Here is a 144,179-nt window from a genome sequence, read left to right on the forward strand (position 1 = left end):
TAAAATTTCATAAGATTGCTAGATTTTACCAGACGATGGCTTTCACTTTAATTTTCAACGTGTCCACAACTAGTATCCAGTTCAGAATCGGGGAAGATTCGTCTTCTGATCAAGTATTGGTCACGTCTCAGAACAACTTAAAAACATCTTAATTTACTTTTTGACCGAACTTGATCTCTACGAGAACAGAACTTTCAACCTGTCGTACTGTGCCCAACTCACCTTAACAGTTGGCGGAACATTATTTAGTTTCGATAGGGAACAACGATCTCTATCGATTCAAAATAGGGACTGTTCAGTTATTTCAATTTTGGAAGTTGCCGAAATTAAGGAGGCCATAGAGCTCATTATTTCAGGTGAAGCTACCATCAGGTGTGTTGAATTCCGGAAGCAATTTCAACATTTGTGCTAATGTAAGTATTACAAGTTAGCATATTTCTTGATATAATCTGTTAACTATAAAACTCGAAGTTTTCAACCATCAAAGAACTTGTCATTTTCAATTCTGTGCACAATTGACATTAACTATCTGTGGAACCCTTTTCATTTGCGATAGACAGTTGAAAACTCTATCAATACAGAATAGGAACTGTGGGCAAATTAAAGAATCCATTTTGTTTATCTGGTTGATTTAAAAACATCATTAGCCATGCGATCTTGGTGTTGACATATGAGCGTACACATCCTCGATATTATGTGAAAATCCGCAATACTCGTTGATATGAGAATGTAAAATTTCACAAAAAAATAGACATCAAATAATTCTTATTAAGTTCCTATTGTGCTGTTCTGTTTACATACACAAAATAAGGGCGATGATATGTCACTTATTGCTGTCAGATCTCTTCACATCGACTCAGGATGTCATTAAGCCAGCAGTCAAAATAATGTATGGCATTGTTCTCTTGGGGAAATGCGTATGTGAGCAGAATAGTTCCTCCCATAAATATCGATAAGTTAAACACAAGATGTAAGCATTCATGATTGTTTAAGCGCTCTTCTCTGGGATTCATACAACCCATATCAAAAGTTATGATTTAAACATATTTTATTCAGTAAATATTTAGTTAAGTCTCAAGTCTGACAGTCTGATCTTAACTGATTTCTTGACCGCTCAGTTAAATTAAACTGTCAACAACTCGATTGCCTAGCAATATATTTACTTATCAAACGTAGTCATACACGAAAATGCTCTCAATTAATCTCCAATAATTATCAAATTGACTTCCAAGTTATCAGGCAACGACCATTCCGTTAGCTAGCTATCGCGGTATTATAATATGTATCTAGCAAACAATGGTTCAGTTTGAAGTTAAAACTATCATGAAATATTACACAATGATTTTGCAAATTCATACTTTGCAGAGGTAAAGGATATGGTTGTAAATTTCACACATGCGAATTGGTGTTTTTTCATATAATTAGTATTGTTCTTTTACAAAATTAGATTCTGATATTCTTAGTATTCATCATGCCTTTATTGAATAGCATATGATAAAATTACACTAGTTTCTTATAAGTGAAAAATCTAAGAATGAACACACCCTACGTAGCGTGTTTAGTTTAGAACCGTATGACTAGACAAATTATTCGTTTAAAATATTTGCGTTATTCAATGTCAGTCAGACAGTTGGGTGTTGGCATCTAACAGTGTCGGGACAGCAGCTTGGGTTTTCATTGACAAAAAACGGGAGGGGTGTTTCAATTGTATTGGAATTACCGACCATTATTTCTTGAATAAAATTCAATAAGCGGTACGTGAATTTTGTCTCTCCATTCACGTGTATCACATGGCATGGGTATAGTACCTCATACCATATGTGAACTTTCTACAACGGAGTGGAGCTGTGGTTAACCAACCCCCTCCATTCATAAGCAGGCTCACGATAAATGGCATGTGGTGACCTCAATTTGAGGAGGCTCTCTAGACGTCAGTATTTCACAAAACAGCGACACTGACAAAACAAGGTGTTATGTGTATAACATATACCAACTCATTCGGAGTGTTGTAAAATAAACCTCACTTGTTACCATATAAGCAATATGATCTACTGTTAGATGCGTCGACAACTGTGTACATAGTATACTAACTAAATATGGAAATATTACTATGCTCATTGAGCGTTGTAAAGAAGGTGATCACGTGACTCCCCAGCGAATATGTACTTGGTGAAGCTTGCATTGAATTGATCATCGGGTTATCTTCCTGACCACTGACAGAGGACACAATACACCAAACGATTAATCTTAAGGTTTTAAAAGCTAATCATGCTAAATTCAGAATATTCTAACTTTATTTCGAGTAATAGAAATTTATCATGACAAGGGTTAACTAACACTATGCTAAGATCACCTTTTTAAAACCTTAAGATTAATCGTAACTGTTTTGTAAAAAGAGATAAAAAAAGACAATATAAGAATACATTGATCGATGTCTGACTTTATTAAGCAGCACATAGGTAAAGGTAACTACATCACTGTCTCTTCATTACGATGGTTCTTCAATGAGACGCCATTTGTGGTGCACACATCCTGGAACAAAGGGAACATTGAATTTGCACATGTACTTTTTTTCCTAAATGAGAATTCGTTGGACTCATGATAAGATAATAAACTCAATCAAGGTTGTTTTTTTCCATACAAATGCATAAATCATGCAGAAACAGACTATAACATCTATAGCCAGGAATCGCAATGCTATAGGATGTACCCAAAAGTTGTGCGCCGCTCGCAAAGCAAAGTATAGTCTGTATCAGAAATCACTTTGTTACATTTCATAAAAAGTAAATTTTCATGAAATCACTCTGAGTATTCTATTTCTTGCTTTGTAAAATGTTTAACGAGTGATGTTTTATCAACAACAACAACAAAAAAGAAGAAGGATTATATTTGATTTCTGTTGGGTATTAAACTCTACAAATGGATTAGTAAAATAAGAATATGTTTTAAGTTTAACTGTTAAATAATATGAATTATTTAGTCAAAAGCATGGTGAACAAATGCATATATAGCATTACAAAAATGCTTTACACAAATATGCATTAGAGGTAGACAGATGAGAAAGAAAGAAAAAAAAATTCAATGTAACTAATTACATATCAGTAAATAATTTGTAAACATATTTAGATTAAAATTATTACTCACCTAAGACTGACTCTGACACAGCAGCACGTCACCTCCATTCTCCTCATTCATTCCGTCTTCAGTACACATGAAGAATTTTATTCGGTTGAACATACTGAAGGCGATGTATGCCGCCTCTAGTAGGTGAGGTGAAATGGGATTTAACGTCGCGTCCAAAATTATTGCACTTATATAACGACGTGCATGTACGTGTGTGTGTTTGTGTGGCTCCTTGTACTAGTCCGGGCTGATGCCGATTTATAGTGCTAGCTCACTGAGATACCATGCCGCAGTTTAACAGGAATATCCCACTCAGACACAGTATACTGACTCCGAGCCGACCAGTCCTTGTTTTAGCCCCTTAATGCCGAGCGCCAGACAGGGTAACAACAAGTACCATCTTTTGGTATGACGCGGCCGGGGATCGAACCCCGGACCTTCCGCTCTCCGTGCGGACGCTCTACCACTAGACCACGCAGGCGGTCCCGCCTCTAGTAATATATTAACGACCCAAATGGGAAATATGATATAAAATTTGGGCATTAAGAAAACTGACTCTATGAAAAAAACAATATCTAGGAACCTCAATCTTTAATTCCCTCAGGGTTTGCAACAACAAAATGGACATGAATGATATCCGGAAAGAAAATTATGTTGTGAAAATACACCCCCACCCCCTCCCCCCATGATATATGGTCGACCCCCTATATGTATATACCGTGTTTGCTAATGCTAACTGATTGTGAGTTGACATATTTAAGTAATGGACCCCGGGCGTGTATCAGCCAGCCACCATCTAAGCCAGAGATTTATCCAGAACAACAAACGCATTTCCGAGGGATATCTATAACTACAGGAAAAAAAGGGTGCTGTGATGACATAAAGAGACTGTCCGCAATGAGGTTTATGTCCGCGTAAGTTGGCAAAATTTACGCTATAATAGGTAACTATGCACCTGTCAAATGTAACAGCCACGCTTGGTTGACGCAGCCATAAGAAATTACGTAAAAGTAAGATTTCATAAGGTACAAGGGGTGCGCAAGCACAACAAATCCCCCTAACCAATTCAATTCCCCATTATCAAAACCACCACACACACGTTAAAAATTAGAAGTATCGTTAAAGTGAAAAACACTACAAAATCAACATTATTATTATGCAGCGTATGTGTTTCAAAACATGTGCTGTCATGTTCGACTTAACATATTGACGCACATACAAGAACACATACACATTATAGTGATTCATTGTTCAATTCATTGAGGTACAGTCGTCCTTTTTTCCGCGAGACATGTGCGTATTTCCTTTTCTTATATTGCATGGAATCTATATTCCTTCTGAACATCTGTAGAAGAATCAAATTGAGGGCTGATTTGTCATACCGGTGACATTTCCCATACTTCCTGATACTGAACTTACACGAAAACAAATCTGTTGCACCTGGTTGACACATACAGTTTGGGTCCACTGCGCAGGACACCCACGGGTCCATTATAAGAATGGCTGGTTGTGTAGCATTATCACATTGGCTTCAGATTCGTGGTAAACTGAAGCTGCAACATATTTGAAATAACAAATTGATAGACATATTTATATCACAGAAGCCGTGGTAGCTACTTATCTCTTTATATATAGCTGCTTTAAGTAAACAGCGAATAGCCTGAATTATTGTAATTCCCACTCTTATTCCTTTTTCTACTACCACTCCCACCACTACTACCCTATCACCACTACCACTACTACTACTATTACAACAACTACTACTGCTAAATCAACTACTACTACTGCTACAACAGCTACTACTACCACTGATGTTCCCTATTACTACGTCTACTTCTCCTACCTCATACTACTAATGATATTACTACTGATGAAATTAGCTGCTACTTCGTATATTTCTGTCATTGATTCTCAAATAAAGTCATAGCTTACCAGTTTGACCTGACTTCTGTTCAGCCCCATGTCGTAATAATAGAAGGAGTAGGTCCTTAAATGAGGGAAAATGTATTTGTCCAGAGTCATGATCATCTCCTGGGATTCATCAAAGTGATCCGCTGACGCTGCCGTGACAAAAGCATATTTCCTCCTCTCCTGTATGTTGAAAACATCCTTTATCCTTCCCAGTGCCCCCTCTTGTAGTTTGGTTACAGGTGTAAGAATATTGCGGATGTTTTCTTGGCTGTCAGCCGCAGGAAGTGGGTGTTTACAGGCAGCTGTGTCATTGCACATGCCCACTGAAACGTTCATAAATATCCACATAGTGCTGCAGCGTCAGAGGGGGAGAAGTTAGGCACCCGCAGGTTACGTCATTCGTGCCATGGCTTCTTAGTCTAGTGATCAGTTTGTTTGTTTGTTTGTTTTCCGCCACGGCGGCCTATAAAAGATGTATCGGGGCGCCAGACAAACCAGTTGTTAATATTATGAGCAACGCGTGAACCAATTCTGACCACCCGTTATAATTTAGTCGTCATAAATAGACAGCTGGGGACAACACCAACTCTGGTACCCTTGACAGCAAACATGTAATGTCCCGTTAGGGTTATCATTTCTATAACAGACTTCTCAGAACTAAAACACATTAATAGCAGGTGAGGTGAAATGGGGTTTACTTACTTACTTTGGAGATTTAGCGCACGTTAAATCTCCAAAGTAAGTAAGTAAGTAAGTAATGGGGTTTAATGTCACGTTCAAGACTATTCCACTTATACAGCTGTCTCAATGCACGTGTGTGTGTGTGGCTGATTGTGATAGTCTATTGCCGATTGTATGGTGTAAGTCCTTGTTTTATCCCGGTTATCCCAGCGCCAGGCATGGTATCGGGGAGCTCCAACCTTCCGTTCCACCCACTACACCACAGATGTGGATGTTATTTACATGAAATGGACAAAGACTTTCAATAACAGCATGGACTGATCAAGACTTTTGTAGTTGCATTTGATGCCGGTAATGCTAGATTCATGACAATCTTAAACTTACACGCTTTCTTTTCCTTGCCTGTGCACCGTGGAAAGGGAGGCAACTCTGACCAAATCTTATTCTGCTTAAGCGCTGAAATGGTATCAATAGTGAATCTGCCTGTTACATTTATCGAATTAAACTTTTGTTGAACATTTATTGAACAGTTATTGTATTGTAGCTTCATGGCATTCTCGTTATTATGTTGGTTTACTAAATCTGACATGTGGACAATTGTAAGACTGCGTTAACGTGATGTCCAAGTAAGTAGTGAGTGAGTGAGTGAGTGAGTTGGTTTAACGCCGCTTTTAACAGTACTCCAGTTATATCGCGGCGTGTCAGCTTAATATGGGAGGAAAGCCCGAAGTGATGCAGGTCTCAGACGTTTACCACTACGGTGAAACCCACGAGCACGGGTATGGTGCTGACAAACCTAGAAACATAATTGGGGCGAACCGGGATTCGAACCTACAATCATAGGTTTCTGGCGTGCCCAAGGGACGCAACTCTGCACAGCGAATCGCGGCGCCTTAGACGACTGGGCCACCCGGGCCACTTTTCCAATGATGTAGTTACAAATTATCAGCATCTTTAAAGGCGCCGCAATTCGTACTTAGCCAGGATCCGCTCCTCGCTCTGACTGTTGGCTTTCGTGGCTTTCAGCATAGTGTTGGTTTGCGTCACATGTGCCGTATACTCCTACTCACCCTCTGATTTGGGATAATAAACGTCAATTTCGACATTCGTGTAGTTATGAACCTATACTAGAGATAAAAGAGACCACTGTCGCCTGTTTCATTTTTAGATCTATGCATGAAGATTTAAAGTGAGTAAAAATTTCCAAGAGACTGCATGACGAGAGTGATGACTTCAACTTTCCAGTAGTTTACTTTTCCTCAATTTTGAGCAATATTCCAGCAGCTCCAGCCTTTGGCGTTAATATGATCAGTGTTACAACATTCAAGCCCTTAGAAAGCTATGGTAAAACTTTCAAGAAGGTTTTCGGCAGACATACCGAGATGAATTCCAAGCTTGACGCATTTGTTACCAAAATTGTGTCCGATCTAATTCCCTAGCTTTCCTGTCATATCGTCGATGAATGGACTGTGCTTTTGGTAAATATTTCTAAGGATTATAGAAATGATATTTGGCACTTTTTACTTGAAGTCTTTGGACACTTTTGTTTACAAATTTGTTAGTAGAAGTAAATTTACTGATGGCTCCATTATTATTACAGTGAATGAATGCATATGAATACAGCGGCAAAACCCTTTCCATATCCAAAAGGAATCTCTGCATAAAGCAGAGTCGATTGTACGATTCCGACTGTATCATGAGCATGTGTTTATGAATCACTATCAACTAGTAATGATACCAGGTGTCCGCGAAAAGGTGGATGTAGGCCTTGAATGTTGTAACCTTGATCAAACAACTTCTGAGCAAGAGTCGTATGACGCTCTTTGAAATCTTGGAAAGAAGAGCATGCTCGATTGTATCTCAGAAGTTGTGAAATGTAAACACCAAAGGCTGGAGCTGCTGGAATATTCATCGATATCTTAACAGTGTTTTGTTACTATGAATCGTTATGCATATATCTAAATATGAAACAGACTGGGCTCCTTTATTTCTAGTTAAGGTGGAAAATCAGAGGAACTGAATCAGATATCACATCAGTTTTGACTTTGTCAGTCCGAACAGAAAGTCTTATTTATGTGCATAACGAAACAGATCCGCAAAAAGGGGAGCACAGCTGGTGCCCGTGGGGATGCGCACTTCTTTCCTACATGTCTTACCCCTACATGTCTTACCCCTACATGTCTTACCCCTACATGTCGTCTTACCCCTACATGTCTTACCCCTACATGTCTTACCCCTACATGTCTTACCCTACATGTCTTACCCCTACATGTCTTACCCCTACATGTCTTACCCCTACATGTCGTTTTACCCCTACATGTCTTACCCTACATGTCTTACCCCTACATGTCGTCTTACCCCTACATGTCTTACCCCTACATGTCTTACCCCTACATGTCGTTTTACCCCTACATGTCTTACCCCTACATGTCTTACCCCTACATGTCGTCTTACCCCTACATGTCTTACCCCTACATGTCTTACCCCTACATGTCGTCTTACCCCTACATGTCTTACCCCTACATGTCTTACCCCTACATGTCGTCTTACCCCTACATGTCTTACCCCTACATGTTACGTAGATGTTATCAATGAGGAAGTCCAGCATTTCACATATTGTTTACTCAGTAAACTTCAGATGGCATTTGCTTTCATTTAAAATGTCCCTAATTGTCCTGAATATTGATACGCAACTGTGTCTTTGTTCACCATGTTTTGTTACAAAAGCCCCATGGATCAAGGAATGACGTTTTTCCTGACGTGTGTCATGTGGGATAATGGTGTACAAAGTTGAAAAAATCAAACGGAACTTGGTTCTTTTCTAAGATTGCAAAATGTCAAGTCAAGTCAAAAAGTCAAGTTTTTGAGAATCCACATGGTGTTACTTCCAATTGTCTCAAATACTTTCTGTGAATATAAAGAAAGTCCTTCCTTGGTTTTATTAAAGATTACGGTTAGTCTTTGAGGCAGGGATTTGGTGGAACATTTGCTGGACCAAGAATCTTCCTTTCCTCCTTTTCCCGAAAGAAGTCAAGTGACTGCTTGACCCTGTTCTCAATATTGATATCCGACACAAGCTGCTTGTCTGAAATCGTATGTAAATATTTAAACGTCAGTGGCAGAGAATAATCAGTGCCGACACAGATTCCACTGGGCATAAAAATGAAAAAAGTGATGAAAACAAAGAAATCGCTCGCATTTCATGAACACACATATTCTGTTTGAGGATTAATGTCGATCGGTCCTAATAATCGAGGGGAAGGGGGTGTCTCCTGGATTTTTGCTAGAAACAGATTTGGGTCACTGCTTCAAGATGTACACTTTTATTCAAATGCATTTTCAGGTCATCCAGGGAACATTTGCTAGGTAAAACCTATCATAAATAAAAACGTCAGTATTTTCTGAAACAAATATATTTTCAGCCGTGAGGATTACGCGTAGGAATATAGTTTCCCAGAAGGCTATGCTGGTCGTGAAAGGCGACTGACCTGATCCGGTGGTAAGGCTCGATGATGACTGCTAGTCATCGTGGATCGACGTTCATGATGTCAGTCACCGGATCGTCTGGTCCAGGTTTGATTATTTACAGGCCATCGTCATATCGTCAAAAAAACATTCACAAACATAAATAACTATGGAAGGCCACCGCCACGAATATTAATCTTGTTCGGGTCTCAAGGGGGTCACACGGATTACACACACACACACACACGCACGCACGCACGCACGCACGCACGCACACACACACACACACACACACACTCACTCACTCACTCATTTCAACAGAAATAATTAATTGTTTGATCAACCTTTTGTAAACAAACTAAAAAAATTCCCGAATTATTTCTCTTCATTTATATATTTCAAGAGGACCTTCACTTTTTCAAACAGCTGTGCACCCGTGTACACTTCTGGACCATTAAAAGGTCGAGTGTATTTGAGTATCCCCACAAAAGACAGAAATAATAATTGAAGGCCGACCTACGCTATTGTATTAATCTTTATATAACCGTAGTTAAATCCCATACCGTTGAAACAGCGGACGGACCAATAGATAGGACAATATTCCTTTATATCAGGACGTGTCAGTTTACCACTTTAGTAACACTCACGAGACAGAGTGCTGACAAACCAAGGACCATAATCAAAGCGAATCTGGGATTTGAATACATGAGCATAGGATTCTGACACGCATAAGGAACGCAACTCTGCACAGCGAATTGCGGCGCCTTTGGCAAAACGGGGCACCTGTATACCCAGTATATATTCAACTGGTAATGACTGTAAAGTAAATACGTATGTATAATTACCATCTAGCTTCTCCATGTCATACCTGCAGGTTTCCCCAGGCTCCTGGCGACACGTGAGTTCTAAACATACAACACCATATATGGCGAGACTTTATGACAAATTCTTGGTGCATTCCGCCGATGAGCCTAACATGTGTGAAATAATGAAAAGTTGGAAATAAATAAAACTGAAATGTCCCACTGATGTAGACTTACTTGCGATATCAAAGCTGTATGTATTTATTTAATTACAGTACAACGCATATGTAATGTACCCAAGAATGCATTAACTAAACGGTTCATTCGTATATGTGCCAAGGGAAACCAGAATACAATTCAGATTGAAAAGGCTTCTCTTACCAACTAAAATTACTGTAAAGGTTAAATAAAGGGATTAGACCAATTCTGAACGCTTGGGTTAGTGAGTGACTATGGTTTTATGCCTCATTTAACAATATTTCAGCAATATCATAGCGCGGGACAACATCAGAATTAGGGTTCACCAACTTTGCCCATTTTGGGAATCGAACTAGGGCCATCTACGTGTCGAGCTAACACTGCAACCTCTCGTCTACCCCACCGCCCCTGTTCATCAAGCAAGTCGTCATATAGGAGGTCGTTCCTCTCGAAACAGGAGGTAATTTACTTTTGAGGTGAAGTGTATTTTGTACGTGAACTCGTCGAAACTGAAAGCTGAAAGCCCTCTGGTTTTGTACACGATGCAACTCGAACTGTTGAGAGTACTAACATGTAAGTCAAAATATCTCCGATGTGAAGGTGAGTCGGAGAAACATAGACTAAAAGTAAAATCTCCAAAGATACGGCGCAATTGGTTTACAACATCTATGAAAGTGTCGCAACGTTCTGTAAACTATGACGTCATTATATTGTAACAGCACTGTCTGACGTCATGAATGAAATGTCGCTGCACATTAGAAATTGAGTCAAACACATAAATAAACATGATTTTACCGATATGTGAAAAATGAGCCCCGTTTTTAAAGATAAACGTTTCATCCATATCTGGTTGACATATTTAAAGAACGTTAATATGTAGTATTAATCATACGTTTGTGCCAGACTGAACTGTGTGCCTACACCTATATCTGGCGCGGTTGTTATCTCGTGCACCCCGCATAATACAATGCAAACCCAGCCTCTCTGCTTTCATTTGCAAAGTTTTATGAAATAAAGATTATAGAGATATACATCTTCGAAGAAAATAAGTATTCATCATACGTTCTTCATACATTTTACTAATTCTACCTACTCAGCTTGTTAACGTCTCTACTTGTCGTCCCTGTTGTGATCGCGATGAAGTGTAAAAATAGCACACGCGAAACCAAGTAGCGCTACTGAAAATGGTATTTAATATACTGGCCAAAAAAAGAAACACATAGCTGAAATCTGTTTTTCAAACTTGACTGTTATTAAAGATGAAGGCTTGAACTCAATATAAATGTCATTGCTAACTGTGGATATTGACCTTTCACTAATTTATTGCACCCGAACACAACATTTGGTGACTTTTCGCCAAAATACAGCATCTTGAAACCAAACTTGGGGAAATTGCAAGGAGTAAGCTGTAAGTATGCTGCACGTGCAAATACGGCTTAACCTTTATAACGATGGGTGTAAAAATTTGGCAGTCCTGCTGCGAATCACTCTCCGATGTTCTGTTTACGTGACTACCATGATGCTAAGACTGAATGAAGACTGTAGAAACAGAGCCATTGGACGTCTGGAAGATGGAGAAAGTCAGACATCAGAAGCCAGGCACTTTGACGTGAGGCAGAGTACCATTTCTCGTCTGTGGCAGCGCTACAGACTCCACAACTCTCAAAGAGATCGACCGAGAAGTGGAAGACCCAGGGTCACAACTGCGGCGCAGGACCGCTTCATCCGGGTGTTGCATCTTTGAAACCGGACAATCAGTGCAGCATACACAGCTAACAATGTTTCTGGTCTTCGTAGAGTCTCGGCGCAAACCATCAGAAATCGTCTAAGACAGCATGGGATACGTCCAATGAGACAATATATAGTGCCCATTCTGCCGCAACATCATCGTCGTGCACGTCTACAATGGAGCAGAAATGTTCGACCATGGACCCTAGTGCACTGGAGAAGGATATGGTTCAGTGATGAATCGCTGTTCATGCTGTATCGCCATGATGGTAGGATGCGTGTCTACAGACGGAGAAATGAACGCTACACTCGACACTGTATTCATGAAGTCGACCGATACGGCGGTGGAAGTGTCATGATGTGGGCAGGCATATCCGTGAATGGTAGAACAGATCTGGTGCACGTGCAGGGAAATTTAACTGCTGTACGCTACCGTGATGAAATCCTTCAACGTCACCTTATTCCCGCCATTGACGTCAGAAGAGAGTTTTCCAGCAAGACAACGCAAGGCCGCTTACTGCACGTGTTACCATGGATTATCTTGCCCACAACAATGTTACTGTGCTGCCATGGCCCTCCAAATCGCCTGATCGGTTGGTCAGTCTCGCCGACTCGGATCCTAGTTGCACAGATCGCTGCTCATGCTGTTGATCACTGGATTGTCTGGTCCAAGCTCGTTTATTGACAGACCACCGTTCTAGAGCTGGAATAATGCCGAATGTGGCGTAAAACTAAATTCACTCCCTCACTGATACCAATACATCTAAAAAGTAATGTCATCATTTAAATTGTGAATTTAAACGCGTATTTTAACCTTACAAGGACGAGTGCATTCCACACACCCTTCCTGTTATCAATGTGTCACTGTTTACAGTTCGGGCGAACATAACCCTATAGACATGTGTGCGGGCGAGTTCATTCATCAGAAGTCTGTCATTTACGATGTGTTTATGAATATGAACTGCTAACCACGCTCATAGTCATGTTGCGTGTCGTGGTTAGAACTGTAATTGATCTATTGAAAGGTGTCATACATTCGTGTTCGGATATAGGTACAACATCTACACGCACATACTTTCCTACATCATTCAAATGTATTAAATACAGGATACCTTTAATAGACACGAACGAAAGAAAGGTTTAATGAGGGGAATACCCATATATATCCTCTCTGAAATAACTCCCTTTTAGAATAACAAATGTACAACACATCTTCCCTAACATATCATAAATACGGGACACTGGTCACAAAATTTATGAATGGGAAGCTTCAGGCGAGGCTGGTATGTTGACATTAATTGTAAGGCCGGGGTATGTTGACATTGTTATGGGCGGTCGGTCGCTTAGTCACTCTGCTATACATTAGCTATGAATTAACCTGCTTCGACATATATATTTCCAATAAAACATTTTCCTCGTCAAACAATTTTCCATGATAAACTCTGTTCTCTCTTCGAATTAAGGGTGAGTATTGTAAACATGAAAATGTCCTATAGATTGTTTCCATCACTTTCCCAACAAACCTAGCTTCGTGCCGTCACACTGGTACATGTACTTATCAGTTTTCTATCTATTTTTAAAATAGCACGTTCTGAAGTAAAACTGTGCACATCATGTTACACGGTTAAAACTCAAACCGTAGGGCTTATTTGTCATCGCGTTTAATGGAAAAGCTAGCATTGAAACATAAACTATGCAAGTCGGAACAGTGCTGAATAATTCTTTACAAATGGTTCACAATAGTACGCAGCGCGAGTGATTCGAAATCCGGCTGCCTTCAGCGTTATAGTCAATGCAGGGTGACATGACTACCTCGTTCTTGCGCGCTAAATGTAATTAAACGACACTGCTAGCTTGCTGATTGTGTAGTCTTATATATTTTGCCTATATATTTTTCTATATAGGTTGTCTAACGTTCATGGTGTACAACGTGTAGATCGTACTAGATGAATTTGATCCAGCTAGACGTACATTTATTATTCCTACATTACCCGGCGTATATCGTAGTGACACAACCCGTCTCTATTGTGGTATGATGTACTTTCAACACACACCCTGTATTCATCAAACCAGGTCGCACGCTCTAGCGAGCGCGGGTTATTTAAAACGACTACGTGAGTTGTACACTATTTGTAATTGCTACTAACGCCTGAAATAAACGAAACTATTATTACCAATAAACAATTTGAAACGATGAGGTCACGTGAGATGTCAAGCGCGCCCGGCATACCGTGTTCAATGGAGTTATCGCCCAGGCGCATTTTTGTTGTTGACGTGCGATGATCAAAATACCTTTTCCATTTTAGACTTTCGAGACTTAAGCTTCAGTTGAACATGGTTATAACCAACACGGATATAAAGTACCGACGGTTATAACGAATTGTTTCAAAAGACCCTGAATGTAAAATCGAGGTGAGTAACGAATTTCACGAATGAATTAAGATCTTTTGCGAAATGCTTTTTCACCATAAATAAATTTCTTTTCTTACGTGAATTGTGAACTTGTAAACTCAATCGGATTTAATGAAAAGGATTTATTTACGATAGGAATCATAACGTTTTTGGCGGATATAATATATCTACGTATTATCATGATCAAGGCACTTGGGACGGTATTTAAATAAATATTCGTGGTTACAAGCCCATTCAGCTCGTAAAACCCCGTACACCCTGATAGCATTACATGGACGTTATAAGACATGAAATACGGTACTTCCGCCTGAGTTGTTAAGATGCATTAAGCAGATACGCAGTGAGTCTAGAATCACAGGACGAATTCAATGCAATGGGTAAACTCAAAGCTCATGATGTAGTCGGAATCGTACAATCGACTTTTCTTTATTCAGATATTTCTATTGGATAGGGAAAGGGTTTGGTCGTTATATTTTTTGTTTTTAAATAAGAGTGTCAATCTTAGACAAACATACATGTACATTTTCATATTAAGGTATGTATGACTGCTGCATGCGTATAACATGTTTCGGGGAGATGTAACACCCCCGCCTCAACATCTAGGTCATATTTAGTCAAGGTAACAATCAACATGAAGTGTTTGAAGAGACACACGTGCCCCCTGCGCATGAAATACATATTTTATTTCATCAACCTTGTTGAGAAATAATGCTATCTCTTATTTGTTCATCAACATCACGGCTCAACGTGCATGGATTACTCAGATAATTGCTGATGTTACAGCGCTTAACTGCAATATTCCCATACGCCGTGCTATTCTTCTATTCACATTCACATGCTGCACACCTATTAGACGTGGAACATTTTTCAGTTAATTTTGGCTAAAACTGCTAATTATCGCCCGCGACTGTAGGGACGGTGTAAATCCTGCTGGGGCACCATACCCATGCTTGTGGGTTTAAACCCAATGGAAAATCTCCAAGACCGGCATCACTTTTGGATTGCCTCCAACATCAAGCTTACACGCCGTGATATAACTGAAATATTGTTCAAAGCAGCGTTAAACTCAACTAACACACTCTCACATCAAGCTGACACACCGATAAAGAACTGAAATGTGGTTCAAACGTAAAACTCAACTAACTCACTCACTAACTCAAAACAAACAATAGAGCCTACAGTAAAATTTAACATATTTAGGACAATAAGGCCCCACGTCCAAAGGGGCCGAACATTTGATATTCGACAGGGGTGGGGTGGGGGTATATTATTTTCCACACACCCCACCACCTCCCCCACAAAACAAAACAAAGCAGCAACCAATTGAACCCGATAATTCTTGAAAAAAATAACAATGCTTCATATTATTGGACAAAAAGAATTTATCTGCCACAAACATTGTATTATTGCAATGTGTTTTTTAGGAATAAAACAACATTTGGCTCATGGTTTTTTATTGAAAGAATTGAGCTGGTTTTGCATCTGTAACTGAAAAAATATCTGGTCTTAACACAAAATCCAAGCCCACTGACGTCCCTAAGGATCGGACCTAGGAAGCTTCACTGCAGAGCAACTTATATCTTGTTGACAAGTTTAAATATTTAAGAATTCTTGTCACTTCATTGGAAACAGACCGCCTCCGTGGTCTAGTGGTAGAGCGTCCGCCCGGAGAGCGGAAGGTCCAGGGTTCGATCCCCAGCCGCGTCATACCAAAAGACGTTTTAAGATTGTACTTGTTGTTACCCTGTCTGGCGCTCGGCATTAAGGGGCTAAAACAAGGACTGGTCGGCTCGGAGTCAGTATACTGTGTCTGAGTGGGGTATTCATGTTAAACTGCCGCATGGTATCTCAGTGAGCTAGCACTATAAATCGGCATCAGTCCGGACTAGTACAAGCAGCCACACACACACACACACGTACATGAAGTCGCTATATAAGTGCAATAATCTTGGACGCGACGTTAAACCCAATTTCACCTCACCTCATTGGAAACATATTTTTGATGTACCGTTGTAGTTTAATAAACTGCAGGCACATCTTGATAAATAAGATGCATGGTGTATCGCGCCGTATATAAATCTCCAGTAAACATGATTCGCCAGACGAGTGGCATGTTTACGTAGTTGTTTGATTGGTACCCATACTGTACGAGATGTATCGGCCAATATACCTACAGGAGTGGCGGGGGGTATTTTGCTGGGTAGAGCGTTCGCCTGCCACACCAAAGGCCCGGTGTCGTCTCCAAGGATTCCCATACTGTTTACTTGCCGATACGGCCCGTGAAGATCTGGGGTAGAATAGGTCTTCAGCAACCCATGCTTGCCGTAAAAAGGCGACCATGCTTGCCGTAAGAGGTGACCAACGAGATCGGGTGGTCAGGCTCGCTGACTTGGTCGATGCATGTCATCGTGTCCCGATTTCGTGGTCATGATGTCAATCACTGGATTGTCTGGTCCAGACTCGATTATATACAGACCGCCGTCATATAGCTGGAATGTTGCTGAGTGCAGCGTTAAACAACAAACAAAACAACAATACAATAACAACGTCCGTCAATCATTCAGAGTGTGGTGACCTTAGATAGGTAGCTACTTCCCTTTGTGATAGGTTCAAGACCATTTGTCACAAATAAAAGCAAATATCAAGTTTACTGAGAAAACAATATGTGAAATTCTCGATTTCTTTATTGATAACATCTACATCAATGATGGTCACATAGTGAATTCCGTTCCAATAATTTAACCAACTGAGCTAGAAATTAAAGACACCAGTGAAACCGAGGTGCAAACTGTATCATATATGCGAAAATGTACCCGCACAGCCATTTGAAAATTAAGGTATTTTATTATACAAAAATGCCATGTGCATTAAACGTCTTAAATATGATAAATACTATTAATAAACTACATGTATATGGTTTGGTGTTACCATAAACTAATGTGAACTCCAGAACGTATTTCCCAGCGTAGTACGTAGTTATGTGTTATGGTAGAAAGTTGAGTGACCAGCAGGTATATGTCGTAAGAGTCCACCGTTGAAACTGTGGAACCCACGATCATGTTAGCGAAACACACGAATGGTTGAACCACAAGCAACAAAACCAAAAAGGTGAAATATTTAAGGTGTCCAAAGGTACATGGGGGTGCGCCACCACAGAAAAACACCTTTCCCTCCCCTCTGCAACCATACCTCCATCCTCACCACCACCACCACCACCACCACCACCACACACCACACACCACACACCACACGCTGTTTCATCCCATCCGCCTTGATTGGCTTCATGCCCTATTGGCTTTCACCTATGTGTTCTCTGTCCATCGTGTGACAGTATTATTCTTCTGTTGTCATTTCTTACTCGTGTTATTCCACTCAAGTATGCTATTGTTGTTACTGTTAAATTCTCTACTGTGAATCCTCCACCTACTATATATATTCTGTACTAAGGCCCTCATTCTTTATCCCTTAAACTCCCAGAAATAAGCTTAAACTCACCCAGCTCAAAATCAGAAATCAAAAGTGTCACTAAACAAAAAATCAACAAAAAATTGCAAAATATATACCAAAACTCAAATAGCCAAATCAGGAAAGTACTCAAAAAAACCTAAATAAACCAAAAATACTACACCCATCCAAAAAAATCGACAGAATAATTACCAAACTACAAACAGGCCATACCAAACTAAATAATCACCGTAAAATAGCTAATCTACACACAACAGGAAACTGCCCACATTGCAAACAACAAGAAACACCAGAAGACGTACTCATTCACTGCACACACTACCTAACACACGGAACAACACTACAGACCACCCTAAATCTTAAAACCGGACTTACACTAGAAACAATCCTAAATCCACAAAATAAATTAGAAAAATTCAAAGCCTTAGGCATATACCTAATAAAAACAGGACTAATTAGCCGCATTTAAACCCCAAATAAAATATTAAAACCAAAACTACCTTATTTGATAACCACCCAACACACACAGCTCCCTTAGTTCGTCCCCAACCCACTCTTCGCATTCTTTCCAAATCTCAAAATTTCAAAATTACTATATAAGCAACCCCTAAGGCCCCACTCCTGGGTTGCACAAACTCACTTTTCCCCTTTTTGGAAACACATTAAATGGCCGGGCCGGGCCCGTGTGCGACATACGCTTGCAGTCGGAAAGCACACGTTAAATCTCCAATATAAGTAAGTAACCCTCATTCAGTCTTGCTTGACAACAGTATAAGGATCTATACCGAAACGTCGCTTTTTACAGTATTAAAGAAGTTGCTATCCATAAAATTGGGTCTACCTTGTCATCCTTCAACAATTCAACTGTGAATCACTTCAAGCAATATATTCTCACGCGTTTGATCTTTGGTCCGAGATAGAGCCTTATGCATGTACTGGCACATCATACTCTTTCCTTGAACATTTCATTGAGGTACAATTGTCCTATTTTTCGGGAGACATGTGCGTATTTCTTTTTCTTATATTGTATGGAATCTATATTCCTTCTAAACAGCTGTAGAAGAACCAAATTGAGGGCTGATTGGTCATACCGGTGACATTTCCCATACTTCCTGGTGCCGAATGAACAAAAGTACAATTTGGTTGCGCCTGGATGACACAAACAGTTTGGGTCCACTGCGCATGACACCCACGGGTCCATTATAAGACGTCTTGTGAATGGCTGATTGTGTAGCATTATCACATTGGCTTCAGATTCGTGATAAACTGAAAAGTGGCATGGTTCAGTGTTGAAGTAGGAAAACATGTGCTTTGAACAATGTTGTGCAAAAGGATATTTTGGCCATGGCGACAAAAGCACACCTGTTTCTTTCAGCAAGTCGAACATTTCACGCAGATTGCCTTGGTCGAACCGTCCAGAGGCGTCCAACCAAAATGTGTACTCAGCATTGTCAAAATGAGCCTGAAAATAACATTACGTGACAACTATTAGTGAATGTATATGAAAATACGATACACCGATAAGTGATGGAAAGGAGATAGTGTTGTTTGTAAGTGTTTGTGGGTGTTTATTTGTTTTTCAAAGTCGAAAAGCAATATTCCAGCTTCTTTTGGCGGTATGTAAATATCAAGTTAGGACCAGGCAATTCATTGATTGACATCGTGAGCATCGCTCTACGCATATAGGATACGATGATTTACAAGGATCCACGTCACCGTGCCTGACCACCCGATCCACTAAACCAACACTTACAAACAGCATAGGTTGCTGGGAATCAGTTTCAAACCAGAGTCCCTATAGGTCCCATGGAAATGTTTGATAACTTGTTTTGGGAATGGTTCTATTGGATAGGATAGGTAAGTTTCGTGTTTCTCGCACAAAACTTGCCGCTTGTTCAAGCAATTAAAAAACAGTTATTTGTGGTAGGTTCAGTGCATGAATTATAGTTCGACATGTGGAGGCATTTGTGCGTGTGCGTGTGCGTTACAGATATCTCTGCGCGCATGTGCGTGTGCGTGTGCTGTACAGATATATATGTGCAGATATCTAGGTGCGCCTAATACCTGTATCACGACGGGCTTCCACGTGTAACACTTCAAGTAGGAAAACCGATCAGGCAGCAAATCAAACGGGTACCGTTTTATCTCGGCTCTGCCATATTGCTGTAGCTGCAACACATTCGGAATCAATATCTATATATATTATATCAATATATATCAATATACCTACCTTTATCTTTAATCTTTTACAGCTGTATTATCTGTTTATCCCATTACCACAATGAAATTATTAGATGATATATTTTAATTCAAACGCCGTAACGTTTGTTTTTTTATCGATGAAGGATATGTCGCTTCGGTACATGTTTTCCTCAATTCCATCCTTCACTAAAAGTAACGATAGACGTTATTCTCGTTACGTATACATTGCAAGAGCATTTATGAAAATGATAAGATAATATTTTAACCATCTGTCGTAACGTTTTTCTATTGTAAATACATTTCGTGTCCGCCATGTTTGTTCGTCTAGTGGACGCCGCCATTGTGCAGCCATTGCCTGGGTCAGCGCAGCATACCCAGGGAACCAGGCTGGCTTTGAAAATATTTACACGTGTTTAAATAATGATGACTCCCTGACTCCCATTCGATCTCAGCAATGTTGGACAGGTCAGGGGAGCGGACTTGGTAATTTTCATTGATATTTTCACAATTGTCAAAGGGATTATCAGTACCTTTTTTCGAATACTGATTGTCAAATCTCACCCACTTTTGAATGCGATCGTCCGGCCATTGCGTTTATTTCTTAAACAAAGTCATAACTTACCAGTTTGACCTGACTTCTGTTCAGCCCCATGTCGTAATAATAGAAGGAGTAGTTGCTCAAATGAGGGAAAATGTATTTGTCCAGAGTCATGATCATCTCCTGGGATTCATCAAAGTGATCCGCTGACGCTGCCGTGACAAAAGCATATTTCCTCCTCTCCTGTATGTTGAAAACATCCTTTATCCTTCCTAGTGCCCCCTCTTTGAGTTTGGTTACAGGTGTAAGAATATTGCGGATGTTTTCTTGGCTGTCAGTCGCCGGAAGTGGGTGTTTGCAGGCAGCTGTGTCATTGCACATGTCCACTGACAAGAAAAGTACGTATTATCGCATTTTAATAATAGAAAGGGAGAACGTGTGTGTGTGTGTGTTTATCATTACAGTAAACTACGTTTATAACGAAAACACTTATAACGAACTTACTGATACAGCGAACTTATTTTTAGTCCCGTGATTTGTTGCATGTATGCAGAATATATGCTTATAACGAACTACGGATATAACTAACTTAAATGAATGGTCCCTTTGAGTTCGTTATAACCGTACTTTACTGTACTTTATATATGTGTAGGTCAGACAGAGGGACAGACAGACGGACGGACGGACAGACGGACAGACAGACAGACAGACAGACGGACAGACAGACAGACGGACGGACATACACACAGCTAGAGCTGAGCAGTGACTTAAACTTGAACACAATTAAAAGATTTAGGACGTTCATATCTTGAAAAGTGTACAGACAATCGTAATTCTTTGCATTTGGCAGGAGGAAGTATTAGAGCACAACACGTGTTATTCTTACGTGCTTTTTTCTCTTTGCCTGTGCATCGTGGAAAGGGGCGTAACTCGGACCAAATATGTTTCTTCTTCAGGGCTGACTCACAAAGAGAAAACATTATAACAAAGAAAATATGACCAACAGGCATGCAACTAAACGAAACAGTGTTTAGAAAGCAACCATTGAATTACACTTCAAAGCTTACAACTGTTCTGGTGAATTTACACATGATTGAGATGTTTCTTAACACGACTATGAACAGTATTCCAGTTATATCATGGCATGTCAGCTTGATGGGTGAGGAAAGCCCAAGGTGATGCAGGTATTAGACGTTTACCACTTTATTTTAACACGACAACGGGAACTGTGCTGTAAACCTAATGATCATGATCAGGGCGAATTAGATATTCAAACCCAAGACAGTGGGGTCATGGCACGCCCAAGGGATGCAACTCTGTACTTTGAACTTATGGTATCAATCATAAGTTCTGAAATCTTTACTAGTAACGTTTTGGGAAAAGATTGATTTCTTTTGTTTTGACTTATCTATTTATGGGAATTAATCAAATCATTGTCTATTTATTTCTTAGTTATGAAATTATGGAATCTTACTTGCTACTTTCTCCCGAAAAATGTCAACTAACTGGTTGACCTCGGTTTCGTAGTTGGTACTCGACACAAGCTGCTTGTCTGGAATCGTATTAAAAAACACTATTAAAGCATTTTATGAATATACACTACATTGCAAAAGTTCAGCTGCAAAATTGAAATAATAAACGAAGAAGTTGCGTACACTCCGCGGGAAAATACCCCGCGGATATCTATGGATTTTTGCGAAAGCTAATATATTGTGTCATGGCCCTAATAAAGAGTTTTATGGTACTATCACCTCGTTAACGTGTGACCATGGCAGTACTTTCTAAGTAAATACAAAACACCAACACCAGAGAATAACCAGTCTCGATTATCTGCCGAAATAGAAACCTATGACATAACAAGCAAACTGCTGGTGAAAATTGTGTTTAAATAGATCACTGAAATTCAGTGCTGGCACCGTCACATCGCAAGCATAGTAAGCATGTCCTGCTCTATCAGTAAACACGATACGTCACCGCCAGAGAACAATTAGTCCCAACCATGGGCAGAAACAGATTCCAATGGACCCAAAAGGCAAACATTATATCAGTGAAGACACCAGGTGTTCGCGAATAGGGTAAACATGTCATATAATGTGCATCAAAAAGTAAGATTCTGTCTCGACGACGCACAGCAGCATTCCTGTCATACGACGGTGGCCTGCTAACAATAGATTCTCGATCAATGTGAGTGAGAGAGTTAACATTTTACATTTCATCGGCTGTATTGCAGCAATATCGCGATGAGGACAAGTTAATTAATAATTATGATTAAATACCTATCGACAAGTAAGTATCACAGGTAAAGTATACAACTACCCAGATCAAAATTTAAACATATTTTTTCAATAAATTATTTAATATTAATTACAACCATGCTATAGACCACTAGCAACGTTTCTCGCGTACTGTACAGGGTATTACAGTCAAGTATTAGAATAAGACAGACGGACAATAAGAAAGCTAAAACGGTGTCCACGTCAGTGCCGGCAATTGGTTTATGTCTTGGAAATGTTGATGAACTAAAATTGATCTTAATTTCTTTTTAAAAGATTATATGAAAAGGTGAGGTGAGGTGAGGTGAAATGGTGTTTAACGTCTCGTCCAAGATTATTGCACTTATATAGCGACTTCATGTACGTGTATGTGTGTGTGGCTGCTTGTACTAGTCCGGACTGATGCCGATTTATAGTGCTAGCTCACTGAGATACCATGCCGCAATTTAACATGAATACCCCTCTCAGACACAGTATACTGACTCCGAGCCGACCAGTCCTTGTTTTAGCCCCTTAATGCCGAGCGCCAGACAGGGTAATAACAAGTACCATCTTTTAACGTCTTTTGGTATGACGCGGCTAGGGATCGAAACCTGGACCTTCCGGGGACATTTTGTACTGTTTGATTAGACATGTTATATATTGACATAGTAGATGGCATTCGGCAAGACCTTAGTCACGAGTAACAAAACTTTTAAGAAAACTTTTACCATTTAGTTTCCTTCTTTGCATCACTGCTGTATGTTCAGTGTCCCTGTGCTCACATTCTGAAAAACAAAAACAGAAGACAATTTTAGTTCACTTATTCATATTTGAGAGATCACTCATACATTCCCATTGTAAAATGACAGCCAAAGACATAAGGTTTCGAAAGCAAAATCTAACGCCCCAAACACTAAAAACATTGCACATTGCACTCCGGGGCATGCTTTATTGAGAGGTAGTTAATACGTTCAATATGTCTCAGCGTGTGATTTGAAGAACAAGTTCCCACAGAGATAAAATGATCGGCCCCGCACAGGGGCCCTAGGTCAACCAGGATTGGTTAATCAGAAACCAGACTTTACCAAATTAAGCCCAAACAGCCAATCAAAGCGCCGTTCACTGGCCGCAGGTGGCCGGATTTCAAGTTCCTGCCAAGACGATTAGAAATCTTTACAAGCAGCTGATCTGCATCTACCAAGGTTTGTACCAGATCGACACACTCTAGCCAGACATAATAAGTTTTTAGAGCGTAAAAATGAGAAATCGAAGATACTATTTACTCTTGTCTTTCTGAATAGGCGTGGTCGTGTCTGGAGGCGTCCTTACGAACGTCATGCGAGCATCAATCTAAGGCAAATGTCTGTAATGATATAGGGATGGAAAGGGTCCACTTGACTGTACTACCAAGACATCATACTGGCCCCAATAGTTGTGTCCTGTGCGCGCCATCTTGGTCTTTCGAGACGATAATGCCCGTGCCAACAGTGCACGTGTCGCAACTGATTACTTCCAGCAGAAAAAAAACATGACAAGAATGCAATGGCCAGCCATGAGTTCTGACCTTTTCCCCATACAGCATGTCTGCGGCATGATTGGGAGATGTGTACGCCGACGTCAATGGCCGCCCTTAGCCTCTTGTTAACCGAACTGGGTCAGGCGCTTCATGAGGAGTGGACGGGAACCCCAAACATTGTCACTGGGATTGATTCGGACCATGCCACGCCGTAACAACGAATGTTTGACGAATCATAGGGGCACTGTTCATGACTGATCAAGTCATATCAAACGTTCATTGTTATAAACAAACCCCTGTCGTCTTTCTTGGTTGTCTGCACCATTACCATACAATACCAACATGTTCTGTCGATTGTCATTTATCACTTACCCTGCACATTCGTGTTTCTTCGTAAAAGCTCCAAATAGCAGACAACATACACCAGACCAAGTAGTGCCCCGGGAACTGAAGCACAACAAAGTCAAGTGTTCACCTCAACAAACATATGCAATGACAAGTCAAGTGTTCACCTCAACAAACACATTCAATGACAAGTCATGTGTTCACCTGAACAAACACATGCAATGACAAGTCATGTGTTCACCTGAACAAACACATGCAATGGCAAGTCAAGTGTTCACCTGAAAAAACACATGCAATGACAAGTCAAGTGTTCACCTGAACAAATACATGCTATGACAAGTCAAGTATTCACCTGAACAAACACATGCAATGGCAAGTCATATGTTCACCTGAACCAACACGGAACCATATGGTCCTCCACGTTTGGAAAACATTATATTTACTACAATCTTAAATGTTGTTACCTTGATCAAACATCGTTTGGGCAAGAGCCGTATAACACTCCCTGAAATCTACGTAGAAACAGTTTGTACCTCATGATTCTAAGTTGTGAAATGCAGACACCATTGCAGTCGTTGCAATATTACTCGATATAAAGGGAAATATGACAACAGGAAAGTTGTTATCCCTCTTGTCATACATACTTGTCGATGGTATATTGTCTCTCTCATTCTTTATGCAGAGATCTAAATTTTGAGAATGCTTAGAATTTGTTTTCTTTTTTGTTTGTTTCTTATTTCAAGCCGGATCTTCATGACAAGCATGAAGCAGATCAGGCGATTTCACTGTCACTCGTGTTCACCGTCACAATATGGTGTCTAGTGCTTTTTTTCTAGTATTTTTACATACCAATTACAATCCTATGAAGCTTCATCCGGAGTTTCCTATTTTATCAGATGAGTCTGAAAAACGCATTTTGATCGTAAACATGAAACAGGAAACAATTCTTTAAAGACATTCAAGAAAACTTCATACTTATTTTTTTTTTCATACTGGTCTTTCAACTTCAAAGTGTGGATTTACATTATATTTTTATGTATGCTTCGTGTCATTACGATCACCATAAATATATATTATGGCATTCATCCTCGATTCTCCAACCATGTACCACAGTACATCATGTTGGCATGTGTTTATGTTTTTGTTTAATGGCACACTCAGAAATGTTCCAGCCATATGAAGACGGCCTTTAAACAATTGAGACAATCCAGTGGTCGATACTGTGAGCATGATACCATGACAGGCTATTTCACTGACCACCCTATCCATTTGGTCGCCGCGTACGACCAGCATAGGCTCTTAGGGACGTTGTCTAACCCGGAATCCATTTACGATTCTGATTCTGCAGTGATAAACTGTAAACTGTGCTGTAATACTTCCTCCTGCCACATGTAAAGAATTACCATGGCCTGTACAATTTTCAAGACATGAATGTCCTAAATCATTTAATTTTGTTCATGTTTTGTCACCTCTCCCCACGCCCCTCTCTCTCTCCCTCACTCTGTTCCTCTCTCTTACTTACTTTCCCCCCCTCTCTATGACCTACTCTCTCTCACTCTCTCTCTCTCTAACCTACTCTCTCACTCTCTCTCTCTCTCTCTCTCTCTCTCTCTCTCTCTCTCTCTCTGACCTACGCATACACAAACCAATGATACATTTCCGTGATATGTCTCGTTTTATGTAGCGTTATCGTAGCCACGAGCGTCTCTCCAGTTCAGTAGCTTCTTTGTGTGCGTGGCTGACAAGCCCCTGCAGTTAAGCAGTTAAGCTTGGCAAGACAGACCTGGATAATTTGTTGACGATTTCATGGATACTGGGATCAACAAAGTATGTAAACCTCCTTGATAAATGTTTTAGAGAAACGTTTCATAGAACGTCTGTGTTCAATGACTCCACGCCCCGTGCAGATCCGGGTAAGCATACATCTTTAGCAACCCATGCTCGTCGTAAGGCGACTAAGGGAATTGGGTGTCTGGGTCGCTGACTAAGTTGAGGCATGTCATTGTATCCCAATTGCATAGATCGACCATGTTTATCACTGGACCAGATTCGATTACTACCGTCATATAGCTGGAATATTACCGAGAGCGACGTTAAACAACAATCAAATCAAAATGTAATATGTATCAACACTCACCTGTCTGAAAAAACTCAGCAACTATGCAGTCTGGACTTGTTGAGTGGAGGGGAGAGTTACTGTGTGTGAACGTATGAAGATAACCGACTACCGTCCCAGCAGGGAGTCTGTATGGACTGCGGAGTAGCACAAATGGATTGGGTAGTCAACCGTTATGTATGTAATGTATGTATAACGTGTGTAAATCGTGTAACCTTGGTAATTGGTATGTCTATTGTACCATGGGACCCTGGCCTTCAAGTACCGAAATATAGTTGCATGTCCCATGTCTCGGGTCTCATATAGCTGGGATGTGCTGTCTGGTTAGGTGGTTTATCCTACACCATGTCTCATGTCTCATATAGCTGGGATGTGCTGTCTGGTTAGGTGGTTTATCCTACACCATGTCTCATGTCTCATATAGCTGGGATGTGCTGTCTGGTGAGGTGGTTTATCCTACACCATGTCTTATGTCTCATAGAGCTGGGATGTGCTGCCTGGTTAGGTGGTTTATCCTACACCATGTCTCATGTCTCATATAGCTGGGATGTGCTGCCTGGTTAGGTGGTTTACCCTACAACTGTGAACAGCTGGCTGCGTGAATTGTGACTCACACCAATCCAATAGGTCATGTCGACCATTATGTTTCCCTAGTTCACGTGCCTTTAACAGGAGTAGGCGTTGCCTAATAGCCGGTTATGGATCGGTGCACCACCCAGGTATATGGATATGTAACAATTTATTTTGTATGAGTTTTTTCTGAATGTTTTTTTTTCTGTTACTGTGGCTCTTGTCAGAGTTGTCTTTATCGAAGTTGTATGTGTCCTTGGGTCTGACATCATCCTGACAAGAGATCTTTCAAAAAATGTTAGCATTCATTAAATTAATCGTTTTTAAGGACACTGAATTGATTGCTACGTTTAGATTGAAATATTTTGTATATAAATACCAGTAAATGAAAATTGGTAAAATGCATGTGTAACTGATAATGTTCGTGGCTGTTACTGTGAAGGGGGTTGAGGCAGTGTAACGCAATTGTCCTCCTGAGACCTGGGTAGAATCCGTCAAATAAAACTCAATGTCTTCTTCTATTTTTGGGTTGGTTGACTAGGGTGGTAGTAATGTAATGTGTGATCGTTATTAAACTTACTGCTGTAGGTCGAGGTCGACCACGAACCGCAAAAGGGCAACTGAATGGATCGGGTGGTCAGGCTAGATCGCAGTCGGCTGCCTGGAAGGAATATTTCTGAATGTGGCGTTGCACAATATCAAAAACAATAAAAAGAGATCCACATCTTTTGAGAACATTTCAATTTCTAGAATCAGCAATCACTCCACATATTAAAGAAGTATTTATACACTGTTCTTTCCCAATGTAAAGGGAGAGCTTTGTCGTCCAGTATATTGTAGTAAGTGAGTATAGTTTTACGCCGCTTTTAGCAATACTCCACCAATATCCCAGCAAGGAACACCAGAAATGGGCTTCACACATTGTACCCATGTGGGGAATCAAACCCGGGTCTTCGGCGTGACGAGCGAACGCTTTAACCACTAGGTTACTCCGCCGCTTCTTCCAGTATATTGTAGTGCTAGAAGTGCTTGTTCTGTCTCCAATGAGCATTTGACCTTTTCCTAATTTACAATGTCTAACTGCAGCTTTGAAGCCGTGTGGTACTTTTGTGTTGACGGTTTACTTGTTACTGGGCGTGGTCCTGTGGAGGTCTTTAAGGTACAAGAGTCCTTTCTTCCTAGACACATGTGCATATTTCTTTTTCGGGATTTGCACAGAATCTATATTCCTTCTGAACATCTGTAGAAGAATCAAATTTATGGCTGACTGATCATATCGGTGACATTTCCCATACTTCCTGGTGCGAAATGAACACCAATATAATTGTTTTGCCCCTGGATGACACATACAGTTTGGGTCCACGGCGCACGCCACCCATGGGTCCATTATCAGACGTTTTGTAAATGGCTGGTTGTGTAACATTATAAAACCGCTTTCAGATTCGTGGTAAACTGAAAAGTGGCATGGTTCAGTGTTGAAGTAAGAAAACATGTGCTTTGAACAATGTTGTGCAAATGGGTATGGCCATGGTGACATAAGCACACCTGTTTCTTTCAGCAAGTTGAACATTTCTCGGGGATTTCCTTTGTCGAATCGTGAAGAGGCGTCCAGCCAAACTGTGTACTCAGCATTGTCAAAATGAGCCTGAAAATATAATTACATAAAACTTACTTATCTACTGATATGATTATATAACGCAGAGATTTAATATTTCTTAATAAATGTACCCTCGACAACTACGCCACAGGGTAACAAGTCCCCAGCTCAGTATGCTTGTAGTAAGAGCGCTGGTCAGGCTTTTCTATTGTTGTCACTGGCTTGTAGTAATAATAAATGGTCCCAGTAAATGCTTGCAAAGTATAATATAAGTTGTAACAGGATCACGACGGGTACATAGGGTCCTATAGTTCCCGCGTTAGGGTTTGGATAACCCCGTGTACCCCGAGTTATCCCGCTGCAACGAATTTATCTTACCGACATGTTTTACAATGACGCTTCAAAAGAATTAAAACACAATTAATATCGACAGAAAACAGCTGTTCTGTTGAGCTTAGGTTAACTTGTGCCATGCCACATGTCTTTCAATTACTCAGAAGGCGTTCGCCTTTTTGTTTCGAAGCAGGGTATCAAACACCAGAGTAAGGAATCAGATGTCATTGCCAGAGAAGAATCACTCTCGAATAGCTAACGAAACAGATTCCAATGGGAGTGAAAGGCAAAATAGTCAAAATTGATGTTGGCAAAACAGGGTAGGCATGACCTACTCTACTTGCAGCACCCGCCATTACCACAATCTTCATTAAAATATAAGATATTCATTTCTAGGATAATGTAGGTGTTGACACATGTTTCATTACAGTTTGTTAAATTCCTGGTAAGAAGCTCTGATTTCATTGGTTAATCTTTATCACGTGATTAAACAATGAACTAAACACTGAGGAAGCAACAGAAAACTGGCACGAAAAGGTTTGTTCAAACAACGTGACTTAACACTGAACTCGAAAACTCAGTGGACACATGATCACTAATGACCTGTCAGGTAGTCAATATTTGACTTCGTCTGTCAGAAAACAACACGACGTCTGCGAGTGGCAATGTACTGCAATGTTATTGTAGAAGATCGAAACTGAATTGTAATTCTTATAAAATAACGTAAATAATAGGTGAAATTAAGAACTTTTAAATTTAATTTCGGTATAACAAAACACTGATTACCCGTGGCGGGGTCATTATGCAAAAACAAGGATCCTAAGACCTGAACCCCTTGTCTTTGCACAATGAACTCTCCAAAAGTAGTCATTTGTATGGTAAAGTTCCTTCAATTTGCAAACACAATAATGTCACCACTGGCGCAACATATGGATAAGTGTAACGGCAGGTAAAGAAGCCATTTGAACATGCTTCCTCAATAACATGAAACTCTGCAGAGGTTCCAAAGAAGCCAAAATGCATCCACATTCTTGGACATGGTATTGTTGTCCTTAAATAACTAAACCATGGTCGGTTAATACCATACGCCTAAATGTGTCCTCAGTTTAGTACCGGAACATTTTTGTTTACTGTTCCCGCGGTTTGAGTGTTTCCCAAAATTCAAATATCGACCAATCAAAGAGCTGATCACACCTCGATTCTGTGCGGGTCTGATGTAGGCCAGTTGTGCCCAGTTGGCTTCAAGGTGGCAAGTCAACAGCTTTCGGTTGATATCATTCCATAGCAATAAAGAATTGGGAGGTATCATGTATCATGAATGGAATGGATAGAATACTCACCCTATACAAGGCAGATATGAAGTGTTTATGCATGATTTGCTATTTTACTTTAGGAACAGCGACACAAGGCGAGCGGTGCTGTACGGTGTGTCTGGCCTTGTGTAAAGGTATAATAGGAACGTGCATCTCTGACACTCGTGATATTAATTGATGTAGACATATTTAAGCAACGACACAAGGGCCTGAGAGTCACCCCTAATGTCACAGTGAGTGAGTGAATACAGTTTAATTCCGCAGTGACCCATCTCTGTCACGGCGGAAGGCCCCAACAACAGACTTGTCACATTTACATGTTATCATATAGAAAATGGAACCCGGGTCTTAGCTGCCACGACTTTAATAAAGTATATTTAAAACGTCAATGCAAGAGAATGGGTAATCGTGATTATCCGATGGTACAAATTCAATTTGGCATAAAAAGCAAAATAGCTAGGACAATTATATGAACGGTCCACTGAAAATCAGTAATGACACCCATTGTTCGCGAAAAGGGTCGAAATCTCCGCGAAATCTTGGAAAGTACTCCACCTATTATCAAAGCTTGTCTGTGAGTGTAAATACCAATACTAACAGAGGAATAACCCAGTGTGTGCCTGGGAGACATGTATGTCTATGACTTTACCTGCATAACCATTGGCTTCCACGTGTAACACTTCAAGTAGGAAAACCGATCAGGCAGCAAATCAAACGGGTAGCGTTTTATTACAGCCCTTCCATATTTCTCCAGCTGAAAATATTTCATATAAAAATGAACATCAATTTGCTTGAATTAATAATTTGTAAATAAGTGTCCAACTCTTCTTTGTGAGTATATTTTCTATATTTGGCTTTATTCAAAACAAATACAAAATGATCAAATATTAAAGTTTGATTACTATAGAGAAATGAAAAAAATCGGTCACAATTTACTTTTTGCTTTAGATTTTCCATTTAGACGTATGGGGACAGAAGATAAATCATACATATTTCACTGTATTGATTAGCATGACTTGTTACTAAGGTAGTTTACTCTTTGCAGAACTTGATAAGTGTTGTTGTTTTTTGTTCATATAGATATCCTATAGTACACACATTCACCACATTATGTAGATGTGCCTTTGGTATATACGATTCCCCAAATTATTTTGTTGTTATATTATTTTTATGAATTTAGACTTGAATAGAAGCAATCTTATTAATTTTACCTCACTTCTGGTGTGTACGTCTTAAGTATGACTTCGATCTATAAGCTTCTTGTAATTTCATAAATATACTCTTTCACATCAGAACTTTATTCGCTTGATTTCCGACCCAACTTCAGTCCTTGATCATTCAGCATCAAATGAAGAGCAGAAGATATCTTTGACATCACGGGATAGACACGTGATGAATGAGTGAGTGAGTGAGTTGGGTTTAACGCCGCTTAATACACTATTCCAGTTATATCACGGTGTGTCAGCTTAATGTGGGAGGAAAGCCCAAAGTGATGCAGGACGTTTACCACTTCGGTGAAACCCACGAGCACGGGTATGGTGCTGACAAACCTAGAAACATAAGCGGGGCGAACCGGGATTCGAACCCACAATCATAGGTTTCTGGCGTGCCCAAGCGACGCAACAATCACGGCGCCTTAGACGACTGGGCCACCCGTGCCCTCTAGACACGTGATGAAACGAACGCGAAGCCAAATAAAAAAGTGAGACAAGCTATCACGAAAAACAAAGAAATTAGCTGCCGCAGAAAAGCGTGAATTGTACGAATATAATGGTGTTGCAACCAACACTACCTTTCTAATCTATCACCACTAGTTAGTTCTACATACTACGATTTATAGCACTACTGTTACTACATTTGAAACACGTCTACTTCTATACATCCTACAACTACAACTTCCTTAAACTATAACTACTGATTCAATTGGTTTCAATTTAGCTCACTTAGTTGCATTTTTTCTACCATCGATTTTCTTATGAAATAGTTGCTTACCAGTTTGACCTGACTTCTGTACAGCCCCATGTCGTAATAATAGAAGGAGTAGTTGCTCAAATGAGGGAAAATGTATTTGTCCAGAGTCATGATCATCTCCTGGGATTCATCAAAGTGATCCGCTGACGCTGCCGTGACAAAAGCATATTTCCTCCTCTCCTGTATGTTGAAAACATCCTTTATCCTTCCTAGTGCCCCCTCTTTGAGTTTGGTTACAGGTGTAAGAATATTGCGGATGTTTTCTTGGCTGTCAGCCGCCGGAAGTGGGTGTTTGCAGGCAGCTTTGTCATTGCACATGTCCACTGACAAGAAAAGTACGTATTATCGCATTTTGATAATAGAAAGGGAGAACGTGTGTGTGTGTTTATCATTACAGTAAACTACGTTTATAACGAAAACACTTATAACGAACTTACCGATACAGCGAACTTATTTTTAGTCCCGTGATTTGTTGCATGTATGCAGTATATATGCTTATAACGAACTACGGATATAACTAACTTAAATGAATGGTCCCTTTGAGTTCGTTATAATCGTAGTTTACTGTACTTTGTATATGTGTAGGACAGACAGAGATACAGACAGAGGGACGGACGGACGGACGGACGGACGGACGGACGGACAGACAGACAGACATACGACAGACGGACGGACGGACATACACACAGCTAGAGCTGAGCAGTGACTTAAACTTGAACACAATTAAAAGATTTAGGACGTTCATATCTTGAAAAGTGTACAGACAATCGTAATTCTTTGCATTTGGCAGGAGGAAGTATTAGAGCACAACACGTGTTATTCTTACGTGCTTTTTTCTCTTTGCCTGTGCATCGTGGAAAGGGGCGTAACTCGGACCAAATATGTTTCTTCTTCAGGGCTGACTCACAAAGAGAAAACATTATAACAAAGAAAATATGACCAACAGGCATGCAACTAAACGAAACAGTGTTTAGAAAGCAACCATTGAATTACACTTCAAAGCTTACAACTGTTCTGGTGAATTTACACATGATTGAGATGTTTCTTAACACGACTATGAACAGTATTCCAGTTATATCATGGCATATCAGCTTGATGGGTGAGGAAAGCCCAAGGTGATGCAGGTATTAGACGTTTACCACTTTATTTTAACACAACAACAGGAACTGTGCTGTAAACCTAATGATCATGATCAGGGCGAATTAGATATTCAATTCAGTGCTGGCACCGTCACATCGCAAGCATAGTAAGCATGTCCTGCTCTATCAGTAAACACGATACGTCACCGCCAGAGAACAATTAGTCCCAACCATGGGCAGAAACAGATTCCAATGGACCCAAAAGGCAAACATTATATCAGTGAAGACACCAGGTGTTCGCGAATAGGGTAAACATGTCATATAATGTGCATCAAAAAGTAAGATTCTGTCTCGACGACGCACAGCAGCATTCCTGTCATACGACGGTGGCCTGCTAACAATAGATTCTCGATCAATGTGAGTGAGAGAGTTAACATTTTACATTTCATCGGCTGTATTGCAGCAATATCGCGATGAGGACAAGTTAGTTAATAATTATGATTAAATACCTATCGACAAGTAAGTATCACAGGTAAAGTATACAACTACCCAGATCAAAATTTAAACATATTTTTTCAATAAATTATTTAATATTAATTACAACCATGCTATAGACCACTAGCAACGTTTCTCGCGTACTGTACAGGGTATTACAGTCAAGTATTAGAATAAGACAGACGGACAATAAGAAAGCTAAAACGGTGTCCACGTCAGTGCCGGCAATTGGTTTATGTCTTGGAAATGTTGATGAACTAAAATTGATCTTAATTTCTTTTTAAAAGATTATATGAAAAGGTGAGGTGAGGTGAGGTGAAATGGTGTTTAACGTCTCGTCCAAGATTATTGCACTTATATAGCGACTTCATGTACGTGTATGTGTGTGTGGCTGCTTGTACTAGTCCGGACTGATGCCGATTTATAGTGCTAGCTCACTGAGATACCATGCCGCAGTTTAACATGAATACCCCACTCAGACACAGTATACTGACTCCGAGCCGACCAGTCCTTGTTTTAGCCCCTTAATGCCGAGCGCCAGACAGGGTAACAACAAGTACCATCTTTTAACGTCTTTTGGTATGACGCGGCTGGGGATCGAAACCTGGACCTTCCGGGGACATTTTGTACTGTTTGATTAGACATGTTATATATTGACATAGTAGATGGCATTCGGCAAGACCTTAGTCACGAGTAACAAAACTTTTAAGAAAACTTTTACCATTTAGTTTCCTTCTTTGCATCACTGCTGTATGTTCAGTGTCCCTGTGCTCACATTCTGAAAAACAAAAACAAAAGACAATTTTAGTTCACTTATTTATATTTGAGAGATCACTCATACATTCCCATTGTAAAATGACAGCCAAAGACATAAGGTTTCGAAAGCAAAATCTAACGCCCCAAACACTAAAAACATTGCACATTGCACTCCGGGGCATGCTTTATTGAGAGGTAGTTTATACGTTCAATATGTCTCAGCGTGTGATTTGAAGAACAAGTTCCCACAGAGATAAAATCATCGGACCCGCACAGGGGCTCTAGGTCAACCAGGATTGGTTAATCAGAAACCAGACTTTACCAAATTAAGCCCAAACAGCCAATCAAAGCGCTGTTCACTGGCCGCAGGTGGCCGGATTTCAAGTTCCTGCCAAGACGATTAGAAATCTTTACAAGCAGCTGATCTGCATCTACCAAGGTTTGTACCACCGTTACCAGATCGACACACTCTAGCCAGACATAATAAGTTTTTAGAGCGTAAAACTGAGAAATCGAAGATACTATTTACTCTTGTCTTTCTGAATAGGCGTGGTCGTGTCTGGAGGCGTCCTTACGAACGTCATGCGAGCATCAATCTAAGGCAAATGTCTGTAATGATATAGGGATGGAAAGGGTCCACTTGACTGTACTACCAAGACATCATACTGGCGCCAATAGTTGTGTCGTGTGCGCGCCATCTTGGTCTTTCAAGACGATAATGCCCGTGCACGTGTCGCAACTGATTACCTCCAGCAGAAAACAAAACATGACAAGAATGCAATGGCCAGCCATGAACTCTGACCTTTTCCCCATACAGCATGTCTGCGGCATAATTGGGAGATGTGTACGCCGACGTCAATGGCCGCCCTTAGCCTCTTGTTAACCGAACTGGGTCAGGCGCTTCATGAGGAGTGGACGGGAACCCCAAACATTGTCACTGGGATTGATTCGGACCATGCCACGCCGTAACAACGAATGTTTGACGAATCATAGGGGCACTGTTCATGACTGATCAAGTCATATCAAACGTTCATTGTTATAAACAAACCCCTGTCGTCTTTCTTGGTTGTCTGCACCATTACCATACAATACCAACATGTTCTATCGATTGTCATTTATCACTTACCCTGCACATTCGTGTTTCTTCGTAAAAGCTCCAAAAAGCAGACAACATACACCAGACCAAGTAGTGCCCCGGGAACTGAAGCACAACAAAGTCAAGTGTTCACCTGAACAAACATATGCAATGACAAGTCAAGTGTTCACCTCAACAAACACATTCAATGACAAGTCATGTGTTCCCCTGAACAAACACATGCAATGACAAGTCATGTGTTCACCTGAACAAACACATGCAATGACAAGTCAAGTGTTCACCTCAACAAACACATGCAATGACAAGTCATGTGTTCACCTGAACAAACACATGCAATGACAAGTCAACTGTTCACCTGAAAAAACACATGCAATGACAAGTCAAGTGTTCACCTGAACAAATTCATGCAATGACAAGTCAAGTATTCACGTGAACAAACACATGCAATGGCAAGTCATATGTTCACCTGAACCAACACGGAACCATATGGTCCTCCACGTTTGGAAAACATTATATTTACTACAATCTTAAATGTTGTTACCTTGATCAAACATCGTTTGGGCAAGAGCCGTATAACACTCCCTGAAATCTACGTAGAAACAGTTTGTACCTCATGATTCTAAGTTGTCGTTGGAATATTACTCGATATAAAGGGAAATATGACAACTGGAAAGTTGTCATCCCTCTTGTCATACATACTTGTCGATAGTATATTGTCTCTCTCATTCTTTATGCACAGATCTAAATTTTGAGAATGTTTAGAATTTGTTTTCTTTTTTGTTTGTTTCTTATTTCAAGCCGGATCTTCATGACAAGCATGAAGCAGATCAGGCGATTTCACTGTCACTCGTGTTCACCGTCACAATATGGTGTCTAGTGCTTTTTTTCTAGTATTTTTACATACCAATTACAATCCTATGAAGCTTCATCCGGAGTTTCCTATTTTATCAGATGAGTCTGAAAAACGCAGTTTGATCGTAAACATGAAACAGGAAACAGTTCTTTAAAGACATTCAAGAAAACTTCATACTTATTTTTTTTCATACTGGTCTTTCAACTTCAAAGTGTGGATTTACATTATATTTTTATGTATGCTTCGTGTCATTACGATCACCATAAATATATATTATGGCATTCATCCTCGATTCTCCAACCATGTACCACAGTACATCATGTTGGCATGTGTTTATGTTTTTGTTTAATGGCACACTCAGAAATGTTCCAGCCATATGAAGACGGCCTTTAAACAATTGAGACAATCCAGTGGTCGATACTGTGAGCATGATACCATGACAGGCTAATTCACTGACCACCCTATCCATTTGGTCGCCGCGTACGACCAGCATGGGCTCTAAGGGACGTTGTCTAACCTTGAATCCATTTACGATTCTGATTCTGCAGTGATAAACTGTAAACTGTGCTGTAATACTTCCTCCTGCCACATGTAAAGAACTACCATGGCCTGTACAATTTTCAAGACATGAATGTCCTAAATCATTTAATTTTGTTCATGTTTTGTCACCTCTCCCCACGCCCCTCTCTCTCTCCCTCACTCTCTTCCTCTCTCTTACCTACTTTCTCCCCCCTCTCTCTCACTCTCTCTCTCTCTGACCTACTCTCTCTCACTCTCTCTCTCTCTCTCTCTCTGACCTACGCATACACAAACCAATGATACATTTCCGTGATATGTCTCGTTTAATGTAGCGTTATCGTAGCCACGAGCGTCTCTCCAGTTCAGTAACTTCTTTGTGTGCGTGGCTGACAAGCCCTGCAGTTCAGCAGTGCGTGTAGAGCAAACAATAACAAGCTGCCGTCTATGTAGCTCTATAAAACGTTGTCAGTGAAAAGAGTGTATTTAACATTCATAGAAAGATGTCTCTGTTACTCCAAACTTCAGCCTAACTTCAGCCTAACTTCAGCCTTGTCGAGGCTACTTAGTGAATGATATATACATGTGGGTCGACAATAACATTGTGATCGTGTTTCTTCTGAAATGTTCTGTCCGACGGAAGAACAATGAATTGACAATCCTGGACCTCTGTGTTATGCTACAGGCGGTGGGGACGTGAGGACGTCAAGTACCCGGCGTATACCCGGCGCATACCTGGCGCATACCCGGCGCAGACCCGGCGCATACCGGTTGCTGGGTAGCAACACTCCTAAGTTCAGGGGGTCTCTGTACTGTAACCAACATGGCGGTGGGGCCGCAAGGGGCATATTTTATTAGTAATTAAAAACTTAAAATAAATTTCAAATGTATCCGAATGTAACGTTCACAAAGCCAGCCGTTCTAAATAACACAGGAATCGCGGGTGAGTTACTTGTTGTAAATACGTGCTTGTACAACTACAGATATATAATCCTAAAACGGACATCCAAACAAATCACTTGGCAAGACAGACCTGGATAATTTGTTGACGATTTCATGGATACTGGGATCAACAAAGTATGTAAACCTCCTTGATGAATGTTTTAGAGAAACGTTTCATAGAACGTCTGTGTTCAATGACTCCACGCCCCGTGCAGATCCGGGTAAGCATATATCTTTAGCAACCCATGCTCGTCGTAAGGCGACTAAGGGAATTGGGTGTCTGGGTCGCTGACTAAGTTGAGGCATGTCATTGTATCCCAATTGCATAGATCGACCATGTTTATCACTGGACCAGATTCGATTACTACCGTCATATAGCTGGAATATTACCGAGAGCGACGTTAAACAACAATCAAATCAAAATGTAATATGTTTCAACACTCACCAGTCTGAATACACTCAGCAACTGTGAACAGCTGGCTGCGTGAAGCATGACTCACACCAATCCAAAAGGTCATGTCGACCATCATGTTTCCCGAGTTCACGTGCCTTTAACAGGAGTAGGCGTTGCCTAATAGTCGGTAATGGATCGGTGCACCACCCAGGTATATGGATATGTAACAATTTATTTTGTATGAGTTTTTTGTGAATGTTTTTTTTTCTGTTACTGTGGCTCTTGTCAGAGTTGTCTTTATCGAAGTTGTATGTGTCCTTGGGTCTGACATCATCCTGACAAGAGATCTTTCAAAAAATGTTAGCATTCATTAAATTAATCGTTTTTAAGGACACTGAATTGATTGCTACGTTTAGATTGAAATATTTTGTATATAAATACCAGTAAATGAAAATTGGTAAAATGCATGTGTAACTGATATTGTTCGTGGCTGTTACTGTGAAGGGGGTTGAGGCAGTGTAACGCAATTGTCCTCCTGAGACCTGGGTAGAATCCGTCAAATAAAACTCAATGTCTTCTTCTATTTTGGGGTTGGTTGGCTAGGGTGGTAGTAATGTAATGTGTGATCGTTATTAAACTTACTGCTGTAGGCCGAGGTCGACCACGAACCGCAAAAGGGCAACTGAATGGATCGGGTGGTCAGGCTAGATCGCAGTCGGCTGCCTGGAAGGAATATTTCTGAATGTGGCGTTGCACAATATCAAAAACAATAAAAAGAGATCCACATCTTTTGAGAACATTTCAATTTCTAGAATCAGAAATCACTCCACATATTAAAGAAGTATTTATACACTCTTCTTTCCCAATGTAAAGGGGGAGCTTTGTCGTCCAGTATATTGTAGTAAGTGAGTATAGTTTTACGCCGCTTTTAGCAATACTCCACCAATATCCCAGCAAGGAACACCAGAAATGGGCTTCACACATTGTACCCATGTGGGGAATCAAACCCGGGTCTTCGGCGTGACGAGCGAACGTTTTAACCACTAGGTTACTCCACCGCTTCTTCCAGTATATTGTAGTGCTAGAAGTGCTTGTTCTGTCTCCAACGGGCATTTTTCCTTTTCCTAATTTACAATGTCTAACTGCAGCTTTGAAGCCGTGTGGTACTTTTGTGTTGACGGTTTACTTGTTACTGGGCGTGGTCCTGTGGAGGTTTTTAAGGTACAAGAGTCCTTTCTTCCTAGACACATGTGCATATTTCTTTTTCGGGATTTGCACAGAATCTATATTCCTTCTGAACATCTGTAGAAGAATCAAATTTATGGCTGATTGATCATATCGGTGACATTTCCCATACTTCCTGGTGCGAAATGAACACCAATATAATTGTTTTGCCCCTGGATGACACATACAGTTTGGGTCCACGGCGCACGCCACCCATGGGTCCATTATCAAACGTCTTGTAAATGGCTGGTTGTGTAACATTATAAAACCGCTTTCAGATTCGTGGTAAACTGAAAAGTGGCATGGTTCAGTGTTGAAGTAAGAAAACATGTGCTTTGAACAATGTTGTGCAAATGGGTATGGCCATGGTGACATAAGCACACCTGTTTCTTTCAGCAAGTTGAACATTTCTCGGGGATTTCCTTTGTCGAATCGTGAAGAGGCGTCCAGCCAAACTGTGTACTCAGCATTGTCAAAATGAGCCTGAAAATATAATTACATAAAACTTACTTATCTACTGATATGATTATATAACGCAGAGATTTAATATTTCTTAATAAATGTACCCTCAACAACACCACCACAGGGTAACAAGACCCCAGCTCAGTATGCTTGTAGTAAGAGCGCTGGTCAGGCTTTTCTATTGTTGTCACTGGCTTGTAGTAATAATAAATGGTCCCAGTAAATGCTTGCAAAGTATAATATAAGTTGTAACAGGATCACGACGGGTACATAGGGTCCTATAGTTCCCGCGTTAGGGTTTGGATAACCCCATGTACCCCGAGTTATCCCGCTGCAACGAATTTATCTTACCGACATGTTTTACAATGACGCTTCAAAAGAATTAAAACACAATTAATATCGACAGAAAACAGCTGTTCTGTTGAGCTTAGGTTAACTTGTGCCATGCCACATGTCTTTCAATGACTCAGAAAGCGTGCGCCTTTTTGTTTCGAAGCAGGGTATCAAACACCAGAGTAAGGAATCAGATGTCATTGCCAGAGAAGAATCACTCTCGAATAGCTAACGAAACAGATTCCAATGGGAGTGAAAGGCAAAATAGTCAAAATTGATGTTGGCAAAACAGGGTAGGCATGACCTACTCTACTTGCAGCACCCGCCATTACCACAATCTTCATTAATATGTAAGATATTCATTTCTAGGATAATGTAGGTGTTGACACATGTTTCATTACAGTTTGTTAAATTCCTGGTAAGAAGCTCTGATTTCATTGGTTAATCTTTATCACGTGATTAAACAATGAACTAAACACTGAGGAAGCAACAGAAAACTGGCACGAAAAGGTTTGTTCAAACAACGTGACTTAACACTGAACTCGAAAACTCAGTGGACACATGATCACTAATTGACCTGTCAGGTAGTCAATATTTGACTTCGTCTGTCAGAAAACAACACGACGTCTGCGAGTGGCAATGTACTGCAATGTTACTGTAGAAGATCGAGACTGAATTGTAATTCTTATAAAATAACGTAAATAATAGGTGAAATTAAGAACTTTAAAATTTAATTTCGGTATAACAAAACACTGATTACTCGTGGCAGAGTCATTATGCAAAAACAAGGATCCTAAGACCTGAACCCCTTGTCTTTGCACAATGAACTCTCCAAAAGTAGTCATTTGTATGGTAAAGTTCCTTCACTTTGCAAACACAATAATGTCACCACTGGCGCAACATATGGATAAGTGTAACGGCAGGTTAAGAAGCCATTTGAACATGCTTCCTCAATAACATGAAACTCTGCAGAGGTTCCAAAGAAGCCAAAATGCATCCACATTCTTGGACATGGTATTGTTGTCCTTAAATAACTAAACCATGGTCGGTTAATACCATACGCCTAAATGTGTCCTCAGTTTAGTACAGGAACATTTTTGTTTACTGTTCCCGCGGTTTGAGTGTTTCCCAAAATTCAAATATCGACCAATCAGAGAGCTGATCATACCTCGATTCTGTGCGGGTCTGATGTAGGCCAGTTGTGCCCAGTTGGCTTCAAGGTGGCAAGTCAACAGCTTTCGGTTGATATCATTCCATAGCAATAAAGAATTGGGAGGTATCATGTATTGGAATGGATAGAATACTCACCCTATACAAGGCAGATATGAAGTGTTTATGCATGATTTGCTATTTTACTTTAGGAACAGCGACACAAGGCGAGCGGTGCTGTACGGTGTGTCTGGCCTTGTGTAAAGGTATAATAGGAACGTGCATCTCTGACACTCGTGATATTAATTGATGTAGACATATTTAAGCAACGACACAAGGGCCTGAGAGTCACCCCTAATGTCACAGTGAGTGAGTGAATACAGTTTAATTCCGCAGTGACCCATCTCTGTCACGGCGGAAGGCCCCAACAACAGACTTGTCACATTTACATGTTATCATATAGAAAATGGAACCCGGGTCTTAGCTGCCACGACTTAAATAAAGTATATTTAAAACGTCAATGCAAGAGAATGGGTAATCGTGATTATCCGATGGTACAAATTCAATTTGGCATAAAAAAGTGAGACAAGCTATCACGAAAAACAAAGAAATTAGCTGCCGCAGAAAAGCGTGAATTGTACGAATATAATGGTGTTGCAACCAACACTACCTTTCTAATCTATCACCACTAGTTAGTTCTACATACTACGATTTATAGCACTACTGTTACTACATTTGAAACACGTCTACTTCTATACATCCTACAACTACAACTTCCTTAAACTATAACTACTGATTCAATTGGTTTCAATTTAGCTCACTTAGTTGCATTTTTTCTACCATCGATTTTCTTATGAAATAGTTGCTTACCAGTTTGACCTGACTTCTGTACAGCCCCATGTCGTAATAATAGAAGGAGTAGTTGCTCAAATGAGGGAAAATGTATTTGTCCAGAGTCATGATCATCTCCTGGGATTCATCAAAGTGATCCGCTGACGCTGCCGTGACAAAAGCATATTTCCTCCTCTCCTGTATGTTGAAAACATCCTTTATCCTTCCTAGTGCCCCCTCTTTGAGTTTGGTTACAGGTGTAAGAATATTGCGGATGTTTTCTTGGCTGTCAGCCGCCGGAAGTGGGTGTTTGCAGGCAGCTTTGTCATTGCACATGTCCACTGACAAGAAAAGTACGTATTATCGCATTTTGATAATAGAAAGGGAGAACGTGTGTGTGTGTTTATCATTACAGTAAACTACGTTTATAACGAAAACACTTATAACGAACTTACCGATACAGCGAACTTATTTTTAGTCCCGTGATTTGTTGCATGTATGCAGTATATATGCTTATAACGAACTACGGATATAACTAACTTAAATGAATGGTCCCTTTGAGTTCGTTATAATCGTAGTTTACTGTACTTTGTATATGTGTAGGACAGACAGAGATACAGACAGAGGGACGGACGGACGGACGGACGGACGGACAGACAGACAGACAGACATACGACAGACGGACGGACGGACATACACACAGCTAGAGCTGAGCAGTGACTTAAACTTGAACACAATTAAAAGATTTAGGACGTTCATATCTTGAAAAGTGTACAGACAATCGTAATTCTTTGCATTTGGCAGGAGGAAGTATTAGAGCACAACACGTGTTATTCTTACGTGCTTTTTTCTCTTTGCCTGTGCATCGTGGAAAGGGGCGTAACTCGGACCAAATATGTTTCTTCTTCAGGGCTGACTCACAAAGAGAAAACATTATAACAAAGAAAATGTGACCAACAGGCATGCAACTAAACGAAACAGTGTTTAGAAAGCAACCATTGAATTACACTTCAAAGCTTACAACTGTTCTGGTGAATTTACACATGATTGAGATGTTTCTTAACACGACTATGAACAGTATTCCAGTTATATCATGGCATATCAGCTTGATGGATGAGGAAAGCCCAAGGTGATGCAGGTATTAGACGTTTACCACTTTATTTTAACACGACAACGGGAACTGTACTGTAAACCTAATGATCATGATCAGGGCGAATTAGATATTCAAACCCAAGACAGTGGGGTCATGGCACGCCCAAGGGATGCAACTCTGTACTTTGAACTTATGGTATCAATCATAAGTTTTGAAATCTTTACTAGTAACGTTTTGGGAAAAGATTGATTTCTTTTGTTTTGACTTATCTATTTATGGGAATTAATCAAATCATTGTCTATTTATTTCTTAGTTATGAAATTATGGAATCTTACTTGCTACTTTCTCCCGAAAAATGTCAACTAACTGGTTGACCTCGGTTTCGTAGTTGGTACTCGACACAAGCTGCTTGTCTGGAATCGTATTGAAAAACACTATTAAAGCATTTTATGAATATACACTACATTGCAAAAGTTCAGCTGCAAAATTGAAATAATAAACGAAGAAGTTGCGGACAGTCCGCGGGAAAATACCCCGCGGATATCTATGGATTTCTGCGAAAGCTAATATATTGTGTCATGGCCCTAATAAAGAGTTTTATGGTACTATCACCTCGTTAACGTGTGACCATGGCAGTACTTTCTAAGTAAATACAAAACACCAACACCAGAGAATAACCAGTCTCGATTATCTGCCGAAATAGAAACCTATGACATAACAAGCAAACTGCTGGTGAAAATTATGTTTAAATAGATCACTGAAATTCAGTGCTGGCACCGTCACATCGCAAGCATAGTAAGCATGTCCTGCTCTATCAGTAAACACGATACGTCACCGCCAGAGAACAATTAGTCCCAACGATGGGCAGAAACAGATTCCAATGGACTCAAAAGGCAAACATTATATCAGTAAAGACACCAAGTGTTCGCGAATAGGGTAAACATGTCCTGCCCTACCGGTAGCACCCACCACTCATATAATGTGAATAAAAAAGTAAGATTCGACGACGCACAGCAGCATTCCTGTCATACGACGGTGGCCTGCTAACAATAGATTCTCGATCAATGTGAGTGAGAGAGTTAACATTTTACATTTCATCGGCTGTATTGCAGCAATATCGCGATGAGGACAAGTTAGTTAATAATTATGATTAAATACCTATCGACAAGTAAGTATCACAGGTAAAGTATACAACTACCCAGATCAAAATTTAAACATATTTTTTCAATAAATTATTTAATATTAATTACAACCATGCTATTGACCACTAGCAACGTTTCTCGCGTACTGTACAGGGTATTACAGTCAAGTATTAGAATAAGACAGACGGACAATAAGAAAGCTAAAACGGTGTCCACGTCAGTGACGGCAATTGGTTTATGTCTTGGGAATGTTAATGAACTAAAATTGATCTTAATTTCTTTTTAAAAGATTATATGAAAAGGTGAGGTGAGGTGAGGTGAAATGGTGTTTAACGTCTCGTCCAAGATTATTGCACTTATATAGCGACTTCGTGTACGTGTATGTGTGTGTGGCTGCTTGTACTAGTCCGGACTGATGCCGATTTATAGTGCTAGCTCACTGAGATCCCATGCCGCAGTTTAACATGAATACCCCTCTCAGACACAGTATACTGACTCCGAGCCGACCAGTCCTTGTTTAAGCCCCTTAATGCCGAGCGCCAGACAGGGTAATAACAAGTACCATCTTTTAACGTCTTTTGGTATGACGCGGCTAGGGATCGAAACCTGGACCTTCCGGGGACATTTTGTACTGTTTGATTAGACATGTTATATATTGACATAGTTGATGGCATTCGGCAAGACCTTAGTCACGAGTAACAAAACTTTTAAGAAAACGTTTACCCTTTAGTTTCCTTCCTCCTTTCAGAAGACAATTTTAGTTCACTTATTCATATTTGAGAGATCACTCATACATTCCCATTGTAAAATGACAGCCAAAAACATAAGGTTTCGAAAGCAAATCTAACGCCCCAAACACTAAAAACATTGCACATTGCACTCCGGGGCATGCTTTATTGAGAGGTAGTTAATACGTTCAATATGTCTCAGCGTGTGATTTGAAGAACAAGTTCCCACAGAGATAAAATGATCGGCCCCGCACAGGGGCCCTAGGTCAACCAGGATTGGTTAATCAGAAACCAGACTTTACCAAATTTAGCCCAAACAGCCAATCAAAGCGCTGTTCACTGGCCGCAGGCGGCCAGATTTCAAGTTCCTGTCAAGACGATTAGAAATCTTTACAAGCAGCTGATCTGCATCTACCAAGGTTTGTACCACCGTTACCAGATCGACACACTCTAGCCAGACATAATAAGTTTTTAGAGCGTAAAACTGAGAAATCGAAGATACTATTTACTCTGGTCTTTCTGAATAGGCGTGGTCGTGTCTGGAGGCGTCCTTACGAACGTCATGCGAGCATCAATCTAAGGTAAATGTCTGTAATGATATAGGGATGGAAAGGGTCCACTTGACTGTACTACCAAGACATCATACTGGCGCCAATAGTTGTGTCGTGTGCGCGCCATCTTGGTCTTTCAAGACGATAATGCCCGTGCCAACAGTGCACGTGTCGCAACTGATTACCTCCAGCAGAAAAAAAACATGACAAGAATGCAATGGCCAGCCATGAGTTCTGACCTTTTCCCCATACAGCATGTCTGTGGCATGATTGGGAGATGTGTACGCCGACGTCAATGGCCGCCCTTAGCCTCTTGTTAACCGAACTGGGTCAGGCGCTTCATGAGGAGTGGACGGGAACCCCAAACATTGTCACTGGGATTGATTTGGACCATGCCACGGCGTATCAACGAATGTTTGACGAATCATAGGGGCACTGTTCATGACTGATCAAGTCATATCAAACGTTCATTGTTATAAACAAACCCCTGTCGTCTTTCTTGGTTGTCTGCACCATTACCACACAATACCAACATGTTCTATCGATTGTCATTTATCACTTACCCTGCACATTCGTGTTTCTTCGTAAAAGCTCCAAATAGCAGACAACATACACCAGACCAAGTAGTGCCCCGGGAACTGAAGCACAACAAAGTCAAGTGTTCACCTGAACAAACACATGCAATGACAAGTCAAGTGTTCACCTCAACAAACACATTCAATGACAAGTCATGTGTTCCCCTGAACAAACACATGCAATGACAAGGCAAGTGTTCACCTCAACAAACACATGCAATGACAAGTCATGTGTTCACCTGAACAAACACATGCAATGACAAGTCAAGTGTTCACCTGAAAAAACACATGCAATGACATGTCAAGTGTTCACCTGAACAAACACATGCTATGACAAGTCAAGTATTCACCTGAACAAACACATGCAATGGCAAGTCATATGTTCACCTGAACCAACACGGAACCATATGGTCCTCCACGTTTGGAAAACATTATATTTACTACAATCTTAAATGTTGTTACCTTGATCAAACATCGTTTGGGCAAGAGCCGTATAACGCTCCCTGAAATCTACTTAGAAACAGTTTGTACCTCATGATTCTAAGTTGTCGTTGGAATATTACTCGATATAAAGGGAAATATGACAACTGGAAAGTTGTTATCCCTCTTGTCATACATACTTGTCGATAGTATTTTGTCTCTCTCATTCTTTATGCACAGATCTAAATTTTGAGAATGTTTAGAATTTGTTTTCTTTTTTGTTTGTTTCTTATTTCAAGCCGGATCTTCATGACAAGCATGAAGCAGATCAGGCGATTTCACTGTCACTCGTGTTCACCGTCACAATATGGTGTCTAGTGCTTTTTTTCTAGTATTTTTACATACCAATTACAATCCTATGAAGCTTCATCCGGAGTTTGCTATTTTATCAGATGAGTCTGAAAAACGCAGTTTGATCGTAAACATGAAACAGGAAACAGTTCTTTAAAGACATTCAAGAAAACTTCATACTTATTTTTTTCATACTGGTCTTTCAACTTCAAAGTGTGGATTTACATTATATTTTTATGTATGCTTCGTGTCATTACGATCACCATAAATATATATTATGGCATTCATCCTCGATTCTCCAACCATGTACCACAGTACATCATGTTGGCATGTGTTTATGTTTTTGTTTAATGGCACACTCAGAAATGTTCCAGCCATATGAAGACGGCCTTTAAACAATCGAGACAATCCAGTGGTCGATACTGTGAGCATGATACCATGACAGGCTAATTCACTGACCACCCTATCCATTTGGTCGCCGCGTACGACCAGCATAGGCTCTGAGGGACGTTGTCTAACCCGGAATCCATTTACGATTCTGATTCTGCAGTGATAAACTGTAAACTGTGCTGTAATACTTCCTCCTGCCACATGTAAAGAATTACCATGGCCTGTACAATTTTCAAGACATGAATGTCCTAAATCATTTAATTTTGTTCATGTTTTGTCACCTCTCCCCACGCCCCTCTCTCTCTCCCTCACTCTCTTCCTCTCTCTTACTTACTTCCCCCCCCCCCTCTCTATGACCTACTCTCTCTCACTCTCTCTCTCTCTCTCTCTCTCTCTCTCTCTCTCTCTCTCTGACCTACGCATACACAAACCAATGATACATTTCCGTGATATGTTTCGTTTAATGTAGCGTTATCGTAGCCACGAGCGTCTCTCCAGTTTAGTAACTTCTTTGTGTGCGTGGCTGACAAGCCCTGCAGTTCAGCAGTGCGTGTAGAGCAAACAATAACAAGCTGCCGTCTATGTAGCTCTATAAAACGTTGTCAGTGAAAAGAGTGTATTTAACATTCATAGAAAGATGTCTCTGTTACTCCAAACTTCAGCCTAACTTCAGCCTAACTTCAGCCTTGTCGAGGCTACTTAGTGAATGATATATACATGTGGGTCGACAATAACATTGTGATCGTGTTTCTTCTGAAATGTTCTGTCCGACGGAAGAACAATGAATTGACAATCCTGGACCTCTGTCTTATGCTGCAGGCGGTGGGGACGTGAGGACGTCAAGTACCCGGCGCATACCCGGCGCATACCCGGCTGGGTAGCAACACCCCTAAGTTCAGGGGGTCTCTGTACTGTAACCAACATGGCGGTGGGGCCGCAAAGGGCATATTTTAGTAGTAATTAAAAACTTAAAATAAATTTCAAATGTATCCGAATGTAACGTTCACAAAGCCAGCCGTTCTAAATAACACAGGAATCGCGGGTGAGTTACTTGTTGTAAATACGTGCTTGTACAACTACAGATATACAATCCTAAAACGGACATCCAAACAAATCACTTGGCAAGACAGACCTGGATAATTTGTAGACGATTTCATGGATACTGGGATCAACAAAGTATGTAAACCTCCTTCATGAATGTTTTAGAGAAACGTTTCGTAGAACGTCTGTGTTCAATGACTCCACGCCCCGTGCAGATCCGGGTAAGCATACATCTTTAGCAACCCATGCTCGTCGTAAGGCGACTAAGGGAATTGGGTGTCTGGGTCGCTGACTAAGTTGAGGCATGTCATTGTATCCCAATTGCATAGATCGACCATGTTTATCACTGGACCAGATTCGATTACTACCGTCATATAGCTGGAATATTACCGAGAGCGACGTTAAACAACAATCAAATCAAAATGTAATATGTTTCAACACTCACCAGTCTGAATACACTCAGCAACTGTGAACAGCTGGCTGCGTGAAGCGTGACTCACACCAATCCAATAGGTCATGTCGACCATCATGTTTCCCTAGTTCACGTGCCTTTAACAGGAGTAGGCGTTGCCTAATAGTCGGTTATGGATCGGTGCACCACCCAGGTATATGGATATGTAACAATATATTTTGTATGAGTTTTTTCTGAATGTAATCTTTTCTGTTACTGTGGCTCTTGTCAGAGTTGTCTTTATCGAAGTTGTATGTGTCCTTGGGTCTGACATCATCCTGACAAGAGATCTTTCAAAAAATGTTAGCATTCATTAAATTAATCGTTTTTAAGGACACTGAATGGGCGATCTTTTTCAATTTATCTTCCCTTCACTAACCCGCTATGTGCGCTGACCCGGACGGTCCAACCTTAAACTGGCGGCGCATGTGGTATGCGCGATACGAGCACTCCATGTTACTATGACGCCTATAGACAGTTAACTAGTACAATCTTCACCTCTGTCGGCACCGGTCACGCTTGTGCGCAGACAGTATATCTTTTCGCCTAAACAATTATTTATCTATTGCCATGTCCGGAAATATATGTTCCTTGATATAGTTATACATCAGGGATGACCACGACTGATTATATTGTATAGTTAACCACTAGATAGGCGTTCGAAGCGATGCGATGAAATCAGCTGATCGTTCATCCCAGGTCGCTTTGTTGACGTTTTGCAATCGGTACTGAAAGTGTTGCCCTTGATGTATGAATATCACACTTTTAAAAATAAAGTAGATTTTGTATACGTTCCTGTATCTATGTTGTAGTATTGCCGAGCAGGCTACATCATATGCATGCATTTCATTATGTACAGCCTAAGGCGATGCGGTACGCGAAATGTGAAGGTCTTATGCAACGTAAAGTTGCCCGTAGCCTCAATGTTGTGAAAATTGACAACAACACATGTAAGAAATCACTGAAATCTGTTTAGATATTAAGGGTTATTTGGTGCATGTTGTATAAAAGGAGTTTATGTATATTAATGGTAGCTGTTTGTTGCCAAATACTACCATGATTATATTCCAGTATGATCAATGAAAGATATATATTATTTTGGCCTTTTTTTTAATTTTACAAAGTAGAAAAAAATAATTTTCAGACACAGAGGACCCTATATATTAGTTAAAATACATATTCAAGAGTATTTGTACCAACTACAATTTTTATAAAATAAAACAATATATTCATACTAATTGTCAATCTCTATAATGTTGATTGTCTTAACATTGCAGTGTCTACATCCAGTTTGCATTGACAATAATCATATGATTGTAACACAGATAAAGCTGATTCTTAAGTTCATTAGGCCTTGCTTCTTATGTTTCCTTGTTCTAAACTGATGTTTCAAATTCCAACAAAAACAAATTATGAATGTTATTTTTTTCTATTCACACCAACAGATATCTGCATTGCACAATGACTCTTATTATTTTATTTAATATCTCGGCATACTTGTACATGTGTACTAGTATTTGATTACACATGCATGACTTTTCAGCAGTGATCTGTTTCTGAACTGAATATTATTCTAATAAAAATAAGTAACATAAAAAAGGACTCTAGTATTCTCTCATGTTTGGAGAATCATTCAATTCATTGTGAAAACATTTTTAATTTCTTGCATAAGTTACTTTGATCTTGATAAGATCAAAATAGATCAAAATTAAATTGAGGAGATTAAATTATGCAGTCTAATTCATTTCAGCCAGTCTGTCTAAAATCCGGTCCTATTTTTCAGGCAATAATAAATTAATGAAAATTTAAGAAAAAATATACCTTGCCTGAGTGAATCAATCAATATGCACATTGACTAAAAATTTCAGTCAATATGCATATTGGGCCTGTTTATAGACACTGACTGTAACATTTGTAAGTATAATCTGTTATATAACATAAATAAATCCATTTATCTACATGGAATGATTGTGGGGTTCAATTTGCATTTATCTAATCATCAGAAGATTTGATGATTAACTTTCTAAATTCATATTTGCTATATGATAATAATATCTACAAAATATACTTTATATTACAGGTGTCTTGAAATACTGTTGAATGAAAATCAGGATACTTAGATACAGCAGGATAGTGTGTTGGTATGTATGGGAAATAATTTGTCAACATTTAAATAAATATAATGTTATATAAAACAAGAAGATAAAACAATGATCAAGAAGATAAAACAATGATTTACATCTATTTATGCATCATACACATTTTGTGGGGTAGTCAGTATGATTTGTTGTTTGTTGGGACAAATCTCTGTAATTTACTACTATTTTAAGATCATGAGTATCAGAATTCTGTAAGAAATGATGGATCAATGAATTAACACCTGTGATGACTCAGAGCACTTAATGGTGGGACACATGTTATAAGGGGCAGAATAATATGGGTAAATCTCTTTTTTCAAAGTATGATGACTAGTATGTATACTGCACCTGAGTAACTGAGTGATTAATAGATGCATGGTAGATTTTCATTTGGCCTATTCTAAAAAATAATATAAATTTAAATATTCAGATGCAACTTTAATTTTGATATAAAAAGTAACATTTAAAATCAGTTGTTTTATTATTTTGAAAGTTATTTCTCCTTAAAGTATTTGTAAAGGCACGGATGTATACTTACTATATAGGTCATTGGTAAAGACCTGTCAAAGATGTCTGTGTGCTGCAAAGGTAGGCATATCACTAATTTTATGAAATTGAAGTCCATGGTAGTATTTGTTGAGATTTGAATGCCTGAATTGTTGTGGGAAATAACACAAAGGATGATGAATAAAATGAGTTTGCATTATTTCATCGATGCAATATGTTAGCCCTGACTGACAAAATGCCTGGCTGTTTTCTGACGTAGAAAATACCGTTGCAGTATACCGTTTTTCATGACGTTTTTCCCGCTATCTTCCATAGTGACAATTCGTCTTGTAGTTGAATACTCAACAAATGTTGTTATTATAAACTAATAATCACTACAAAATATGTGGTAGTTAAAAATATTCAGTAGTAAACGACCGTTTTTGAACGAAGGTGCAACAGAATAACTCTTTACCTTGGCTCCGTCTCTACATGTCAGTAGTTGGCGCAGCGCGCATAGATCCGGGAACCAGACCGGAAGCGACAGTTTGGACCGTCGCTTATATCATATCAAAAGGAGAGTTATTGCCCTTTGGAACAAAAAGATCGCCCATTGATTGCTACGTTTAGATTGAAATATTTTGTATATAAATACCAGTAAATGAAAATTGGTAAAATGCATGTGTAACTGATATTGTTCGTGGCTGTTACTGTGAAGGGGGTTGAGGCAGTGTAACGCAATTGTCCTCCTGAGACCTGGGTAGAATCCGTCAAATAAAACTCAATGTCTTCTTCTATTTTTGGGTTGGTTGGCTAGGGTGGTAGTAATGTAATGTGTGATCGTTATTAAACTTACTGCTGTAGGTCGAGGTCGACCACGAACCGCAAAAGGGCAACTGAATGGATCGGGTGGTCAGGCTAGATCGCAGTCGGCTGCCTGGAAGGAATATTTCTGAATGTGGCGTTAAACAATATCAAAAACAATAAAAAGAGATCCACATCTTTTGAGAACATTTCAATTTCTAGAATCAGCAATCATTCCACATATTAAAGAAGTATTTATACACTCTTCTTTCCCAATGTAAAGGGAGAGCTTTGTCGTCCAGTATATTGTAGTAAGTGAGTATAGTTTTACGCCGCTTTTAGCAATACTCCAGCAATATCCCAGCAAGGAACACCAGAAATGGGCTCCACACATTGTAACCATGTGGGGAATCAAACCCGGGTCTTCGGCGTGACGAGCGAACACTTTAACCACTAGGTTACTCCACCGCTTCTTCCAGTATATTGTAGTGCTAGAAGTGCTTGTTCTGTCTCCAACGGGCATTTGACCTTTTCCTAATTTACAATGTCTAACTACAGCTTTGAAGCCGTGTGGTACTTTTGTGTTGACGGTTTACTTTTTACTGGGCGTGGTCCTGTGGAGGTCTTTAAGGTACAAGAGTCCTTTCTTCCTAGATACATGTGCATATTTCTTTTTCGGGATTTGCACAGAATCTATATTCCTTCTGAACATCTGTAGAAGAATCAAATTTATGGCTGACTGATCATATCGGTGACATTTCCCATACTTCCTGGTGCGAAATGAACACGAAAGTAATTGTTTTGCCCCTGGATGACACATACAGTTTGGGTCCACGGCGCACGCCACCCATGGGTCCATTATCAGACGTCTTGTAAATGGCTGGTTGCGTAACATTATAAAACCGCTTTCAGATTCGTGGTAAACTGAAAAGTGGCATGGTTCAGTGTTGAAGTAAGAAAACATGTGCTTTGAACAATGTTGTGCAAATGGGTATGGCCATGGTGACATAAGCACACCTGTTTCTTTCAGCAAGTTGAACATTTCTCGGGGATTTCCTTTGTCGAATCTTGAAGAGGCGTCCAGCCAAACTGTGTACTCAGCATTGTCAAAATGAGCCTGAAAATATAGTTACATAAAACTTACTTATCTACTGATATGATTATATAACGCAGAGATTTAATATTTCTTAATAAATGTACCCTCGACAACACCGCCACAGGGTAACAAGTCCCCAGCTCAGTATGCTTGTAGTAAGAGCGCTGGTCAGGCTTTTCTATTGTTGTCACTGGCTTGTAGTAATAATAAATGGTCCCAGTAAATGCTTGCAAAGTATAATATAAGTTGTAACAGGATCACGACGGGTACATAGGGTCCTATAGTTCCCGCGTTAGGGTTTGGATAACCCCGTGTACCCCGAGTTATCCCGCTGCAACGAATTTATCTTACCGACATGTTTTACAATGACGCTTCAAAAGAATTAAAACACAATTAATATCGACAGAAAACAGCTGTTCTGTTGAGCTTAGGTTAACTTGTGCCATGCCACATGTCTTTCAATGACTCAGAAAGCGTGCGCCTTTTTGCTTCGAAGCAGGGTATCAAACACCAGAGTAAGGAATCAGATGTCATTGCCAGAGAAGAATCACTCTCGAATAGCTAACGAAACAGATTCCAATGGGAGTGAAAGGCAAAATAGTCAAAATTGATGTTGGCAAAACAGGGTAGGCATGACCTACTCTACTTGCAGCACCCGCCATTACCACAATCTTCATTAATATGTAAGATATTCATTTCTAGGATAATGTAGGTGTTGACATATGTTTCATTACAGTTTGTTAAATTCCTGGTAAGAAGCTCTGATTTCATTGGTTAATCTTTATCACGTGATTAAACAATGAACTAAACACTGAGGAAGCAACAGAAAACTGGCACGAAAAGGTTTGTTCAAACAACGTGACTTAACACTGAACTCGAAAACTCAGTGGACACATGATCACTAATTGACCTGTCAGGTAGTCAATATTTGACTTCGTCTGTCAGAAAACAACACGACGTCTGCGAGTGGCAATGTACTGCAATGTTACTGTAGAAGATCGAGACTGAATTGTAATTCTTATAAAATAACGTAAATAATAGGTGAAATTAAGAACTTTAAAATTTAATTTCGGTATAACAAAACACTGATTACCCGTGGCAGAGTCATTATGCAAAAACAAGGATCCTAAGACCTGAACCCCTTGTCTTTGCACAATGAACTCTCCAAAAGTAGTCATTTGTATGGTAAAGTTCCTTCACTTTGCAAACACAATAATGTCACCACTGGCGCAACATATGGATAAGTGTAACGGCAGGTTAAGAAGCCATTTGAACATGCTTCCTCAATAACATGAAACTCTGCAGAGGTTCCAAAGAAGCCAAAATGCATCCACATTCTTGGACATGGTATTGTTGTCCTTAAATAACTAAACCATGATCGGTTAATACCATACGCCTAAGTGTGTCCTCAGTTTAGTACAGGAACATTTTTGTTTACTGTTCCCGCGGTTTGAGTGTTTCCCAAAATTCAAATATCGACCAATCAGAGAGTTGATCATACCTCGATTCTGTGCGGGTCTGATGTAGGCCAGTTGTGCCCAGTTGGCTTCAAGGTGGCAAGTCAACAGCTTTCGGTTGATATCATTCCATAGCAATAAAGAATTGGGAGGTATCATGTATTGGAATGGATAGAATACTCACCCTATACAAGGCAGATATGAAGTGTTTATGCATGATTTGCTATTTTACTTTAGGAACAGCGACACAAGGCGAGCGGTGCTGTACGGTGTGTCTGGCCTTGTGTAAAGGTATAACTGGAACGTGCATCTCTGACACTCGTGATATTAATTGATGTAGACATATTTAAGCAACGACACAAGGGCCTGAGAGTCACCCCTAATGTCACAGTGAGTGAGTGAATACAGTTTAATTCCGCAGTGACCCATCTCTGTCACGGCGGAAGGCCCCAACAACAGACTTGTCACATTTACATGTTATCATATAGAAAATGGAACGCATGTTTACATGTTATCATATAGAAAATGGAACCCGGGTCTTAGCTGCCACGACTTTAATAAAGTATATTTAAAACGTCAATGCAAGAGAATGGGTAATCGTGATTATCCGATGGTACAAATTCAATTTGGCATAAAAAGCAAAATAGCTAGGACAATTATATGAACGGTCCACTGAAAATCAGTAATGACACCCATTGTTCGCGAAAAGGGTCGAAATCTCCGCGAAATCTTGGAAAGTATTCCACCTATTATCAAAGCTTGTCTGTGAGTGTAAATACCAATACTAACAGAGGAATAACCCAGTGTGTGCCTGGGAGACATGTATGTCTATGACTTTACCTGCATAACGATTGGCTTCCACGTGTAACACTTCAAGTAGGAAAACCGATCAGGCAGCAAATCAAACGGGTAGCGTTTTATTACAGCCCTTCCATATTTCTCCAGCTGAAAATATTTCATATAAAAATGAACATCAATTTGCTTGAATTAATAATTTGTAAATAAGTGTCCAACTCTTCTTTGTGAGTATATTTTCTATATTTGGCTTTATTCAAAACAAATACAAAATGATCAAATATTAAAGTTTGATTACTATAGAGAAATGAAAAAAATCGGTCACAATTTACTTTTTGCTTTAGATTTTCCATTTAGACGTATGGGGACAGAAGATAAATCATACATATTTAACTGTATTGATTAGCATGACTTGTTACTACTGTGGTTTCCTCTTTGCAGATAATATAACTGTTATAACAAAAATCACATTTGCTGTAGCTACAACTGCTACAACTAATACTACTTCTACTATTTCTACAACTGTTAGACCTGCCAACAACACTACTACTTCAAATACTTAATTCATATAAGTGCAATAATCTTGAACCTGACGTCAAACCCCATTTCACCTCACCTCACTTCGGTGACTGTCGGAAACTATGAAAGACATCTTTATGAAACTTGATACACACATTCACCATATTGTATAGATGTGCCTCTTACTTTTTATGATTCCCCCGAATATTTCTTTTATTTTACATGAATTTTATTAGTTTGGACATAGCACTGAACTGAATGAAAGCAGTGGGTTAACTTTCATTTCCGGGACAGAACTTGATAAGTGTTGTTGTTTTTTGTTTATATAGATATCCTATAGTACACACATTCACCACATTATGTAGATGTGCCTTTGGTATATACGATTCCCCAAATTATTTTGTTGTTATATTATTTTTATAAATTTAGACTTGAATAGAAGCAATCTTATTAATTTTACCTCACTTCTGGTGTTAACGTCTTAAGTATGACTTCGATCTATAAGCTTCTTGTAATTTCATAAATATACTCTTTCACATCAGAACTTTATTCGCTTGATTTCCGACCCAACTTCAGTCCTTGATCATTCAGCATCAAATGAAGGGCAGAAGATATCTTTGACATCACGGGATAGACACGTGATGAATGAGTGAGTGAGTGAGTTGGGTTTAACGCCGCTTAATACACTATTCCAGTTATATCACGGTGTGTCAGCTTAATGTGGGAGGAAAGCCCAAAGTGATGCAGGACGTTTACCACTTCGGTGAAACCCACGAGCACGGGTATGGTGCTGACAAACCTAGAAACATAAGCGGGGCGAACCGGGATTCAAACCCACAATCATAGGTTTATGGCGTGCCCAAGAGACGCAACAATCACGGCGCCTTAGACGACTGGGCCACCCGTGCCCTCTAGACACGTGATGAAACGAACGCGAAGCCAAATAAAAAAGTGAGACAAGCTATCACGAAAAACAAAGAAATTAGCTGCCGCAGAAAAGCGTGAATTGTACGAATATAATGGTGTTGCAACCAACACTACCTTTCTAATCTATCACCACTAGTTAGTTCTACATACTACGATTTATAGCACTACTGTTACTACATTTGAAACACGTCTACTTTTATACATACTACAACTACAACTTCCTTAAACTATAACTACTGATTCAATTGGTTTCAATTTAGCTCACTTAGTTGCATTTTTTCTACCATCGATTTTCTTATGAAATAGTTGCTTACCAGTTTGACCTGACTTCTGTACAGCCCCATGTCGTAATAATAGAAGGAGTAGTTGCTCAAATGAGGGAAAATGTATTTGTCCAGAGTCATGATCATCTCCTGGGATTCATCAAAGTGATCCGCTGACGCTGCCGTGACAAAAGCATATTTCCTCCTCTCCTGTATGTTGAAAACATCCTTTATCCTTCCTAGTGCCCCCTCTTTGAGTTTGGTTACAGGTGTAAGAATATTGCGGATGTTTTCTTGGCAGTCAGCCGCCGGAAGTGGGTGTTTGCAGGCAGCTGTGTCATTGCACATGTCCACTGACAAGAAAAGTACGTATTATCGCATTTTAATAATAGAAAGGGAGAACGTGTGTGTGTGTGTGTGTGTTTATCATTACAGTAAACTACGTTTATAACGAAAACACTTATAACGAACTTACCGATACAGCGAACTTATTTTTAGTCCCGTGATTTGTTGCATGTATGCAGTATATATGCTTACAACGAACTACGGATATAACTAACTTAAATGAATGGTCCCTTTGAGTTCGTTATAACCGTACTTTACTGTACTTTGTATATGTGTAGGTTAGACAGAGATACAGACAGACGGACAGACGGACGGACAGACAGACAGACAGACAGACGGACGGACAGACGGACGGACATACACACAGCTAGAGCTGAGCAGTGACTTAAACTTGAACACAATTAAAAGATTTAGGACGTTCATATCTTGAAAAGTGTACAGACAATCGTAATTCTTTGCATTTGGCAGGAGGAAGTATTAGAGCACAACACGTGTTATTCTTACGTGCTTTTTTCTCTTTGCCTGTGCATCGTGGAAAGGGGCGTAACTCGGACCAAATATGTTTCTTCTTCAGGGCTGACTCACAAAGAGAAAACATTATAACAAAGAAAATATGACCAACAGGCATGCAACTAAACGAAACAGTGTTTAGAAAGCAACCATTGAATTACACTTCAAAGCTTACAACTGTTCTGGTGAATTTACACATGATTGAGATGTTTCTTAACACGACTATGAACAGTATTCCAGTTATATCATGGCATATCAGCTTGATGGGTGAGGAAAGCCCAACGTGATGCAGGTATTAGACGTTTACCACTTTATTTTAACACGACAACGGGAACTGTGCTGTAAACCTAATGATCATGATCAGGGCGAATTAGATATTCAAACCCAAGACAGTGGGGTCATGGCACGCCCAAGGGATGCAACTCTGTACTTTGAACTTATGGTATCAATCATAAGTTTTGAAATCTTTACTAGTAACGTTTTGGGAAAAGATTGATTTCTTTTGTTTTGACTTATCTATTTATGGGAATTAATCAAATCATTGTCTATTTATTTCTTAGTTATGAAATTATGGAATCTTACTTGCTACTTTCTCCCGAAAAATGTCAACTAACTGGTTGACCTCGGTTTCGTAGTTGGTACTCGACACAAGCTGCTTGTCTGGAATCGTATTAAAAAACACTATTAAAGCATTTTATGAATATACACTACATTGCAAAAGTTCAGCTGCAAAATTGAAATAATAAACGAAGAAGTTGCGGACAGTCCGCGGGAAAATACCCCGCGGATATCTATGGATTTCTGCGAAAGCTAATATATTGTGTCATGGCCCTAATAAAGAGTTTTATGGTACTATCACCTCGTTAACGTGTGACCATGGCAGTACTTTCTAAGTAAATACAAAACACCAACACCAGAGAATATTCAGTCTCGATTATCTGCCGAAATAGAAACCTATGACATAACAAGCAAACTGCTGGTGAAAATTGTGTTTAAATAGATCACTGAAATTCAGTGCTGGCACCGTCACATCGCAAGCATAGTAAGCATGTCCTGCTCTATCAGTAAACACGATACGTCACCGCCAGAGAACAATTAGTCCCAACGATGGGCAGAAACAGATTCCAATGGACCCAAAAGGCAAACATTATATCAGTGAAGACACCAGGTGTTCGCGAATAGGGTAAACATGTCATATAATGTGCATCAAAAAGTAAGATTATGTCTCGACGACGCACAGCAGCATTCCTGTCATACGACGGTGGCCTGCTAACAATAGATTCTCGATCAATGTGAGTGAGAGAGTTAACATTTTACATTTCATCGGCTGTATTGCAGCAATATCGCGATGAGGACAAGTTAATTAATAATTATGATTAAATACCTATCGACAAGTAAGTATCACAGGTAAAGTATACAACTACCCAGATCAAAATTTAAACATATTTTTTCAATAAATTATTTAATATTAATTACAACCATGCTATTGACCACTAGCAACGTTTCTCGCGTACTGTACAGGGTATTACAGTCAAGTATTAGAATAAGACAGACGGACAATAAGAAAGCTAAAACGGTGTCCACGTCAGTGCCGGCAATTGGGAATGTTGATGAACTAAAATTGATCTTAATTTCTTTTTAAAAGATTATATGAAAAGGTGAGGTGAGGTGAGGTGAAATGGTGTTTAACGTCTCGTCCAAGATTATTGCACTTATATAGCGACTTCATGTACGTGTATGTGTGTGTGGCTGCTTGTACTAGTCCGGACTGATGCCGATTTATAGTGCTAGCTCACTGAGATACCATGCCGCAGTTCAACATGAATACCCCACTCAGACACAGTATACTGACTCCGAGCCGACCAGTCCTTGTTTTTGCCCCTTAATGCCGAGCGCCAGACAGGGTAACAACAAGTACCATCTTTTAACGTCTTTTGGTATGACGCGGCTGGGGATCGAAACCTGGACCTTCCGGGGACATTTTGTACTGTTTGATTAGACATGTTATATATTGACATAGTAGATGGCATTCGGCAAAACCTAGGCACGAGTAACAAAACTTTTACCCTTTAGTTTCCTTCTTTGCATCACTGCTGTATGTTCAGTGTCCCTGTGCTCACATTCTGAAAACAAAAACAGAAGACAATTTTAGTTCACTTATTCATATTTGAGAGATCACTCATACATTCCCATTGTAAAATGACAGCCAAAGACATAAGGTTTCGAAAGCAAAATCTAACGCCCCAAACACTAAAAACATTGCACATTGCACTCCGGGGCATGCTTTATTGAGAGGTAGTTAATACGTTCAATATGTCTCAGCGTGTGATTTGAAGAACAAGTTCCCACAGAGATAAAATGATCGGCCCCGCACAGGGGCCCTAGGTCAACCAGGATTGGTTAATCAGAAACCAGACTTTACCAAATTAAGCCCAAACAGCCAATCAAAGCGCCGTTCACTGGCCGCAGGTGGCCGGATTTCAAGTTCCTGCCAAGACGATTAGAAATCTTTACAAGCAGCTGGGGGCGGTCGGGTAGCCTAGTGGTTAAAGCGTTCGCTCGTCACGCCGAAGACCCGGGTTCGATTCCCGACATGGGTACAATGTGTGAAGCCCATTTCTGGTGTCCCCCGCCGTGATATTGCTGGAATATTGCTAAAAGCGACGTAAAACCATACTCACTCACTCACTACAAGCAGCTGATCTGCATCTACCAAGGTTTGTACCACCGTTACCAGATCGACACACTCTAGCCAGACATAATAAGTTTTCAGAGCATAAAACTGAGAAATCGAAGATACTATTTACTCTGGTCTTTATGAATAGGCGTGGTCGTGTCTGGAGGCGTCCTTACGAACGTCATGCGAGCATCAATCTAAGGCAAATGTCTGTAATGATATAGGGATGGAAAGGGTCCACTTGACTGTACTACCAAGACATCATACTGGCGCCAATAGTTGTGTCGTGTGCGCGCCATCTTGGTCTTTCAAAACGATAATGCCTATGCCAACAGTGCACGTGTCGCAACTGATTACCTCCAGCAGAAAAAAAACATGACAAGAATGCAATGGCCAGCCATGAGTTCTGACCTTTTCCCCATACATGATTGGGAGATGTGTACGCCGACGTCAATGGCCTCCCTTAACCTCTTGTTAACCGAACTGGGTCAGGCGCTTCATGAGGAGTGGACGGGAACCCCGAACATTGTCACTGGGATTGATTCGGACCATGCCACGCCGTATCAACGAATGTTTGACCAATCATAGGGGCACTGTTCATGATTGATCAAGTCATATCAAACGTTCATTGTTATAAACAAACCCCTGTCGTCTTTCTTGGTTGTCTGCACCATTACCATACAATACCAACATGTTCTATCGATTCGTCATTTATCACTTACCCTGCACATTCGTGTTTCTTCGTAAACGCTTTAAATAGCCAACAACATACACCAGACCAAGTAGTGCCCCGGAAACTGAAGCACAACAAAATACTGTCGAGTGAGGCGATTTGTTCATACAGATGAAAACAACAAGTCAAGTGTTCACCTGAACAAACACATGCAATGACAAGTCAAGTGTTCACCTGAACAAATACATGCAATGACAAGTTAAGTATTCACCTGAACAAACACATGCAATGGCAAGTCATATGTTCATCTGAACCAACACGGAACCATATGGTCCTCCATGTTTGGAAAACTTATATTTACTACAATCTTAAATGTTGTTACCTTGATCAAACATCGTTTGGGCAAGAGCCGTATAACGCTCCCTGAAATCTACTTAGAAACAGTTTGTACCTCATGATTCTAAGTTGTGAAATGTAGACACCATTGCAGTCGTTGGAATATTACTCGATATAAAGGGAAATATGACAACAGGAAAGTTGTTATCCCTCTTGTCATACATACTTGTCGATAGTATTTTGTCTCTCTCATTCTTTATGCACAGATCTAAATTTTGAGAATGTTTAGAATTTGTTTCCTTTTTTGTTTGTTTCTTATTTCAAGCCGGATCTTCATGACACGCATGAAGCAGATCAGGCGATTTCACTGTCACTCGTGTTCACCGTCACAATATGGTGTCTAGTGCTTTTTTTCTAGTATTTTTACATACCAATTACAATCCTATGAAGCTTCATCCGGAGTTTCCTATTTTATCAGATGAGTCTGAAAAACGCAGTTTGATCGTAAACATGAAACAGGAAACAATTCTTTAAAGACATTCAAGAAAACTTCATACTTATTTTTTTTTTCATACTGGTCTTTCAACTTCAAAGTGTGGATTTACATTATATTTTTATGTATGCTTCGTGTCATTACGATCACCATAAATATATATTATGGCATTCATCCTCGATTCTCCAACCATGTACCACAGTACATCATGTTGGCATGTGTTTATGTTTTTGTTTAATGGCACACTCAGAAATGTTCCAGCCATATGAAGACGGCCTTTAAACAATTGAGACAATCCAGTGGTCGATACTGTGAGCATGATACCATGACAGGCTATTTCACTGACCACCCTATCCATTTGGTCGCCGCGTACGACCAGCATAGGCTCTGAGGGACGTTGTCTAACCCGGAATCCATTTACGATTCTGATTCTGCAGTGATAAACTGTAAACTGTGCTGTATTACTTCCTCCTGCCACATGTAAAGAATTACCATGGCCTGTACAATTTTCAAGACATGAATGTCCTAAATCATTTAATTTTGTTCATGTTTTGTCACCTCTCCCCACGCCCCTCTCTCTCTCCCTCACTCTCTTCCTCTCTCTTACTTACTTCCCCCCCCCCTCTCTATGACCTACTCTCTCTCACTCTCTCTCTCTCTCTCTCTCTCTCTCTCTCTCTCTCTCTCTGACCTACGCATACACAAACCAATGATACATTTCCGTGATATGTCTCGTTTTATGTAGCGTTATCGTAGCCACGAGCGTCTCTCCAGTTCAGTAACTTCTTTGTGTGCGTGGCTGACAAGCCCCTGCAGTTCAGCAGTGCGTGTAGAGCAAACAATAACAGGCTGCCGTCTATGTAGCTCTATAAAACGTTGTCAGTGAAAAGAGTGTATTTAACATTCATAGAAAGATGTCTCTGTTACTCCAAACTTCAGCCTAACTTCAGCTTTGTCGAGGCTACTTAGTGAATGATATATACATGTGGGTCGACAATAACATTGTGATTGTGTTTCTTCTGAAATGTTCTGTCCGACGGAAGAACAATGAATTGACAATCCTGGACCTCTGTCTTATGCTGCAGGCGGTGGGGACGTGAGGACGTCAAGTACCCGGCGCATACCCGGCGCAGACCCGGCGCATACCCGGCTGGGTAGCAACACCCCTAAGTTCAGGGGGTCTCTGTACTGTAACCAACATGGCGGTGGGGCCGCAAAGGGCATATTTTTAGTAGTAATTAAAAACTTAAAATAAATTTCAAATGTATCCGAATGTAACGTTCACAAAGCCAGCCGTTCTAAATAACACAGGAATCGCGGGTGAGTTACTTGTTGTAAATACGTGCTTGTACAACTACAGATATATAATCCTAAAACGGACATCCAAACAAATCACTTGGCAGGACAGACCTGGATAATTTGTAGACGATTTCATGGATACTGGGATCAACAAAGTATGTAAACCTCCTTGATGAATGTTTTAGAGAAACGTTTCATAGAACGTCTGTGTTCAATGACTCCACGCCCCGTGCAGATCCGGGTAAGCATACATCTTTAGCAACCCATGCTCGTCGTAAGGCGACTAACGGAATTGGGTGTCTGGGTCGCTGACTAAGTTGAGGCATGTCATTGTATCCCAATTGCATAGATCGACCATGTTTATCACTGGACCAGATTCGATTACTACCGTCATATAGCTGGAATATTACCGAGAGCGACGTAAAACAACAATCAAATCAAAATGTAATTTGTATCAACACTCACCTATCTGAAAACACTCAGCAACTACGCAGTCTGGACTTGTTGAGTGGAGGGGAGAGTTACTGTGTGTGAACGTATGAAGATAACCGACTACCGTCCCAGCAGGGAGTCTGTATGGACTGCGGAGTCGCACAAATGGATTGGGTAGTCAACCGTTATGTATGTAATGTATGTATAACGGGTGTAAATCGTGTAACCTTGGTAATTGGTATGTCTATTGTACCATGGGACCCTGGCCTTCAAGTACCGAAATAAAGTTGCATGTCCCATGTCTCATGTCTCATGTCTCATATAGCTGGGATGTGCTGTCTGGTAAGGTGGTTTATCCTACACCGTGTCTCATGTCTCATATAGCTGGGATGTGCTGTCTGGTTAGGTGGTTTATCCTACACCATGTCTCATGTCTCATGTCTCATATAGCTGGGATGTGCTGTCTGGTTAGGTGGTTTATCCTACACCATGTCTCATGTCTCATATAGCTGGGATGTGCTGTCTGCTTAGGTGGTTTATCCTACACCATGTCTCATGTCTCATATAGCTGGGATGTGCTGCCTGGTTAGGTGGTTTATCCTACACCATGTCTCATGTCTCATATAGCTGGGATGTGCTGTCTGGTTAGGTGGTTTATCCTACACCATGTCTCATGTCTCATATAGCTGGGATGTGCTGCCTGGTTAGGTGGTTTATCCTACACCATGTCTCATGTCTCATATAGCTGGGATGTGCTGCCTGGTTAGGTGGTTTGTCCAACACCATGTCTCATGTCTCATATAGCTGGGATGTGCTGCCTGGTTAGGTGGTTTACCCTACACCATGTCTCATGTCTCATATAGCTGGGATGTGCTGCCTGGTTAGGTGGTTTACCCTACACCATGTCTCATGTCTCATATAGCTGGGATGTGCTGCCTGGTTAGGTGGTTTACCCTACAACTGTGAACAGGTGGCTGCGTGAAGCGTGACTCACACCAATCCGATAGGTCATGTCGACCATCATGTTTCCCTAGTTCACGTGCCTTTAACAGGAGTAGGCGTTGCCTAATAGTCGGTTATGGATCGGTGCACCACCCAGGTATATGGATATGTAACAATTTATTTTGTATGAGTTTTTTCTGAATGTAATATTTTCTGTTACTGTGGCTCTTGTCAGAGTTGTCTTTATCGAAGTTGTATGTGTCCTTGGGTCTGACATCATCCTGACAAGAGATCTTTCAAAAAATGTTAACATTCATTAAATTAATCGTTTTTAAGGACACTGAATTGATTGCTACGTTTAGATTGAAATATTTTGTATATAAATACCAGTAAATGAAAATTGGTAAAATGCATGTGTAACTGATATTGTTCGTGGCTGTTACTGTGAAGGGGGTTGAGGCAGTGTAACGCAATTGTCCTCCTGAGACCTGGGTAGAATCCGTCAAATAAAACTCAATGTCTTCTTCTATTTTTGGGTTGGTTGGCTAGGGTGGTAGTAATGTAATGTGTGATCGTTATTAAACTTACTGCTGTAGGTCGAGGTCGACCACGAACCGCAAAAGGGCAACTGAATGGATCGGGTGGTCAGGCTAGATCGCAGTCGGCTGCCTGGAAGGAATATTTCTGAATGTGGCGTTACACAATATCAAAAACAATAAAAAGAGATCCACATCTTTTGAGAACATTTCAATTTCTAGAATCAGCAATCACTCCACATATTAAAGAAGTATTTATACACTCTTCTTTCCCAATGTAAAGGGAGAGCTTTGTCGTCCAGTATATTGTAGTAAGTGAGTATAGTTTTACGCCGCTTTTAATAATACTCCAGCAATATCCCAGCAAGGAACACCAGAAATGGGCTCCACACATTGTACCCATGTGGGGAATCAAACCCGGGTCTTCGGCGTGACGAGCGAACGCTTTAACCACTAGGTTACTCCACCGCTTCTTCCAGTATATTGTAGTGCTAGAAGTGCTTGTTCTGTCTCCAACGGGCATTTGACCTTTTCCTAATTTACAATGTCTAACTGCAGCTTTGAAGCCGTGTGGTACTTTTGTGTTGACGGTTTACTTGTTACTGGGCGTGGTCCTGTGGAGGTCTTTAAGGTACAAGAGTCCTTTCTTCCTAGATACATGTGCATATTTCTTTTTCGGGATTTGCACAGAATCTATATTCCTTCTGAACATCTGTAGAAGAATCAAATTTATGGCTGACTGATCATATCGGTGACATTTCCCATACTTCCTGGTGCGAAATGAACACCAATATAATTGTTTTGCCCCTGGATGACACATACAGTTTGGGTCCACGGCGCACGCCACCCATGGGTCCATTATCAGACGTCTTGTAAATGGCTGGTTGTGTAACATTATAAAACCGCTTTCAGATTCGTGGTAAACTGAAAAGTGGCATGGTTCAGTGTTGAAGTAAGAAAACATGTGCTTTGAACAATGTTGTGCAAATGGGTATGGCCATGGTGACATAAGCACACCTGTTTCTTTCAGCAAGTTGAACATTTCTCGGGGATTTCCTTTGTCGAATCGTGAAGAGGCGTCCAGCCAAACTGTGTACTCAGCATTGTCAAAATGAGCCTGAAAATATAATTACATAAAACTTACTTATCTACTGATATGATTATATAACGCAGAGATTTAATATTTCTTAATAAATGTACCCTCAACAACACCGCCACAGGGTAACAAGTCCCCAGCTCAGTATGCTTGTAGTAAGAGCGCTGGTCAGGCTTTGCTATTGTTGTCACTGGCTTGTAGTAATAATAAATGGTCCCAGTAAATGCTTGCAAAGTATAATATAAGTTGTAACAGGATCACGACGGGTACATAGGGCCCTATATTTCCCGCGTTAGGGTTTGGATAACCCCGTGTACCCCGAGTTATCCCGCTGCAACGAATTTATCTTACCGACATGTTTTACAATGACGCTTCAAAAGAATTAAAACACAATTAATATCGACAGAAAACAGCTGTTCTGTTGAGCTTAGGTTAACTTGTGCCATGCCACATGTCTTTCAATGACTCAGAAAGCGTGCGCCTTTTTGCTTCGAAGCAGGGTATCAAACACCAGAGTAAGGAATCAGATGTCATTGCCAGAGAAGAATCACTCTCGAATAGCTAACGAAACAGATTCCAATGGGAGTGAAAGGCAAAATAGTCAAAATTGATGTTGGCAAAACAGGGTAGGCATGACCTACTCTACTTGCAGCACCCGCCATTACCACAATCTTCATTAAAATATAAGATATTCATTTCTAGGATAATGTAGGTGTTGACATATGTTTCATTACAGTTTGTTAAATTCCTGGTAAGAAGCTCTGATTTCATTGGTTAATCTTTATCACGTGATTAAACAATGAACTAAACACTGAGGAAGCAACAGAAAACTGGCACGAAAAGGTTTGTTCAAACAACGTGACTTAACACTGAACTCGAAAACTCAGTGGACACATGATCACTAATTGACCTGTCAGGTAGTCAATATTTGACTTCGTCTGTCAGAAAACAACACGACGTCTGCGAGTGGCAATGTACTGCAATGTCATTATGCAAAAACAAGGATCCTAAGACCTGAACCCCTTGTCTTTGCACAATGAACTCTCCAAAAGTAGTCATTTGTATGGTAAAGTTCCTTAACTTTGCAAACACAATAATGTCACCACTGGCGCACCATATGGATAAGTGTAACGGCAGGTAACGAACATGCTTCCTCAATAACATGAAACTCTGCAGAGGTTCCAAAGAAGCCAAAATGCATCCACATTCTTGGACATGGTATTGTTGTCCTTAAATAACTAAACAATGATCGCTTAATACCATACGCCTAAATGTGTCCTCAGTTTAGTACCGGAACATTTTTGTTTACTGTTCCCGCGGTTTGAGTGTTTCCCAAAATTCAAATATCGACCAATCAGAGAGCTGATCACACCTCGATTCTGTGCGGGTCTGATGTAGGCCAGTTGTGCCCAGTTGGCTTCAAGGTGGCAAATCAACAGCTTTCGGTTGATATCATTCCATAGCAATAAAGAATTGGGAGGTATCATGTATTGGAATGGATAGAATACTCACCCTATACAAGGCAGATATGAAGTGTTTATGCATGATTTGCTATTTTACTTTAGGAACAGAGGCAGAAGGCGAGCGGTGCTGTACGGTGTGTCTGGCCTTGTGTAAAGGTATAATAGGAACGTGAATCTCTGACACTCGTGATATCAATTGATCTAGACATATTTAAGCAACGACACAAGGGCCTAAGAGTCACCCCTAATGTCACAGTGAGTGAGTGAATACAGTTTAATTCCGCAGTGACCCATCTCTGTCACGGTGGAAGGCCACAACAACAGACTAGTCACATTTACATGTTATCATATAGAAAATGGAACCCGGGTCTTAGCTGCCACGACTTTAATAAAGTATATTTAAAACGTCAATGCAAGAGAATGGGTAATCGTGATTATCCGATGGTACAAATTCAATTTGGCATAAAAAGCAAAATAGCTAGGACAATTATATGAACGGTCCACTGAAAATCAGTAATGACACCCATTGTTCGCGAAAAGGGTCGAAATCTCCGCGAAATCTCGGAAAGTACTCCACCTATTATCAAAGCTTGTCTGTGAGTGTAAATACCAATACTAACAGAGGAATAACCCAGTGTGTGCCTGGGAGACATGTATGTCTATGACTTTACCTGCATAACGATTGGCTTCCACGTGTAACACTTCAAGTAGGAAAACCGATCAGGCAGCAAATCAAACGGGTAGCGTTTTATTACAGCCCTTCCATATTTCTCCAGCTGAAAATATTTCATATAAAAATGAACATCAATTTGCTTGAATTAATCATTTGTAAATAAGTTCCAACTCTTCTTTGTGAGTATATTTTCTATATTTGGCTTTATTCAAAACAAATACAAAATGATCAAATATTAAAGTTTGATTACTATAGAGAAATGAAAAAAATCGGTCACAATTTACTTTTTGCTTTGGATTTTCCATTTAGACGTATGGGGACAGAAGATAAATCATACATATTTCACTGTATTGATTAGCATGACTTGTTACTAAGGTAGTTTCCTCTTTGCAGATAATATAACTGTTATAACAAAAATCACATTTGCTGTAGCTACAACTGCTACAACTAATACTACTTCTACTATTTCTACAACTGTTAGACCTGCCAACAATACTACTACTTCAATTACTTAATTCATATAAGTGCAATAATCTTGAACCTGACGTCAAACCCCATTTCACCTCACCTCACTTCGGTGACTGTCGGAAACTATGAAAGACATCTTTATGAAACTTGGTACACACATTCACTATATTGTATAGATGTGCCTCTTACTTTTTATGATTCCCCCGAATATTTCTTTTATTTTACATGAATTTTATTAGTTTGGACATAGCACTGAACTGAATGAAAGCCTTGGGTTAACTTTCATTTCCGGGACAGAACTTCATAAGTGTTGTTGTTTTTCGTTTATATAGATATCCTATAGTACACACATTCACCACATTATGTAGATGTGCCTTTGGTATTTACGATTCCCCAAATTATTTTGTTGTTATATTATTTTTATAAATTTAGACTTGAATAGAAGCAATCTTATCAATTTTACCTCACTTCTGGTGTGTACGTCTCCATGACACTTTGTACAATATCAGTCTAAGGCTGTTAAAGTCTGTAAATATTTGAAAGTTATGTTTTATTTTCTTAAATAATTATTGATTATTAAATGATATTATTAAATGACACACCAGCAGATACTGCAACAACAGAAAGGATTCATAGTAACTCTGGTAACTACCCGTAAAGGGTATATCTGCAACAAAACCATACCTGTATAACAATGTTCTACATTCCACGATATCTAAATGAGTGAATTGTGCAGTGCTCAAGGATACAAACTAGTCTTAGCCTTCATATACTGGTAGATGGTTCTAACCTTTGTTTATCATTACAGCAGATATTTGTACAATGTTTATGGAGAGTTATACTTCAGCTCTTGTATTGAACCTCTTCCACAAGCAGGTGGACCAACCAATGTCACATTTGATTGCACATAATATTGTCTTTAGGATTGGACAATGGACGGGGGATATAGATGACTTCTTGTTTCACTTTTTGTTTCACGAGTAATGCCCCTCAAAGACCTCCTTCTGTTTTTCTTGGCCATATTGGATAATCGATCGCGGTCTGTCAACGATTACCTTCTTGCGTTTCCCGAGTTCTTCACCTCTGATTCTGCGCGACGAAATTGTGCAACAATCTTATTCACTGTTGACTTAAGTATGACTTCGATCTATAAGCTTCTTGTAATTTCATAAATATACTCTTTCACAGAACTTTATTCGCTTGATTTCCGACCCAACTTCAGTCCTTGATCATTCAGCATCAAATGAAGGGCAGAAGATATCTTTGACATCACGGGATAGACACGTGATGAATGAGTGAGTGAGTGAGTTGGGTTTAACGCCGCTTAATACACTATTCCAGTTATATCACGGCGTGTCAGCTTAATGTGGGAGGAAAGCCCAAAGTGATGCAGGACCCAGATGTTTACCACTTCGGTGAAACCCACGAGCACGGGTATGGTGCTGACAAACCTAGAAACATAAGCGGGGCGAACCGGGATTCGAACCCACAATCATAGGTTTCTGGCGTGCCCAAGAGACGCAACAATCACGGCGCCTTAGACGACTGGGCCACCCGTGCCCCCTAGACACGTGATGAAACGAACCCGAAGCCAAATAAAAAAGTGAGACAAGCTATCACGAAAAACAAAGAAATTAGCTGCCGCAGAAAAGCGTGAATTGTACGAATATAATGGTGTTGCAACCAACACTACCTTTCTAATCTATCACCACCAGTTAGTTCTACATACTACGATTTATAGCACTACTGTTACTACATTTGAAACACGTCTACTTCTATACAAACTACAACTACAACTTCCTTAAACTATAACTACTGATTCAATCGGTTTCAATTTAGCTCACTTAGTTGCATTTTTTCTACCATCGATTTTCTTATGAAATAGTTGCTTACCAGTTTGACCTGACTTCTGTTCAGCCCCATGTCGTAATAATAGAAGGAGTAGTTGCTCAAATGAGGGAAAATGTATTTGTCCAGAGTCATGATCATCTCCTGGGATTCATCAAAGTGATCCGCTGACGCTGCCGTGACAAAAGCATATTTCCTCCTCTCCTGTATGTTGAAAACATCCTTTATCCTCCCCAGTGCCCCCTCTTGTAGTTTGGTTACAGGTGTAAGAATATTGCGGATGTTTTCTTGGCTGTCAGCCGCCGGAAGTGGGTGTTTACAGGCAGCTGTGTCATTGCACATGTCCACTGAAAAGTTTATAAAAATTAGAAAGATTAATTGCAGTTTTGATTGTCTGGTCCAGGCTCATTTATGTAGCTTGAATATTGTGTGCAAAGTTCAACAAAACAAACACATTAACAAAAGAAACAAAATACAAAAAATAACACAAGTCTTTCAGTTACACCGCGGCTGTTGAGTGATGTGTATTGTGCCTTTCGTGCCTGTAATTAGTTATGGATTCATAATAATTTGAAACTTACATGCTTTCTTTTCCTTGCCTGTGCACCGAGGAGAGGCGGGTAACTCTGACCAAATCTTCTTATGCTTCAGAGCTGCAATTCAGAGTGAGTCAGTGAGTTGGATTTTACGCCGCTTTTAGCAATATTCCAGCAATATCACGGCGGGGGACACAAGAAATGGGCTTCACATATTGTACCCATGTCGGGAATCGAACACGGGTCTTCGGCGTGAAGAGTTGACGCTTTTACCACTAGGCTACACGACCGCCCCACAACTCAGAGGAAAATGGTAGTGATAGTGCATGTTTCTGAAATATCTCTTGATTTTAAGATTTCATTCAGTGAAAAGTTCATCGAATCACAGATAAGTGGAAACAGTGCCACGGAGTAATATGCAAAAGATTAAGGTAATGCTGTTCAGGCGACGGTTAAAGCAGGGGGCCGATTAAAGAAAAATAGTTGTCGTAAGTAGAATACAGGCTTACATTCTTTTTAAAATCTTTTTGAAACAACGGAAAGGCAGACCATGTTTCCATGTTAGTTTCAATGTCCGATGCAATTCCCTATTTTGACTTATATGTTCCCGTGTTATTAGAGGTGAAAAATTGACTTGCCTTTGCATGTGTTAGTGACGGGTGCCACCTATGGGGTAGGATGCGCTCACCTTTTCGCGAACACCTGGTATCATTACTATTTTATATTGATTCATAAACACATGCTCATGATATAGTCGGAATCGGAAAATTGACCCTGCTTTATGCAGAGATTTCTATTGAATATGGAAAGGGTTTTGTCGCTTTATTTAATTAATTATTCAGACTGTGGCTTCCGGATTAGAATGGGCCCAAGGATCTATGTTTGTGGTACGAGACGACTTCATGGATCGATGGTTGGTCAGGTTTGCAGATTGGTTCACATCTCTTACCTTTAGGAATACCTCAGAATGTTTTGCCAAATGGTATGTGTATGGGCATGTTTATACACTTCCTTCTGTCTACAAATGAACATGTTGTGGATATTTTGAATTTCCGTTATTTAATTAACCGTTTCTTTTATGAATTCGATTAGCTCACGAAATCTTACTTGCTACTTTCTGACGAAACATGTCCACCAAGAGTGTGACCTCGTCTCTGGAATACACAAGCTGGTTGTCTGAAATTAAGGACGAATACATATATGTTAACATTTATTTTCTTTTTCAGGCGGTAGGAATGAGTGAACACCACCACATGTAAATAAATGCATAAAATATCAGTAGACGGTGATCTCTTACCATGAGGAAGGATCGGAGTGTGAATTTCAATGTTTATAACCCCTTACCATTTAATTTCTGTATTTCCTCTGTATGTTTAGTTCTTGTTTGAAGACACAAGTGGTCAGTATCTGAAAACGCATTGGACAAAAACTCAGTGATGTATATTGTTCATGAACCTAACGTAATACGTTTTTCAGGCCGCACATAATTGTTTGCCTGTTTCTCATCACTGTCTTAAGACATTCATAGGTATATTATAAAATTTTATTTCAAATTTCGGTTTCCTAACCACCCAAAGCTGAACTTCCTTTTGCTTAATGAAAACAATGATTTTTTCAGATATGGTTACATTTAAATGTGCACTGAAAATAACAAACAAAATGCATAACTGGAACGGGATTTTAAGTCCCTATTGTTTTGTTCAGGGTCTGTCGATGATAAGAAACATGATTGTATTTGTGATCTCACGCTGTTCGTGTGTTTAAAATGAACTTTGTTGTTTATTTCTGTTATTGTCAAACAGGATGAAGCTAAATACATGGTTACTGGGACTAAACGACGTTTGACTGATGACACGCTGATACCATTCAGCAGTACACATGGATACATTACTGATAATTAGACCCTAGGTTTTCTTAGTCATTAAACTTTCATGAACATTGGCAAATGTATTGCAATAAAATACATATTCACAACAAATAGTAAAGTGTTTGTAAAGAACATTGAGTGATTTTACGCCACTTTCAACAATATTTCAGTTACTTCATGGCGTGTTAGATTGATGTGGAGGAAAGTTTAATTAGAAGTATATCACAGAAGTTTGGTGAACTACACAAATACTTGTCTAGAAGGATCACAGTCAGTGTGAATCTGGGATTCGAACAGCGGATCCTGACTCGACTACAGGACGCAACTACTCCAACCTTAATAAAAATACTAATCATTACATCACTTACTCAACACATTCGATTTTCTCGTGATATCCACCACCAGCAGCAGGCCAAAGGAATACAACGTGCCAAGAAATATCACTGAAACTGAAATTCAACAGATTATTTGTGAGGTGGATGTAAATATAACACCTCAACGCAATTGAATAACCAAAACAGATTCCAAATGCATAAAGGGCAAAATATATGAATGGATCGGTGAAAGCTGTGATGACACCAGGTGTTCGGGGAAAGGCTTAGCATGTCCCGCCCTACTGGTCGCACCCCCAATCACCACTCACTAAAGTGTGTTTGTTGCCTGACGCCGCACAGCAGCACTGCTGCCAAGCAACGACGGTAAATTCCACAGTGTGTAAAAGGCACAAAAGTGTTAACACCAGGTGTTCGCTAAAATTATACATTCGGGCGCGGTCATTTGTCATTGGGTTTTTTTGTCTGTTGTCCCTTTGAGGTGGATTCGGACTCCACTAAAACAAAAGACCGCATGTTCCTGTATTTGACATTAGCAAACATGGGAATTGATACAAACATTTCAGACGAAAATCAATTTCCCGAAATGCCCGCAATATTTCAAATTTCAGGAACCCTAACATTTTCCACAACGAGCACCATTTTACAAAAGCTGTTCAATTATAGGAACGTGTTACAGAACGTGGACTTGGCAGCTCTTGGTGTAACTTCCACTGCGTGAGGCTGTCAAGATTCGTCATGCTGCTCTCAACACGTAGATCATATATAATCACAGGTGACTTTTCTACTGTTGACAATAACAACATTCATCACTTATTCAAATATGGACCAACATATTGTGAGCAACCTGCTACACATTGGGATCACAACTTTAATTGATGCTGTGGAAGCATACGCAAAAAATATGGGCCAAAACAGAAGGTGACCTTGCCAGTGAGTGATGTTGTCATTGGAAAAATGCAGAAACAGAAAATATGGAAACATACTTGGAATCAACCAATTCTGTTCCAGCCAGCTGTCATCCAAAGTCTGGCTGCCCCACATGAACAGTTTGTAGTTTTTCCCACTTACAAAGCCTCACAGCAAGTGTAAGGATATCTAAATTAATTGTTCGATCAAAGAACTTGGGATGGATGACACATCAAGTATGTCCAGATGTAAGGCCAGTATCTTTAACTGAGGAAGAAATCTGACAAAACCACGCATCGGTTCTGGCTTGACTCCAAAATCAGAAGCCACGTCCATTCCTCTTTTGTACTGGATTCCAAAGCTCCTTACAAATCCGTTCAAAGAGAGATTTATTGCTGCGTCCAACAAATGTACCGTCAAATCCGTCTGGACCATTAACCATCAACCTTAGTACAATGAAAGAAGGATTTTATTTATGTCAAAACATTTAATTTTTCATGTTTTTGTACATCACTATGCCAATAGGTTATAAGTCAAATTGACAGAGGCGTGATTCGTTATCCACTCCACGAACCACGCATCCCACACGACAGAAACCAGGCGACGGTGTTCTCCCTGTAGGGAACCAGGGTTGACGAAGGACATGGGAAGGGCGGGTAATTGCCAATCGTGTATCAGGACCATACAGTCGAGGGGTGTCGTCATGAATATATATTGAGATGCATATTTTTATTTTAGAATAAATCTATTTTCATTAAACTTAACACGAAGCACAGTTACTTTTTTTCCGTTAGTATAGACCATATAATGGATCACTCGTCCGCGTTATCCCATATACGGATCTAGAATCATTACTTGATATATATATCAGCCCGTTCGAGTCTGACAAACAGGGGTGACGAGATTCAGCCTGCGTTAAGCAGTGTTAAGCAAGGATCAGACAAAACGCCTAAACTGCAGCCTTAGATAATATTATGATAGCTACCAGGAGACGGAGAAACACAACAGCTATGGTCTACAACATGCAACTATGAAATGTTAACAAATGTTTCATTGCTTGACAAAGCTGTTATTGTGCCTTTTCTTTTTAATGCATATAGAACCACTAGAACGTTAACAATTTTGCTTATAATACCAAACCACATATAAAATCATCACCAAGTTGCTGTATTATATTTATATCAACAGTTGAAAGATGCATACAGAATTTATACATACCATCTATACCTAGTTAATTATATTCATGAAAATGTTTTTTATCCATGAAAGAGTCAATGTATTAAACTAACGAGAGTACTGCACCCCAGGGGCTCTGTAGGTGGCCTCAGATGACAATTATTTTCCTACTTTGATATATACAGTGACATGACAGCCTATCATAATTAATATCATCGGTCGTAGTCAGTTCCCCTGTTGCATGCTGACCAACCTGCCACTTCTCGGTTCGGATCCACAGTCTAGATTTCACAGTAACCACTGTCAACAATGGTTACGAAAGTTTTGAGGCGAAACACACTCAACGGCCTTGAACTTGGGGTCAAATCATGGGAAGCTGGAGTCAATACTATTTACAGATTATGGATAAAAACAAATGTAACAAAATCCATGTCTTATATTTCATTTAAGCTATCACAAGTCGCTCTAAGATAATTGTCATAGACTGAACAGCCCATTTAAACAGCACACTATATTCTCCTTTTTTCCTTCCGGTTTATGTTAAACCTTGTGGTATCTGTGGTCTGAGGCCAATCGAAGTATGACGTGTGTTCACCTGCGTCGCCTATGGTTTCGAAATCGAACGGAAGGAGTGTGTTGCATATGTTGCAAAATGTTTTTCAAACGGTTCACGGTAGTGCATATTCAAAGTAAGCATAGTCATGACATAGAGACGTCAACAAGGTACAATCTGCCAAATGAACTGTCCTTATCCTTGTCTCTACTCAACCATGAACTCCACACCCACTCGTGAAAAGGGCGTCAGTAGTGCACTCAACGGCCACCTTTGTGTAATTCCTGATACAGCAATTCAAGCATGAAGTGGACCTCATGGCTACATTGTATTTATAGAATTGAAAAGAATATATCGAGTCGGCAATCTTCACTCATTCATTCATTCATTCATTCATTCATTCATTCATTATCGAGTCGGCAATCTTCAAACCTTCAATGTTCAATAACTAAAGATCTATTTTGTGCTCACATGCTACCAACGCTACTGTCAATATTAGCTGTCCTGTAAGCATATGCAACATCATTCTGCTAAAACATATCATTTAGATGACTATATCAAAGAATATACTGATAGTGGTTCATTCCCAACTAAATCGGCTTGGCGAGCTCTTGTAATCAGGCGTCTATCAGAGAACGAACAGTACATTTGGAGAGAGCGACTAGCACGGAGACTAGATCTTTCACGGTACCATAAAATATGCTTTCATTCTTTCTCGGTGCAGATGTCCATGACTTGACTAGCGAGCTTGATTACGATACTTGGCAAAGCATCATACTGTCTTTCTGCAACTTTATATGGAATTTGAAGAAATACCTTTTGTATGTGTAGATATATGACATGTGCTTTAGGCAGGGTGAGTGTAGATATATGACCTGTGCTTTGGGCAAGTATATGTAGATATATGACATCTGCTTTAGGCAAGTATGTGTAGATATATGACATCTGATTTGGGCAGAGTGAGTGTAGATATATGACATCTGCTTTAGGCAAGTATGTGTAGATATATGACATCTGATTTGGGCAGAGTGAGTGTAGATATATGACATCTGCTTTAGGCAAGTATGTGTAGATATATGACATCTGCTTTAGGCAGGGTATATGTAGATATTTGACATGTGCTTTAGGCAGTGTAAGTGTAGGGATATGAAATGTGCTTTAGGCAGGGTATATGTGGATATATTACATGTGCTTTAGGCAGGGTATATGTAGATATATGACATCTGCTTTAGGCAGGGTATGTGTAGATATATGACATGTGCTTTAGGCAGTGTAAGTGTTGGGATATGAAATGTGCTTTAGGCAGGGTATATGTGGATATATTTCATGTGCTTTAGGCAGTGTAAGTGTAGGGATATGAAATGTGCTTTAGGGAGGGTATATGTAGATATATGACATGTGCTTTAGGCGGGGTATATGTAGATATATGACATGTGCTTTAGGCAGTGTAAGTGTTGGGATATGAAATGTGCTTTAGGCAGGGTATATGTAGATATATGACATGTGCTTTAGGCAGGGTATATGTAGATATATGACATGTGCTTTAGGCAGTGTAAGTGTTGGGATGTGAAATGTGCTTTAGGCAGGGTATATGTAGATATATGACATGTGCTTTAGGCAGTGTAAGTGTAGGGATATGAAATGTGCTCTAGGCAGGGTATATGTAGATTTATGGCATGTGCTTTAGGCAGGGTATATGTGGATATATTACATGTTCTTTAGGCAGGGTATATGTAGATATATTACATGTGCTTTAGGCAGTGTAAGTGTTGGGATATGAAACGTGCTTTAGGCAGGGTATATGTAGATATATTTCATGTGATATAGGCAGTGTAAGTGTAGGGATATGAAATGTGCTTTAGGCAGGGTATATGTAGATATATAACATGTGCTTTAGGCAGTATAAGTGTAGGGATTGCTAATACATGGGACCGACTAGTTGATTGGATTCTCTTTGTAAGAAAATAATCTGTTTCCGACCATGCTTAAAAATAGTACGTTTTCCTCCTGTTATGCCCTCCTAACTCAGTTGAATCGTAAACATGTTCTGAAATAATGTGTTGTGAGACCAAACATAGAGACACAAACCACACGACCACAATATTATATAGAGAGTGTTTTAACTTCGGATATAAGGTTATTGTTTATTAATGTTATTGACATTTCAAAACTTGACACATCAGTGACACAAATTATGTTCGATGCAATTCCCTATTTTGACTCGTTCTGTATGTTTCTGCGTTTTTCAGATGAACAAGTGACTTGCCTGTGCATGTGTTTGTGACGGGTGCCATCAGTGGGGTATGATACGCTCACCTTGATTACAACTCCTGGTCATTCTTTAACCGTGCTTCGCAAAACATCTTCAGAATCGTACAATGAACTCAGCTTTGAACAGAGATTTCTTAGGAACATGCAACTGGTTTGAATAAGCAAATGTGTAACATACCATAGGCAATCCTGAGACGTCCCATTGTGATCTAGGGTCTTCTCCTTTCAAAAACCTGTGAAAATGAGAGCAATGAAAATCTCAAACATTTCTACCACTATAATTATGTATGAACAAAATACCTGGAAGCAGAAATATATTAGTGTTGTTTTAATGTATATGATTTGCTGTTTGTCATGGTTACTGTCATCTGATTGCAAACAGTCTTTCTGCACCTGAACCTTGACTTTAACAATTGGCGTAACGCTTAATGTGTGTGTGTGTTTGTGTGTGTGTGTGTGTGTGTGTGCGCGCGTGTGCGTGCGTGCGTGCGTGCGTGCGTGCGTGCGTGCGTGCGTGCGTGCGTGCGTGCGTGCGTGCGTGTGTGTGTGTGTGTGCGTGTATTTTGTTGTTTAACGCCACACTCAGCAAAATCCCGGCTGTATGTTGAATGGCCGTGGGTAATCGAGCCTGTGTATTATACATGTCAGTATCTGCACCTAAACGTGACCTTATGTCGTTTATGTCTGCTAAGTGTATTAAATTCCGCTTAATAAGACTGCCAATGTTAATTGTTAATGTTAAACCTTTGCAAACTTTTGTCTTCATATCTCGCAATAAATAAGGTATGTGTGTTTGTTTGTTGTTTAACGCCACACCAGCAATATTCCAGCTTGACCACGGAGACCTGTAAATAATCTGGACCAGACAATGCAGTGATTGATATTGTGAACCACGGTCACCGACTTCGGGATACGCAGTCACGCAGTGAACCAAGTGACCAAGCCATGGGACGCTGAGCATCAACGCTTATTTGGGATACCTACTAGTTGATAAGTGTTGTGTGTGGATGGATATTATCTCAGCTATATTGACACCTTCACAATATCAATGTTTGCACTTCTTTTATATTTGTTGACATGACAAATAAACTGACAGCTGGATATGATTTGTTTTGGATAACTTATGTCCCAAGTGTCTTACGAGTGACGGTTATTCATAGAATAATGTAACTATAATCAGTTTCTCCTCCTCCAAGTTTCTCATCGCAATGCCCACATCCCCTAACCAACCATACGCAATCAGCTGTAGGCAACTGGACATCACGTGATCACCGTTCCACCCTGTTCATGACATCTACATCTAGGCATTGTTTTAGAAAAAAATATTACCTATAAAAACTATTACATATTGCACAACACAGATGTATGTCTCCTTAAAGTACAGCAAAAAGTTAATAGTTCCTAACATTTTTCTCATTGTTTATACCTACATATGTTTAATTATATATATTAATCATAGTATATTGCACGGGCCAATGTTTTGCAGTACATGAATATATTTCGGGCAAAGACCTGAATAAAACTGTCTCTCTGTCCGTCTGTCTATCTATTCATTGTTTTTGGAAAAGAATTCCAATTTTGTCCCCTTTCTGTTGTGAATAAGGAGGTTTGTATCATAGCCGGCCCTCTCCCTATACGACGATCGATTGTATAAATGATATTTGGAAGAAGATTAATGATATCAAAATACGTTTTAGGCTGAGAAAGTTCATGTATTCAAAATAATTTACTGATATGTGATATTCCGTTGAAAGAATATGTAACTATATACACTAATTCCAAATGTCGTTTTCTACCTTCCATAGGGGATAAACGGCGACATATTGAAGATATTATCATATGAATGGACACTGGCAATGGGTGAGGTGGCGTGAAAACTCTATGTACTAAGAACCATGAAACTTGATGTTCATGAACTATATGTCACTTGAACACTTTTACCCTCTTCTGTATCAAGAGGAGGGGAGGGATCATAAAACAATAACTTACTTCTGTTAATATATCCTTCCATGGACGAAATCGTCGCACCAGCACGCTCTTTCACTGACTGGAGGCGAGGCCTTCACGACACAGTGTTGTTCCAAGGTGACTTGCTCGGATACCCGGCACCTTGGTCAACACAAAGGATAACTCTATTCCTTTATGTCTTCTTTTCATCAAAGGGTTACTCCCTAACACAACCTCACCTGGGTGTACTTAAATAGGTCACTTTGGAGCTAAACATACTGTGTTTCCACTGTAGAGCTAGGTTACCTGTAGATTTAACAGCGCTATATTGCATTACGAACCGAACGCGCGGCATGAGAATTTAATGTTAAATGTGAAAAGTACATAGAGGTTATCACGCGAGTGTGTTTGGGGATGGTAAATATCCTGCATTAGGAATAAACATTGTATTACATAGTGTTTATTCCTAATACAGGATATTTACCATCCCTAAACACACAAGCGTGATAACCTCTTTATCATATAATGTCATTCTTCAATTCTGTGCTTGAAAATCGCTTCCCCTCACTCACAAACAATACCTAAACATTGCGAGTTTTCCTGGAATGCGCGCATTAATATTTATTACGTCACAGGGTAAGTGAAGTGTCAGTCGGACAGTGACAATGGCCAATATAGTTCCAACTGAAATCTGTTTGTTATACAGTGGCGAAGCAACATATACGCAAAACAACGATTGTTTTTACTTGCCTTTCGCGGCAACCCATCGGTCTGTCTGCTAGTGTAACTGTCCTTTGTCAAAGGGAAACTACTCTAACCCTAGTCTAACATGAGACGTCACGGCCACGCTCAGACGTTGATAACATTCGGCCTGTTCTGTCATAACGTTAAGAAGATCAGTGAGATGTACACACAGCGCAAAACCGGAACAAGGTAACAATTCATACATATTTCGCCTAAATCCAACTATCCAGAACTATTATTATTAATGGAAAAGGTTTCAAGCTGCAGAGGTCTACAAGCACATATATGGCTACTGATCCCACTTGGCTAGGACTACTGCCTCGCAAAATTGTTTCGTAATTTATATCTCCAAAGTTGCCAAAACTTATAAAATGCCTTCGTTACGTCGCTGTTCGACACTGATTTTCAGTATATATTGTATTATAAGACTGTTTTTTTGATAATTTTAGCAATTATCCCTGTAATTTATCCAGATTCACGATGGTTAATTCTGACTCGATCGCCGAATGACAAGTGCGACGCCATGTTTGTTTATAAACACTGAAAGTAGTCCCCACTTGACCTTTGATATTTGCATCTCTATCGCATATGACACCAAAGGATATCGTTTTTATCCGTTGGCTTTATCCTGCCGAGAAACCTACCCATTATATGATCAATTTGTTTATCTTCATTCTACCGAGACTAAATAAAACGCGAACTCTATGGTGTTAGAAAATATATTGAGTGAAGCGAATGGGTTGAGTCCAGTGTTTTGAGTGCGTTGTCGATCTGAATTACGGAATCACCGACAACAGCCTGTAAACAAGACATAGCGCTCTATATGCTCAATCAGTTTGCTTACACCGTAATACTTCACACTAACTTATGACAGGCACTGAAAGCATGGAGCACGACAATTCGTAAGCTAACATGAGGTGGACACCCCTAAAGAGAACTAAGCAAGCCTTGCAAAGATTTATTTCTACACTTCACGTCACTATTATGACATGATATTACTGGGTGAAGAATGATATGAAGAAGATACAAAGAAAAGCAACAAATAGCAAGCTAGCTGTTGTCCTCAAAGCTTGAAATACATTCTCTTTGCAGATGTCTATCATGTTTTCTGAATGCATTTTGTATCATATAATTGTACATATAATTATTTAAATATGCCTACCAACACTGCGCGTAAAAGAAGTAGTGTCAAATCGGCTGTTTCAGTCAGAGGGGTTTTATTGTGATTTGATGCCTCTGATTGACCAAACACAATCTAGTAGATATCAAATTCATCGGAAAATGTATGAAAACATGCTCCACATTGAGATCTCTCCAGACCTTGTCAATGTACCGTGATATACGTTCTTGTTTTGTAACAGGTGTTGGGGAAATAACGTTATCAAACCGACAACCTTTACATAGTCCAGATGTAATTTGCTTTACATGTTTGTATAGTTGCAGAGAGCAACACATCCTGAATGTATTTTCATGTTATTCCAGATCGATTTCATCTACCGCGAATCGGTTTGATTCCTTCAGCACAGTGTAACAATTGAGCATGTTTATACAGTTTGTTTGTTTGTTGCTTAATGCCTCACTCAGCAATATTCCAGCTATATGACGGCGGTCTGTAAATAATCGAGTCTGGACCTGACACTCAAGTGATTGACATCATGACCAAAGATTCATGCAATTGGGATACGATGACATTCATCAACCAAGTCATCAAGCCTGACCACCCGATCCCGTTAGTCGCCTCTTACTACAAGCATAGTCCCCTTTTACAGCAAGCATGGGTTGCTGAAGACCTATTCTACCCCGGATCTTTACAGGTCTGTTTATACAGTGTATTGAATATACACCAGGTGAGCCTAGTATTGCCGTCCCGTGGTTGTTGGTATTCCACATGAGCTATAATTCCCCCAAAGCACGGTGTACCATTACATTGCAATAACATTAAAAGAGGCCTACATGAGTCTATCCTGGCACTATATACATCCATCAATACCTATTATTTCAGTTAGGAATAATGGTCATATTACTAGTTACCCCTTAGCGTCTTCACATTAGCAAATGTTTCCTAAATTGGCGTTTGTTTTTTAAATATTCTCCTCGACGCAATGGTGTAATCACAGTGGATACCTGAAGTCCGAACTAACGTCAAGCGAGAAAGGGAGGAATCAAGGCCGTAAAGGTTTAGTTAGTCCAACTGACTATCAATAAACAATGACTATTTAAATGTTAACTGTTAACATTCACTGCAATATCATTAAAATCAGATCTTAGTTCTCGCTACCGCTAAACAAAGATCTGAGGACACCTTTTACGGTTCACGTCAGACCGACCTTTCGCGAACTTTGATCGACCAGCGGAATGACGAACAAGGAGTCGACAATAGCCAATCAGAAGGCAGCTTAATCGAGCTTTCTGACACGAGTTTCAATCTGGCGACTACGCTTCGAAACATATTTTGACATATACTCGATTAAAAAATTAAAACCTGAACAAAAGAACATTCTGGAATGGCTAATAGAGGGTCTAGGTTAAATGAATACAGACACAAAACCTATAACTGTCGTTCGGAATACACTGTGTGTGTTCTTTTCGAGGTTGCACGATCACAAATCACATTCCAACTGTCGCTTTCATGATCTGATAAGCGATGCTCTGATTGGTCAGATGAAAGGTCGTTCTGACATGACCCGCAATGGGATGTCCTCAGATTTTTGTTTAGCGGTAGACAACTCTTATGAGATTGCATTCACTGTCGACGTTCAGAAAACGTATTCGGCGTTGTACCAAGGTCAGTATTCGTTCTTCGACGTCCCTCATCACAACGAAATTTGATTACTACCCGGGACTGTAGCGTAGAGTAGCCTAGTGGTTAAAGCGTTCCCTGGTCATGCCTAAGGTCCAGGTTCTGATTATATTTATACATATTTGTTCACAAGAAGTCAGATTGCCCTCTCCCTGGTATATACAAATTTTACAATTTCAAAAAACAGCAATGTATTATTTTCATATTTATAAACTGACGTCCAAAAGAAACTTTACCAAATGAAAATATAAATTTCAGACAAAGTATAATTTGTTTTTCGATGAAACACATAACCTAAATACAACAATAGTCTATGCAGAAGATGTTAATCGTCTGTTACATGATTGCGAGATAACACGCGAAAAAGTGAAAAACACGTGCACCACGGACAACTGCAAATGCACGTGCGGGTAAGGGTATAAAACGATTGCAACGGCAAGTCAGACATCCACAGTGATAAAAAAACACAAAAGAAATGCCACGACTCACAGTCAAACAACGTGAACGAGCCTTGGTAAGGTACAGATGGGAGCCACCCACGCCCATATTGAACGAATCTTCGGTTGCTCCCGTGTTGCCGTTACCAGCTTGATGCAACGTTACAGACAAAAAGGGCGGACCGCTGACAGGCCAAGAACAGGCAGACCCAGGGTGACCACGCCCCATGATGACCCGTACTTGCGTACCTTGCGACTCCGAAATCGCTTCCTGACAGTGACGTCATCGGCGACAAATGCCTTAGGTCACAGGGTTAGTCGACAGACAGTGGCCAGGAGACTCAGGGCTCATGGAATCAGGGCTTTTAGACCATACAGAGGACAGCTATTGACAGCGCAACATTGTCGTCTGCGATTGAGAATTGTCACTAACTTCCTCGCAGCCAACAACGTCAACGTCCTGCCGTGGCCTGCATGCTCACCCGACATGTCCCCCATAGAACACATCTGGGACTTGATGGATCATCGTGTTCGACAACGACCACACTCTCCAGCCAACCGGCAAGAACTGATCTTGGCACTCCAAGAAGAATGTCGTCAAATCCCACGTGACCTCATCAGACGACTGACTTTTTCTGTGCGTCGAAGAGTTGTTGCGTGTATTGAGGCATTTGGTGGTCACAAACGCTGCTAATGACTTGTTATTGAACGTTAGCAATTGTTTATGTACTCTGCCTATTGTTCATGATTCTGAAAGCTCGAGTTTTGTACCACAACCAACTTTGGGGGGGGGGCTCTGACATCATTTTCGGTAGCGGTATGATTGTCATTTTCAGTGTTGATTATGTTGCTATATTGATCTTCTCAATACATTTTATTTCATGCATGTATGTTTTGTTGTTTGTGAGCAAGAGTGATTTCAAACTCTGGTACAGTTTCTTTTGGACGTCAGTTTATTTACTGTTTGGCACATCAGTGTGGTGGCTCCGGGCAACATAAAATACCTGTTATCAATGATATTTTGTAGTAGCTGTCATGCTCTCACTGTCAAGATTATGTATCTCACATTAATTCCAAGATACACAACATAATATATATTTTTATATACGATTTGGCAAAAAAATGTTTTCGTAGTTCTGAAAATATAGAGATCGAAATCCCTCACCCAAACTACCCGAGAGAGAGGGTGTGAGATTATTGCTTAACGCCCCACCATACATCTTGCGGGTAATCGCGGCGAACAGCTTTGAAGGTCGTGTCAGCAAGTGTGTCTTGAGGCCGTGTCGGCAAGTTATACGAATTCCACTTAATCTACCAAAAACAGGTTGTTGTCAGCGAAACGGACATTTGCACTTACCATTTTCAGCGCCAATGTGGAACATGTCACAAAAACTAATTGTTTAAAGGACTCATGTTTACCGTTCAGTTCACAAGTTGTTTCTTGAACTCCAATATTCCAGTTATATGACGGTGGCACCTTGCATGTATTTCAACGAGTGGCGTTTCAGGGTCGTGAATGGCATCCGAATAAAATCTGACGAAATTGTAACCCTGTAATTGTATGACCTGCAGGTTGGTGTTTTACCGTGGGTCTCTTCTTGTTTCTATATAACGTGAAACCATTTCAACCATAGTTGGATCGAGAATTTTGAAAGAGACAGTGAGTTTGGTTTAAATCCTCTTTGAACAGTATATCAGTTATGACAAGGTGTGTCAGCTTTATGTTGGAGTAAAGTATGGAGTGTTCCTGTCTTAGACGTTTACCACTAACAAACCTATATCTAGAAGCATAATCAGGGCCAGTCTGGTATAACGAGACCCACGATCATTGGTTCCTGGCATGCCTAAGGGACGCAACTCTAGATCTGCAGAGGCAACTGTGGCGCCTTAGACAAATGAGCTCCCTTTTGAAAGCGGAGGAATGAAGAATATCAGTACATATCAGAGGTATATCACGCTTATCACACCCCAAGTTACGAAATGAGTGAGTGAGTGAGTCTGGTTTAACGCCGCTTTTAACAGTATTCCAGTTATATCACGGCGTGTCAGCTTAAATGTGGGAGGAAAGGCCGAAGTGATGCAGGTCTCAGACGTTTACCACTTCGGTGAAACCCACGAGCACGGGTATGGTGCTGACAAACCTAGAAACATAATCGGGGCGAACCGGGATTCCAACCCACAATCATAGGTTTCTGGCGTGCCTTAGGGACGCGACTCAGCACAGCGAATCGCGGCGCCTTAGACGACTGGGCCACCCGTGCCCCCAGTTACGAAATGAACATAACACACTACAAACTGGAAACTACCTATTTCGTTACTGTTTGAAGAGTGCCTTTCTCTCTCAAACACTCACTACAGCACTCTCTCAAACACTCTCTCAAACACTCACTTAAACACTCTCTCAAACACTCACTCAAACACTCACTCAAACACTCTTTCATAAACTCACTCAAGCTCTCATTCACTCAAACACTCACTCAAACGCTCTCTCAAACACTCAAACACTCTCTCAAACACTCACTTAAGCTCTCACTCAAACACTCTCTCAAACACTCACTCAAGCTCTCACTCACTCAAACACTCTCTCAAACACTCACTCAAACACTCACTCAAACACTCACTCAAACACTCTCACAAACACCAACTCAAAAACTCACTCAAACACTAAATCAAACACTCACTCAAAAACTCACTCAAACACTCGCTCAAACACCCACTCAAACACTCACCCACTCCGGGGATTACGTGTCATCGTACCCCATCAGCGCGAGACGTTGTTCATAAACAAATCTATGGTTTATCTGCGTGGCGTCAAGCAATATTCACCCAAGCACGCAAGAATTCTGCAGAGTCAAATTTACAGTAAAGATAATTTGTCGATGATGTCATGAATCGTTAGTTTTTCTGACTGGCACATCAAGCGAGACTCTCCAGTCCTGAAAGGTGTGTAAGTGCACAGGGGTCACTCACCTCCCCGATCACAGGATTGCTTGGGAAATGTCAGCTGGTTTGTCCACACCATGATCACGGGTTATCGTATATCTGTGTTATAAATACAAGACCTCCACGAGAAAGTCGACCTCTTCCATTTTTTGTCTGCTGTTTGGTAGGTACCATTCAACCTTTCCCGTTTTTTCTACCTTAATCTAGGCCTTCGTTTAAAGTTATACTGACATATAATATACATACTTGACATGTACATCTTACATTTAATTTAGTGTTTATGACCCTGTGGTAGGTAAATCTGCGACCACATTGACAAATATAAACGGTTTTAGTCACGGAGCTGAAGATATGAAACCTTTTTTTTTTGGGGGGGGGGGGGGGGGATAACCACCTCTGTATTGCTGTAAGGGGGCACGGTTTGCCACGTCGTCTAAGGCGCCGCGATTCGCACTGCAGAGTTGCGTCCCTTGGGCACGCCAGAAACCTATTATTGGGGCCTCGAATCCCGATTCGCCACGATTATGTTTCTAGGTTTGACAGCACCATACCTCTGCTCGGGGGTTTCGCCGAAGTGGTAAACGTCTGAGACCCGCATCACTTTCCTCCCACATTAAGCTGACACGCCGTGATATAACTGGAATACTGTTAAAAGCGGTGTTAAACCCAACGCACTCACTCACTCTGTTGCTTGTAAGGACGTTTATATGGGATTCTTGACCCTTCATCAGGTGAATACTGAGTAGGCGTATTGGATCAGAATATACATGCTGACATTTACTGGTAGGATTAATGTACAGAGACAGGAATATAACGAGGAAGCCAGTTGGATTTCTATGAAAAGATCATGGTCAGTATTCTGTAATATTTCTATGGAGAGATCATAGCAAGTATTCACTAATATTTCTATGGAGAGATCATAGCAAGTACTCTGTAATATTTCTGTGGAGAGATCATAGCAAGTATTCACTAATATTTCTATGGAAAGATCATAGCAAGTATTCTGTAATATTTCTATGGAGAGATCATAGTGAGTATTCTGTAATATTTCAATGGAGAGATCATAGCAAGTATTCTGTAATATTTCTATGGGAAGATCATGGTCAGTATTCTGTAATATTTCTATGGAGAGATCATAGCGAGTATTCTGTAATATTTCTATGGAGAGATCATAGCAAGTACTCTGTAATATTTCTGTGGAGAGATCATAGCAAGTATTCTGTAATATTTCTATGGAAAGATCATAGCAAGTATTCTGTAATATTTCTATGGAGAGATCATAGCGAGTATTCTGTAATATTTCAATGGAGAGATCATAGCAAGTATTCTGTAATATTTCTATGGAAAGATCATGGTCAGTATTCTGTAATATTTCTGTGGAGAGATCATAGCAAGTATTCTGTAATATTTCTATGGAGAGATCATAGCAAGTATTCTGTAATATTTCTATGGAGAGATCATAGCAAGTATTCTGTAATATTTCTATGGAGAGATCATAGCAAGTATTCACGTCTATGGAAAGACTATAGCAAATATTCTGTAATATTTCTATGGAGAGATCATAGCAAGTATTCACTTCCATGGAAAGACTATAGCAAGTATTCACATATATTTCTATGGAGAGATCATATCAAGTATTCAGTAATATTTCTATGGAGTGATCATAGCAAGTATTCCGTAATAGTTCTGTAGAGAAGATCATGGCAAGTATTCTGTAATATTTCTATGGAAAGATCATAGCACATATTCAGTAATAGTTCTGTGGAGAAGATCATGGTCAGTACGTCCATGTATACTATTATTTGTGGCTGCATGTGTCACCATTCAGTGGTGATTCGACTGACTGCACGTTATATTAGTCACAAACTTTAGCAACACTGTCAATCGCAAATATTCAATCGTACAATAACATAACACGTATATTTGTTTCAGTTTGACCACACATCAAGATGAAATTCGCCATCTTCCTCGTCTGTCTCCTCCCTATCGTCTTGGCCGAGAAGAGGCTGCTTATTGACAGTCGTAAGGTTTCGTTACCGTATTACCCATGATGCATGACATATCGGCCGAGAGTGGTGGGGTAGCCCGGTGGTTAAAGCGCTCCCTCGTCACGTTGAAGGCTCGGGTTTGATTCCCCAATGAGTTCAGCTGACTTCTGGTGTCCTCTAGCGTGATATTGCTGGAAGATTGCTAAAAGCGGCGTGAAACCTTATTCATTAACAGATCGGTGGTAATAGTATTTGCACATGTTTAGTTTAGTTATTCTAATTGATTATTCAATTGAGGCAACGTGGCGTCAGGTTACTGAACCGCTCTGTTGTCATCATTTGTAACGTCACCAGACCATACACTGAATTTAATACATTTGCTTCATCTTCTTTAAAAACGCTACAGAGGCTTAAATACACATACCAAAATCACAACTCATAATATGTATTCTGTTTGGTATCTGCCCCTGTGAATTATTGAGCAAGACATTCATTCACTGGGTAAAAGCTGAAGTGATGACTTAAAGTGGAAACATTATCTGTGCAGAGCTATGCCCTTAGCTGTGCAATGATTCGCTGATGGTGGGTTCAAATCCCAGTTTCAACATGATTATGATCCTTTTTATTTCAGCACCATACCAGTGCTCATTAGTTTGTAAGCACCATACCAGTGCTCATTGGTTTGTAAGCACTATACCAGTGCTCGTAGGTTTGTAAGCACCATACCAGTGCTCATTGGTCTGTAAGCACCATACCAGTGCTTATAGGTTTATAATCACCATATCAGTGCTCATAGGATTATAAGCACCATACCCTAACCCATTGGTTTATAAGCACCATACCAGTGCTCATGGGTTTATAAGCACCATACCAGTGCTCATGGGTTTATAAGCACCATACCAGTGCTCATAGGTTTATAAGCACCATACCAGTGCTTATTGGTTTATAAGCACCATACCAGTGCTCATAGGTTTATAAGCACCATACCAGTGCTCATAGGTTTATAAGCACCATACCAGTGCTTATTGGTTTATAAGCACCATATCAGTGCTCATAGGTTTATAAGCACCATACCAGTGCTCATAGGTTTATAAGCTCCATACCAGTGCTCATAGGTTTATATGCACCATACCAGTGCTCATAGGTTTATAAGCACCATACCAGTGCTCATTGGTTTATAAGCACCATACCAGTGCTCATAGGTTTATAAGCACCATACCAGTGCTCACAGGTTTATAAGCACCATACCAGTGCTCATAGGTTTATAAGCACCATACCAGTGCTCATAGGTTTATAAGCACCATACCAGTGCTCATAGGTTTTATTGGTAAATGTGAGTGTTGTGTGTCACCTCGGGTCCTTACTCTCACATTAACCTGATACACGTACAACCGAAATACTGATAAAAGCAGTAGTTTAACCCTTTCCCTGCTTAATAGTGACATGTCATACCCAATGCTAATGTTCACCGTCAGCAATATTTCTTGTTGGAGATTTGTTTAATGATTTTATTTAGATGTGTTGTCTAAAACTGAGTAATGTATTAAATCTCGTACTTCAGTTTTGGACACAACTGAGATCGGTAAACTGATCAACTCCGTGGTCGACAAATTCGGATCTGATGCTACAGAGAAAGAGTGTGAAACGGAATGCGTCGTTCTCTTCAAGAACGACATCCTTGACGCTGGTTGTGACTTCGCCTGCAGAGGGTATGTACATGATATTCGCACAGCGAATCGCGGCGCCTTAGACGACTGGCCCACCTGTGCCCCCACAGATGTCAGTGACCTGCATACACGTTATAACTGACATACACAGACATTAAGATGTCAGGGCTGAGTTCTTTAAAATGTCTGTTTTTCGTTTCAGAATCCAGGGACTGATCCATAAGTTCCATCACAACAAGCCATCCGCTGCCCCCGCCACCAATTAATCTAAGCAGCATGTGAAACTCAATAAACATTGAAAATCCGTCCCTTTCACTATCATCATTTACTTCCACAATTAGATAACAGCACACACGTGACGATTAGCTACACATCTACTGAGATTTCCTTCCCAGCCAGGAGGACACCAAGGCAGAATTATAAGACAAACACCCGGTGAACGTGCTGTGTTTTCAAAGGACAGCGAGGTGTCCTGTAGATTTGTGCAGATACTTTGTATTTATAGTCACCGCGACAATTCTGCATTCGTAACCTATAACTGCACAGATTGTTGTTTCAAAATGCTTACAATTAATGGTTGAAAAGTATGTACTTTTCTATAAATATTAGCTCTGAAACCTCTGAGTGACCAAGTTACAATGGATTTTTTTTTTCAAATTCAATTTGGAATTCATATGTGAAATAATATAAGAATATCTTACCAACGAACAGCAATGAAAAATGTCACATTTACTTCACACATTCATTCCTTTGAAGTGAACATAAATGATGGTTTCTTAAAACATCGCTCCAATCCTCAATTATTGTTGTTTGAAACAATATATTGATATTATAAACGCAATTGAACAAGTCACCTAGCCTGACCTCCCTTAAAACAAGGGACACCTTAAATAGCGTACCCAGCTCTAGAACTGTCTATGTTAACTAATAGGAGTGACGACCATCTTAGTGCTAAGATCGTATTGTGGAACGGGAATCCCCAATATGGTAAACGTCCACTATCCTCCTGCGATTTAGTCCTACACTGAAATACTGTTCAAATGATCCCAAATCAGCACACACACTCTTACTCGGAATACCTGTTGGGCATATTCACAAGTTCCAAAAACCGGGTTCCACATATGCGTCTCTCTTTACAAGATGTAAGCCTAGCATCACCAATGATAAGATAAAAGACTTCAAAGGCACAAGAAAACATTGAGGATATTCGGTGTTATGGCATGAACTGCGAAATCCTATCCCAGAGGTCCGGTAGCTAGAATATTCCTTGCTTTGGTAATAATGACCAAGGCAGTGATTATGATGATGATGATGATGATGATCTGGGTTTCGATTGTTATTTTACGCTGCAGTCAGCAATAGTACAGCTACATGACGGCGATCTGCAAATAACCGAGGCTTAACCAGACAAACCAGTGATTGATATCATGAACAAAATCTAAGAAGTTTCTTTTCCTCTGCACTCGGAAATATTCCAGCTATATGACGGCGGTATTCAAATAATTGAGTCTGGATCAGACAATCCAGTGATTGACATCATGAGCATCGATCCATGCAATTGAGATATATTACATGCATCAACCAAGTCTTAGAGCCTGACAACCCGATCCCGTTATTCGCCTCTTACAATAAGCATAGTCGCTTTTTACGGCAAACATGGGTTGCTGGAGGCCTATCAGCTCGCTTAACCTACCTGGTCCGTTAGCACTAAGACTATCGTAACCCTATGTTAATGTATAGCGCTAATACCGCTTGTGGAACGGTGCCCAGCAAGGGTTGCTGTGGATCCATTCGTTCTCGTAATTCCTATTGATCGCGATATATTACAGTCCCTTACAGTATTCCATACTATTGCGGTTACCGAGCTGTGACACTGAAAAGCTGCTTTGCAATCTCGGACGTTCAGTGTGGGTTTAGAAAAGGGTATTTTAACCTCAATCTGCAATCTTTGTAGAAAACTCTATCATCAAAAAGTATATTAATGACATAAGATTGCTGTTGTTCCTGTGTTGAACTTTCGTAAGTTATTGGCAGTGTTTATATTGAAATGGGATGCTAGTCAAGTTGTTTTGACATGGAATCCTTGGATATTTGTGGTCCATAATTATTTGTATACCGAAGTAAAATCATGTGTTAAATTTATGTCAAATGCTAAACTTAAATACAGTCTCTGGCTGCATTAGATTTAGTGCAGGGATAAAGCAAGAAGAGGTCATGTCACCGATACTGTTTTCATTCTTCATTGAAGACCTGAAGTCCATATTAGAAGACAATTGAAAGATGGCACTGATATTGACAACACCATATTCCTCACTTTGTCCTGAAGATGTTCTATCCGTATCTGCAGAGGGGTTGCAGAGCATTCTGAATAATCTACAATGCTTTTGTGAGGAATAAGGACTTTTTATAAATGTCAAGAAGACTAAGGTTATGATGTTCCACAAGGAGGGAGAAATACCTGATTCGAAAAATTGGACGATTCGGGGAGATAATCTAGAAGTTGCGAAGCAGTTTACATATCTTGGAAATGTCATATCTGATAACGGACGTAAAAAGTTATGCTGGTAAAGGTTGGAGTGGAATTAACATTTCAGTTTCTCAGAAGGAGATTTACTCACCAAAACAGCTGTCAATTGATGAATTCATACAAATAATGGAGAGGTGAAAAACTACCCCCAAAAATATAATCTTGTGTTAAATTCTGACTTGAAGTGTATATTTGGTCATGAACTACATCTTGATATCCTTCCTCGTTGTCTTTTATCTAAGCGTAGACAACCACAAATTAGTACTTATTTAATCATTGATAGAAGACTTCGATTTCGTGAATTTTGTGCATCAGAAAGTTTTCATATATTAGCCAACATGTATGGTATTCTCGTTTCTTTTGTCGGTGAGTATATTTTAAAGAAGGATTATGACTTAATAATGGCAGATTTAAAATATGGGTTTTAATCATATTAGTGAACATCAAGAATTCAGAAAGTACATGGAAAACGAAAATTGTATATGTTCAGTGTCTTGTTCTTTTTGTAGTATTTCTCCTCATTACTTTCAAAAAGGGAAAAGGGATCGGTGGGTGTTTACGTATCTCAAAAGTCTGGCATTTTTTGCGATTTTGTGATCGAATGAACATATGTATAAATAGCCTTCATAATTGCTAAAGTGTTTCATTTGTGTTTAACCAAGAAACGTCAACAGAAAATCCATATTTCCCCTAAAGTATGAACCCCTTTAATAATTTATGTTCATGGCCTTGTAGTGCGTATGTATTGAAACTCTATACAGGGTTGTTACATAATAGTACGTGAAGTAGGTGTCACTTGAGAGGCGGTGTGAAGTTTCACTCTGAAAGATTTTCCTGGTTAAAATCATCCGAATTGGCTCCATGCAGCGTTATCTCCTAGGTTCGCAACCATGCGTCACCACTCGCCTCTTTTCCGTTACCTCCAGGAAGCTAGACTCGTACCCATATCGATGAATGTTACGTGCAAAAATACGACAAACCGTATGAATGCGTGTATGATTTCAAGTTCGTCTGAATCCCTCGGAAATAATTTTTGATTTAACATACATGTATGTTTTGCATCTAAACATATACCCAAGACACAGTTAAATGTGTTCCATCATACAGTATAATTCCGCATGTCCCGATGTGCTTTAACTTGCATCTGATAGATATATATAGATATATATTTACATGCCTCGTGGTGGAAAGAGTTTCAAACCGGAAGCAAGTGATCTTCTCGTCACTGCTAGGCGTCTATTTCCAGCGACTAGGTCAATCTAATATGTCAAGCAAATATGTCCAAACAATTAACACTTGTTGGAAAGCTAGCGAAAACCCCAGCCCCCTTTAAACCCTAAAACTAGCTTTGAGGTACATATGAAAATATCTTGTTAGAAATGGAGGCACTACATGAACTCAAAACACGTGGCGAAGCTGCATGGAATCGTTTCAAAAACAGTTGTCTATCGCAGACTGCATTTAGTACCGATTCCGATAGCCAAAGTTCTTCGTGTAATGCAAAACTAGCAGATAATGTGTGTCATAAGGTGACTTGATGTGCTGACAGGCCAAACGATTGTAGTGACGGTGATAGTAAATTAAAATCTTCCACGTCTCAAAACAGCGACAGCATTACCACTGTTGCTGTCTCTTCTGTCAGTTTCAAATTTGCCTAGCAAATAATTGTCAGAGAGGATAAAAGGGGAATATTGAGCTGATAATGCTGTTCATAACTAGCCTTAAGTTTGATCAACAGGCCATCAAAAATCTGTTTTCACCTGATGTGTTGAAAAATAAAATTATGATGGAAGAAATTCTGACACATGTATTCAGCATTACACAAAATTTATGTATAAGAGTATCTGGAGTAGAACAATGTCATTTCTGGTCAAACAAAGTGGGTACAGTGAAAAGTAAATAGTACAGAAAACAGTGACAGATATCAGTAACGAGCCAAGAAAATTATTTAAAATAAAATGTTTTGTTCCGTTTCAAATGAAATTGTTGGCTATTGTATTTGAATGGATGTTTTGCAGTTCAAATGCTGAAGAACTTAATAATATCTCATTATACAATGCAATCTAGAGGGAGAAGGTGGGTGGTAAGTTGCATATTAAAGTTGTTAAATCTAGTGGTTGACTGTAACATATTTAGACAGTCTTTTGGAGCTGTTGTGGATTTTCTGTGATCTATGGGCCTAAAAGTTACAAGCTGGATTGATGACTTCTACGTTGTTCACATGAAAGATCGAGTCTGTTTCCTATCGTTACTTTATAGACTCTGACTTCGGGTAAACCGAGACACCCGACGTCTTGTCCCGCAGACACACATAACTGATCCAGGGGTTATTGCAGGGTTTGTTGGGAGTCCTCAACTGAAAGTGTCTCGTCACAGAAAAAGAGCCCTTGAGAGAAGAGAGATGTTAGAACATACTTTACTGAAACGGCTATTACGACAAGACAACTTGCGCAGTAAGCAGGCAAATGTGTTTTTATTGCACGAGTTGTTTTCTCTGGTAAACTCAAACAGCATGGAGTATATCGAATCTTGTCTTCCCCCTTGGACTATCGATTCAGTAACCGACCTTGGGTGGTGGCACAACAATACCACATGGATGTAATGACAAAAGAATAGACGTTGCAGTGTTTCTAATCGACGAACGTCGATGTATTGAGTCTGTTTGTCGCATCGAAAAGACGTCGATCAGCAGAAATCGACTAGAAAGGACAAAGGCCAAAAGATACCATGTGTTGCCTCTCCTTCAGGAACCATTGGGATTGCACAAAGTAAGAACAAGACTACACTTTGTGTCATTGAAAGAAACTAAAAGACTCCAGTAACTTTTGCTGAAAGATGGGTCCACAAACAGTAAATATTTTAGACAAGTGGAATTAATATCATGTGGATTCTCAAACATTTGAAGAATCTACTTGACTTTCTGCAATATCAGGGAAGGACTGAGTTCAAATCTGTCAAAACATTCGATATTTCAACTTCATATGCCACAATCCCACATGACAAACTTAAGGACAAAACTTCATTCCTTGATCCATGGGGCATTTGTTGCAAAACGTGAGGACCTCAGAAACAGTTACTAGTACACATCTATATTCAGAGGTTCAGGACAATTTGCCAAAAATGAAAGCAAATGCCATCTGAAGTTTACTGAGAAAACAATATGTGAAATGCTGGACTTCATCCTCGAAACATCTATGTAAAATTTGGGGGTACGACATTTAGGCAAGAAGTAGACATCCCCATGGGCACCAATTGTGCCCCGTCTTGCGGACCTGTTTCTTTATGCATACTGAATCTGAATTTCTGCTCGGATTGTCAAAACAAGGAAATGTGGCCAGGAAAAGTTTAACAAAAGCTTCAGGTATATCGATAATCTGATGTCGTTCAATACCAATCAAATAGCCAATTCCGGTTCACTGATTTACCCACATGAACTAGCAATGAAGGAGATCAGTGAAACCGCCTCATCAATTTCATATTTAGATCTATGCATAAAGATTCTGAGTGACAAAACCCTCTCCACAAGACTGACAAGGGGGATAACTTCCAACTTTCCAAAAATGATTCATGTCGAGCAATATTCCATAAGATCCAGCCTTTGGTGTTAACATTTCACAACGTTTGAGATACAATCGAGCATGCTCTTTCTACCAAGATTTCAAAGAGCACCATACGATTCTTGCTCAAAAGTTATTTGATCAAGGTTACAACATTCAAGGTTTCTAAGAGGACATTTCCAAATTTGATGCATCAGTGACAAAAATTATGTCCGATGCAATTTTGACTTGTACCAAATGTTCCCGTATATCTTCAGGGGAACAGTTGACTTGCCTTTGCATGTGTTTGTGGCGGGTGCCACGGATGAGGCAGGATACGCTCACCTTTTTGCGAACACCTAGTATCATCACTATTGGGCAGTTATTCATAATCACATGATCATGATTTGGTCGGAATAGTACAATCGACTCTGCTTTTAGAGATTTCTATTGGATTAGGAACGGGGTTTGTCGTTTTTATTCACTGAGCCAATAATCACGTCTTAAACCCTTTTCCAAATGAAAGTTTTTGAAAAAGAAATTATTACCTTGGTGTTTTTCACGTTAGTTCAAGTCATCAAAATAGGAATTTCAATATGGCCGCCAGGTAGCCATCTTTGATCAAAAACAGAGGAAATTAATAAATCTTCTCAAAAGGGCCAGAAGTCTTACACTTGGCAGATGAGATGGTCACTCGATGTAGTACAAGGTCTACTCCAATGTGTCGCGACTGTGTTTAAGACAAACATGCTATTACCTGTAACCCACATTATCATATCAGGTTCACGTTTCTGCACTTTTTTCGTCTACTTAAAGGAGTGCATGCGAATTGGCATGTGTTTGTAGCCTGGGCTTATAAATAAACACCTATCTACTTGGCGTCTTCCTTCCAACGCACTCCTTTAACGGCAAGGTAGGTTGATTTAAGAGCTCCTCGCCACAGGCGGGGTTTACCTGCAATATAAAGTATGTATTTGACTGTTCTATGTACAGTCGTTAGTCGTGGATATATTATTCTAAATTGACTTTATTGACTCTCAGTTGAAACCCGAACGATATTATTTGGGTGAAGTGTATTTACTTGAGTCTAAAGTAGTAAATACATAAACATATTTTGTCACACTGTGAAACTCCATCCATGGGGGGGGGGGCGGATACCGGGTTAGAATTACCCCCCAGGGACCTTGGTTTGTCATACAAAGCGTCTAAATGGATCGGGGAGCTACGTTCGATGACTTGGGTCACTGTCATCGTACACCGACGCAGTGGATCGTTGCTCATGTTATTAATCTTTTATTCTTAATACTGATAAGCCACGCAGCCAGAGCACATTCCTATGTGGATTGTAAGATCCAGACATGATTATTAACTGGAATATAGCTGGAATATTGCTGAGCGCGGCGTTTAACAACAAACACACTACAAACCAACTGTCGGAAAGCTGCCGCCTGGATTAACAATGTGGGCGGTTTCACTGCTTCTTAAATACTTTCCATACATTTAGTTTTAGTGTGTGAAACAATGCAGCTGAACGCTTATCTCCCCCTAAACGCAGGCAACACTCAACATGATAACGCTATCTTTGAACAATAATAACTTAAAGCACATATGATTGTTTGTCATACACTTGTTTAGGACTACACTTGATTTCACGGAGAATGTCCAGCACACTATTCATAGATAAAATCTGCGGACCAATTATTTGTTCGTGGAGTTTCGGGAACATATTTTGTTCATGAATACAGTACTACTGGTCGGCCCCTTCTCTAAAACCCACCATGCTCAGGCGGCAAAACGTTTCCACAACAAACAATCAGATTTCAACTGACAGGGGAAGTTGATCAAATAATAGTCAGTAGAGTGAGTGAGTTTGATTCATCGCCGCTGTCATATCAGTCCGCTTGAGGAAAGTCCGAAGTGATGCAGGTCTTAGAAGCGTTAGCACTCAAATATTCCAGCTGTATGGCGGCGGTCTGTAAATAATCGCGTCTGGACCCTACAATCCAGTGGTTGATATCATGAGCATCGCTCCACTCAATTGGGATACAATGAATGCATCAACCAAGTCAGCGAGCCTGACCACCCGATCCTGTTACGATCCTCTTACGACAAGCATAGTTGCCTTTTACAGCAAGCATGATTTGCTGAAGACCTATTCTACCCCGGATCTTCACGGGGCTTACCCGATGATGAAACCCATCAACACGGGCATGGCACTTACTTGTATTCATAGAGGAAGCATTACTATATGCTCTAGTTAATAGGTTCATTTCTAATTCAGATTAGCTTTATCTCTGTTCGCTCTTTAAAAGGAGATTTACGGTTTGTCTTTCTTTTCAAAGAGAACTCTGTCATCATGAAAGTCGCAATCCTCATTCTCTGTCTGCTCCCCCTGGCTCTTGGCGAGAAGAGGCTTCTCATAGACAGCAGTAAGTAGTTTGTCTGTTTGTTTGTTTGTTTGTTTGTTTTAATTACGCACTCAGCAATATTCCATCTATATGACGGAGGTCAGTAAATAATCGAGTCTGAACCAATGATCGACATCATGAGCAGAGATCTACGCAAATGGATACGCTGACCACCGGATGACCTCTTCTAACCCGAATGTTCATAGAGTGACAGCAGAAGGTGACGAATAGAAGACCGATTGGGTGAACGACAAAATCACGAGAGACAATAGAACGTTGTTATTTAGCAGGAACGAGTTATACCACCTTCCTGATGATATGAGTGAGTGAGTGAGTGAGTGAGAATGGTTTTACACTGCTTGTGGCAATAGTTCACAAGAAAGAGATACCAGAAACTGGCTTCAGTCATTGCACATGTGGTGAACTGCACCCGGGTCTTCGGCGTTACGAGTGAGCTCTTTAACCACGAGGCTAACCCTCCGACCCCTGATGTTTCACATTGTTTCACCGACTTTCACCACCACCCACTGGCTTCGTTGTAGTCCTGGACACGTCTGAGATCAGCAAGCTGGTCAACACGGTGCTCACGAAGTTCGGGTCGGACGCCAGTGAGCAACAGTGTGAGACCGAATGCCTGCTCCTGTTCAAGAGCGACATCCTCGACTCCGCATGCGACTTCGCCTGTAAAGGGTATGTATGGGTCTTCATCTCACACGACGCAGAGAAAGAGTGGAGTGAGTGAGTGAGGATGGTTTTACCCCGCTTTTAGCAATATTTCTGCAATATCACGGCGGGGGACACCAGAAATGGGCTTCACACATTGTACCCGTGTCGGGAATCGAACCCGGGTCTTGGGCGTGACGAGCGAACGCTTTAACCGCTAGGCTACCCGAACGCCCCACAGGGAAAGACCGAGTGTCATTTTATCTACCATTTACCACATGTTACGTTAAACAATTAAATCAGTCAGAGGGAGCACCCCCCTTTCACTAGGTAGAGTGTGCACCCCCTTTCACTAGGTTGACTGTGCACCCCCTTTCACTAGGTAGAGTGTGCACCCCCCTTCACTAGGTAGATTGTGCATCCCCTTTCACTAGGTAGATTATGCACCCCCTTTCACTAGATAGATTGTGCATCCATCCCCTTTCACTAGGTAGAGTGTGCATCCCCTTTCATTAGGTAGAGTGTGCACCCCCTTTCACTAGGTAGAGTGTGCATCCCCTTTCACTAGGTGGATTGTGCACCCCTTTCATTAGGTAGATTGTGCACCCCTTTCACTAGGTACAGTGTGCACCCTCTTTCACTAGGTGCATTGTGCACCCCCTTTCACTAGGTAGATTGTGCACCCCCTTTCACTAAGTAGATTGTGCACCCCTTTCACTAGGTAGATTGTGCACCCCTTTCACTAGGGAGATTGTGCATCCCCTTGCATTAGGTAGAGTGTGCACCCCCTTTCACTAGGTAGATTGTGCATCCCCTTTCACTAGGTAGATTGTGCACCCCCTTTCACTAGGTAGATTGTGCATCCCCTTTCACTAGGTAGATTGTGCATCCCCTTTCACTAGGTAGAGTGTGCATCCCCTTTCACTAGGTAGAGTGTGCACCCCCTTTCACTAGGTAGATTGTGCACCCCCTTTCACTAGGTAGATTGTGCACCCCCTTTCACTAGGTGGATTGTGCACCCCCTTTCACTAGGTAGAGTGTGCATCCCCTTTCACTAGGTAGAGTGTGCACCCCCTTTCACTAGGTAGAGTGTGCACCCCCTTTCACTAGGTAGATTGTGCACCCCCTTTCACTAGGTACAGTGTGCACCCCCTTTCACTAGGTAGATTGTGCATCCCCTTTCACTAGCTAGAGTGTGCATCCCCTTTCACTAGGTAGAGTGTGCACCCCCTTTCACTAGGTAGATTGTGCACCCCCTTTCACTAGGTAGAGTGTGCACCCCCTTTCACTAGGTGGATTGTGCACCCCTTTTCACTAGGTAGATTCTGCACCCCTTTCACTAGGTAGATTGTGCATCCCCTTTCACTAGGTAGAGTGTGCATCCCCTTTCACTAGGTAGAGTGTGCACCCCCTTTCACTAGGTAGATTGTGCACCCCCTTTCACTAGGTAGATTGTGCACCCCCTTTCACTAGGTGGATTGTGCACCCCCTTTCACTAGGTAGAGTGTGCATCCCCTTTCACTAGGTAGAGTGTGCACCCCCTTTCACTAGGTAGAGTGTGCACCCCCTTTCACTAGGTAGATTGTGCACCCCCTTTCACTAGGTACAGTGTGCACCCCCTTTCACTAGGTAGATTGTGCATCCCCTTTCACTAGCTAGAGTGTGCATCCCCTTTCACTAGGTAGATTGTGCATCCCCTTTCACTAGGTAGATTGTGCACCCCCTTTCACTAGGTAGAGTGTGCATCCCCTTTCTCTAGGTAGATTGTGCACCCCCTTTCACTAGGTAGATTGTGCATCCCCTTTCACTAGGTAGATTGTGCACCCCCTTTCACTAGCTAGAGTGTGCATCCCCTTTCACTAGGTAGATTGTGCATCCCCTTTCACTAGGTAGATTGTGCATCCCCTTTCACTAGGTAGATTGTGCACCCCCTTTCACTAGGTAGATTGTGCATCCCCTTTCTCTAGGTAGATTGTGCACCCCCTTTCACTAGGTAGATTGTGCATCCCCTTTCACTAGGTAGATTGTGCACCCCCTTTCACTAGGTAGAGTGTGCACCCCCTTTCACTAGGTAGATTGTGCACCCCCTTCACTAGGTAGGGTGTGCACCCCCTTTCACTAGGTAGATTGTGCACCCCCTTTCACTAGGTACAGTGTGCACCCCCTTTCACTAGGTAGAGTGTGCACCCCCTTTCACTAGGTAGATTGTGCATCCCCTTTCACTAGGTAGATTGTGCATCCCTTTCACTAGGTACAGTGTGCACCCCTTTCATTAGGTAGATTGTGCACCCCCTTTCACTAGGTAGATTGTGCACCCCCTTTCACTAGGTAGATTGTGCACCCCCTTTCACTAGGTACAGTGTGCACCCCCTTTCACTAGGTAGAGTGTGCACCCCCTTTCACTAGGTAGATTGTGCACCCCCTTTCACTAGGTACAGTGTGCACCCCCTTTCACTAGGTAGATTGTGCATCCCCTTTCACTAGCTAGAGTGTGCATCCCCTTTCACTAGGTAGATTGTGCATCCCCTTTCACTAGGTAGATTGTGCACCCCCTTTCACTAGGTAGAGTGTGCATCCCCTTTCTCTAGGTAGATTGTGCACCCCCTTTCACTAGGTAGATTGTGCATCCCCTTTCACTAGGTAGATTGTGCACCCCCTTTCACTAGGTAGAGTGTGCATCCCCTTTCACTAGGTAGATTGTGCATCCCCTTTCACTAGGTAGATTGTGCATCCCCTTTCACTAGGTAGATTGTGCACCCCCTTTCACTAGGTAGAGTGTGCATCCCCTTTCTCTAGGTAGATTGTGCACCCCCTTTCACTAGGTAGATTGTGCATCCCCTTTCACTAGGTAGATTGTGCACCCCCTTTCACTAGGTAGATTGTGCACCCCCTTTCACTAGGTAGAGTGTGCACCCCCTTTCACTAGGTAGATTGTGCACCCCCTTCACTAGGTAGGGTGTGCACCCCCTTTCACTAGGTAGATTGTGCACCCCCTTTCACTAGGTAGAGTGTACATCCCTTTTACAACAGCCTGGTACCGCGCGGATGTATGCCGACATACTCCATCCATAAGGGAGCTATATTTCGTCTTTCTCTTTACAGAATCCAGGGTCTCATCCAGAGGTTCCACCCCAACGTCGCCGCCACAACCAGTACCTAAACTATCTCTGCACCTGAATAAATTCAAATGGGCTATTGACATTTATCCGAAAGTTGGGTCGGGTTTTTTCCGTTACTTCAGAGCTGTAAGGAATATATATATTTAAGTATAATCACAACGGTTGTAAATAATGTATATACGTTGTATACGGTTGTATATACGTGTGAGCATATATATATTCGTGTGAGTGAGTGGGTTTATTTACAACCGCTGTGACTAAACTGAAATATCCGGGATGCTGCGTAAAACGACATTGTTTTTGTCAAATAGCCGATGGCCGAAAAGTAATTTTTAAGGGAAAAGTGTGATGCATTCCCGTTCAACGTAATTATAGAAAGTCAACGCCTGAAGTAATCAGTCTCGAGTATCTGATTCTCGAGAAAAAGGCAAAATAGTGTTGACAATTCTATGAAAGGATCACTGAAGTCCCAGGTGACACCAGGTGTTAGGTTGCCGAGTGCCGCACCCATCCATACTCCTGCCACGGTGTCCTGTAAACCATCGAGTCGGAGCCAGGACACTACAGCCCGTTTATTGATTTTGTCGAAAAAACAGTCTCATCCAGAGGGGGCACGGGTGGCCCAGTCGTCTAAGGCGCCGCGATTCGCACTGCAGAGTTGCGTCCCTTGGGCACGCCAGAAACCTATAATTGTGGGTTGGAATCCCGGTTCGCCCCGATTATGTTTTTAGATTTGTCAGCACCATACCGGTGCTGGTGGGCTTCACCGAAGTGGTAAACGTCTGAGACCTGCATCACTTCGGGCTTTCCTCCCACATTAAGCTGACACGCCACGATATGGCTGGAATACTGTTAAAAGTGGCGTTAAACCCAACTCACTCACTCACTCCTTATCCAGAACAGGTGCGTTCTTGCCCATGTTTATTGAAACAGCCAATTTAATTGGACACCGGGTGGTCAGGATATGTCAGATTGTGACTCGTCGTAACATCAGGGTGTGGATGGTTGCTCTTCCTCCAAACCACTGGCAAAGGAAAGTATACACTGGAAAAGTGGTTTGACCAAACATTTACAAACGTTATGAAAACGTTACTTGGCTGAAGACAGGCACCGAAAAACTGTGAACTTGAGGTCCAAAACACAACAATGACACCCATATAAAATACATCACTATAGAATAACCACTTTTGTGTTTCATTTATAGTCAACATCTGTGAGTGAGTGTGTGCGTTAACATCGTTTTGAACAGTATACCAGTATCACGGCGTGTCAGCTTAATGTGTGAGGAAAGCCCGAAGTGATGCAGGTATCAGACGTTTACCACTTCGGTGAACCAGCGAGCAGGGATATGGTGCTGACAAACCAAGAAACATAATCGGGTGGAACGGGGATTCAAACCCACTATCATAGGTTTCTGGCGTGACCAAGGGACGCAACTGTGCACAGCGCATTGCGACGCCTTATACGACTGGACAAAATTTAATCCTTATTCTAAACTCAACTAAATGGGCATCTAAATGCCAAAACCCAACGATAGACTCCACTAGGCTCCACACTGGTCACTCAAACCTCAACAGCCATCAGCTCCAAATTAAGAAGCATCATACAGGCCTCTGCCCCCACTGCCCAATAGTGGAGGACATTAACCAAGTAGTATACCAATGTAAACATTACAACAAACTCTAAATGAAACAGGCACAAACATCACCAAAATTCAACAACACTTCACTAATTCCTCCAACTGTTACCACCTAGGCAATTATGGGTCCTTTACACAGGATGGCGACCTTGTGCCTCCCGTGTGCGACCATAGAATTTACCAGGTCGTCGTTGGCGGCTCAAAGGAGGCAGAATGGTTGCCTAGGTCGTTCCAAGGTGGTACACAGGAAGTTCAGACATTGCCATGGACGCCATGGTCGCCGTGAATTTTTGAACATGTTCAAAACAGTCGCACAAGGGTCGCCGAGGAGGTTGGTTGCTCAAAGGTGGTTCAAAGGAGGCAGAAGAGAGGCACAAGCATTGCCGTTGTTGCAGAATGAAGGCCCAGTGATCGCCCAGTGATCGCCTAATGGTCGCCAGGTAATAGATGCGTTCTGCTGAAATATCGTCCCGTAAATCTGGGCGATGCTTCTGCCTCCCTTGTGCCTTCTTTGGGCGACCAACAGCGTGCATTGAACGATGAGTATGGCGACCGCCGTGCCTCCATTCAGCGACCACGGCAACCCTTGGCAACCCAGCGACCATGGCAATGCTTCTGCCTCTTTTCTGCCTCCTTTGATCTAACTGTAGTGCCTAGTCAGCCTGCCTATAAATAAAGGGCTTGTACCTGCAGTGTTTCATTGTGGTTGCAGACGTTGAACAACTGAAGCAGTTACTGCTGAACAACTGCTGGAGCAGTTACATAGAAACATGATTTTCTGGGTTTAGGCGACCATTGAGCGTCCTGGCCAGTTTTCGATCGCTCGAAGGTGTCACAAAGGTCGCAGCCCTGTGTAATGGGGCCTTTACCTAATCAAAAACAAATTATACGGTAGCATCTAAATGCCCTACCCATAAAAACAAACAAACAAAAGCAACCAAATATCTCACTTTCACATCAATTCCGTCATATAATATGAGGCCCCTATTCCCAAATATCCAATTACTCTGTAATAATTACTTCCCTTTCTAAATCTTCACTCCCGTCATGGGATGGGCATTCATTTGCAAATGAAACCTTTTTTCATTCATTCGTTCCTATGTTTCTTGGTTTCCCAGAGAACAAAATCGGCACCTCCGGAAGCGCTCATCATCATCATCATCAAATAATTTTCTAGTCCACCAACACCAAGGCAATGTTACCAATCGGAAGTGGTTAATCTCAATCAGACATAGGTCGGATCGATCCTCAAATATCTCTCAAAATCATCTGAATACAAAAATAGACACGTTTCTCCACTAGCGAAGCTTCCCACTGTGGACATCACATAACAGTAATATTACATCACTGACATGATACCCATCGCGTTTCCCCGTTCACATCACACCAATCAAGATGTACTGCGTGGTGTATGTCATCACACTGTAATAATCTCTCAAAGGCAGCTGCTGAAACAAATGAACCCTCGGGCGACACTGGTTTAATTCCATATCATTCTTCATCTTTCTACGCTAATTAAAAGGATCAGGTGTATAAATATGTTCAAACAAACACTCAACTACAGCCACTTGTCCATATCTTGTCAATTGCTTGTCGATAGCGTGTCTGTAGTTGTCAATCATGAAGGGAGTTGCTGTCATTTTCGCTGTCTTCGCCGTTCTTGTGTGTGGTGAGTATCATTCAAACTGTTTCGTTTTTGTCATAGATTTCTGATAGAAATGTAGCCTTTACCACCGTGGAGTGGTAGGGTAGCCTAGTGGATAGTGCTCACTCTTCAGGCCGACGGCCCATGTTCGGTTCCCACGTATGTGAAGCCCATTGTTGGTGTCCGCAGCTGTGATGTTGATGGAATATTGACATAAAACCATACTAACTCACCTTACGAGGGGATGTACATAAATATTATTTAAATTTGTAAAAGTGGTCTCTCGAGCTACTCGTCTTTATTTTCACCGTTACATCGATGAAGCAAGACCTGGTTCATGAGGAGGTAAAAACAACATACGCAAAAACATCTCAAAAAAAAAATCTAATTGTGGGTTTATATTATAGTCCTAGCCACATGAAACAGAATCATGAAATATCGCGATGATTAATTAACGAAGACAGCTGCGTGTGGCTGATACCTATAAAGTGAAAGGGGCGGTCGGGTAGCCTAGTGGTTAAAGCGTTTGCTCGTCCCGCCGAAGACCGGGGTACGAATCCCGACATGGGTACAATGCGTGAAGTCCATTTGTGGTGTCCCCGGAGGTGATATTGCTGCAATACTACTAAAAGTGGCGTAAAACCATACTCACTCACTCACTCACCATGAAGTAAAAACGCCACTCCGACGTTAAGATATATTACTTACAGTACTGACAACAAAATACAAAGTACGGTTTTCAAGAAATATCCTTTTATCTAGCGATAAACATCATCATTGAGTTTTGATGAAATACGGGTAGCCTGCTGTTTGTTTGTTTGGTTGGTTACTTTGGGTGTTTTGATCGGGGTTTTTATTGCGTTTTTCTTTTATGCACTCGCCGATATGTCCATTTATCCAGTGATTCCTTGTACAGGTGACGTGGCCGAGGCCCAGGATACCACGTGTCCACCTCTCCGCTGTCTGGTGCCCTGTCCGCGGGGCTACAAGCATGATGCCAACAACTGTTTAACGTGTCAATGTCTGACAGAGCAGGAGATCAAAGGTACGCTTCACTCTTACATTCCTTGTACGACGTAATGGCCACATGCATGCCGCGTAATTCATAATAAGACTTTAAAACATTGGTATATTTTGAGCAAATAGTCGGTTCCGATTCCGCATTTTATAAGTTATTTTCCATTCCTAAGTTTCACTTTTTGATGCAACCCGACACGACAAAAATTAATAGCATTCGTGATTTATTTTATAATACGGGCAGCATAAACCTTCATATTTCTGAATGTCATTGTTTTCATTTGGTACGACTGTGTAGAGGAAAGAGTTGACCAACCTTTGACCAACATATACTACCTTTTATGTCATACATATTTCTGCGGCTACCCGTGAAGATCCGGGGTAGAATAGGTCTTGAGGTCTGTCGTAAAAGGCGACTTACGGAATTGGGTGGTCAGCCTCACTGACTTGGATGAGGCATATCATCGCGTCCCAATTGCATGGATCGATGCTGTTGATGTCAATCACTTGACTGTCTGGTCCAGACTCAAAGATTTACAGACCGCCGCCATACAGCTAGAGCTTGGCTGACAACCAAATTTTGCCTTTACTGCCCTTCAGTTCCACTGACAAAATTATTTTGAACCGCAGATCACACCAATTTGATTACATCCTCCCAATGGTCTTTCGTTTGAATTACAGTTGATGAAGTTATGATAGCAACAAGATGCATACAAATCGTCATCTGAATATCAAGTTATTTTCATTATTATCAGAAACCTTACTCCGATTCCATATTGCGATTTCAGTTATTGTCACACGCGCTCGCTTGCACGTCATCGTATAAATGCAACCATCTTGAATGTGACATTAAACCCCATTTAACCATGTTTCAGTTGTAGAGAAATAATCGTGTGCCTTAGCGACTAAAGGTTCGATTCCCAAAATGGGTACCATATTTTATTTCCTTCTGTTAAATGTCGGTGCCGTGAACTTGCTCAAATATTGATAAAAGTGGTATAAAATCTCAATCATTAACGTCTTGATCGCCAATACTAACTCTGTGTTGGAGGTTAAAACTCCGCGAGATTTATTGTATCTGTATCACAGGTGTCATGACTTCCAGTTCCAATTTAATAACATCGTTTCTTTTATTTTCAGCTAATCTTATTCCCCTACTTGCTGGGAAAATTAGATACTAAACCTGAGAAGGCTACGGTACAAGCCCAAATACAAGGAAAAACAAGAGTTCGTTCCCTTTAGTTGAACACATTGTCTGTTTGACAACAGAATAAACACGATTTAAAAACTTACAGTTGCAATTATTCATTCAAATTTGCATATGCAAAGCAAATACAACCTCATATTTCGTACATGGCAGAACATTACGGAAATATGAATATCAGGTTTCCGTCAGGAAGGAGTTTGAATAAAAAATGCCATTATCATTAGAATTCAGTAAGAATCCATTGTACGATTCGACTATATCACAAACATGTGTTTATGACACACTATCAAATACTAGCTGTAGGGGTACAAGGTATTCGCCAAAAAATGGGGCGCACCCTGACCCACCGATGCTCCCGTCACAAACACATGCAAAGGCAAGTCAAGTGTTCAGCTGAAGAAACACGGGAACATAAGATACCATTCAAAATAGGAAACTGCATCAGACATCATTTTCGGAATGGAAATGGACGAGGACTGTGTGGCATCGTAAACGGATGCCGTCGACCATTGCTGCTGATATTTACCATTAATTTGTCTGGTCACGCCGCTATAATATATTTACTTGAAATACTTCTGACTGGTCAGACACAGACATTATTCACTGGTAAAATTGTTCGTGGATTTCACTCATGTACAGCAATAGCCGTGATATACTTCATGAGACGTGTGGACATATATGTGTGCTTGCGTGCGTGCTTGCGTACGTGTCTCCGTGTGTGTGTGTGTGTGTGTGTGTGCGTTTGTGCGTTTGTGTGCGTGAGCGCATGTGTGTGTGTCTGTCTGTGTGGGTATGTGTGTGTAACCACTCGGCGTCCAAGTGACAAGAGGCGAAACCAGTTATAATAAGATCGTCCTTTCGTTACAAAGAAACGGGGCCGGTCGGGTAGCCTTGTGGTTAAAGCGTTTGCACGCCACGCCGAAGACCCGGGTTCGATTCCCGACATGGGTAAAATGTGTGAAGCCCATTTCTGGTGTCCCCAGTCGAGATATTGCTGGAATATTGCTAAAAGCGGCGTACGACCATACTCCCTGACTCACTACAAAGAAACCTCCAGTTTTAGTTCCCAATGTTGACTTATTTTATAAAGCCCAGTCTACTTAAACAACGTCAGCAGGATCTTGTTTGCTTGTCGATTGCAGGATTTGCAAAGCATGTGCACCGCCAACTCGTTGTCAGCAAATATTTTCCATATCTTTTCATGTTTTTAATCAATGTGCTCACGTGATTTAATACATTTCGCGATACAAGACCCGTTTTATCACGATATATATCTTGATTATCGATCGGATCGTCCTGACCGGGCGCCACCATTTTCTGTGAAGCAAACCCAAGTGATACGACAGGTGGAATCTGATTGGTCCATAGGCGAGGCTTAGACGGGACATAACTGGTAATAGCCACTGGTGGCGCTACGATCGAACCCAGTAATTCCAGCCTAGTTCGGCATGGGTGGAAACTGGACTTTTAAAGTCAGTTAACTCTCTTGCCTCGGGGAGATGGTGCATACTAGTTGGAATAATTTGGACAGTTTACAATTTCAAACCTTATTTCAAATGTTAGAAATGACACATTTCCCTTAAATTTCCAGGTACAGAAATTAAGAGGAAATTGTACAATTTCAAATGTTTGTCATTTTATTTCATTTCATGACCATACAGGCATCAATGCTCAACCACACCTTCTGAAACACAGTGGAAATATAAGCACATATTACTAAATTCATCTCTGCAGGCGCTCGGTATCACTGTGGAATATTAAAACAAAGTCAGAGTCCGTTAACGTGGACAAAGAGTGCTCAGTGCATTAGCGAGGGATTTGATTACAAGTGGCAATTGGGAAGCTGAAGTCTTAGCTTCTTGGAAGCATTATCACAAAGGACCATTTGACGAAGACATATTACGACAGAAACATTTTGAAGTCAACTATTTCTAGATAACATTTATGTGAACATTTGCTTGTTTCTAGTTATCAACCATAAAGGTGTGTTCAATGGAAGATACAAAAAAGTTCGCCTGATCATTTTGCAATATTGAGAAGAGTTACAGTATAAAAATATAATAAGTGAGTGAGTATGATTTTACGCCGCTTTTAGCAATATTCCAGCAATATCTCGGCAGGGGACACCAGAAATGGGCGGCACACATTGTTCCCATGTCGGGAATCGAGCCCGGGTCTAGAAAGATAAGACATCTATAAAAAAAAAGGTACACTGCTTACAATACTATACACAAATGTACATGTTGGTTGACATCGTAAATGTCTCTTTTGTATTTTCATTAACATTTGTTTCTTGTGTAGCATTTTACTTTGTTAGTGCTTATAATATAAAGGAAGCATAAAATCCCCGATTGATCTCTTATATAATATCATATAAAATTTACGTATATAACGAACTCTCTACAGCGAACTAACGGATACAGCGAACTGATATCTGATCATCGACAAGCCCATCTACCACTAATTAGTGACGTGTATAGTGTCACTGACAATTGGCTGTACGCAATCAGCAGCGAATCAATACAATCAGCGGTGACGGATCAAACTTGTTAAATCTGTTTTTTGTCTTATTCCAAGCGAAAACGTGTATAACGAACAACGGATAAAACGAACTGATTTCTCTGGGCCCTTGTAGTTCGTTATATCCGTGTTCTACTGTATATCTTTTCATGTTTTGCTTGAACATATTTGTAACACTGCAGGGAAGGTTAGTGAACAAATAGCACAGCAGCTTTATGTTATCGATCCCCGTGTATGATTGTATACAATTCCGAATGCTGAAATGTCATAACAGAAAATAATAACAGCGTATATCGTCAGACCCAGATGGCCAATGCCAATAAGTTGTCTCGTACATCGAGAATTGCCCACCATCATGTTGCGTCAGCTTTTCAATACACGTATATCAATTAGGTCTACATTGGCAGTAGCAAGAGGCCTGACGCCAAGCGACGTTACAGCACTGTAAGTACTGTACTTGTACTGTACTGTACTGCTTGTATGCGACTGATGCAGCAACACATTTTGCCTTGATTCTTTGAACAGGCATGAATATATCAGAGTCATCTTTTTCATAGTCTCGGGCAAACAACAATGATTTATTTAGATACAGTAATCAATGAAAAACGTCTTGGAAACTGGTATCCTTCCAATCGGACCGTCCACGTCAATAGTAGTGGCAGTCCGTACCGCACCAGTTGGCAATCATACTTGTACGAATCATTTTGAATGTCTCGGGAGACAAATATCTCCCCTGTCATTTCAAAAAACTCAAATCTGTTGAAGCGTCCAGTTATGTTTTCAACAGTTGAGTTTGGCTGAGCTGTGATAACTGCTGTGTCAAAACTGATGAGTGCATAGAACCGATATTGTCAGTATATTGCGGTTTGATCACCTATGTTCCTGAGACATCGGAATAGTCGGTATTAGAAAACCAAGATGGATTCGTGCATTTGTCCTGAAGATATTACTATTATGTTTCCTCTTCAAGAATTAGTTTTTACAGGAGTTGAATACACAATCTCAGTTTTGTAACTATTTGGGTCTGACATTAGTATACTCACTGACCTATACATGTATTACACCCAGACTATAGATATACAATTCCCTGATGTAGAATTGGTTGATGGGAGTTCAACTGAATAATATCATTTGCTATCTTTACAAACTTTACTTCAACTGTTGATCTAACATTTATGAAACTAAAGCTTACCCTTATCTTTCAGGATATAAAACATGAAAGAGCAACATGTGATGAATGGAAATGTACTTGCCTATATGGCAATGTTACTTGTCAATTAGGCCCGTGAAGATTTGGGTAGAATATGTCTTCAGCAACCCATGCTTGCCGTAAAAGGCAACCATGCTTGTCGTAAGAGGCGACTAACGGGATCGGGTGGTCAGGATCGCTGACTTTGTTGATGCATATCATCGTATCCCAATTGCGTGGATCGATGCTCATGATGTCAATCACTTGATTGTTTGGCCAAGACTCGATTATTTACAGACCGCCCTCATATAGCTGGAATGTTGTTGAGTGCAGCGTTAAACAACAAACAAACAAACTTGTCAATTAGGTGATTCTTGTCTCAGCTGAAAGTAATGGCAAGGGTTCTTCTCTTTGTGTTGTGTATAGTGTCCCAAGACGACATTAGAGGACTTCCGGTCGAGATGAGAGAAAATCCACCTCATCCTCCATGAAATGGCCGCAAACCTGCGCAGTAAAAAACAAATCAATGAATAACGCCGAAAACAAGACTGAAATACAAAAAGTTCGTGCACATCTCGATGCAGTGACCACAGAATAGGGGAACAAGATTTGGCAGCAAGAAGGCTACATGAGAAAAACAAACCTGCTTGTCTATGGAATAGTAGACAGAAGACCCGGAAAAGGGGTGCAAAAAACTGCTCAGCGAGTTCCATATCCCAGGTGCCAACGACTTTCACACGGCAAACCAAATGAAACCGATAGTGATTAAATTCCTCACTCTGTTTGACCAACACAGTGTATTGGCAGCCAGCTCCAGGGAAGGGGCAGTTCTGCGCGGAAAGAAGGTATCGAAACGTACGGACTTACTTGCAAAATTAAAGAAATTCAGAGGGAAGTTGGCCGACAAAGCTTATGAACTTATGAAATACAACGTTCAAACGAAAATAGTGGAAAAGGGAATTGACATTGATCTGCAAGTACGGAAAAGTGCAGATGCCCCTGGAAATATGTCAAACTCAACGACGAATATATCTATGAATAGCTTTTCAGTACTATGTGCCACAATATGTGAAAACATATTCTGCTTCCAACTTACAGGTCTATACAGCTTTTTTAAAAGTATTCCAGTTATATCACGGCGTGTCAGCTTAATGTGGAAGGAAAGCCCGAAGTGGTGCAGGTCTCAGACGTTTACCACTTCGGTGAAACCCACGAGCACAGGTTTGGTGCTGACAATCCTAGAAACGTAATCGGGGCAAACCGGGATTCGAACCCACAATCATAGGTTTCTGGCGTGTCCAGGGGACGCAACCCGGCGCGAATTGCGTCGCCTTAGACGACTGGGCCACCCGTGCCCCCAGAGCTTTATACAGACTCGAGAAACAAAGTGAAGTGAATCTAAAGACAAAAGGGAACTTTTTACTTTTTATGTCATGTGTAAAATGTACATACACGGATGGACTGTCATATTTTAAATGAAGACAGCAGTTAAACGAACACGTTGTTCATTGTCACTTGTGCATCATGTGACTGACAAACCGAGGCCCGAAAAGATGTCTTGCAAATATTAATGAAGTAAAATTGGAGCGGCAACAAGACATACAGTAAACTACGTTTATAACCAACACGCTTATAACGAACTGACGAATATAATGGATATATAACAGTATTGATTACACGGAAACATCAAATCCATGGGCTATTTCTCCTTATTGACTTTGAAACAGCGTTGGATTCTGTTGACAGAACTTTAATATTGAAGGTATTGAAGATCCTATCTCGCCTTACATGTTTATTTTATGTGTTGAGATCCTTGCACTATTGATAAGAAACGAAAATAAAATAAAGGGCATTAAAATAGGAAATATTAAGGATATACTGGCACAGTTCACAGATCATACAACCATCATATTGGATGGTACTGAGAAAAACCCTCTACTAAGTTCTAAACCTTTTTGCTAGGTCTTCTGGAATTAAAAAAACCCATTAATATGGATTGGATCCAAAAAGAAACCGATAGAGCTGTGTAAGGAATGGAACCTAGACTGGAGACTGGCACTATTTAAGCTTTAAGGAATTGAATTTGATGTCGATTTAGATGAAATGACTCAACTTCATGATCAAGAAAAAAATAAATAAAGGCATGAACCGTTGGTCTATAAGAATTCTAATCCCTATGGGGAGAAATGTTATACTAAAATCTTTAATATTATCAAATCTTGATCATTTTGTTTAATTCCATGCCCACCAGAACTTTTAAATTCATTTTAAAAAGATGCTTTAGATTTATCTTGAAGGGAGGAAAACATAAAATTAAAAGAAATATTATGCAGTAAACACCTAGATTATTAGTGTTCAACACGCTAAACATATTATTGCTCACAAATATTTACATGGATGGACAGAATATTCCAAAGTAAACCTTGGCTTGATCATATATCCATACTCATCCCAAATGTTCATATAATGTGGCTGGCGAATTCACAATATATGACTGAAGTATTATACCTTATATTTCAAAAAGAAATTGGCAAGATGTATTTACTGTGTGGTCATACAGTTTGGAAAACCATGGTAACAAAAATAACTCGGCAGAATTAATGAACCAATCAATATGGTATAACACGAGTCACGTGACCAACAGTGTTGCCAGTCGTGTGTTCGGTGATATATATGCAAATAAGAGATACAAACATTCAAACATGTGACCTGTTGCTATAATCGCGGAGTGAATGTAATTAGCTTCTCCCAGCGAGACATTGGTGTGTCAGTTGATTTTTGGAGGGCTCGAACCGGCAGGCTTTGTCAACGAGTGAAGAAACGTTGATAGAGGGCCCCCACTATAACGCTAACGCCAGGCATGAAATCGGGTGTGAGGTTGTTTGTGTTGACATTGTAGATAATCACGCTGTGGAGATGTTGAAAGCAACCCTGGAGCAGCTACCCGGGGTCGGTACTCTCCACGTGACACCAACAGAGGCAGAGTACGCCCAGACTGTCAGCGGGTAATGTTACAGGTCAGTGTTTACCTGGTGAACACGGGCAACCAGATCAGGGTATATCAGAAATGGCGGATATCGCGAAAATGCTGAAGACAATTCAAGGTGAGATGTCGGCTATGAACCTGAAATGTGATTTGTTTGATAAAGAATACGATGTGAGACTTGTGAATTTCAAATCGGAAAAAAAATGAAGATAACCAAAAAAATCCGTGGATAATAAAACTTTGTTTTATCCTCAATGGCACAGTTAGAGAGTAGACTGCATTGCCGACCTTCTAAATGACAGAGGTTATATGTGTAATTTTGCTGAATTCCATAAGAAAAATATAGTAGCATCTTATTAAATTTGAAAGTAGAAAGAATACCCACTGCTAGATACTGAAAGAAACACCAAATCACACCGATCAAGATGTACTGCTGGTGTATGTCGTCACACTGTAATAATCGCTCAAAGGCAGCTGCTGAAACAAATGAACCCTCGGGCGACACTGGTTTAATTCCATATCATTCTTCATCTTTCTACGCTAATTAGAAGGACCAGGTGTATAAATATGTTCAAACAAACACTCGACTACAGCCACTTGTCCATATCTTGTCAATTGCTTGTCGATATCGTGTCTGTAGTTGTCAATCATGAAGGGAGTTGCTGTCATTTTCGCTGTCGTCGCCGTTCTTGTGTGTGGTGAGTATCATTCAAACTGTTTCGTTTTTGTCATAGATTTCTGATCGAAAATGTAGCCTTTACCACTGTGGAGTGGTAGGGTAGCCTAGTGGATAGTGCTCACTCGTCAGGCCGACGACCCATGTTCGGTTCCCACGTATGTGAAGCCCATTGTTGGTCTACCCCGCCGTGATGTTGATGGAATATTGCCATAAAACCATACTAACTCACCTTACGAGGGGATGTACATAAATATTATTTAAATTTGTAAAAGTGATCTCTCGAGCTACTCGTCTTTATTTTCACCGTTACATCGATGAAGCAAGACCTGGTTCATGAGGAGGTAAAAACAACATACGCAAAACATCTCAAAACAAAAACCTAATTGTGGGTTTATATTATAGTCCTAGCCACATGAAACAGAATCATGAAATATCGCGATGTTTAATTAACGAAGACAGCTGCGTGTGGCTGATACCTATAAAGTGAAAGGGGCCTTCGGGTAGCCTAGTGGTTAAAGCGTTTGCTCGTCCCGCCGAAGACCGGGGTTCGAATTCCAACATGGGTACAATGTGTGAAGTCCATTTGTGGTGTCCCCGGCCGTGATATTGTTGCAATACTACTAAAAGTGGCGTAAAACCATACTCACTCACTCACTCACTCACTCACTATAAAGTAAAAACGCCACTCCACCGTTAAGATATATTACTTACAGTAATGACAACAAAATACAAAGTACGGTTTTCAAGAAATATCCTTTTATCTAGCGATAAACATCATCATTGATTTTTGATGTAATACGGGTAGCTTTGCTGTTTATTTGTTTGGTTGGTTTCTTTGGGTGTTTTGATCGGGTTTTTTATTGCGTTTTTCTATGCACTCGCCGATATGTCCATTTATCCAGTGATTCCTTGTACAGGTCACGTGGCCAAGGCCCAGGATACCACGTGTCCACCTCTCCGCTGTCTGGTGCCCTGTCCGCGGGGCTACAAGCATGATGCCAACAACTGTTTAACGTGTGAATGTCTGACAGAGCAGGAGATCAAAGGTACGCTTCACTCTTACATTCCTTGTACAACGAAATGGTCACATGCATGCCGCGTAATTCATAATAAGACTTTAAAACATTGGTATATTTTGAGCAAATAGTCGGTTCCGGTTCCGCATTTTATAAGTTATTTTCCATTCCTAAGTTTTACTTTTTGATGCAACCCGACACGACAAAAATTAATAGCATTCGTGATTTATTTTATAATACGGGCAGCATAAACCTTCATATTTCTGAATGTCATTGTTTTCATTTGGTACGACTGTGTAGAGGAAAGAGTTGACCAACCTTTGACCAACATATACTACCTTTTATGTCATACATATTTCTGCGGCTACCCGTGAAGATCCGGGGTAGAATAGGTCTTGAGGTCTGTCGTAAAAGGCGACTTACGGAATTGGGTGGTCAGCCTCACTGACTTGGATGAGGCATATCATCGCGTCCCAATTGCATGGATCGATGCTGTCGATGTCAATCACTTGAATGTCTGGTCCAGCAACAAGATGCATACAAATCGTCATCTGAATATCAAGTTATTATCATTATTATCAGAAACCTTACTCCGATTCCATATTGCGATTTCAGTTATTGTCACACGCGCTCGCTTGCACGTCATCGTACAAATGCAACCATCTTGAATGTGACGTTAAACCCCATTTAACCATGTTTCAGTTGTAGAGAAATAATCGTGTGCCTTAGCGACTAAAGGTTCGATTCCCAAAATGGGTACCATATTTTAGTTCCTTCTGTTAAATGTCGGTGCCGTGAACTTGCTCAAATATTGATAAAAGTGGAATAAAATCTCAATCATTAACGTCTTGATCGCCAATACTAACTCTGTGTTGGAGGTTAAAACTCCGCGAGATTTATTGTATCTGTATCACAGGTGTCATGACTTCCAGTTCCAATTTAATAACATCGTTTCTTTTATTTTCAGCTAACCTTATTCCCCTACTTGCTGGCAAAATTAGATACTAAACCTGAGAAGGCTACGGTACAAGCCCAAATACAAGGAAAAACAAGAGTTAGTTCCCTTTAGTTGAACACATTGTCTGTTTGACAACGGAATAAACACGATTTAAAAACTTACAGTTGCAATTATTCATTCAAATTTACATATGCAAAGCAAATACAACCTCATATTTCGTACATGGCATAACATTACGGAAATATGAATATCAGGTTTCCGTCAGGAAGGAGTTTGAATAAAAAATGCCATTATCATTAGAATTCAGTTAGAGTCCATTGTACGATTCGACTATATCACAAACATGTGTTTATGAAACACTATCAAATACTAGCTGTGGGGGTACAAGGTATTCGCCAAAAAAATGGAGCGCACCCTGACCCACCGATGCTTCCGTCACAAACACATGCAAAGGCAAGTCAAGTGTTCAGCTGAAGAAACACGGGAACATAAGATACCATTCAAAATAGAAAACTGCATCAGACATCATTTTCGGAATGGAAATGGACAAGGACTGTGCCGTCGACCATTGCTGCTGATATTTACCATTAATTTGTCTGGTCACGCCGCTATAATATATTTACTTTCAATACTTCTGACTGGTCAGACACAGACATTATTCACTGGTAAAATTGCTCGTGGATTTCACTCGTGTGTGTGTGTGTGTGTGTGTGTGTGTGTGTGCGTGCGTTTGTGTGCGTTTGTGTGCGTTTGTGTGCGTGCGCGCATGTGTGTGTGTCTGTCTGTGTGGGTATGTGTGTGTAGCCACTCGGCGTCCAAGTGACAAGAGGCGAAACCAGTTATAATAAGATCGTCCTTTCGTTACAAAGAAACGGGGCCGGTCGGGTAGCCTTGTGGTTAAAGCGTTTGCACGCCACGCCGAAGACCGGGGTTCGATTCCCGACATGGGTAAAATGTGTGAAGCCTATTTCTGGTGTCCCCAGTCGAGATATTGCTGGAATATTGCTAAAAGCGGCGTACGACCATACTCCCTGACTCACTACAAAGAAACCTCCAGTTTAAGTTCCCAATGTTGACTTATTTTATAAAGCCCAGTCTACTTAAACAACGTCAGCAGGATCTTGTTTGCTTGTCGATTGCAGGATTTGCAAAGCATGTGCACCGCCAACTCGTTGTCAGCAAATATTTTCCATATCTTTTCATGTTTTTAATCAATGTGCTCACGTGATTTAATGTATTTCGCGATGCAAGACCCGTTTTATCACGATATATATCTTGATTATCGATCAGATCGTCCTGACCGGGCGCCACTATTTTCTGTGAAGCAAACCCAAGTGATACGACAGGTGGAATCTGATTGGTCCATAGGTGAGGCTTAGACGGGACATAACCGGTAATAGCCACTGGTGGCGCTACGATCGAACCCAATAATTCCAGCCTAGTTCGGCATGGGTGGAAACTGGACTTTTAAAGTCAGTTAACTCTCTTGCCTCGGGGAGATGGTGCATACTAGTTGGAATATTTTGGACAGTTTACAATTTCAAACCTTATTTCAAATGTTAGAAATGACACATTTCCCTTAAATTTCCAGGTACAGAAATTAAGAGGAAATTGTACAATTTCAAATGTTTGTCATTTTATTTCATTTCATGACCATACAGGCATCAATGCTCAACCACACCTTCTGAAACACAGTGGAAATATAAGTACATATTACTAACTTCATCAAACATCAAACAAAGTCAGAGTCCGTTAACGTGGACAAAGAGTGCTCAGTGCATTAGCGAGGGATTTGTTGATTACAAGTGGCAATTGGGAAGCTGAAGTCTTAGCTTCTTGAAAGCATTATCACAGAGGACCATTTGACGAAGACATATTACGACAGAAACGTTGTGCGTTAAATGCAAGTAAACATTTTGAAGTCAACTATTTCTGGATAACATTTATGTGAACATTTTGCTTGTTTCTAGTTATCAACCATAAAGTTGTGTTCAATGGAAGATACAAAAAAGTTCGCCTGATCATTTTGCAATATTGAGAAGAGTTACAGTATAAAAATATAATAAGTGAGTTAGTATGATTTTACGCCGCTTTTAGCAATATTCCAGCAATATCTCGGCAGGGGACACCAGAAATGGGCTGCACACATTGTTCCCATGTCGGGAATCGAGCCCGGGTCTAGAAAGATAAGACATCTATAAAAAAAGGTACACTGCTTACAATACTGTACACATATGTACATGTTGGTTGACATCGTAAATGTCTCTTTTGTATTTTCATTAACATTTGTTTCTTGTGTAGCATTTTACTTTGTTAGTGCTTATAATATAAAGGAAGCATCCTATATAATATCATATAAAATTTACGTATATAACGAACTCTCTACAGCGAACTAACGGATACAGCGAACTGATATCTGATCATCGACAAGCCCATCTACCACTAATTAGTGACGTGTATAGCGAACTGAGAAATCTCACTGTGTCCAGTGTCACTGTCAATTGGCTGTATGCAGTCAGCAGCGAATCAACCCAATGGCGGCGAATCAATACAATCAGCGGTGACGGATCAAACTTGTTAAATTTGCATTGTGTTAATCTTACCTGTACATATAATATTGTCTGTAAAATATTATGTCTGTCATTGGAAAATCTGTGTTTTGTCTTATCCAAGATGGCAGACGTTTCCGAGCGAAAACGTGTATAGCGAACAACGGATATAACGAACTGATTTCTCTGGGCCCTTGTGGTTCGTTATATCCGTGTTCTACTGTATATCTTTTCATATTTTGCTAGAACATATTTGTGACACTGCGGGGAAGGTTAGTGAACATATAGCACAGCAGCTTTATGTTATCGATCCCCGTGTATGATTGTATACAATTCCGAATGCTGAAATGTCATAACAGAAAATAATAACAGCGTATATCGTCAGACCCAGATGGCCAATGCCATTAAGTTGTCTCGTACATCGAGAATTGCCCACCATCAAGTTGCGTCAGCTTTTCAATACACGTATATCAATTAGGTCTACATTGGCAGTAGCAAGAGGCCTGGAGCCAAGCGACGTTACAGCAAGTACTGTCTCTCGCTTGTGTGCGACTGATGCAGCAACACATTTTGCCTTGATTCTTTGAACAGGCATGAATATATCAGAGTTATTGATTTATTTAGATACAGTAATCAATGAAAAACGTCTTGAAAACTAGTATCCTTCCAATCGGACCGTCCACGTCAATAGTAGTGGCAGTCTGTACCGCACCAGTTGGTATCATTTTGAATGTCTCCTAACCAAATATCTCCCCTGTCATTTCAATAAACTCAAATCTGTTGAAGCGTCCAGTTATGTTTTCAACAGTTGAGTTTGGCTGAGCTGTGATAACTGCTGTGTCAAAACTGATGAGTGCACATAACCGATATCGTCAGTATATTGCGGTTTGATAACCTATGTTCCTGAGATATCGGTATAGTCGGTATAAGAAAACCAACATGGATTCGTGCATTTGTCCTTAAATGCATGAAAGAGCAACATGTGATGAATGGAAATGTACTTGCCTATATGGCAATGTTATTTGTCAATTAGGCCCGTGAAGATTCGGGTAGAATATATCTGCAGCAACCCAGGCTTGCCGTAAAAGGCAACCATGCTTGTCGTAAGAGGCGACTAACGGGATCGGGTGGTCAGGCTCGCTGACTTTGTTGATGCATATCATCGTATACCAATTGCGTGGATCGATGCTCATGATGTCAATCACTTGATTGTTTTGCCAAGACTCGATTATTTACAGACCGCCCTCATATAGCTGGAATGTTGTTGAGTGCGGCGTTAAACAACAAACAAACAAACTTGTCAATTAGGTGATTCTTGTCTCAGCTGAAAGTAATGGCAAGGGTTCTTCTCTTTGTGTTGTGTATAGTGTCCCAAGAAGACATTAGAGGACTTCCGGTCGAGATGAGAGAAAATCCACCTCATCCTCCATGAAATGGCCGCAAACCTGCGCAGTAAAAAACAAATCAATAAATAACGCCGAAAACAAGACTGAAATACAAAAAGTTCGTGCACATCTCGATGCAGTGACCACAGAATAGGGGAACAAGATTTGGCAGCAAGAAGGCTACATGAGAAAAACAAACCTGCTTGTCTATGGAATAGTAGACAGAAGACCCGGAAAAGGGGTGCAAAAAACTGCTCAGCGAGTTCCATATCCCAGGTGCCAACGACTTTCACACGGCAAACCAAATGAAACCGATAGTGATTAAATTCCTCACTCTGTTTGACCAACACAGTGTATTGGCAGCCAGCTCCAGGGAAGGGGCAGTTCTGCGCGGAAAGAAGGTATCGAAACGTACGGACTTACTTGCAAAATTAAAGAAATTCAGAGGGAAGTTGGCCGACAAAGCTTATGAACTTATGAAATACAACGTTCAAACGAAAATAGTGGAAAAGGGAATTGACATTGATCTGCAAGTACGGAAAAGTGCAGATGCCCCTGGAAATATGTCAAACTCGACGACGAATATATCTATGAATAGCTTTTCAGTACTATGTGCCACAATATGTGAAAACATATTCTGCTTCCAACTTACAGGTCTATACAGCTTCTTTAAAAGTATTCCAGTTATATCACGGCGTGTCAGCTTAATGTGGAAGGAAAGCCCGAAGTGGTGCAGGTCTCAGACGTTTACCACTTCGGTGAAACCCACGAGCACAGGTTTGGTGCTGACAATCCTAGAAACGTAATCGGGGCAAACCGGGATTCGAACCCACAATCATAGGTTTCTGGCGTGTCCAGGGGACGCAACCCGGCGCGAATTGCGTCGCCTTAGACGACTGGGCCACCCGTGCCCCCAGAGGTTTATACAGACTCGAGAAACAAAGTGAAGTGAATCTAAAGACAAAAGGGACCTTTTTACTTTTTATGTCATGTGTAAAATGTACATACACGGATGGACTGTCATATTTTAAATGAAGACAGCAGTTAAACGAACACGTTGTTCATTGTCACTTGTGCATCATGTGACTGACAAACCGAGGCCCGAAAAGATGTCTTGCAAATATTAATGAAGTAAAATTGGAGCGGCAACAAGACATACAGTAAACTACGTTTATAACAAACACGCTTATAACGAACTGACGGATATAATGGATATATAACAGTATTGATTACACGGAAACATCAAATCCATGGGCTATTTCTCCTTATTGACTTTGAAACAGCGTTGGATTCTGTTGACAGAACTTTAATATTGAAAGTATTGAAGTTTTACAACTTTGAAGCAAATGGATTTCAGTCTTTTTTACAGGAATGGAATCTTTTATTTTAGTAACTGGATTTGCAAATAACTTCTTTCAAATTACAAGGGGATGCCGCCAGGGAGATCCTATCTCGCCTTACATATTTATTTTATGTGTTGAGATCCTTGCACTATTGATAAGAAACGAAAATAAAATAAAGGGCATTAAAATAGGAAATATTAAGGATATACTGGCACAGTTCACAGATCATACAACCATCATATTGGATGGTACTGAGAAAAACCCTCTACTAAGTTCTAAACCTTTTTGCTAGGTCTTCTGGAATTAAAAAAACCCATTAATATGGATTGGATCCAAAAAGAAACCGATAGAGCTGTGTAAGGAATGGAACCTAGACTGGAGACTGGCACTATTTAAGCTTTTAGGAATTGAATTTGATGTCGATTTAGATGAAATGACTCAACTTCATGATCAAGAAAAAAATAAATAAAGGCATGAACCGTTGGTCTATAAGAATTCTAATCCCTATGGGGAGAAATGTTATACTAAAATCTTTAATATTATCAAATCTTGATCATTTTGTTTAATTCCATGCCCACCAGAACTTTTAAATTCATTTTAAAAAGATGCTTTAGATTTATCTTGAAGGGAGGAAAACATAAAATTAAAAGAAATATTATGCAGTAAACACCTAGATTATTAGTGTTCAACACGCTAAACATATTATTGCTCACAAATATTTACATGGATGGACAGAATATTCCAAAGTAAACCTTGGCTTGATCATATATCCATACTCATCCCAAATGTTCATATAATGTGGCTGCCGAATTCACAATATATGACTGAAGTATTATACCTTATATTTCAAAAAGAAATTGGCAAGATGTATTTACTGTGTGGTCATACAGTTTGGAAAACCATGGTAACAAAAATAAATCGGCAGAATTAATGAACCAATCAATATGGTATAACACGAGTCACGTGACCAACAGTGTTGCCAGTCGTGTGTTCGGTGATATATATGCAAATAAGAGATACAAAGATTCAAACATGTGACCTGTTGCTATAATCGCGGAGTGAATGTAATTAGCTTCTCCCAGCGAGACATTGGTGTGTCAGTTGATTTTTGGAGGGCTCGAACCGGCAGGCTTTGTCAACGAGTGAAGAAACGTTGATGGAGGGCCCCCACTATAACGCTAACGCCAGGCATGAAATCGGGTGTGAGGTTGTTTGTGTTGACATTGTAGATAATCACGCTGTGGAGATGTTGAAAGCAACCCTGGAGCAGCTACCCGGGGTCGGTACTCTCCACGTGACACCAACAGAGGCAGAGTACGCCCAGACTGTCAGCGGGTAATGTTACAGGTTATTGTTTACCTGGTGAACACGGGCAACCAGATCAGGGTATATCAGAAATGGCGGATATCGCGAAAATGCTGAAGACAATTCAAGGTGAGATGTCGGCTATGAACCTGAAATGTGATTTGTTTGATACAGATTACGATGTGAGACTTGTGAATTTCAAATCGGAAAAAAAATGAAGATAACCAAAAAAATCCGTGGATAATAAAACTTTGTTTTATCCTCAATGGCACAGTTAGAGAGTAGACTGCATTGGCGACCTTCTAAATGACAGAGGTTATATGTGTAATTTTGCTGAATTCCATAAGAAAAATATAGTAGCATCTTATTAAATTTGAAAGTAGAAAGAATACCCACTGCTACATACTGAAAGAAACACCAAATCACACCGATCAAGATGTACTGCTGGTGTATGTCGTCACACTGTAATAATCTCTCAAAGGCAGCTGCTGAAACAAATGAACCCTCGGGCGACACTGGTTTAATTCCATATCATTCTTCATCTTTCTACGCTAATTAGAAGGACCAGGTGTACAAATATGTTCAAACAAACACTCGACTACAGCCACTTGTCCATATCTTCTCGATTGCTTGTCGATATCGTGTCTGTAGTTGTCAATCATGAAGGGAGTTGCTGTCATTTTCGCTGTCGTCGCCGTTCTTGTGTGTGGTGAGTATCATTCAAACTGTTTCGTTTTTGTCATAGATTTCTGATCGAAAATGTAGCCTTTACCACCGTGGAGTGGTAGGGTAGCCTACTGGATAGTGCTCACTCGTCAGGCCGACGACCCATGTTCGGTTCCCACGTATGTGAAGCCCATTGTTGGTGTCCCCCGCCGTGATGTTGCTGGAATATTGCCATAAAACCATACTAACTCACCTTACGAGGGGATGTACATAAATATTATTTAAATTTGTAAAAGTGATCTCTCGAGCTACTCGTCTTTATTTTCACCGTTACATCGATGAAGCAAGACCTGGTTCATGAGGAGGTAAAAACAACATACGCAAAACATCTCAAAACAAAAACCTAATTGTGGGTTTATATTATAGTCCTAGCCACATGAAACAGAATCATGAAATATCGCGATGATTAATTAACGAAGACAGCTGCGTGTGGCTGATACCTATAAAGTGAAAGGGGCGGTCGGGTAGCCTAGTGGTTAAAGCGTTTGCTCGTCCCGCCGAAGACCGGGGTTCGAATCCCAACATGGGTACAATGTGTGAAGTCCATTTGTGGTGTCCCCGGCCGTGATATTGTTGCAATACTACTAAAAGTGGCGTAAAACCATACTCACTCACTCACTCACTCACTCACTCACTATAAAGTAAAAACGCCACTCCACCGTTAAGATATATTACTTACAGTAATGACAAAAAAATGCAAAGTACGGTTTTCAAGAAATATCCTTTTATCTAGCGATAAACATCATCATTGAGTTTTGATGTAATACGGGTAGCTTTGCTGTTTACTTGTTTGGTTGGTTTCTTTGGGTGTTTTGATCGGGTTTTTTATTGCGTTTTTTTATGCACTCGCCGATATGTCCATTTATCCAGTGATTCCTTGTACAGGTCACGTGGCCAAGGCCCAGGATACCACGTGTCCACCTCTCCGCTGTCTGGTGCCCTGTCCGCGGGGCTACAAGCATGATGCCAACAACTGTTTAACGTGTGAATGTCTGACAGAGCAGGAGATCAAAGGTACGCTTCACTCTTACATTCCTTGTACAACGAAATGGTCACATGCATGCCGCGTAATTCATAATAAGACTTTAAAACATTGGTATATTTTGAGCAAATAGTCGGTTCCGGTTCCGCATTTTATAAGTTATTTTCCATTCCTAAGTTTCACTTTTTGATGCAACCCGACACGAAGAAAATTAATAGCATTCGTGATTTATTTTATAATACGGGCAGCATAAACCTTCATATTTCTGAATGTCATTGTTTTCATTTGGTACGACTGTGTAGAGGAAAGAGTTGACCAACCTTTGACCAACATATACTACCTTTTATGTCATACATATTTCTGCGGCTACCCGTGAAGATCCGGGGTAGAATAGGTCTTGAGGTCTGTCGTAAAAGGCGACTTACGGAATGGGGTGGTCAGCCTCACTGACTTGGATGAGGCATATCATCGCGTCCCAATTGCATGGATCGATGCTGTCGATGTCAATCACTTGAATGTCTGGTCCAGCAACAAGATGCATACAAATCGTCATCTGAATATCAAGTTATTATCATTATTATCAGAAACCTTACTCCGATTCCATATTGCGATTTCAGTTATTGTCACACGCGCTCGCTTGCACGTCATCGTACAAATGCAACCATCTTGAATGTGACGTTAAACCCCATTTAACCTTGTTTCAGTTGTAGAGAAATAATCGTGTGCCTTAGCGACTAAAGGTTCGATTCCCAAAATGGGTACCATATTTTATTTCCTTCTGTTAAATGTCGGTGCCGTGAACTTGCTCAAATATTGATAAAAGTGGAATAAAATCTCAATCATTAACGTCTTGATCGCCAATACTAACACTGTGTTGGAGGTTAAAACTCCGCGAGATTTATTGTATCTGTATCACAGGTGTCATGACTTCCAGTTCCAATTTAATAACATCGTTTCTTTTATTTTCAGCTAACCTTATTCCCCTACTTGCTGGCAAAATTAGATACTAAACCTGAGAAGGCTACGGTACAAGCCCAAATAGAAGGAAAAACAAGAGTTAGTTCCCTTTAGTTGAACACATTGTCTGTTTGACAACGGAATAAACACGATTTAAAAACTTACAGTTGCAATTATTCATTCAAATTTACATATGCAAAGCAAATACAACCTCATATTTCGTACATGGCATAACATTACGGAAATATGAATATCAGGTTTCCGTCAGGAAGGAGTTTGAATAAAAAATGCCATTATCATTAGAATTCAGTAAGAGTCCATTGTACGATTCGACTATATCACAAACATGTGTTTATGAAACACTATCAAATACTAGCTGTGGGGGTACAAGGTATTCGCCAAAAAAATGGAGTGCACCCTGACCCACCGATGCTTCCGTCACAAACACATGCAAAGGCAAGTCAAGTGTTCAGCTGAAGAAACACGGGAACATAAGATACCATTCAAAATAGAAAACTGCATCAGACATCATTTTCGGAATGGAAATGGACAAGGACTGTGCCGTCGACCATTGCTGCTGATATTTACCATTAATTTGTCTGGTCACGCCGCTATAATATATTTACTTTCAATACTTCTGACTGGTCAGACACAGACATTATTCACTGGTAAAATTGCTCGTGGATTTCACTCGTGTGTGTGTGTGTGTGTGTGTGTGTGTGTGTGTGTGTGTGTGTGTGTGTGTGTGTGTGTGTGTGTGTGTGTGTGTGTGTGTGTGTGTGTGTGTGTGTGTGTGTGTGTGTGTGTGTGTGCGTTTGTGTGCGTTTGTGTGCGTGCGCGCATGTGTGTGTGTCTGTCTGTGTGGGTATGTGTGTGTAACCACTCGGCGTCCAAGTGACAAGAGGCGAAACCAGTTATAATAAGATCGTCCTTTCGTTACAAAGAAACGGGGCCGGTCGGGTAGCCTTGTGGTTAAAGCGTTTGCACGCCACGCCGAAGACCGGGGTTCGATTCCCGACATGGGTACAATGTGTGAAGCCCATTTCTGGTGTCCCCAGTCGAGATATTGCTGGAATATTGCTAAAAGCGGCGTACGACCATACTCCCTGACTCACTACAAAGAAACCTCCAGTTTTAGTTCCCAATGTTGACTTATTTTATAAAGCCCAGTCTACTTAAACAACGTCAGCAGGATCTTGTTTGCTTGTCGATTGCAGGATTTGCAAAGCATGTGCACCGCCAACTCGTTGTCAGCAAATATTTTCCATATCTTTTCATGTTTTTAATCAATGTGCTCACGTGATTTAATGTATTTCGCGATGCAAGACCCGTTTTATCACAATATATATCTTGATTATCGATCAGATCGTCCTGACCGGGCGCCACCATTTTCTGTGAAGCAAACCCAAGTGATACGACAGGTGGAATCTGATTGGTCCATAGGTGAGGCTTAGACGGGACATAACCGGTAATAGCCACTGGTGGCGCTACGATCGAACCCAATAATTCCAGCCTAGTTCGGCATGGGTGGAAACTGGACTTTTAAAGTCAGTTAACTCTCTTGCCTCGGGGAGATGGTGCATACTAGTTGGAATATTTTGGACAGTTTACAATTTCAAACCTTATTTCAAATGTTAGAAATGACACATTTCCCTTAAATTTCCAGGTACAGAAATTAAGAGGAAATTGTACAATTTCAAATGTTTGTCATTTTATTTCATTTCATGACCATACAGGCATCAATGCTCAACCACACCTTCTGAAACACAGTGGAAATATAAGTACATATTACTAACTTTATCTCTGCAGGCGCTCGGTATCACTGTGGAGTATTAAAACAAAGTCAGAGTCTGTTAACGTGGACAAAGAGTGCTCAGTGCATTAGCGAGGGATTTGTTGATTACAAGTGGCAATTGGGAAGCTGAAGTCTTAGCTTCTTGAAAGCATTATCACAGAGGACCATTTGACGAAGACATATTACGACAGAAACGTTGTGCGTTAAATGCAAGTAAACATTTTGAAGTCAACTATTTCTGGATAACATTTATGTGAACATTTTGCTTGTTTCTAGTTATCAACCATAAAGTTGTGTTCAATGGAAGATACAAAAAAGTTCGCCTGATCATTTTGCAATATTGAGAAGAGTTACAGTATAAAAATATAATAAGTGAGTGAGTGTGATTTTACGCCGCTTTTAGCAATATTCCAGCAATATCTCGGCAGGGGACACCAGAAATGGGCTGCACACATTGTTCCCATGTCGGGAATCGAGCCCGGGTCTAGAAAGATAAGACATCTATAAAAAAAAAGGTACACTGCTTACAATACTATACACAAATGTACATGTTGGTTGACATCGTAAATGTCTCTTTTGTATTTTCATTAACATTTGTTTCTTGTGTAGCATTTTACTTTGTTAGTGCTTATAATATAAAGGAAGCATCCTATATAATATCATATAAAATTTACGTATATAACGAACTCTCTACAGCGAACTAACGGATACAGCGAACTGATATCTGATCATCGACAAGCCCATCTACCACTAATTAGTGACGTGTATAGCGAACTGAGAAATCTCACTGTGTCCAGCGTCACTGACAATTGGCTGTATGCAGTCAGCAGCGAATCAACACAATGGCGGCGAATCAATACAATCAGCGGTGACGGATCAAACTTGTTAAATTTGCACTGTGTTAATCTTACCTGTACATATAATATTGTCTGTAAAATATTATGTCTGTCATTGGAAAATCTGTGTTTTGTCTTATCCAAGATGGCAGACGTTTCCGAGCGAAAACGTGTATAACGAACAACGGATATAACGAACTGATTTCTCTGGGCCCTTGTAGTTCGTTATATCCGTGTTCTACTGTATATCTTTTCATATTTTGCTTGAACATATTTGTGACACTGCGGGGAAGGTTAGTGAACATATAGCACAGCAGCTTTATGTTATCGATCCCCGTGTATGATTGTATACAATTCCGAATGCTGAAATGTCATAACAGAAAATAATAACAGCGTATATCGTCAGACCCAGATGGCCAATGCCATTAAGTTGTCTCGTACATCGAGAATTGCCCACCATCAAGTTGAGTCAGCTTTTCAATACACGTATATCAATTAGGTCTACATTGGCAGTAGCAAGAGGCCTGGAGCCAAGCGACGTTACAGCAAGTACTGTCTCTCGCTTGTGTGCGACTGATGCAGCAACACATTTGGCCTTGATTCTTTGAACAGGCATGAATATATCAGAGTTATCTTTTTCATAGTCTCGGGCAAACAACAATGATTTATTTAGATACAGTAATCAATGAAAAACGTCTTGAAAACTAGTATCCTTCCAATCGGACCGTCCACGTCAATAGTAGTGGCAGTCTGTACCGCACCAGTTGGTATCATTTTGAATGTCTCCTAACCAAATATCTCCCCTGTCATTTCAATAAACTCAAATCTGTTGAAGCGTCCAGTTATGTTTTCAACAGTTGAGTTTGGCTGAGCTGTGATAACTGCTGTGTCAAAACTGATGAGTGCACATAACCGATATCGTCAGTATATTGCGGTTTGATAACCTATGTTCCTGAGATATCGGTATAGTCGGTATAAGAAAACCAACATGGATTCGTGCATTTGTCCTTAAATGCATGAAAGAGCAACATGTGATGAATGGAAATGTACTTGCCTATATGGCAATGTTATTTGTCAATTAGGCCCGTGAAGATTCGGGTAGAATATATCTGCAGCAACCCAGGCTTGCCGTAAAAGGCAACCATGCTTGTCGTAAGAGGCGACTAACGGGATCGGGTGGTCAGGCTCGCTGACTTTGTTGATGCATATCATCGTATACCAATTGCGTGGATCGATGCTCATGATGTCAATCACTTGATTGTTTTGCCAAGACTCGATTATTTACAGACCGCCCTCATATAGCTGGAATGTTGTTGAGTGCGGCGTTAAACAACAAACAAACAAACTTGTCAATTAGGTGATTCTTGTCTCAGCTGAAAGTAATGGCAAGGGTTCTTCTCTTTGTGTTGTGTATAGTGTCCCAAGAAGACATTAGAGGACTTCCGGTCGAGATGAGAGAAAATCCACCTCATCCTCCATGAAATGGCCGCAAACCTGCGCAGTAAAAAACAAATCAATAAATAACGCCGAAAACAAGACTGAAATACAAAAAGTTCGTGCACATCTCGATGCAGTGACCACAGAATAGGGGAACAAGATTTGGCAGCAAGAAGGCTACATGAGAAAAACAAACCTGCTTGTCTATGGAATAGTAGACAGAAGACCCGGAAAAGGGGTGCAAAAAACTGCTCAGCGAGTTCCATATCCCAGGTGCCAACGACTTTCACACGGCAAACCAAATGAAACCGATAGTGATTAAATTCCTCACTCTGTTTGACCAACACAGTGTATTGGCAGCCAGCTCCAGGGAAGGGGCAGTTCTGCGCGGAAAGAAGGTATCGAAACGTACGGACTTACTTGCAAAATTAAAGAAATTCAGAGGGAAGTTGGCCGACAAAGCTTATGAACTTATGAAATACAACGTTCAAACGAAAATAGTGGAAAAGGGAATTGACATTGATCTGCAAGTACGGAAAAGTGCAGATGCCCCTGGAAATATGTCAAACTCGACGACGAATATATCTATGAATAGCTTTTCAGTACTATGTGCCACAATATGTGAAAACATATTCTGCTTCCAACTTACAGGTCTATACAGCTTTTTTAAAAGTATTCCAGTTATATCACGGCGTGTCAGCTTAATGTGGAAGGAAAGCCCGAAGTGGTGCAGGTCTCAGACGTTTACCACTTCGGTGAAACCCACGAGCACAGGTTTGGTGCTGACAATCCTAGAAACGTAATCGGGGCAAACCGGGATTCGAACCCACAATCATAGGTTTCTGGCGTGTCCAGGGGACGCAACCCGGCGCGAATTGCGTCGCCTTAGACGACTGGGCCACCCGTGCCCCCAGAGCTTTATACAGACTCGAGAAACAAAGTGAAGTGAATCTAAAGACAAAAGGGACCTTTTTACTTTTTATGTCATGTGTAAAATGTACATACACGGATGGACTGTCATATTTTAAATGAAGACAGCAGTTAAACGAACACGTTGTTCATTGTCACTTGTGCATCATGTGACTGACAAACCGAGGCCCGAAAAGATGTCTTGCAAATATTAATGAAGTAAAATTGGAGCGGCAACAAGACATACAGTAAACTACGTTTATAACCAACACGCTTATAACGAACTGACGGATATAATGGATATATAACAGTATTGATTACACGGAAACATCAAATCCATGGGCTATTTCTCCTTATTGACTTTGAAACAGCGTTGGATTCTGTTGACAGAACTTTAATATTGAAAGTATTGAAGTTTTACAACTTTGAAGCAAATGGATTTCAGTCTTTTTTACAGGAATGGAATCTTTTATTTTAGTAACTGGATTTGCAAATAACTTCTTTCAAATTACAAGGGGATGCCGCCAGGGAGATCCTATCTCGCCTTACATATTTATTTTATGTGTTGAGATCCTTGCACTATTGATAAGAAACGAAAATAAAATAAAGGGCATTAAAATAGGAAATATTAAGGATATACTGGCACAGTTCACAGATCATACAACCATCATATTGGATGGTACTGAGAAAAACCCTCTACTAAGTTCTAAACCTTTTTGCTAGGTCTTCTGGAATTAAAAAAACCCATTAATATGGATTGGATCCAAAAAGAAACCGATAGAGCTGTGTAAGGAATGGAACCTAGACTGGAGACTGGCACTATTTAAGCTTTAAGGAATTGAATTTGATGTCGATTTAGATGAAATGACTCAACTTCATGATCAAGAAAAAAATAAATAAAGGCATGAACCGTTGGTCTATAAGAATTCTAATCCCTATGAGGAGAAATGTTATACTAAAATCTTTAATATTATCAAATCTTGATCATTTTGTTTAATTCCATGCCCACCAGAACTTTTAAATTCATTTTAAAAAGATGCTTTAGATTTATCTTGAAGGGAGGAAAACATAAAATTAAAAGAAATATTATGCAGTAAACACCTAGATTATTAGTGTTCAACACGCTAAACATATTATTGCTCACAAATATTTACATGGATGGACAGAATATTCCAAAGTAAACCTTGGCTTGATCATATATCCATACTCATCCCAAATGTTCATATAATGTGGCTGGCGAATTCACAATATATGACTGAAGTATTATACCTTATATTTCAAAAAGAAATTGGCAAGATGTATTTACTGTGTGGTCATACAGTGTTGAAAACCATGGTAACAAAAATAACTCGGCAGAATTAATGAACCAATCAATATGGTATAACACGAGTCACGTGACCAACAGTGTTGCCAGTCGTGTGTTCGGTGATATATATGCAAATAAGAGATACAAAGATTCAAACATGTGACCTGTTGCTATAATCGCGGAGTGAATGTAATTAGCTTCTCCCAGCGGGACATTGGTGTGTCAGTTGATTTTTGGAGGGCTCGAACCGGCAGGCTTTGTCAACGAGTGAAGAAACGTTGATGGAGGGCCCCCACTATAACGCTAACGCCAGGCATGAAATCGGGTGTGAGGTTGTTTGTGTTGACATTGTAGATAATCACGCTGTGGAGATGTTGAAAGCAACCCTGGAGCAGCTACCCGGGGTCGGTACTCTCCACGTGACACCAACAGAGGCAGAGTACGCCCAGACTGTCAGCGGGTAATGTTACAGGTCAGTGTTTACCTGGTGAACACGAGCAACCAGATCAGGGTATATCAGAAATGGCGGATATCGCGAAAATGCTGAAGACAATTCAAGGTGAGATGTCGGCTATGAACCTGAAATGTGATTTGTTTGATACAGATTACGATGTGAGACTTGTGAATTTCAAATCGGAAAAAAAATGAAGATAACCAAAAAAATCCGTGGATAATAAAACTTTGTTTTATCCTCAATGGCACAGTTAGAGAGTAGACTGCATTGCCGACCTTCTAAATGACAGAGGTTATATGTGTAATTTTGCTGAATTCCATAAGAAAAATATAGTAGCATCTTATTAAATTTGAAAGTAGAAAGAATACCCACTGCTACATACTGAAAGAAACACCAAATCACACCGATCAAGATGTACTGCTGGTGTATGTCGTCACACTGTAATAATCTCTCAAAGGCAGCTGCTGAAACAAATGAACCCTCGGGCGACACTGGTTTAATTCCATATCATTCTTCATCTTTCTACGCTAATTAGAAGGACCAGGTGTATAAATATGTTCAAACAAACACTCGACTACAGCCACTTGTCCATATCTTGTCAATTGCTTGTCGATAGCGTGTCTGTAGTTGTCAATCATGAAGGGAGTTGCTGTCATTTTCGCTGTCGTCGCCGTTCTTGTGTGTGGTGAGTATCATTCAAACTGTTTCGTTTTTGTCATAGATTTCTGATAGAAAATGTAGCCTTTACCACCGTGGAGTGGTAGGGTAGCCTAGTGGATAGTGCTCACTCGTCAGGCCGACGACCCATGTTCGGTTCCCACGTATGTGAAGCCCATTGTTGGTGTCCCCCGCCGTGATGTTGCTGGAATATTGCCATAAAACCATACTAACTCACCTTACGAGCGGATGTACATAAATATTATTTAAATTTGTAAAAGTGATCTCTCGAGCTACTCGTCTTTATTTTCACCGTTACATCGATGAAGCAAGACCTGGTTCATGAGGAGGTAAAAACAACATACGCAAAACATCTCAAAACAAAAACCTAATTGTGGGTTTATATTATAGTCCTAGCCACATGAAACAGAATCATGAAATATCGCGATGATTAATTAACGAAGACAGCTGCGTGTGGCTGATACCTATAAAGTGAAAGGGGCGGTCGGGTAGCCTAGTGGTTAAAGCGTTTGCTCGTCCCGCCGAAGACCGGGGTTCGAATCCCAACATGGGTACAATGTGTGAAGTCCATTTGTGGTGTCCCCGGCCGTGATATTGTTGCAATACTACTAAAAGTGGCGTAAAACCATACTCACTCACTCACTCACTCACTCACTATCAAGTAAAAACGCCACTCCACCGTTAAGATATATTACTTACAGTAATGACAAAAAAATGCAAAGTACGGTTTTCAAGAAATATCCTTTTATCTAGCGATAAACATCATCATTGAGTTTTGATGTAATACGGGTAGCTTTGCTGTTTATTTGTTTGGTTGGTTTCTTTGGGTGTTTTGATCGGGTTTTTTATTGCGTTTTTTTATGCACTCGCCGATATGTCCATTTATCCAGTGATTCCTTGTACAGGTCACGTGGCCAAGGCCCAGGATACCACGTGTCCACCTCTCCGCTGTCTGGTGCCCTGTCCGCGGGGCTACAAGCATGATGCCAACAACTGTTTAACGTGTGAATGTCTGACAGAGCAGGAGATCAAAGGTACGCTTCACTCTTACATTCCTTGTACAACGAAATGGTCACATGCATGCCGCGTAATTCATAATAAGACTTTAAAACATTGGTATATTTTGAGCAAATAGTCGGTTCCGGTTCCGCATTTTATAAGTTATTTTCCATTCCTAAGTTTCACTTTTTGATGCAACCCGACACGAAGAAAATTAATAGCATTCGTGATTTATTTTATAATACGGGCAGCATAAACCTTCATATTTCTGAATGTCATTGTTTTCATTTGGTACGACTGTGTAGAGGAAAGAGTTGACCAACCTTTGACCAACATATACTACCTTTTATGTCATACATATTTCTGCGGCTACCCGTGAAGATCCGGGGTAGAATAGGTCTTGAGGTCTGTCGTAAAAGGCGACTTACGGAATTGGGTGGTCAGCCTCACTGACTTGGATGAGGCATATCATCGCGTCCCAATTGCATGGATCGATGCTGTCGATGTCAATCACTTGAATGTCTGGTCCAGCAACAAGATGCATACAAATCGTCATCTGAATATCAAGTTATTATCATTATTATCAGAAACCTTACTCCGATTCCATATTGCGATTTCAGTTATTGTCACACGCGCTCGCTTGCACGTCATCGTACAAATGCAACCATCTTGAATGTGACGTTAAACCCCATTTAACCTTGTTTCAGTTGTAGAGAAATAATCGTGTGCCTTAGCGACTAAAGGTTCGATTCCCAAAATGGGTACCATATTTTATTTCCTTCTGTTAAATGTCGGTGCCGTGAACTTGCTCAAATATTGATAAAAGTGGAATAAAATCTCAATCATTAACGTCTTGATCGCCAATACTAACACTGTGTTGGAGGTTAAAACTCCGCGAGATTTATTGTATCTGTATCACAGGTGTCATGACTTCCAGTTCCAATTTAATAACATCGTTTCTTTTATTTTCAGCTAATCTTATTCCCCTACTTGCTGGCAAAATTAGATACTAAACCTGAGAAGGCTACGGTACAAGCCCAAATACAAGGAAAAACAAGAGTTCGTTCCCTTTAGTTGAACACATTGTCTGTTTGACAACGGAATAAACACGATTTAAAAACTTACAGTTGCAATTATTCATTCAAATTTACATATGCAAAGCAAATACAACCTCATATTTCGTACATGGCATAACATTACGGAAATATGAATATCAGGTTTCCGTCAGGAAGGAGTTTGAATAAAAAATGCCATTATCATTAGAATTCAGTAAGAGTCCATTGTACGATTCGACTATATCACAAACATGTGTTTATGAAACACTATCAAATACTAGCTGTAGGGGTACAAGGTATTCGCCAAAAAAATGGAGCGCACCCTGACCCACCGATGCTTCCGTCACAAACACATGCAAAGGCAAGTCAAGTGTTCAGCTGAAGAAACACGGGAACATAAGATACCATTCAAAATAGAAAACTGCATCAGACATCATTTTCGGAATGGAAATGGACAAGGACTGTGCCGTCGACCATTGCTGCTGATATTTACCATTAATTTGTCTGGTCACGCCGCTATAATATATTTACTTTCAATACTTCTGACTGGTCAGACACAGACATTATTCACTGGTAAAATTGCTCGTGGATTTCACTCGTGTGTGTGTGTGTGTGTGTGTGTGTGTGTGTGTGTGTGTGTGTGTGTGTGTGTGTGTGTGTGTGTGCGTTTGTGTGCGTTTGTGTGCGTGAGCGCATGTGTGTGTGTCTGTCTGTGTGGGTATGTGTGTGTAACCACTCGGCGTCCAAGTGACAAGAGGCGAAACCAGTTATAATAAGATCGTCCTTTCGTTACAAAGAAACGGGGCCGGTCGGGTAGCCTTGTGGTTAAAGCGTTTGCACGCCACGCCGAAGACCGGGGTTCGATTCCCGACATGGGTACAATGTGTGAAGCCCATTTCTGGTGTCCCCAGTCGAGATATTGCTGGAATATTGCTAAAAGCGGCGTACGACCATACTCCCTGACTCACTACAAAGAAACCTCCAGTTTTAGTTCCCAATGTTGACTTATTTTATAAAGCCCAGTCTACTTAAACAACGTCAGCAGGATCTTGTTTGCTTGTCGATTGCAGGATTTGCAAAGCATGTGCACCGCCAACTCGTTGTCAGCAAATATTTTCCATATCTTTTCATGTTTTTAATCAATGTGCTCACGTGATTTAATGTATTTCGCGATGCAAGACCCGTTTTATCACAATATATATCTTGATTATCGATCAGATCGTCCTGACCGGGCGCCACTATTTTCTGTGAAGCAAACCCAAGTGATACGACAGGTGGAATCTGATTGGTCCATAGGTGAGGCTTAGACGGGACATAACCGGTAATAGCCACTGGTGGCGCTACGATCGAACCCAATAATTCCAGCCTAGTTCAGCATGGGTGGAAACTGGACTTTTAAAGTCAGTTAACTCTCTTGCCTCGGGGAGATGGTGCATACTAGTTGGAATATTTTGGACAGTTTACAATTTCAAACCTTATTTCAAATGTTAGAAATGACACATTTCCCTTAAATTTCCAGGTACAGAAATTAAGAGGAAATTGTACAATTTCAAATGTTTGTCATTTTATTTCATTTCATGACCATACAGGCATCAATGCTCAACCACACCTTCTGAAACACAGTGGAAATATAAGTACATATTACTAACTTTATCTCTGCAGGCGCTCGGTATCACTGTGGAGTATTAAAACAAAGTCAGAGTCTGTTAACGTGGACAAAGAGTGCTCAGTGCATTAGCGAGGGATTTGTTGATTACAAGTGGCAGTTGGGAAGCTGAAGTCTTAGCTTCTTGAAAGCATTATCACAGAGGACCATTTGACGAAGACATATTACGACAGAAACGTTGTGCGTTAAATGCAAGTAAACATTTTGAAGTCAACTATTTCTGGATAACATTTATGTGAACATTTTGCTTGTTTCTAGTTATCAACCATAAAGTTGTGTTCAATGGAAGATACAAAAAAGTTCGCCTGATCATTTTGCAATATTGAGAAGAGTTACAGTATAAAAATATAATAAGTGAGTGAGTGTGATTTTACGCCGCTTTTAGCAATATTCCAGCAATATCTCGGCAGGGGACACCAGAAATGGGCTGCACACATTGTTCCCATGTCGGGAATCGAGCCCGGGTCTAGAAAGATAAGACATCTATAAAAAAAGGTACACTGCTTACAATACTATACACAAATGTACATGTTGGTTGACATCGTAAATGTCTCTTTTGTATTTTCATTAACATTTGTTTCTTGTGTAGCATTTTACTTTGTTAGTGCTTATAATATAAAGGAAGCATCCTATATAATATCATATAAAATTTACGTATATAACGAACTCTCTACAGCGAACTAACGGATACAGCGAACTGATATCTGATCATCGACAAGCCCATCTACCACTAATTAGTGACGTGTATAGCGAACTGAGAAATCTCACTGTGTCCAGTGTCACTGACAATTGGCTGTATGCAGTCAGCAGCGAATCAACACAATGGCGGCGAATCAATACAATCAGCGGTGACGGATCAAACTTGTTAAATTTGCATTGTGTTAATCTTACCTGTACATATAATATTGTCTGTAAAATATTATGTCTGTCATTGGAAAATCTGTGTTTTGTCTTATCCAAGATGGCAGACGTTTCCGAGCGAAAACGTGTATAACGAACAACGGATAAAACGAACTGATTTCTCTGGGCCCTTGTAGTTCGTTATATCCGTGTTCTACTGTATATCTTTTCATATTTTGCTAGAACATATTTGTGACACTGCGGGGAAGGTTAGTGAACATATAGCACAGCAGCTTTATGTTATCGATCCCCGTGTATGATTGTATACAATTCCGAATGCTGAAATGTCATAACAGAAAATAATAACAGCGTATATCGTCAGACCCAGATGGCCAATGCCATTAAGTTGTCTCGTACATCGAGAATTGCCCACCATCAAGTTGCGTCAGCTTTTCAATACACGTATATCAATTAGGTCTACATTGGCAGTAGCAAGAGGCCTGGAGCCAAGCGACGTTACAGCAAGTACTGTCTCTCGCTTGTGTGCGACTGATGCAGCAACACATTTGGCCTTGATTCTTTGAACAGGCATGAATATATCAGAGTTATCTTTTTCATAGTCTCGGGCAAACAACAATGATTTATTTAGATACAGTAATCAATGAAAAACGTCTTGAAAACTAGTATCCTTCCAATCGGACCGTCCACGTCAATAGTAGTGGCAGTCTGTACCGCACCAGTTGGTATCATTTTGAATGTCTCCTAACCAAATATCTCCCCTGTCATTTCAATAAACTCAAATCTGTTGAAGCGTCCAGTTATGTTTTCAACAGTTGAGTTTGGCTGAGCTGTGATAACTGCTGTGTCAAAACTGATGAGTGCACATAACCGATATCGTCAGTATATTGCGGTTTGATAACCTATGTTCCTGAGATATCGGTATAGTCGGTATAAGAAAACCAACATGGATTCGTGCATTTGTCCTTAAATGCATGAAAGAGCAACATGTGATGAATGGAAATGTACTTGCCTATATGGCAATGTTATTTGTCAATTAGGCCCGTGAAGATTCGGGTAGAATATATCTGCAGCAACCCAGGCTTGCCGTAAAAGGCAACCATGCTTGTCGTAAGAGGCGACTAACGGGATCGGGTGGTCAGGCTCGCTGACTTTGTTGATGCATATCATCGTATACCAATTGCGTGGATCGATGCTCATGATGTCAATCACTTGATTGTTTTGCCAAGACTCGATTATTTACAGACCGCCCTCATATAGCTGGAATGTTGTTGAGTGCGGCGTTAAACAACAAACAAACAAACTTGTCAATTAGGTGATTCTTGTCTCAGCTGAAAGTAATGGCAAGGGTTCTTCTCTTTGTGTTGTGTATAGTGTCCCAAGAAGACATTAGAGGACTTCCGGTCGAGATGAGAGAAAATCCACCTCATCCTCCATGAAATGGCCGCAAACCTGCGCAGTAAAAAACAAATCAATAAATAACGCCGAAAACAAGACTGAAATACAAAAAGTTCGTGCACATCTCGATGCAGTGACCACAGAATAGGGGAACAAGATTTGGCAGCAAGAAGGCTACATGAGAAAAACAAACCTGCTTGTCTATGGAATAGTAGACAGAAGACCCGGAAAAGGGGTGCAAAAAACTGCTCAGCGAGTTCCATATCCCAGGTGCCAACGACTTTCACACGGCAAACCAAATGAAACCGATAGTGATTAAATTCCTCACTCTGTTTGACCAACACAGTGTATTGGCAGCCAGCTCCAGGGAAGGGGCAGTTCTGCGCGGAAAGAAGGTATCGAAACGTACGGACTTACTTGCAAAATTAAAGAAATTCAGAGGGAAGTTGGCCGACAAAGCTTATGAACTTATGAAATACAACGTTCAAACGAAAATAGTGGAAAAGGGAATTGACATTGATCTGCAAGTACGGAAAAGTGCAGATGCCCCTGGAAATATGTCAAACTCGACGACGAATATATCTATGAATAGCTTTTCAGTACTATGTGCCACAATATGTGAAAACATATTCTGCTTCCAACTTACAGGTCTATACAGCTTTTTTAAAAGTATTCCAGTTATATCACGGCGTGTCAGCTTAATGTGGAAGGAAAGCCCGAAGTGGTGCAGGTCTCAGACGTTTACCACTTCGGTGAAACCCACGAGCACAGGTTTGGTGCTGACAATCCTAGAAACGTAATCGGGGCAAACCGGGATTCGAACCCACAATCATAGGTTTCTGGCGTGTCCAGGGGACGCAACCCGGCGCGAATTGCGTCGCCTTAGACGACTGGGCCACCCGTGCCCCCAGAGCTTTATACAGACTCGAGAAACAAAGTGAAGTGAATCTAAAGACAAAAGGGACCTTTTTACTTTTTATGTCATGTGTAAAATGTACATACACGGATGGACTGTCATATTTTAAATGAAGACAGCAGTTAAACGAACACGTTGTTCATTGTCACTTGTGCATCATGTGACTGACAAACCGAGGCCCGAAAAGATGTCTTGCAAATATTAATGAAGTAAAATTGGAGCGGCAACAAGACATACAGTAAACTACGTTTATAACCAACACGCTTATAACGAACTGACGGATATAATGGATATATAACAGTATTGATTACACGGAAACATCAAATCCATGGGCTATTTCTCCTTATTGACTTTGAAACAGCGTTGGATTCTGTTGACAGAACTTTAATATTGAAAGTATTGAAGTTTTACAACTTTGAAGCAAATGGATTTCAGTCTTTTTTACAGGAATGGAATCTTTTATTTTAGTAACTGGATTTGCAAATAACTTCTTTCAAATTACAAGGGGATGCCGCCAGGGAGATCCTATCTCGCCTTACATATTTATTTTATGTGTTGAGATCCTTGCACTATTGATAAGAAACGAAAATAAAATAAAGGGCATTAAAATAGGAAATATTAAGGATATACTGGCACAGTTCACAGATCATACAACCATCATATTGGATGGTACTGAGAAAAACCCTCTACTAAGTTCTAAACCTTTTTGCTAGGTCTTCTGGAATTAAAAAAACCCATTAATATGGATTGGATCCAAAAAGAAACCGATAGAGCTGTGTAAGGAATGGAACCTAGACTGGAGACTGGCACTATTTAAGCTTTAAGGAATTGAATTTGATGTCGATTTAGATGAAATGACTCAACTTCATGATCAAGAAAAAAATAAATAAAGGCATGAACCGTTGGTCTATAAGAATTCTAATCCCTATGGGGAGAAATGTTATACTAAAATCTTTAATATTATCAAATCTTGATCATTTTGTTTAATTCCATGCCCACCAGAACTTTTAAATTCATTTTAAAAAGATGCTTTAGATTTATCTTGAAGGGAGGAAAACATAAAATTAAAAGAAATATTATGCAGTAAACACCTAGATTATTAGTGTTCAACACGCTAAACATATTATTGCTCACAAATATTTACATGGATGGACAGAATATTCCAAAGTAAACCTTGGCTTGATCATATATCCATACTCATCCCAAATGTTCATATAATGTGGCTGGCGAATTCACAATATATGACTGAAGTATTATACCTTATATTTCAAAAAGAAATTGGCAAGATGTATTTACTGTGTGGTCATACAGTGTTGAAAACCATGGTAACAAAAATAACTCGGCAGAATTAATGAACCAATCAATATGGTATAACACGAGTCACGTGACCAACAGTGTTGCCAGTCGTGTGTTCGGTGATATATATGCAAATAAGAGATACAAAGATTCAAACATGTGACCTGTTGCTATAATCGCGGAGTGAATGTAATTAGCTTCTCCCAGCGGGACATTGGTGTGTCAGTTGATTTTTGGAGGGCTCGAACCGGCAGGCTTTGTCAACGAGTGAAGAAACGTTGATAGAGGGCCCCCACTATAACGCTAACGCCAGGCATGAAATCGGGTGTGAGGTTGTTTGTGTTGACATTGTAGATAATC

The 144,179-nt window shown here is 40.4% G+C and overlaps 8 protein-coding genes and 1 long non-coding RNA gene across 15 annotated transcripts; 2 read left to right on the top strand and 7 right to left on the bottom strand.

Moving 5' to 3' along the window:
- Window positions 1–2,469: 2,469 nt before the first annotated feature.
- On the bottom strand, window positions 2,470–11,919 carry LOC139470416 (uncharacterized). Its single transcript, XM_071252825.1, has 6 exons — window positions 11,805–11,919; window positions 10,026–10,085; window positions 8,711–8,800; window positions 6,100–6,171; window positions 5,056–5,357; window positions 2,470–2,532 (listed from the first exon to the last, which is right to left on the bottom strand). Exons 1-6 carry the CDS (start codon window positions 11,917–11,919, stop codon window positions 2,470–2,472), a joined length of 702 nt encoding a protein of 233 aa, XP_071108926.1.
- Window positions 11,920–17,006: 5,087 nt separating this feature from the next.
- LOC139470159 (uncharacterized) lies at window positions 17,007–27,315 on the bottom strand. 3 transcript variants are annotated; one of them, XM_071252457.1, is made up of 9 exons: window positions 26,780–27,313; window positions 25,492–25,544; window positions 24,670–24,744; window positions 23,510–23,566; window positions 22,001–22,078; window positions 21,413–21,484; window positions 20,611–20,912; window positions 19,851–19,955; window positions 17,007–19,248 (listed from the first exon to the last, which is right to left on the bottom strand). In XM_071252457.1, the coding sequence occupies exons 2-9, from the start codon at window positions 25,514–25,516 to the stop codon at window positions 18,730–18,732; spliced, it is 1,233 nt and encodes a 410-aa protein (XP_071108558.1). In that variant the 5' UTR covers window positions 25,517–25,544; window positions 26,780–27,313; the 3' UTR covers window positions 17,007–18,729. The 3 variants fall into 3 exon arrangements, with proteins under 3 accessions (XP_071108558.1, XP_071108559.1, XP_071108560.1); XM_071252458.1 differs by lacking the exon at window positions 21,413–21,484 and having other exon boundaries at window positions 26,780–27,315; XM_071252459.1 differs by lacking the exon at window positions 25,492–25,544 and having other exon boundaries at window positions 26,780–27,312.
- Window positions 27,316–28,098: 783 nt separating this feature from the next.
- On the bottom strand, window positions 28,099–33,720 carry LOC139470141 (uncharacterized). 2 transcript variants are annotated; one of them, XM_071252439.1, is made up of 4 exons: window positions 33,369–33,720; window positions 32,564–32,865; window positions 31,221–31,325; window positions 28,099–28,973 (listed from the first exon to the last, which is right to left on the bottom strand). In XM_071252439.1, exons 1-4 carry the CDS (start codon window positions 33,490–33,492, stop codon window positions 28,449–28,451), a joined length of 1,056 nt encoding a protein of 351 aa, XP_071108540.1. In that variant the 5' UTR covers window positions 33,493–33,720; the 3' UTR covers window positions 28,099–28,448. The 2 variants fall into 2 exon arrangements, with proteins under 2 accessions (XP_071108540.1, XP_071108541.1); XM_071252440.1 differs by lacking the exon at window positions 31,221–31,325.
- A 1,064-nt stretch (window positions 33,721–34,784) lies between these two features.
- LOC139470263 (uncharacterized) lies at window positions 34,785–38,804 on the bottom strand. The gene is made up of 4 exons (XR_011653766.1): window positions 38,725–38,804; window positions 36,873–36,925; window positions 35,999–36,073; window positions 34,785–34,894 (listed from the first exon to the last, which is right to left on the bottom strand). It is a non-coding gene; the product is annotated as an uncharacterized lncRNA (long non-coding RNA).
- A 758-nt stretch (window positions 38,805–39,562) lies between these two features.
- On the bottom strand, window positions 39,563–45,636 carry LOC139470262 (uncharacterized). Its single transcript, XM_071252610.1, has 5 exons — window positions 45,631–45,636; window positions 44,101–44,178; window positions 43,513–43,584; window positions 42,712–43,013; window positions 39,563–40,380 (listed from the first exon to the last, which is right to left on the bottom strand). The coding sequence occupies exons 4-5, from the start codon at window positions 43,006–43,008 to the stop codon at window positions 39,856–39,858; spliced, it is 822 nt and encodes a 273-aa protein (XP_071108711.1). The 5' UTR covers window positions 43,009–43,013; window positions 43,513–43,584; window positions 44,101–44,178; window positions 45,631–45,636; the 3' UTR covers window positions 39,563–39,855.
- Window positions 45,637–53,141: 7,505 nt separating this feature from the next.
- Window positions 53,142–64,762, bottom strand: LOC139470261 (uncharacterized). Of its 3 annotated transcripts, XM_071252606.1 has the most exons (9): window positions 64,698–64,762; window positions 62,872–62,924; window positions 62,154–62,228; window positions 60,821–60,877; window positions 59,337–59,414; window positions 58,749–58,820; window positions 57,951–58,252; window positions 56,236–56,340; window positions 53,142–53,959 (listed from the first exon to the last, which is right to left on the bottom strand). In XM_071252606.1, exons 2-9 carry the CDS (start codon window positions 62,894–62,896, stop codon window positions 53,435–53,437), a joined length of 1,239 nt encoding a protein of 412 aa, XP_071108707.1. In that variant the 5' UTR covers window positions 62,897–62,924; window positions 64,698–64,762; the 3' UTR covers window positions 53,142–53,434. The 3 variants fall into 3 exon arrangements, with proteins under 3 accessions (XP_071108707.1, XP_071108708.1, XP_071108709.1); XM_071252607.1 differs by lacking the exon at window positions 58,749–58,820; XM_071252608.1 differs by lacking the exons at window positions 58,749–58,820; window positions 59,337–59,414.
- A 1,784-nt stretch (window positions 64,763–66,546) lies between these two features.
- Window positions 66,547–81,409, bottom strand: LOC139470155 (uncharacterized). Its single transcript, XM_071252454.1, has 9 exons — window positions 81,324–81,409; window positions 79,513–79,567; window positions 74,462–74,542; window positions 73,571–73,633; window positions 73,334–73,402; window positions 72,272–72,343; window positions 71,736–72,037; window positions 69,373–69,477; window positions 66,547–67,259 (listed from the first exon to the last, which is right to left on the bottom strand). The coding sequence occupies exons 2-9, from the start codon at window positions 79,535–79,537 to the stop codon at window positions 66,735–66,737; spliced, it is 1,242 nt and encodes a 413-aa protein (XP_071108555.1). The 5' UTR covers window positions 79,538–79,567; window positions 81,324–81,409; the 3' UTR covers window positions 66,547–66,734.
- Window positions 81,410–88,280: 6,871 nt separating this feature from the next.
- LOC139470287 (uncharacterized) lies at window positions 88,281–92,168 on the top strand. The gene is made up of 4 exons (XM_071252647.1): window positions 88,281–88,368; window positions 90,138–90,227; window positions 91,755–91,902; window positions 92,063–92,168. The coding sequence occupies exons 2-4, from the start codon at window positions 90,155–90,157 to the stop codon at window positions 92,124–92,126; spliced, it is 285 nt and encodes a 94-aa protein (XP_071108748.1). The 5' UTR covers window positions 88,281–88,368; window positions 90,138–90,154; the 3' UTR covers window positions 92,127–92,168.
- Window positions 92,169–98,732: 6,564 nt separating this feature from the next.
- Window positions 98,733–109,706, top strand: LOC139470162 (uncharacterized). Of its 2 annotated transcripts, none has more exons than XM_071252463.1 (4): window positions 98,733–98,836; window positions 100,266–100,352; window positions 100,874–101,021; window positions 104,097–104,199. In XM_071252463.1, the coding sequence occupies exons 2-4, from the start codon at window positions 100,280–100,282 to the stop codon at window positions 104,152–104,154; spliced, it is 279 nt and encodes a 92-aa protein (XP_071108564.1). In that variant the 5' UTR covers window positions 98,733–98,836; window positions 100,266–100,279; the 3' UTR covers window positions 104,155–104,199. The 2 variants fall into 2 exon arrangements, with proteins under 2 accessions (XP_071108564.1, XP_071108565.1); XM_071252464.1 differs by lacking the exons at window positions 100,874–101,021; window positions 104,097–104,199 and adding exons at window positions 108,314–108,442; window positions 109,555–109,706 and having other exon boundaries at window positions 98,740–98,836.
- Window positions 109,707–144,179: the final 34,473 nt, after the last annotated feature.

This window comes from Haliotis cracherodii, unplaced genomic scaffold, assembly GCF_022045235.1.
Source record: "Haliotis cracherodii isolate W230 unplaced genomic scaffold, xgHalCrac1.p SCAF_20, whole genome shotgun sequence".
NCBI lineage: Eukaryota > Metazoa > Mollusca > Gastropoda > Lepetellida > Haliotidae > Haliotis > Haliotis cracherodii.

What these genes read in the sequence shown, in the direction of transcription:
- LOC139470416 (XM_071252825.1), bottom strand. Translation starts at nt 11,919, where the DNA reads ATGCAACACCCGGATGAAGCGGTCCTGCGCCGCAGTTGTGACCCTGGG. An exon ending in GCTGCCACAGACGAGAAATG is followed by an intron (nt 10,086 to 11,804) that starts GTACTCTGCCTC and finishes TTGTATGTTTAG; the next exon opens with AACTCACGTGTCGCCAGGAG. An exon ending in GGAGGAAAGGAAGATTCTTG is followed by an intron (nt 6,172 to 8,710) that starts GTCCAGCAAATG and finishes ATACCATTTCAG; the next exon opens with CGCTTAAGCAGAATAAGATT.
- LOC139470159 (XM_071252457.1), bottom strand. Translation starts at nt 25,516, where the DNA reads ATGAAGCTTCATAGGATTGTAATTG. An exon ending in AAGAAACACGAATGTGCAGG is followed by an intron (nt 23,567 to 24,669) that starts GTAAGTGATAAA and finishes TTTGTTTTTCAG; the next exon opens with AATGTGAGCACAGGGACACT. An exon ending in GGAAGCCCGTCGTGATACAG is followed by an intron (nt 19,249 to 19,850) that starts GTATTAGGCGCA and finishes TGTTATTTTCAG; the next exon opens with GCTCATTTTGACAATGCTGA.
- LOC139470141 (XM_071252439.1), bottom strand. Translation starts at nt 33,492, where the DNA reads ATGCCTGTTGGTCATATTTTCTTTGTTATAATGTTTTCTCTTTGTGAG. An exon ending in ACAGAAGTCAGGTCAAACTG is followed by an intron (nt 31,326 to 32,563) that starts GTAAGCAACTAT and finishes AAATATTTTCAG; the next exon opens with CTGGAGAAATATGGAAGGGC. An exon ending in GGAAGCCAATGGTTATGCAG is followed by an intron (nt 28,974 to 31,220) that starts GTAAAGTCATAG and finishes TTATATTTTCAG; the next exon opens with GCTCATTTTGACAATGCTGA.
- LOC139470262 (XM_071252610.1), bottom strand. Translation starts at nt 43,008, where the DNA reads ATGTGCAATGACAAAGCTGCCTGCAAACACCCACTTCCGGCGGCTGAC. An exon ending in ACAGAAGTCAGGTCAAACTG is followed by an intron (nt 40,381 to 42,711) that starts GTAAGCAACTAT and finishes TTATATTTTCAG; the next exon opens with GCTCATTTTGACAATGCTGA.
- LOC139470261 (XM_071252606.1), bottom strand. Translation starts at nt 62,896, where the DNA reads ATGAAGCTTCATAGGATTGTAATTG. An exon ending in TTTTCGGGAGAAAGTAGCAA is followed by an intron (nt 58,821 to 59,336) that starts GTAAGATTCCAT and finishes TTTGTGAGTCAG; the next exon opens with CCCTGAAGAAGAAACATATT. An exon ending in ACAGAAGTCAGGTCAAACTG is followed by an intron (nt 56,341 to 57,950) that starts GTAAGCAACTAT and finishes AAATATTTTCAG; the next exon opens with CTGGAGAAATATGGAAGGGC.
- LOC139470155 (XM_071252454.1), bottom strand. Translation starts at nt 79,537, where the DNA reads ATGGGACGTCTCAGGATTGCCTATG. An exon ending in ACGTCTCAGGATTGCCTATG is followed by an intron (nt 74,543 to 79,512) that starts GTATGTTACACA and finishes GTTGAATTTCAG; the next exon opens with TTTCAGTGATATTTCTTGGC. An exon ending in GAGAAAATCGAATGTGTTGA is followed by an intron (nt 73,634 to 74,461) that starts GTAAGTGATGTA and finishes ATGCGTTTTCAG; the next exon opens with ATACTGACCACTTGTGTCTT.
- LOC139470287 (XM_071252647.1), top strand. Translation starts at nt 90,155, where the DNA reads ATGAAATTCGCCATCTTCCTCGTCTGTCTCCTCCCTATCGTCTTGGCC. An exon ending in GAGGCTGCTTATTGACAGTC is followed by an intron (nt 90,228 to 91,754) that starts GTAAGGTTTCGT and finishes CTCGTACTTCAG; the next exon opens with TTTTGGACACAACTGAGATC. An exon ending in TGTGACTTCGCCTGCAGAGG is followed by an intron (nt 91,903 to 92,062) that starts GTATGTACATGA and finishes TTTTCGTTTCAG; the next exon opens with AATCCAGGGACTGATCCATA.
- LOC139470162 (XM_071252463.1), top strand. Translation starts at nt 100,280, where the DNA reads ATGAAAGTCGCAATCCTCATTCTCTGTCTGCTCCCCCTGGCTCTTGGC. An exon ending in GAGGCTTCTCATAGACAGCA is followed by an intron (nt 100,353 to 100,873) that starts GTAAGTAGTTTG and finishes GCTTCGTTGTAG; the next exon opens with TCCTGGACACGTCTGAGATC. An exon ending in TGCGACTTCGCCTGTAAAGG is followed by an intron (nt 101,022 to 104,096) that starts GTATGTATGGGT and finishes TTCTCTTTACAG; the next exon opens with AATCCAGGGTCTCATCCAGA.